At 43.6% G+C, this 107,072-nt stretch overlaps 2 long non-coding RNA genes and 1 pseudogene across 2 annotated transcripts; 2 read left to right on the top strand and 1 right to left on the bottom strand.

Annotated features, from left to right (window-relative positions):
- Window positions 1-12,843: 12,843 nt before the first annotated feature.
- LOC138375615 (uncharacterized) lies at window positions 12,844-22,227 on the top strand. Its single transcript, XR_011231550.1, has 3 exons — window positions 12,844-13,114; window positions 13,938-14,201; window positions 22,064-22,227. It is a non-coding gene; the product is annotated as an uncharacterized lncRNA (long non-coding RNA).
- A 5,808-nt stretch (window positions 22,228-28,035) lies between these two features.
- On the top strand, window positions 28,036-86,198 carry LOC138375614 (uncharacterized). The gene is made up of 4 exons (XR_011231549.1): window positions 28,036-28,279; window positions 47,600-47,676; window positions 74,701-74,788; window positions 85,992-86,198. It is a non-coding gene; the product is annotated as an uncharacterized lncRNA (long non-coding RNA).
- LOC138375857 (RNA-binding protein 44-like) lies at window positions 70,322-84,926 on the bottom strand (annotated as a pseudogene).
- Window positions 86,199-107,072: the final 20,874 nt, after the last annotated feature.

The raw sequence follows: 107,072 nt of genomic DNA, 5'->3' as shown, positions 1-107,072 counted from the left end.
GGTTACCCAAGCCTGCCAGCGTACAGTAAGCACACACTGAGACACTCAGTGTACCGTGCGTGCAGCCCCAGACATCTAAGGGCATCACAGACCTGTTATTGCTCAATCTCGGGTGGCTGAACGCCACTTGTCCCTCTAAGAAGTTGGGGGGCTCCGACCGCTCAGGGGTCACGTACACTAGTTAGCAGGCCACAGTCTCAATCGCTATCGGAATAAAATAGACAAAGCGCTCCACCAACTAAGAGTGGCCAGGCACCACCACCCACGAAATCGACAAAGAGCTATCAATCTGTCAATCCTGTCCGTGTCCGGGCCGGGTGAGGTTTCCCATGCTGAGTCAAATGAAGCTGCAGGAGCTCCACTCCTGGTGGTGCCCTTCTGTCAATTCCTTTAAGCTGCTTGGCGGTTCATGGGAATAACACCACCGAATCACCAGTAGGCATCCTTTATGGTCAATTTGAACTGGACCCATTCCAACGACAGGGCCTTGAAAGACTCACGTATTATTTTTCGTCACTACCTCCCTGAGTCGGGAGTGGGTTATTTACACGCCTGCTGCCTTCCTTCAATGTGGTAGGCGATTCTCAGGCTCCCTCTCCGGAATTGAACACGGATTCCCCATCACCCATGGTCACCATGGTAGGCACCGCGACTGGCATCTTAAGTTCATATGGCAGACGTTTAAACGGGTCATCGCCGCCATGGGAGACATCCGATTGGCCCGAGGTTATCTACAGTCACCGAAGCTGCCGCCCCCCACCCTGGGCGGTGCAGGGGAGGAGCTCACCGGGTAGCTTTTGATCTGATAAATGCACGCATTCCCCCCACGAAGGGGGTCAGCACCTGTCGGCATGGATGAGCTCTAGAATTACCACAATTATCCAAGTAGGAGAGGGGCAAGCGACCAAAGGAACCATAGCTGATTTAATGAGCCATTCGCAGTTTCACTGTACCAGCCGTGTGTACTTAGACATGCATGGCTTAATCTTTCAGACAAGCATATGTTACTGGCAGGATCAACCAGGTAAGGACACAACGGCACAGAACCAGCGGGATAAAGTGGGAGGGTTCCCACAAACGTACCCAGGTGCCGTCTCTCAAGGGGCCGCAGACCAACGCGACAGGCAGGCACCACCGTCAGGACACTCCAACACCCTAGAACCAGCGCACAGGCCCAGGGGGTCAGCTCAAAGGGAACAGGCCGGGCGCTGATCATCAGGAACCCGGAGCCCTGTCAGCGTGTGGAGGCCCAACCCCTCCAGCGACAGTCGCCGAAGGACAGCCTGTCAGCACTAGCCTCACTTCACGGACGGTCCCCTGCTTTGCCTGCTGCACGGAAGATTCAGAGGACAAGAGACATGTATAAAAGCGGCCACCAGGTGGAGCCCGAACACAACCGGCGCCAGCCAGCAAAGGTCTGCTGCAAACACAGGGCAGTCCTTGGCCAGAAAACAGCCACAAAGAGCGAGTGAGGGCTGCCCGCTGCGTCAAGAGGACCCACAACCCCCACAAATGCCACAAGGCTGAGGGCGGGGCAAGCGAGGTCGAGGTCGGGCTGGATAGTCTCGCACCGGCGCCTCCCACCCACCACCCACGGGCGGGGAAGGACAGGAGAAGTGCCCGCGAGCCAAACGAGGAGAGCAGCCCCCGTTCACCACAAATGGACTGTCCCTCGCCTGGCACACGGCTTAAGACACGGGAGAGCACCACATCACCACATCGATCAGGCCCCGAGGACGGGGAGGGTTGGGGTGGTCAGTCAGGCCAGCGAGGACAGCAATAAGAGGAGCCCACTTCAGCCTCGATAAGAGGAGCCCACTTCAGCCTCGCCAGCCCCGCCTCTGGAGGAGGGCAGAGGACAACCGGTGGGGAAGGACAGGAGAAGTGCCCACGGGCAGAACAAGAAGAGCAGCCCCAGTTCACCACGAATGGACTGTCCCTCGCCTGGCACACGGCTTAAGACACAGGAGAGCACCACATCACCACATCGATCAGGCCCCGAGGACGGGGAGGGTTGGGGTGGTCAGTCAGGCCAGCGAGGACAGCGATAAGAGGAGCCCACTTCAGCCTCGCCAGCCCCGCCTCTGGAGAGGGTGGCAGACAACCAGCAGGGAAGGACAGGAGAAGTGCCCGCGGGCACAACGAGAAGAGCAGCCCCCGTTCACCACGAATGGACTGTCCCTCGCCTGGCACACGGCTTAAGACACGAGAGAGCACCACATCACCACATCGATCAGGCCCCGAAGACGGGGAGGGTTGGGGTGGTCAGTCAGGCCAGCGAGGACAGCGATAAGAGGAGCCCACTTCAGCCTCGCCAACCCCGCCTCTGGAGGAGGGCGGCGGACAACCCAAAAACGAGGACCGCCTGACACGCAATGGCACACAGCCAGTCAGCAGGACAGCACCAGACTCCAAAAGGTCAGAAGTTTCCAAATGGGGCACCTGGCGCACGGGCACGGATGCCCCACAGGCGCCCAGGGGGGTTCCCACCCCCGTGGCATAGGGCAACCGGTGCAGAAACACGGCAATGGGCACAACGAGGACCACCAGGGTCAAGCCCCCTTTTTCACGACGGCCACCGATGACCCGCAGCACGCACGCATACACGCACGGCAACCCCAGCCCGGGGGCGGAGTCTGGATGACATGGGAAGAGGAGAGAGGTGGAGGAGGAGGACACGGCGGCGGGGGGCTTGCCTGTGGTCTTGCTGGAACAAGGCCAGGCCCCTTCGGACCTCCAACGCACACCCCCACCCGACCTTCACCCAAAACAACACCGGGCCCACCGTCCCCGACCCACAGGGCGGACGGGCAACCCCCACGGGTCTTTAAACCTCCGCGCCGGAACGCGCTAGGTACCTGGACAGGGTAGGGTGGACGGGGAGGGAAGACGGCGGGGCCCATCCTCCACCGCCAATGGCCGCCCAAAAACACCACCACCACCACTACACCGGTTCTGGGAGCACCACTCTCGGGGCACTGGTCCCACAGCCCGTGAGGGGCCCACCGACTCCCCCGACAGCCACCATACGAATGGGCGGCAAACGACCGGAAGGGGTGGGAGGGGCGGAACACATCACGGGCGGGCGGCGGCAGCGGCGGCAGCACTGGGAGAGGGCGGGACACAGCGGGACCCCTTCCTTGTGGCCTGCAGCCCACGGCTCCCCCACCCGCCGGGAACTCCGGCAAAACTCCACACGGATGGGACTGTCGCGCACTCACCGCACATCCCGAGAGACGTGCCGAGGGCAGCCCGCAGCATGGGGCGGACGCCAACGGCGCGGGAAGTGGTGTGCATGGCTGGCAGAGTCGAGCAAGGTGGTGAGCAGGGCACACACGCGCACACTCCCCCAACCTCGAACCACCCTAGCGGGAGGGCAGGGGGCCGGCACAGCACTGGCCCCCGCTCCTGCACTGCGCACGAGGAAACACACAGGCGACCGGTGGACGGTCGATCGCTTGCTCAGAGACAGGCCCCATGGGGCTCTCGTTAGTGATCCTTCCGCAGGTTGACCTTGGAAAACCTTGTTACGACTTTTACTTCTAGATAGTCAAGTTCGACCATCTTCTCATGGCTCCGCCAGGGCCGTGGGCCGACCCCACCAGGGCCGATTCGAGGGCCTCACTACACCATCCAATCGGTAGTAGCAACGGGCGGTGTGTACAAAGGACAAGCACTTAATGCAAGCTGATGACCCGCACGCACTTACTGGGAATACCTCATTCATGGGGAATAATTGCAATCCCCAATCCCCATCACGAATGGGGTTTAACGGGTTACCCACACATGCCAGCGTAGGGGTAGGCATACACTGAGCCAGTCAGTGTAGCGCACGTGAAGCCCCGGACATCTAAGGGCATCACAGACCTGTTATTGCTCAATCTCGAGTGGCTGAACGCCACTTGTCCCTCTAAGAAGATGGAGGACGCCGACGGCTCGGGGGTCACGTATACTAGTTAGCAGGCCACAGTCTCCATCGCTATCGGAATTAACCAGACAAAACGCTCCACCAACTAAGAACGGCCATGCACCACCACCCACGGAATCGAGAAAGAGCTATCAATCTGTCAATCCTGTCCGTGTCCGGGCCGGGTGAGGTTTCCCGTGTTGAGTCAAATTGAGCCGCAGGCTCCACTCCTGGTGGTGCCCTTCCGTCAATTCCTTTAAGTTTCAGCTTTGTAGCCATACTCCCCCCGGAACCCAAAGACTTTGGTTTCCCGGAAGCTGCCTGGCGGATCATATGTATAACACCGCCGCATCACCAGAAGGCATCCTTTATGATCGATTTAAAGTGGACTCATTCCAATGACAGGGCCTCAAAGACTCCTGTGTTATTTTTCGTCACTACCTCCCCGGGTCGGGAGTGGGTGATTTGCCCGCCTGCTGCCTTCCTTCAATGTGGTAGGCGATTCTCAGGCTCCCTCTCCGGAATCGAACATGGATTCTCCATCACCCGTGGTCACCATGGTACGCACCGTGACTACCATCGGAAGTTGATACGGCAGACGTTCGAACGGGTCATCGCCGCCACGGGAGGCGTGCGATCGGCCCGAGGTTATCTAGAGTCACCAAAGCTGCCGGCCCCCACCCCGGGCCGGGGCCGGGGAGGAGCTCACCGGGTTGCTTTTGATCCCATAAATGCACGCATCCCCCTCCGCAAAGGGGGTCAGCGCCCGTCGCCATGAATGAACTCTAGAATTACCACAATTATCCAAGTAGGACAGGAGCAAGCGACCAAAGGAACCATAGCTGATTTAATGAGCCATTCGCAGTTTCACTGTACCAGCCATGTCTACTTAGACATGCATGGCTTAATCTTTCAGACAAGCATATGTTACTGGCAGGATCAACCAGGTAAGGAGAGCTCGGTGAACCGAGAAGCGCTCCCGCCCCAGGGAGGGGAGACGTTCTCGCCAGCATCTTTAGGGGGCCGGGCATTACCTGAGCCGTGAGGGCTGGGCCGCCGAGAGGTGAGCGGAGCCGCGAGAGCGGGCCGCCGGGAGCGGAGCGGAGCACGGGGCAGGACGGGGAGGGGCGGCCGTGCAGAGACGGATCCCCGCCACGACACCCCAGCCTGCCCCGGCCGTGGCGGACCACCCAAGCACCCATGAGCCCGGCCGCAAACGGAGGACACCCCACACGCACACGCGCAGCGGACGTGGAGCCGCGGGGGCAGGGGGACGGCCCCCCTGCAGTGACACAGATCCCCCCACGGGAGATCGGGCACGCGAGCACAGACAGACGAGCCAAGGAGGCCCACACCACGCGGCCAGTCAAGCATTGTCACCATAGACACCCGCACCAGTCCAAGCCAGAACCAGGCTCGGGCCGGGCAAAGCCCATCTGGGCCCCGCAGGTAACAGCACAACGACTGGCCGGGGGAGACAGACCGCCAGACCCGCGAGCTCATGCACGCGAACCCACCCACCGGGGGGAGACGGCCACCGCCAGGGGAGACGGCACCCCAAACGCCAGCGACACACAACGCCACCGCGGGCAAGCGGGCGGGCGCCAGTGGACCATGGGAGGGGCTACTACGGACACACGGGGGGAGCACTGCAACACGGGAGCATGGACGCCCCCCCGATACGAAAGCCAGATGGGCGAGGACAAGAGGGCTCGAGGCGGCAGCGAGCAGAGAGGGCCATCGGGCACGGCATAAGGCAACGATGGGGGAAGGGGCCACCGGGCACCAGGAAGCCGGGGGGAGGGGGGGTTGAACAAGCCTCAGAGGACAGCCCACCGGCCAGTACACGCATGGGATCTCACCGACAGTGGCCTCCACGCACAAGAGCGGTCCCATGGCACCTGGGACGACCAGCTGTGCCTCTGGTGAGCCCCCCAACCCCGCACACACCTCGCAGAGCCGGGACCCCGACCGCCGTCACAGTCGCGTGTAGCTCCGGAGAAACGCTCTTCTTGCATGCACGCGCAACCGGCCGCCCCCCAACACCATACGACCCGCCACGTGGAGGCCCACCAACCGTTCAACCCAGTCCCGGTGCCAGGGTGGGCGGGGAGGACGCCATCCACAGCCTTAAGGCCAGGGAGACGCCCCACCCCCGTGGCGAAGTCAGGTTCCGGCAGCGCAGTCACGCGACCACGCGTGGGGGGGGGTCGGCAGCGGTGAAGAAGAGAGAGGGAGCACCCTTTGTACAACTTGAGACCCCCACAAGGGCGAGGCACGAGAGCCCGAGGGAGACGAGACCTCCACCACAACAGGGCCACTGGGGAAACAACGCCACGGGATCCCACCGCCCCAGACTCGAGAGCGGTCCCGCAACGTGCCCGTGACGCCAGCCGGCCAAAGCCTTTGGCACCCCTCGACCCTCCCAACGGGGCCACTGCCTCACCACTGGGGGCGTCCCAGAGCGACCTCGGCCTTTGGCCCTCAGCCCCCACATGTCACAACGCCTCATCCCATTCTCGTCCATTTCCAATCCGGTCTCGCTCCGGGGAGCACCATACCCCTGTGGAATGGCCCCCCCGTTGCCCGGGCGGTCCCCCCAAGCCACAGTCCACAGGCGCCAGCACGGGAGCGCCCGTCCATCCGCGGCCTGCCACGGGACCAGGTGGAGGGCCGCACGCTCACAGAGGAGGGGGGCATAAGATAGCCTCCACACCCTCCTCCCCCAGCGCACACCGGGGCGACCCGCAGCCGGGGCACGCATCGCACACACGCGGGCACCCTTCACGGCTGGAACACCGGCCCGGCCCGGCCTTACCCTCCCCCAGAGTTCAGAGGGGGGAGGCGCAGACCACGTTAGGCAAAGAGTGGCACTCGGCCCCCACCGCGGGAACCGGTGGACCGCTCCCCCCCCAATGGCAGGGGAAGAGGGAATTCTGCCCACGCACAACTGGCAGCCACAGGGGTGGCAGATGACGACACGCAGTGAGGCGGCGTGCTGGGAGATGCGACAAACCCCGGAAGAGGACACGCCTCCACGATCGCTAGGGAAGATGCTTTCTCACCGAAGGTGGATCGCCTCCGACCCCAGTCGCCCCCGTCAGGAAGCCCAGGCGGAGGTGTTCAGGCACGCCCCGGGTGTGGGGGGGGTCTGCGGTATGGGGTAAAATATGCACGGTTGGCAACTCCTGAGCGATCGCAGTCGGGGCCCCTCATACAAAAGCTACCTCACTTTGAGGGGAACACTCTCCCGTCGGTACGGGAGGGGGTCAACGAGGCAGACCAGGCAGGATGGAGGCCCCTCACGGGGCTGGCTGGCACCACGCCACCAGACCAGCCCCCACCACAATCGCCCACACGACCGTGCAACAACAGCCTCTCGGGCAGGGAGGGAGAAGCACAAGCCATGCACTTGCCTTCCGAAGTCCACAACACACACATCGTGGGGACGCCGAGACAACACCCCCGCCCGCCCATGCGGCACAGGGGGATGCCTCTGGGCTTACCCGCCTCGACCCCCCACCCCAAGCAAACTGCTCGAGGGGGTAACCCAACACAGCAGACGCTACAGCGGTGACCAGAGGGGGAGACCCGGAACGAGGACGACAACCACCACTCAGTTTCAAGCACCTTGGGGAATAACCTGGTCCACTCCAGGGACACCAAAAAGGGCCACGCAGACCCAGCAGCCACGCACCAAACGTGGCACGCGACCGGAGAGGCGAGACGGCCCCGCCCCCGTCCATCACCGGGAGGGGTGGCCCGGGCCAGGCAACAGCCACAAAGGGTGAGCGAGGGCCGGGCGCTGATCATCATAAACCCGGAACCCTGTCAGCGTGAGGAGTCCCAACCCCTCCAGCGACAGTCGCCGAAGGACAGCGTGTCAGCACTAACCTCACTTCGCGGACTGTCCCCTGCTTTGCGTGCTGCACGGAAGATTCAGAGGACAAGAGACATGTATAAAAGCGGCCACCAGGTGGAGCCCAAACATAACCGGCGACAGCCAGCAAAAGTCTGCTTCAGACACGGGACAATCAATCCTTGGCCAGACAACACCCACAAAGAGCGAGCGAGGGCTGCCGGCTGCGTCAAGAGGACCCACGATCCCCGCCAACGCCACGAGGCCAAGGGCGGGGCGAGCAAGGTCGGGCCGCATAGTCTCGCACCTGCACCTCCCACCCACCGCCCATGGGCGGAAAAGGAGAGGTGAGGTGGCCGCGGGCAGAACGAGAAGAGCAGTCCCCGTTCACCACGAATGGACTGTCCCTCGCCTGGCACACGGCTGAAGACCCGGGAGAGCGCCACATCACCACATCGATCAGGCCCCGAGGATGGGGAGGGTTGGGGAGGTCAGTCAGGCCAGCGAGGACAGCAATAAGAGGAGCCTGCTTCAGCCTCGCCAGCCCCGCCTCCGGAGGAGGGCGGCGGACAACCCAAAGACAGACGAGGGTCGCCTGACACGCAACGGCACAGAGCCAGCGGAATAAAGGGGGAGGGTTGCCGCAAACGCCCCCGGGTGCCCTCTCTCGAGGGGCCAGAGACCAACGCGAGAGGCGGGCACCACCATCGGGACACTCCAACGCCCTAGAGCCGGCGCACAGGCCCGGGCGGTCAGCTCAAAGGGAACAGGGCCGGGCGCTGATCATCAGGAACCCGGAACCCTGTCAGCGTGTGGAGGCCCAACCCCTCCAGCGACAGTCGCCGAAGGACAGCGTATCAGCACTAACCTCATTTCGCGGACTGTCCCCTGCTTTGCGTGCTGCACGAAAGATTCAGAGGACAAGAGACATGTATAAAAGCGGCCACCAGGTGGAGCCCAAACACAACCGGCGACAGCCAGCAAAGGTCTGCTGCAGACACGGGACAATCAATCCTTGGCCAGACAACACCCACAAAGAGCGAGCGAGGGCTGCCCGCTGCGTCAAGAGGACCCACGATCCCCGCCAACGCCACGAGGCCAAGGGCGGGGCGAGCAAGGTCGGTCCGCATAGTCTCTCACCCGCACCTCCCACCCACCGCCCACGGGTGGGAAAGGAGAGGTGAGGTGGCCGCGGGCAAAACGAGAAGAGCAGCCCCCGTTCACCATGAATGGACTGTCCCTCGCTTGGCACACGGCTGAAGACCCGGGAGAGCGCCACATCACCACATCGATCAGGCCCCAAGGATGGGGAGGGTTGGGGAGCTCAGTCAGGGCACCGAGGACAGCGATAAGAAGAGCCTGCTTCAGCCTCGCTAGCCCCGCCTCCGGAGGAGGGCGGCGGACAGCCCAAAGACCCAAAGACGTGGGCCACCTGACACGCAACGACACAGAGCCAGCGGGATAAAAGGGGAGGTTCCCGCAAACGCCCCCAAGTGCCATCTTTTGAGGGGCCAGAGACCAACGAGAGAGGCAGGCACCACCGTCAGGACACTCCAACGCCCTAGAGCATGTGGAAGCCCAACTCCTCTAGCGACAGTTGCCAAAGGACAGAGTGTCATCACTAACCTGCAGGCGGAAGATGACGATATCAGGTGATCAAAACCACCTAGCAGGAAGATGGGGACCGAGCCACTTGAACAACCCTGCCCCGACGACACTTGACACAGCCACCTGTCCCAAGCAGGTACCCAACGCCAGCAGACAAGGGGCACTCAGGGACATCTGGTCGACCCCAAGGACCACCACACTTCACCTCGTGGCGTAGAGGGTCAGGGAAGCCCTCGCCAGCCCCGGGCCCCTGGCCCCTGGCCCCTGGCCCCAGACCCCAGACCCCAGACCCCAGACCCAGCATGGGGATTTGTGGATGAAAAAACATCGGGACAGGACCGCCGCGGCCGAAGAGCGGCCGCGGGCCGACAGGGGTTCCCATTGCGGGCCACTCGCGCCACCCAGGGCACGGTTCCCATCCCCAGTACGGGGACTTGTGGAGGAGAAAACATTGGGACGGGACCGCCGCAGCCCAGGAGCGGCCGCGGCCAGACAGGAGTCGCCCTCGCCGGCCACACGTGCCACCCATGGCCCGGTCCGTGCCCCCAGAGTAGGACTCGGAAGAAGCCAAGGACAACTGTGTGCCACTCACAGGTCTGTCCCTGCCTCCTGAACGGTACTCATGGAAAATGGGTAGTAAAGGCGAGGCCGAGGGAGAGAGACACGCATGCACGGGATGGCAGCCGGTCGCCGGACACCCTCCTCTCCCGTCCACGTTTGCCGTCTCCTTCCTGTCCCCGCGGGGTGGGTCGGGTCGCCAAAGAGGCCACAGCGTGCTGGTCGACTTGCCCAGGCAGCCCCACAAGCCGCCTGGCTGGCTGAGCCTGGAAGCGTGGCGACAACCTCCTCTCGTCACAGACCTGCAGGCCCAAGGTCCACTCCCAGATGTCCCAACCGGCATCCCAGCACGAACGAGATGGCCCTAAGAAGGCTGCTTGCTTCCCAGAACTCAGTCTCGCTCACTTCGGGGAGTGTCCCCTGCTTTGCCTGCTGCACAGAAGATTCAGAGGACAAGAGACATGAATAAAAGCGGCCGCCAAGTGGAGCCCGAACACAACCGGCACCAGCCACCGGAGGTCTGCTGCAACACGGGGCAAGCCTCGGCCAGGCAACAGCCACAAAGAGCGAGCGAGGGCTGCCCGCTGCATCAAGAGGACCCACGACCCCCACCAACGCCACGAGGCCGAGGACGGGGCGAGCGAGGTCGGGCCGGATAGTCTCTCACCCGCGCCTCCCACCCACCGACCACGGGCGGGGAAGGAGAGGTGAGGTGGCTGCGGGCAGAAGAGCGACCCCCGTTCGCCACGAATGGACTGTCCCTCGCCTGGCACGCAACTTCAGGACCGGGAGAGCGCGACGTCACCACATCGATCAGGTCCCGAGGACGGGGAGGGTTGGGGAGGTCAGTCAGACCAGCGAGGACAGCGATCACAGGAGCCCGCTACAGCCTCGCCAGCCCCGCCTCCGGAGGACGGCGGCAGACAACCCAAACACGAGGGCCGCCTGACACGCAACGGCACAGAGCCAGCGGGGTAAGGGCGAGGGTTGCCGCAAACGCCCCCCACCCCGGGTGCCATCTTTTGAGGGGCCGGAGACCAACGCGAGAGGCAGGCACCACCGTCAGAACACTCCGACGCCCTAGAGCCGGCGCGCGGGCCCGGGCGGTCAGCTCAAAGGGAACAGGGCAGGCCGCTGATCATCAGGAACCCGGAACCCTCTCAGCTTGTGGAGGTCCAACCCCTCCGCCGACAGTCGCCGAAAGACAGCGTGTCAACACTAACCTGGAGGCGGAAGATGACGATATCAGGAGATCAGGAACACCGTGCAGGAAGACCAGGACCGAGCCACTTGAACACGCCTGCCTCCACGACACTCGACACAGCCACCTGTCCCAAGCAGGTCCCCAGCGCCAGCAGACAAGGGGCACTCAGGGACATCTGAGCGACCTCAAGGACCACCCACCCCCCTCATGGCGCAGCGGGTCAGGGAGGCCCTCGCCAGCCCCGGACCGCGGACCCCGGGCCCCGGGCCCCGGGCCCCGGGCCCAGCACGGGGACGTGTGGAGGAGAAAACATCGGAACGGGACCGCCATTGCCGACGAGCGGCCGCGGGGCGACAGGTATCGCCCTCGCCGGCCACTCACGCCACCCAGGGCCCGGTCCCCGGCTCCAGCACGGGGACTTGTGGAGAAGAAAACATCGGGACGGGACCGCCACGGCCCACGAGAGCCGCGGGCCGACAGGGGTTCCCATCGCGAGCCACTTGCGCCACCCAGGGCACGGTTCCCGTCCCCAGCACGGGGACTTGTGGAGGAGAAAACATTGGGACGGGACCGCCGCGGCCCAGGAGCGGCCGCGGCCAGACAGGACTCACCCTCGCCGGCCACACGCGCCACCCATAACCCGGTCTGTGCCCCCACAGTAGGACTCGGAAGAAGCCAAGGACGACTGGGTGCCACTCACAGGGCTGTCCCTGCCTCCTGAACGGGACCCAGGGAAAATGGGTAGGAGAGGCGAGGCCGAGGGAGAGGGACAAGCATGCACGGGATGGCGGCCAGTCGCCGAACACCCTCCTCTCCCGTCCAGGTTTGCCGTCTCCTTCCTGTCCCCGCGGGGTGGTTCGGGTCTCCAAAGCGGCAAAAGCGTGCTGGTCGACCTGCCCGGGCAGCCCCACAAGCTGCCTGGCTGGCTGAGCCTGGAAGCGCAGCGGAAACGTCCTCCCGTAACAGACCTGCAGGCCCAAGATCCCCCTCCCAGATATCCCAACCACTGTCCCGGCACGACCGATATAGCCTTGCGAAGGCTGCTTGCTTCCCGGAACTCAGTCTCGGTCACATAGGGGATTGTCCCTTGCTTGGCCTGCTGCACCGAAGATTCACAGGACAAGAGGCTTGTATAAAAGCGGCGGCCAGGTGGAGCCCGAACACAACCGGCGCCAGACACAGAGATCTGCTGCAACACACGGGACAACCTACTAGAGCCTATCATTTCGGAATCCAGAAAGTCCCCCCAGCCTCGATGGCTCTGCCATGAGAACGAACTCCCGTGGCACGGGGGTACGGAGGGTGGGGGGGATCGGGTTCTGAAGAATTCAACTGAGTGAAGGAATGTCACGGGATTCAGAGTGCCAACGATGGGCTGAGAGGCGAGCAGGGCAGGGGAGCAGGGCTGGCCTTTCCCCCCCAGTGATTTAGGGAACCTGGGACAGCCCACAGAGTATGCCTGGTTGTAGTCCAGGCCCCCAGGGATTTTGGGAACCTGGGACTGCCCAGAGATGAGCTCTGGTGGGCAGATCGATCCCTTCCAGGGACTTAGTGAACCTCGGACAGCGCTCAGATGACACCAGCTTTGTTGCCCAGTCCCCACCCCCCACAACAGGAAGACTCTTCCAGAAGGTGCCATTGTCGCAAAGACTGCCAAAAAACCGCAGGGCCTGCACAAATGTCAGGGTCGGCACTGTGCCCCCCGCGGATTATGGAAAGAGCCGAAAGTTGGCGACAAAGGCCGGGGGACCACGGGAAGGGCCGAAGAGGTTTGGCGAAAACAGTCAAAAGGCCTCAGGGAGAACCGAGTTAGGACAGAGAGGGCCGAGGATGGACGGAAACAACCGAGGGATGAGGGAGAGAGCCGAACGGAGGATGTGCGGTGGGGTCCTGCAGCCCAGGCTCAGAGGATGCACGGAAAGAACGGAGGGAGGAAAGAAGAGTGGCCAGGCGGCCGGCAGCGATGAGGGCGGGGACGGTAAGGAGGACTGCGGAGGTGGCGGGGAGGGAGCGACTGCGCGGGGCCAAGGTGACCCGGATTTCGGCAGAGCGGTAGGAAGGGAGGGGACGGAGGGGGTCCCGGAGGGGGCAGGAGTGACTAGCTGTGCGGGGTGGTGAGGGATGGCCCCCAGGGACAAACTGGGTAGGGGTCCGGGGCACAAGGTGGGCAGGATGGGGGGGAGCTGTAGGGAGAGCTGGAGGTGGGGGTTCCGGGAGGTGGGCAAGCGATGGGGGGGATGGGTGGGAGGGAGTGACTGGGCAGTGGGTAGGAAGGGACCGGGTGTGTGGGGCAGGGAGGAGCTCTAGGGAGGGCCGGAGGTGGGGGTTACGGGAGGTGCGGAAACCATGGGGGTGGGGGTGGCACTGAGAGAGTGACCAAGAGGCAGAAAGGCCCACTCTCAACCACTCGTGTGCACACCCCTTGCACATCCCAGGCGGCTCCCTTGCCAAGGGCCCCTGCAGTGACACAAGAATGTATGAGGTGGGGAGGGGCCTGGGTCTGCCTGCAGGTTGCTCTTCTGAATTCAAGTGAAGTTTGGGGAAGACGCTTGGATACAAAACAGAAGAGGGGCCCTTTTACCTACAGTTTTTGAAGTTTTTAGCGCAACTCACCCCTCTCAGTACAGCACATAGGGTAGATGTACCCACATTACACACGTGTGAGCTCAGGGGAGCTCTTAGGAGTGAGACTTCAGGGTGGGAGACAGGAGCCTGGATGTGTCCAGAAATGACTGACGCACACTGTGTGGGCAGAGAGAGCCATCTCTGGTGTCCTACCGCCTTCCTCCTGTCACCTACAGCTCCCGCAGAAGCCACCTCCTGGCCCACAGCAGCAGAGGCTCCGGCCATCACACACAAGCTCCACACCTGACTACGAGGAAGAGATGGGGAATGGCTGCTCCTCCCTTTCAGATCTGCCCAGGAATTCCAGTGGCCCCCTGCTCACCACTTACTCCTGTACCCACCCTGGGATGTGCAGGAGCCCGGGAGAAAAAGCCTTTTTAGATGCCCTGCCCAGCGAATTCCTCACCTCTTACAGAAAAGGAAGAAAGACATGAATTAAGGTAAGCTAAGCGGCTGTCACAGCCGCCAAGCTATTGGGACTCCTGGCAGAGCCACCAGATGATTTCTTGTGTGTAGGCCACTCCCCCCTGGGATTTAGGGAACCTGGGACATCACACAAATGAGCCCTGGTCTGCAGGCCTGTCACCCCCAGGGATTCAGGGAATCAACTCAACAGATGAGCCCTCAGAATGGGGTGGCCCAGGTAAGGCTCAGCAGAGTGATGTTCTTGCTTCACTTTCTCCAGCTGACTTTTCTGTACCAATTTTTTTTTTATAACAATTTCTTTGTAGAATTGCTGTTTCCTAAATGGAATGGCAGTGGTAACAACTTACTGTTGTGGTTTTTAAAAAATATTTATTTATTTTTTACTTTGAGTTTTTGTTTTATAACCATTGTGTTTTTCCAGAGTTAGTATCATCCTCTGGAACTCAGAGAACTAGGTAAAATTACATGGATAAATTGAGGTGAACTTTTGTCCTAAGTGGAGCTTGAATTCAGTTAATATTTCTGATTTAGTTAAAATAACATTTTTCTTTTAGGCCAATGTAAGTGAGTACATTTCCTACAATCGTTTTTTGTAATAGAAGGAAAAGCGCCTCTATTTTCTTTTTTCCTATTCACTTCTTAACCCATTCCAGCCTTGCTTCTATACTCATCACTGCTCTGAAGCAGCTTTTCTGTGGATATGGTAGTTCTCACTTATCCTCAGGGTATATGTTCCAAGACCCCCAGTGGAGGCCTGAAACTTTAGATAGCACCAAACCCTATATTATGTGTTTCCTATACGTACATACCAATGACAAAGTTTAATTTATAAATTAAGCACAGTAAACAGATTAATAACAATAACTAACAATAAAATAGAACAATCATAACAATATACTGTGCACAATTTCATGGATAAAAGATTTCTTCTTACCGTAGATCTTAGCAACCTCAGCCTACTTTTTTTCTTTCCTTATTAAGTTGAGAACTTTCACTTTTTGACTTAAAGGAAGCACTTTGTGGCTTTGGCATAGCTGAGTTGCCAGCATCACCACTCTTGAGCTTGGGGACCATTATTAACTAAAATAAGATATACTTGAACATAAGCACTGTGACACTGTGACAGTCGATCTGATAACTGACGTGGCTACGAAGTCACTAATGGGCAGGTAGCATATGCAGTGCAGAGGTGCTGGACAGGATGATTTCAATCTGCTACTCAGAATGGGAAAAGATGCATAGTAGATAACCTCCAGAGCATAGATGAGAGTAAAATGTAAAAATAATTAAGAAGTGAAGAGTTTTGAGTATTTATGATCTGTGTTTTTAATATAATTTAATTATAAGTTTACATAATTTAATGTTTAATAATGGCTATTTAAAACCTGTCTCAAAATTTCTGAAAATTAAACTATTGGCTCTCATGAGGCAGTGTCATCTGGCTCCAGCTTACATCACAGCATCCCATACTTCCTATCCAGCTCAGTAGTCACTTTCACAGGGAGCCTTTCTAAAACCCTCAGTGTACATCGATATCCTTATTATATGTTCTCAAGATACTGTGTACCTCTTTTTTATCATAGGATAATTTTTTATTTATTTGACTGATTGATTAATTGATTAAGCGCCATGAGGACAGAGATGGTTTTACTTTTTCCTCTATCTCCTCCATCATGTAGCCCAGTGCGGAAATAGCAGATGCAATATTTGTTGATGACTGAGTAAATGATGAAAACAGGGGGTATGTATGTATTTATGTATTCCAGAATATCTGTTCCTTTGAAAAAGGTGTTTTTTCCCTATTATAAGCAAATTATGTACAATGGAGTCTCCTCATATACAAATTTACTTATGCAAATTCAACTGTATGAGCTTAGCCCCATAAAAATAAGAGGAGGAGAAAGCAACAGTCTAAATGGTGCATTATTCTGCCTAACATTCCACTCAATGAACCGTGAGCATGAGATGAAATATGTAAACCTGCTTTTTCTTCAATGATCCCAGTTTCTGGGTATCTCTGATATTATCATCTCACCAGATTAAATGTGATTCTAAGAAGAGATACAATGTAGATTTTTCTTATGTTACCCAGTTGCTTTTCTGTTGCTCCATCTGGTACTCAACTGAAGAAACAGCAATAATTCCAATGGTAGACACAAAACAGGTTGTATTGCAAAATTACCCCGAACATTTCTTCAATCGCTATTGGAGTTTCTGAGAGACAGCCCAATTTAACGGATGCTCAGGGTAATATTACATACATGACTTTTATTTTGTGTGTTACCTTGACACTGAATCTCCATGGAATATGAAACTACATTATTTGAATTAAAAAATTTGAGGCCGGGCGCGGTGGCTCACGCCTGTAATCCTAGCACTCTGGGAGGCCGAGGCGGGTGGATTGCTCGAGGTCAGGAGTTCGAGACCAGCCTGAGCAAGAGCGAGACCCCGTCTCTACTAAAAATAGAAAGAAATTATATGGACAACTAAAAATCTATATAGAAAATATTAGCCAGGCATAGTGGCGCATGCCTGTAGTCCCAGCTACTCGGGAGGCTGAGGCAGGAGGATCGCTTAAGCCGAGGAGTCTGAGGTTGCTGTGAGCTAAGCTGACGCCACGGCACTCACTCTAGCCTGGGCAACAAAGTGAGACTCTGTCTCAACAAAAAAAAAAAAAAAAAAAAAAAAAAAAAAAAAAAAAAAAAAAAAAAAATTTGAAAATATAGAAAATTGAAAGAAAGTGTACATACTTAAAGCCACAAAAAAAAAAAAAAAAAAAAAAAACCTATCTGTAAACTTGAACATACAGTGATAGAATATTTCCTTTTAGTTTCTTTTCTAAGTATGGTGTTTTGGGGTGTTAGTTTGTATATTGTGGTACATATGTAATTTTGTATTCTTATTTCTCCTATCATAACTGAGAAAGAAAAAAAAAAACCTTTTTATCTGAGGAATTCCAGCACTATTAAACTATGAGGCCAGGAGAGGCATTTAAAATGTAACAGCAGTCACTCTCACTCCCCCTTGAGCAGAATAATTACCTCATGAAGCCACTTGCTATGAGGCTCTAGACTAAACTGATGCCAGGTAGCCATGAAATGCCATGCACCCTATAGTTCGGCAGTGTATAACCAATCACTAAGCACTGTTGTATCTGTAAACCAATGAGAATTCCTGCTGAGCAACTTTTGTAATTGTCCCCTCTCCTGATTTGTCCTTTTTTCTTTAAAATCTTGAGCTTTTCCTTGCTCTCTGGAACACTCCTCAAGGCAACTTGAAAGTGTTTCCCAGGCTACTGTCCTCAACCTTGGCCCAAATAAACTCTCTATATTAATTTTGCATCAGCTTCTTCCTTTTAGGTTGATATAACACAGAAATTTCTATATTATAATAAATTGAGTGTAAATATATATGTTGAAGTTCCCAAAAATGTATTATAGGTGCATTGTCCTCACATCATGTTCTAAAGACGACAGTTTAGTAACTATTACTCTATATAAGAGTTAAACAAGGTTTATGGGAGGCCACTGTTTTGGACTAGCCACCTGCACTAGGCCCCAGTAGACCAGGCCAAACCAGAATGGGTTTGCTTGTGCTAAGTGCCACAGTTAAACAGAACTTTGAAACAGACCAGTTTCCCAAAAAGCAGGTGAGACCAGTCAACCAACCTCAGTCACATGGTAAGGAAGTCCCCTTTTTTTTAACCTTATAAGGAAATTAACTTTTAAATGGCCAATCCATTTTTTGTGTTGTTTCTGCTCTCTGCAGCATTTTTTCTGCCTATAAAGCCAAACTTCTCTGCTCAGTTCATGGAAACACTCATTCTATTTTACAGAGTGAGGTGTTGCCCAATTCTACAAGCACAAATAAAAGCTAATTGGATCTTTAAATTTGTTGTAATTTTGTCTTTTGACATAAGTTAAACACCCTAATAACAAACAGACAAAGGAATGAACAGATAATGCAGACAAGAGAAAACCGAGCCTGAATGACTACAGACATATAAAAAGATGCCCAACCTCATTAGTAATTGGGAAAATTCAAATGAAAACCACAATTCCATATTTTTGTTTTTTTTTTTTAGACAGAGTCTCACTCTGTTGCCCAGGCTAGGGTCCACTGATGTCAGCCTAGCTCACAGCAACCTCAAACTCCTGGGCTCAGGCAATCCTCCTGCCTCAGCCTCCTAAGTAGCTGGGACTATAGGCATGTACCACCATGCCTCGCTAATTTCTTCTATATATATTTTTGGTTGTCCATATAATTTCTTTGCATTTTTAGTGGAAATGGGGTCTTGCTCTTGCTCAGGCTGGTCTCGAACTCCTGAGCTCAAATGATACACCTGCCTCAGCCTCCCAGAGTGCTAGGATTACAGGCGTGAGCCACCTTCCCCGGCCAGAATTCCATATTCTTTGGGTTGGTAAAACCTTAAAAGTGTTGTGACATCAAGTGTGGTGTGGATTTGAGAAAGACAACTTGCCTGTTGTGGGAGAGCATATCATTAAAATTCCTTTGCAGAGCAATTTGGCACAATTTGGAAAAGCTGAAGATGCACAATTATTTGACCCAGCAATTTTACTCCAGGATGTACATCCTAGGGCAGTGGATCTGAAAGTGTGGTCTTCAGGCCAGCAGCATCAACATCACTTAAAAACCTCCTTTAGAAAATGAATCAGAACCTCTGGGGGTGGGATTCAACAATCTATGTTTCAACAAAACCCTCAGGGGATTCTGATGCATTCCAAAGTTTGAGAACCACCGGCCAAGATAAATGCTTGCAAATCAGTGTAAGGCGTAGATTTGGTGTTCATTTTAGCATTGTTTGTAATAGGGTAGATGGGATAACAATTTAAATGCTCATCAATATGATACAGAATAAAAAATTATATATTTAAACCATGGAACACTACACAGCAGTTAAAACGAATGAATTAAAATTATGTGTATCAAGCTAACTAAATCTAAAATACTTGAGTGAGAAAAAGAAGCTTGGAAGGATGTATATGGTATTATACAATTTCTGTAAATTCAAATATCATGCCAAACAAGATTATATTTTGTTAAGAGGTATATATTTGTGCAGCAAAAGTATAAATACTTAAAAGGGAATGACAGATCCTATTAAGATAAATTAAGACAGATAAATTAAGAATATTGTCCTGGGAACACGTAGGGAGAAGAAGAGAGTCTGTTGTGTTTAGAAATGTTTTATTTTAGGCTGGGTAGGTGTTCATTATATTACATAATGTATTTCCTAGGCTTTACTGTTTTTTTGTAAGGCAAGCATGGAAATGAGGTTTATTGAGGAGAGAAAGATAGGATGATAGGGCAAGAGCAAGATACGGGTTTACAAAGTGTGATGCCTACGCCACATATGATGGCCAGACCCATTGTAACAGCAGGAAAAGAGAGCTAGGCTTTTTTTTGCCTGACTTGTTTTATGATGAAATAAAATAAAAACCTTATATGAGTTAACTCCAGAAGAACTCTCTGATACATAATCCTCTTGGGATCATTGTACTTTATTCTTGATCCAAATGAAAAAATATATAAAGAGAAGACCTCTTAGGACTTTTATGGCCTCCCATGGCTCTTTAACAGTACAATTTAGTATGTAATTAAAAAAATAGAATCCAAGATTCCCAGGTCTTAATATATTTAGTAACTCTTATTTATTTATCTTTATAGATTCTTACTTTGTGCATGACTTATTTCTTAATAGCTTCATGCTCTTATTTTATATTGATCTTGAATTAAACTGCTGAAGGGGATGTTACAATAGGGTTATTAAAAATATTTCAAAACTATTAAAGTGGAGATAATTAAACTCTTCAAAACAGTTTCAAGAATAGTACAAAGATATACTGTGTTCCCTCAGCCTGATTTCCCAGTTGTTAGAAATTTACCACATCTGCCTTATCATTCTCTCTTTCTCTCTGTGTAGCTACAAGTCATTTTTTTCTGAATCATTTGGCAGTAAGTCTCAGACATGATGTCACAGGACCCCTCAATACTTCAATGTCTATTTCCTAAAAAATAGACACTTTTCTACATGAATCATGTTATGTCCGTTAAAATCAGGAAATTAATACCATAGCACATTCTAATCCACAAACCTCATACAAATTTTACTGATTTTCTCCAATAAAGTCTTTTATAGATCCAGCATCCAATGTAGGATCACATGTTGCATTTCACTGTCATGTCTCATTAGTTTCTTTCTATCTGGAGCAGTTCCGAGTCTCTCCTTCCTTTCATGACCTTGATATTTTGGAGAGGACAGGCCAATTACTTTGCAGAATGTCCATCAGTTTGTGTTTGTCTGATGTTTCCTCATGACTGGATTTAGGACATGCGTTTTGAAAGGCAGCTGTGCTCACCACTATACCACCAATGTACTCAGGACAGGCGTTTTTGGCAGGAATACCACAGAGGTGATGCTGTGTTCTTCTCGATGAATTCTATCAGAAGGCACATCATGTTGATTTGTCCCATTGCTGATGAAATTTACTTTTATCATATGGTAAGATGATGTCTGCCAGACTTTGCAATGGAAAGTTAATGAATAAATATTGTCTGGAGATATTTTGAGACTATGTAAAAATCCTGTTCCTGATCACACTTTCACCCATTTATATTAGTATCCAGTTTTGCTCCTTGACCAAAACAATTATTATAAGGGTTGCCAAATGGTAATCGTCCCTTCCATTATCCTTCTACATTTATTAGTTGACCTTCTATTGTAAGGGAAAGCTTTCCTGCCTCTGTATCCACCCCCCATTTGTTTATCTATTAATTGATATCACTATGGGCTCCTAGGTTCCTATTTTATTCAATGGTTTATAAACGATTGCTCTCATTATATCATTTCTTTGATGTTCAAATTATCCCAGATTTAGCCAGTGGGAGCCCCTTGGTTAGCTCCAGTGTCATTTTGATATAACTGCATGATCTTTTGGGAATTTCCATATTTTATGGTACCTGATGTTCTAAGCTTCTTAAATACTTTCCCTGCCTGAGCCCTGAAATTAGCCATTTCTCTGGTTCCTTTTGAGGAGAATAGTATTTAGAAACCAAAGTCTGGATGTCTGGCATGCTCATTGCTGCTGGTATACTCATCTTTGTGTTTATGTGTGTATGTATATACAAAATATTTGTACAAAACTTTGTACAAAATATTTGTACAAACAAATATTTTAATATTTTATTGAATGTTAAAGGTTAGTAATGTGTCAGAATGGGAGGCATTGTAGGTTCCCTGTGTACTCTTGAGAGGAACTGAGTAAAACATGTGCTTATCCTTAATGTTTGCTTGACACGGGAGGGGAGTGGGGTCCGGCACAGGGCATGGTATGGTGGCTCATGCCTGTAATCTTAGCACTCTAGGAGGCTGAGGCAGGAGGATCGCTTGAGGTCAGGAGTTCGAGACCAACCTGAGCAAGAGTGAGACCCAGTCTCGACAAAAACTGGAAAGAAAAATTAGCCAGGTGTGGTGGCGAGTGCCTGTAGTCCCAGTTACTCAGGAGGCTGAGGCAGGAGGATCCCTGGAGCCCAGGAGTTGGAGGCTGCAGAGAGCTATTATGACGCCACTGCACTCTAGCCCAGGAGACAGAGCAAGACCCTGTCTCAAAGACAGAGAGAAACAAACAAAAAAAATCCAAACTGTACTGTATAATCTGTGGCTTTAAATTGCTTTGTTTTAAATCTTAAAGGCTAAATTAAATATGTAAGGAGGGTGTTATGAATATAATATTGACCAAATTAACTAATAGAAATTGAAACCAAGAGGAAATTTAAAATACAAAACGGGTCATTTTTTTGTTGCTTTACACTTTTTATTATCTCAGGGATTTTAAAAATTTTTCATTTATTCTAGGCACTTGGGTACATCAGTTAAACAAAACAGACAAAAATCCTAGCTTCTGCCGGCGAAGACCAGAGAGACACTAAAAGACAAACATGTAAAATAAATACAGTCATACCTCAGTATCTTTAGGGGATTGGTTCCAGGATCCCCACCAATACTAAAATCTGTGGATGCTCAAGTCCCTAATATAAAATGGCATAATATTTGCGTATAACTTATATATATCCTCCTGTATACTTCAAATGATGTCTACATTACTTACAATGCCAAATACAATGTAAATGCTATATAAATAGTTGTTGTACTGTATTTCTTGTGTTATTTAATTTTTTATCCTGAATATTTTTGATCTGCGGTTAGTTGAATCTGTGAATGCCTAACCATAGATCCGGAAAGCTGACCATAGAGATCGCTACCAGGTGTGAAGTGTCATGGGAAGAAAAGAAAAAGAATGAAGTAGGAAGGATTGAGAATTGGTGTCTGGCGGTTGCAATTTTAAATACCTGGCTCAGGCTAAGTATCAACGCTAAGTGACATTTCCTCGTGAGAGGATATTCCGGCTGTTTTGACAGTAAATGGAGTAGATGATGGGCAGGGAGGCCCTGCGGTTTAGTAGGTCACTGAGGTATCATTGAGATGCTGGAAGTAACGCAGGTGAGAACTAGTCTGATGTATTTTGGAAGTGGAACCAACGAGCTTTCTTGGCAGATTGGAAGTGAAAATAAGAGTGTGAGAGGGACCAAGGATGACGCCAAAGTCTGTGGCCTGAGCAGCTGGAAGGATGCCCTGACACCAGCACCTGGCTCTCTCTGTTCCTTTGACCACAGGCAGAGTTTGGCGGGTCCTTTGGTGGAGTACTGGCCGCTAGACTGGGACACTGTCACATGTCCCGACTTCTGGGACGTATGCGATCCGGGGGAGGAGTCACAGGGGTCTGGGGCACGAACAGTTTTCGCATTGCAAATGCCAGCTGGAAGTGCTGGGCCTGAAGCCAGTGAATGACAAAACGATTCTGACTGTGACATTGAAAAAAACACTGGTCGGAGGGTTTCAGGACCTCGAGGTCTCAACTGCGACCAACAGACACCTCGGACCCCGCCAGCTCGGCACCCCGCTTCCTCCTCAGGGCGCGGCCGCGGCCCACACCGCGCGCAGACGCCGCCCCTCCGCGGCCGGGCGGGCGCGAGCCGCAGCCGCCTGCGGGCCGGGCTGGGAAGAGGCTCCCGCGCGCTCCCGCGCAGGCTCGGTCGCCATCTTCCGCGCGCGCTTTCCCGTGCAGGCTCCACCCCCTGCTGTGGGCGGTCGGTTCCCCACAGCAGCGGCCGCCCGACCTGCGCGGCTCCAAGGTGGGGGTGGCGCCGCCCGCCCATCCCGAGGCGGGGCCTGGCCGGGGCGGGGCCTGGCTGGGCCGGCCCGGGGGCGGGGCCGGCACGGCAGCCGCGGCGGTTGCCTGATGAGGCCCCGCTCCCCGCCCCTCTGGGAGCGCGCGACGCCTCTGGGTGCGCCCGCGCACGAGTCTGGGCGGGGCGAGCGCGCCCGGAGCGCAGCTGCGGGCGTGAGGGCGGCGGGAGCCGCGGAGCCGGCCAGAGAGCGGCGCTGCGGGAGCGGGCGGCCGAGACAGAGGTGACGGTGAGTGCGGCGCCGGCCCCGCGCCTCGCCCTCTCGGGCCCTGGGCGGCGGCCTGAAGCCCCCAACCGCGGTGCCCGAGGGCTCCGCCGTGAGCGCGGCCCGTGGGCTCCGGGCTGAGCCTGCGGCTCCGTTTTCAGGTTCGGGCGAGGTGTCTTCCCCGAGGACCCGCCCTTTGGGCTTCGTCCCTTCCCTCTGAGGAAGGGACCCGAGCTCAGCTCGGAATTCAGGCAGGTGACTGAAGCGCCCACCGCCCGCCGCGGTAAAGCGGAAACGCAGACCCCTCCCCCCACTTGGCGGGTCTGGGGGTCGCGAGGGTGGCGCGAGGGGCGGGCGGGGACGGCCCGGGGTCTCCAGGTGAGGGTTGGCGGGGCGGGGACCCGGGCTCCGGAGCCGGACTGTCGCCCGAGGCGCCCGGCGCGTCCCGCCCGCGGTCCCGCAGCGGAACTCGCTGGGCTCGGAGCGGAAGTCCCGGCCGCTTCCTCAGGGGAGGAGCGCGGACGACTCTCACAGGTGGTTTCACCGGCTGTGGCTCCTGGTTGGGATTTTGGGTCCCGGGCGTGGTCGGTAGCGGCTCGCTGATGCCTCTTTAACGGCTGAAAAAGCGCCCCAATCCACTGACTTCATGCGTGCAAGAAACGGTGTTGAGATTCCTTATTATCTTGCCATTCTTTTAAATGACAAGGCTTCGTAGAGGAATTCGGTGGTGGTGTGCAGTTTGCAAACGGAAACGTTAAAGGGCTTGGAATACAGTAGAGGCTCATTAAAATATTTGTTGAACGAATGAATCTGGAAGCTTCAGACAAAGCTGGTCTCACATCTAGTAAAATTTAGGCACATACCCTTTTGACTAAGATTAAGGAAAAAACGTTGGCAAAAAACCACGTGGTTTTGTTCATATGCTTGTTTTGGATTTTTACCCAATCTGTGCCTACTTTGAAACCATCAGTTGTTACTCTCAGTACTACTAACATAGAAAATAAGTTTGAAAAGTGAATTTTTTATTTTGAGAAAAGTTGGTATCCATTATCTATTTCTTAAAAACAGGCTTTATTTCTCATTTTCTTTAAAAATAATGGAGAACATAAAGATGGCGCTGGGATTGTATTTTGAGACCCAGCTTTATTTTTCATTGTGAATAAAGTTGTTTATGTGTTTTTGAGGGACTGCTATGGTCTTGAGTTTCATTTCCAACAAGGGAGAACTGTAAATGGAAGGAGGAAAATAAACTAATGTTGCACTAATACAATTCAGCATTACCATTTACTCAACAGATGTTCATTAAACATCAATTATGTGCTTAGATCTGTGTTGAGTGGTGTTCCTGGGGCCGAACAAAACTCACAATAATCTCTTTTTAAAACCAGCATAAAGTTCTTACCTATAATTGATGTTGCAAGTGGAGACTGTCTTCAACCCCTAGTGCCTGCTTTAAGTTGGGAAAAGTGGCAGCTGAACTGCAGGAACTGTAAATTCATAACAGTCTACTTAAAAGTTAATAAGTAACTTAAGAGGGCTAAGATTATTGGGTTCCACTTTCATATTGTCAGTTTAGTGAAATCTATCTACATTTTAAACAGAAAAGAGGAAGAGATTTAACAGACTGGTGTTTTTATTCTCTCTCTCTTACAAGAAGATTTTAGTACAGTGTATTTATTGAAAGGTCATGGACTTCTGGTTCTGTGTTCTCTAAATAATCTTTGCAACAGCAATATTTTCTATTTTTAAAAATCAGTGATGATAAACATTGGATTCCTTTTCCATAAGAAACGTTTTTAGGCAAAGCACCATTTCAGGAGTTTATTTTGTCCATTTCTTTACTATTTACAGACAAATACAGCATTAACTTGACAGTGCTGAAATCGGAACGTTTATTAGTAATAATTTGTGGTTCCATATATGGACTTTACCTGTAGTTTTACAACTGATAAAACTGGTTATTAAAAAGAAGATGAAATTTTTAGTATTGCATTTATTCTAAGGTTGCATTGCCTATTTTTATCTTATTTATATATGTTTAAAAACAATATTTGGCCTCTTCAGAAGTCTGAGTTAATGTACTCCAAAGCCAATCTTGATCTTTACAAAATAATGTAGATTACCAATGATTTTTGCAGTTAGCTTTTGAATTTTGGTGGACCCTTTTGACTTGTCGATGCTTATAGTAGTTTCTACATTGTTGAAAATAATGTATACCTTCAAGTAGAAGTTTTAGATTTTAGACTTTCTGGCTATTAGCTCTTTGTGATTGTTGTTCCTAGGAATAGGAAGGGAAGGAATCCCTCAAATTTTCGTGGTAGAGAGTTGTGATAGTTTTTCTTTAAATGTGTATTTCTTGGAGGAAGAAATGTGTATTTCTTGACAATTTACCACTCTCAGTCTGGTGTTGATAAGAAATCTAATAGCGATGATAAAAAACAATGTAAGCAGGCTGTCATATGTTAAATAAAAAGTGCCTGGCATTTTTTTTTTTTTTTTTTGGAAAAGCACATCATCAAAATTCTTGACAATGAACAGCATTGAGACATGTTCAAATAATTTTTCCAAGAAATCAGGATTCGTAATGAATATTTTTTGTACTTTAGAAAACACTGTAAATGTTTTTAAGGTATTATTCCTGTGTTGGAGTAGTTCATAATGTTTTGAGGCTGAGTAAATTCCAGGATTATCCTATTTTGTGATTGTCGGAATATTTGAAATGTTGGTGTTTTCTTCATCGAGGTAGATGTGTCTGCTGGGGGGGGGGATTGATTTTTTTGTAAGACCCTTCAGAGTGATCTAGAAGGAATTTCTTTTCTCTCAGATGCAATTAATCAAGTGATTAAGAATGATGCTAACAAGGCATTTGCAGCTGTGCCCATGTTTGCCTGTGTAGATTGTGAGAGTTTATTAATTAGCATTTGTAGAAAACATTTTTGAATTTTAAAATTTTTATTTAAATGCTTATATAACAAATTCTCACGTTTATTGTCTAGTATAGGTTGCTATTATGTTTTTAATTCCCAGTTGTCTTTTTAAAAATCATGAACATCTTTAGGTTTCTCATCTGTTTTAGGATGAATCTGGGATTGTTTTTAAGGTTTTATAAGATTTTTCACTCACAATGAAACATGCTTATTGGTTTTGATATATTGTAGTGTTGTTTTTTTTTTAAATTTTAGAGACAGGGTCTCACTCTGTCACCCATGCTGGAGTGCGGTGGCATGACTATCACTCACTGCAACCTCAGACACCTGGGCTCAAGTGATCCTCCTACCTCAGCCTCCCGAGTAGCTGGGATAATAAGCTTGCACTGCCATGCCCGGGTAATTTTCAAAGTTTTGGTAGAGACGAGGTGTTGCTATGTTGCCAAGGCTGGTCTGGAACTCCTAGCCTGTGCGTCCAAAACTGCTGGGATTACAGGTACTGACCACCCCACCTGGCCTGTTTTATTGTTTTTTTTATCTCCGTTTTTATGAAACAAATATTTTAACATTTTATTGAATGTTAAATGTTAGTAATGTGTCAGAATGGGGGGCATTGTAGGTTCCCTGTGTATTCTTGAGAGGAACTGAGTAAAACGTGCTTATCCTTAATGCTTGCTTGCTAGTTAGGTGATAGCATTTTTTCTGATTTTTTTTTCATACTTCCTGGAAAAACTTGGAATTTAGCATATTAAATATTGACTTGCTGCCTCAGTTCAAAGCTTAAGTATGCTTGACTCTTTCTGTAATACTACCAAATTATGAATGGACTAGAATTTCGTTGAGACTGCTCTGTGACTGCATCCAAATAGGGTTTCTGAATTGAAATGCCAAAAAGACTTGGTAATAAATTGTGTTTATTGCCTTTATCTTGACACTATAAAGTACCCTCAAATGCATTTCAGTCAAAATTATAGTAACACGTACTCACTCCTTTTCCTAGAATGCAGTAGATGAGTCCGGATTAAATAGAGGTGACTTTGAAAATGACTAAATGGTGAGCCCTGATATCCCTGTTTTGTTGCTTGCCCGCTTAGAAGCTCATGCTAAAATTTCTTATGACATCTTCCATGATCAAATTTTGTACTTGTTCTCAAACCTAAAATGACTTTTGTTTTATTTGACTTAATAATTTGCTTTCACTTTTTGCTTAGTAAAGCAAAAATGAATTTCTGCTACATCTAGCATTGTGTATATTTTATACCTGACACGTAGCGGGAATTTATGGGTATCTGTGGAACTAGTATCGTCAGCGGATGGGACTTGGTAAGGCTAAGCAGAAAACAGTTTTCACTGTGCCTTCAGACCCTCTATAGATTCAGTCTCTACCTCTGGATGAGCTCTTAGTAAGATCAGATAACTTTTCCAGTAACCTCCAGGTAATAAAAACTCCTGTGGTCACTTGTCATTCGTAATCTTATTTTAGTCATTAGGAGGTGCAGTTCAGTATAATCAGTGTTGAGACGCTCACACAATTCTGAACTCTTCTTTGGTTCCCACTGTTTCAGACCTAGAAGCCTGCTTTGGAGGAAGATTCCTACTTGATTTCTCTTTTTACTTTGCCAGATTCTCTTCAGTATGACGTCCTCGCCTGCTCAGGGTCCTGCTCAGTGGGCAAAAGGGATCCAGGGGAAAGGTATGGTTTATTTTAGCTGATGTGATTGTGATCTGGCATTTTTGCCTCCTGGGTTGGACAGGTTGTTCAAAGCGGACGCCCTAGGACTGCTGGAAATAGTTTTCTGGAGAATTCTATGTCTGGGACCCCCAGCTACAATTCCCGTGAAATAATTCTCTATCTTTAAATTCGCTTCCCAGCTTTCCTCATCTGCGGGCCCACTTTGCCCAGGGTGACGTTCTGCTTTAGTGTTTAAGGTGGTTCTATAACATTTTAACCAGAACTGCCCGTACTTTACTAAGGATGTTTCATTCGGCATAATTCCACTGGGGCCTCCGCATCCTCTATTTCCAACTTCTGTCAGATACAGTAGACCCTCTGTGTCTGTGGGTTCCACATGTGAGGATTCAAGCAACTGTGGATCAAAAACGCTGAACCCTGTCTCTAAAAAAAAGACAAATTTAAAAACTACAGGATAACAGCTACTTAATGGCATTTACATATAAGTAATCTGGAGATGCTTTAAAGTCTATGGATATGTATAGGTTATATGCAAACACCTACCCATTTTATATCTGGTACTTGAGCATCTGGGGATTTGGGTATGGTGTGGTTCCATGAACCAAACCCCCGTGGGACAACTGTAACCTCCCCTTGACAGTACTTCTGTCTGTTTGAGAACCTGCAGTCCATTGCTTCTGCCACCTCTGTACTGTCCCCCTTCTTGCACATCTTTACTTGAATATTTTCCCTGCCTTGAAGCCATGGTCCACTATTATAATCTCTCCCTTTCATATGCCCTCAGTTCCATGTAGGGCACTCCTCCATTGCACTCTCCTGGGCAGCCCTCCACCCCACACCGTTTACATGCAGTTCTCCATCCGGTTCAGCCTGCACCTGGGCAGTAGACCGTGCTCTGAGGAAAACACAGCCATGCTGACCCGGGTCTCCCGTTCAGTGCCTGAACGCTGACCTCAGGAAGGCCCTTTGTGTTGCTGACAGTGGTGTAATCCCAGGACATTTCCCTGGTTGAATCACTTTAGCATTCCCCTAAAGGACTATTTTACACCTCTCTCCTCAAACCTCTACCCTTTTCTCCATTTTCATCTGATAACGTGTTTCCCGTGTGTGAAAAATGAAAGCTATCAGAAAGCCTTTCCGTGTCCCTCAGGCCTCTGCCCATGATCGTTGCATTTCCTGCTCTTCTTCACCCCGGTCTGCACGGCTGCCCTGGTGTTCTCTCCCTTCCTCCTGTCAAGGACACTGCGTTGCTTCCGTGTCCATCCCCTCGTGCATGCCAACGAGATGCGTCACTGTCCTATTTTTACAGGATCATTCCTGTCAGCATATAGATATATATGCAGCATATAGATACTGATATCTCCCATCTTTAAAAAACCTTGTTCCGCACTGCCTCTTTCTTTAGTTACTACTCTCCAGAAAAGTTGATATTTGTGGTCTTCAGTACTCCCTCTCTTTCTTGGATCCATTACAGGGAGGTTTTTTCTTTTTTTTTTTTTTTTCCTCTTCCATTCTACTATAGTAGCTCTTTTTTGAGGTTACTAGGGCCTCTTTGGTGAATTCCAATATCAGTGAAGATAGCAGCAGTCACAGCATTTGATGTGGTTGATAATGTTCTATTCTTTGAAACCTTCTTCCCTTTGCTTCTGGGATAGCACTGTTTATTTTCAGTTTCTTTTGCTGGTTCCTTTTCATCACTCCAACTTCTAAAAAACGAGGCAGTGTTCCAGGGATATATGTTTAGACCTCTTCTGTATTTCTATTTAGTCCCTTGTGATCTCATCTCATCTAGCTAGAAGTATATATTTCTAACTAAAAATTTTATCTTTGGTCTGAATTTCTTTCCTAATCTCCAGACTTGTATGTTCATCTGTGTACTCAACATTTTCAGCTAGATGTCTAATTTAACTAGACATCTAGATCCCAAATTTAACATGTCACAACTGGACAACTCGTCGCCTCCTTCTTCTCTCCCACCCCCTCCAATAATTGTTTCCATTCCATTCTTCCTCATCTTTTAAATGTCCACTCCCTCTTTCAGTTTCTCTGGCCCCAAACCACATAGACGTCTTGACTCTTTTCCTTCTGATACTCCCCCATCTAATTCAAATAATTATCATGAAAGTACCTTCTTTATATACTTTAAATGCTGCCTTAACTATACATGGAACCACAACTTGCTGCCACCTCTGTAAGCAACCGTAACCTCTTGCTTGTGTTATTTTCATAGTCACTCGTCTCCCCGCTGCTTCTGCACCTTTCTATTCTCAACACAGCAACCACGGTGATCCTTTTAACATGAATGTCTGAATATTTCACTCCTGTGTTCAAACCGTTCCATGGCTTTCTGAAAGTAAAAGCCGGAATATTTACTGTGCCTATGAGAGCCTCCGTTGATCTGTACTTCCTGCCTCTCTGGTTTTGTGTCCTACACAATCAGGTTTCTCCTTGGCTTCCTCTACTCTGGCCCCCAGGCATCCTCCAGGTTTCCTGAACCTGCCAAGCACAGTCTTGCTTTCGTGCCCTCAGGGATAGAGCATTGTTTTAGTCACTGCAGAGTCCCCAAGACTGGGTCACGATCCGCACTCAGAGTTCCTGAACGAATGGCTGCTTGTCTTGTTACTCCTGATTCTGGTTACAGCCCTATGTGCATGTTTCTATAACGAAAGCATTTGAACTTCCCCTCAAACGGTATAGTCCTATAAGAATGAAGTAGAAACAACTGTAGATACAAGAATATAAAGTAAGTTTCCAGTCAACTTTCGTGTATGGGAAGTGAAAATACACAGTGAAATGGTAAGGGACAGAGGAGGTAGGAAAGGAATGAAGAGAGCTAAGGCAAATGAAATAAAGAAGAGGAAAACCTGGTTTGGAAATAGGGTGATAACATGTAAAAAATTTATTTTGGGCTTGCCCCATATTTCTTTCCAGTTACATTTCTTGAGTTCTGAGTGTTGGTGATTTTCATGAACTAGACACTTCAAGTTGTACTATATTATACCCTTCTTTTTATCAGGGATGTAGGCTCAGGTGAGATCAGGAGCCAAAACTTCATTGTTCTCCTGTGTTTTGCTCAACTCTTTTTGTTAGAGAAGAGGAGAAATTACTGAGAAAGCCTAATGGTATTCTTAGCAGTTTTTATTTTTGTTTGTAGATACCTCCAATAGAAGTCTCATAGTTTTGGGGAGGGATTTTCAGTGTACAAAAATGTATTGGTATGCCTGTCCTCTTGGTACCGTGCCGCCTATTTAGTCCCCCCTTAAGAAAGGAGAGGAATATAAGTACATTTATTGTTTTGCACGGAAAACTAGCAGCTAGCTAAGATAATCACAAGTTTATTGAGTAGTATTAAATGCATATGCTTATTTGTGCTCTTAACAGAAAAGAAAAAAAAGAAAAATGCTTGTACAGACTTCAATGCATAGTCTAAAAATGGAGTTTAACTGATATTTAGTTGGGAAATGAGAGTGCAAGGGGAATTAATGATATGCAGATTTTTAGTATTTCATTCTGCTGAGACAAGATTGTTTTTCTTATAACCTTTTTCCCCTGAGCTGTAGGTCTCATTTCCTGTTGGTTGATAAAAAAAAAAAAAAAAAAAAAAATCTTTTAGATAAATTGTGGAAATGAGTAGCTTGGTAGTTCCTGAATGAATAAATAATTTTATGCGCAAGTGTAAATTCTCCTCAAACCAGTCTACAGAGTTTCCTTTTTTTGTGCAATATACAAAAATTTGTCTTTATTGACTTGTGGGACTCGTATGTGGCCATAATGTACACTTGGTTTTCATGACTATAGGGAGTGTAGGTGTGTATGTGTGTGCATATTTCTTTACAGTTTTTGTAATATCAACATGTAATTTAGACTGATATGCTGCTATTTTACTTTAACTCCTAATTACAAATTTGAACAAAAGTCAGATTTGGTATTATATTTTTCTTTCACGTTAACATAAACATGACCTTTATGATTCTTAAAAAGTCTATTTACATACCAAACAAAATGATTTTGGATGACACACAAGAAGTGTTTGCCTATGGTTTTGAAATAATCCTAGCCTGAACAACATAGTGAATCTATTTTATAGACTAAATAGGTCATCTTCATTAGAATTCCACATTGACGTACTTGGATTCATATGTTAGCATTTCACGTACGAAGTAACCATCTTGGGTTAATAAGATCCTTATTTCTGAGCTGGTGTGTAGTCCTACCACTAAGTTTATTTCAGCTATAGTCACGGTTTTCTGTTTTTTTTTTTTTTTTTTTTAAAGAGACCTGGTTTTGCTCTGTTGCCCAGCCTGGAGTGTAGTGGTGTGATCATAACTCCTGGGATTGCTGTGGCTAGCTGCTAGTTTACCGTGCAAAACGATAAATGTACTTATACTCGTCTCCTTTTTTAAGGGGGGACTAAACAGGCGGCACGGTACCAAGAGGACAGGCATTCCAATACATTTTTGTACACTGAAAATCCCTCCCTAAATCTAGGAGACTTCTGTTGGAGGTTTTTACATTGGCGATCTCCTGCCATTGCTTCTTGAGTAGCTGGGACCACAGGCGTGTACCACCGTGCCCAGCTGAGCAGAATTTTTTTTAGAGATGGGGTCTTGCTGTGTTGCCCAGGCTGGTCTCGAATTCCTGGGCTAAGGAGATCTTGTTGCCTCTGACGACCTCTCAGACATTCTCACCTTTGCTCATTAGACTCTATCCAAGATAGTCTGTTCAATTTTTGAAACATGCCATGCTTGGTCTTGCCTTAGGACTTTTACACTAGTCGTTTCCTTTGTCTGAATGGTCTTTCCCAGATCTTGAGCCAGGCCCCTTAACTTTAAGGTCTCAGCTTAAATATCACCTAACTCACCTCTCAGTTTAAAATCGCTTCCCCTTTACTGGAGAGCCCCGGAGCTAGCCCCAGAGCGGTGTTGCGGGAGCTGGCGGGAGCGAGCGGCCAAGACAGAGGTGACGGTGAGTGCGGCGCCGGCCCCGCGCCTCGCCCTCTCGGGCCCTTGGGCGGCGGCCTGAAGCCCCGAACCGCGGTGCCCGGGGGCTCCGCCGTGAGCGCCGCCCGTGGGCTCCGGGCCGAGCCTGCGGCTCCGTTTCCAGGTTCGGGCGAGGTCCCTTCCCCGAGGACCTTTGGGTTTCGTCCCTTCCCTCTGAGGAAGGGACCCGAGCTCAGCTCGGAATTCAGGCAGGCGGGCGACCGAGGCGCCCACCGCCCGCCGCGGTAAAGCGGAAACGCAGACCCCTCCCCCCAACTTGGCGGGTCTGGGGGTCGCGAGGGTGGCGCGAGGGGTGGGCCGGGACGGCCGGGGTCTCCAGGTGAGGGTTCGCGGGGCGGGGACCCGGGCTCCGGAGCCGGACTGTCGCCCGAGGCGCCCGGCGCGTCCCGCCCGTGGTCCCGCAGCGGAGCTCGCTGGGCTCGCAGTGGAAGTCCCGGCCGCCTCCTCGGAGGAGGAGCGCGGGCGACTCTCACAGGTGGTTTCACCGGCTGTGGCTGCTGGTTGGGATTTGGGTCCCGGGTGTGGTCGGTAGCGGCTCGCTGATGCCGCTTTGACGGCTGAAAAAGCGCCCCAATCCACTGACTTCATGCGTGCAAGAAACGGTGTTGAGATTCCTTATTATCTTGCCATTCTTTTAAATGATAAGGCTTCGTAGAGGAATTCGGTGGTGGTGTGCAGTTTGCAAACGGAAACGTTAAAGGGCTTGGAATACAGTAGAGGCTCATTAAAATATTTGTTGAACGAATGAATCTGGAAGCATCAGACAAAGCTGGTCTCACATCTAGTAAAATTTAGGCACATACCCTTTTGACTAAGATTAAGGAAAAAACGTTGGCAAAAAACACGTAGTTTTGTTTATATGCTTGTTTTGGATTTTTACCCAATCTGTGCCTACTTTGAAACCATCAGTTGTTACTCTCAGTACTACTAACATAGAAAATAAGTTTGAAATGTGGATTTTTTATTTTGAGGAAAGTTGGTATCCATTATCTATTTCTTAAAAACAGGCTTTATTTCTCATTTTCTTTAAAAATAATGGAGAACATAAAGATGGCGCTGGGATTGTATTTTGAGACCCAGCTTTATTTTTCATTGTGAATAAAGTTGTTTATGTGTTTTTGAGGGACTGCTACGGTCTTGAGTTTCATTTCCAACAAGGGAGAACTGTAAATGGAAGGAGGAAAAAAAACTAATGTTGCACTAATACAATTCAGCATTACCATTTACTCAACAGATGTTCATTAAACATCAATTATGTGCTTAGATCTGTGTTGAGTGGTGTTCCTGGGGCCGAACAAAACTCACAATAATCTCTTTTTAAAACCAGCATAAAGTTCTTACCTATAATTGATGTTGCAAGTGGAGACTGTCTTCAACCCCTAGTGCCTGCTTTAAGTTGGGAAAAGTAGCAGCTGAACTGCAGGAACTGTAAATTCATAACAGTCTACTTAAAAGTTAATAAGTAACTTAAGAGGGCTAATATTATTGGATTCCATTTTCATATTGTCAGTTTAGTGAAATCTGTCTACATTTTAAACAGAAGGGAGGAAGAGATTTAACAGACTGGTGTTTTTATTCTCTCTCTCTTACAAGAAGATTTTAGTACAGTGTATTTATTGAAAGGTCATGGACTTCTGGTTCTGTGTTCTCTAAATAATCTTTGCAACAGCAATATTTTCTATTTTTAAAAATCACTGATGGTAAACATTGGATTCCTTTTCCATAAGAAACGTTTTTAGGCAAAGCACCATTTCAGGAGTTTATTTTGTCCTTTTCTTTACTATTTACAGACAAATACAGTATTAATTTGACAGTGCTGAAACTGGAAGGATTATTAGTAATAATTTGTGGTTCCATATATGGACTTTACCTGTAGTTTTACAACTGATAAAACTGGTTATTAAAAAGAAGATGAAATTTTTAGTATTGCATTTATTCTAAGGTTGCATTGCCTATTTTTATCTTATTTATATATGTTTCTTCAGAAGTCTGAGTTAATGTACTCCAAAGCCAATCTTGATCTTTACAAAATAATGTAGATTACCAATGATTTTTGCAGTTAGCTTTTGAATTTTGGTGGACCCTTTTGACTTGTCGATGCTCATACTAGTTCCTACATTGTTGAAAATAATGTATACGTTCAAGTAGAAGTTTTAGATTTTAGACTTTCTGGCTATTAGCTCTTTGTGATTGTTGTTCCTAGGAATAGGAAGGGAAGGAATCCCTCAAATTTTCGTGGTAGAGAGTTGTGATAGTTTTTCTTTAAATGTGTATTTCTTGGAGGAAGAAATGTGTATTTCTTGACAATTTACCACTCTCAGTCTGGTGTTGATAAGAAATCTAATAGCGATGATAAAGAGCAATGTAAGCAGGCTGTCATATGTTAAATAAAAAGTGCCTGGCATTTTTTTTTTTTTTTTTTTTTTTTGGATAAGCACATCATCAAAATTCTTGACAATGAACAGCATTGAGACATGTTCAAATAATTTTTCCAAGAAATCAGGATTCGTAATGAATATTTTTTGTACTTTAGAAAACACTGTAAATGTTTTTAAGGTATTATTCCTGTGTTGGAGTAGTTCATAATGTTTTGAGGCTGAGTAAATTCCAGGATTATCCTATTTTGTGATTGTCGGAATATTTGAAATGTTGGTGTTTTCTTCATCGAGGTAGATGTGTCTGCTGGAGGGGGGGATTGATTTTTTTGTAAGACCCTTCAGAGTGATCTAGAAGGAATTTCTTTTCTCTCAGATGCAATTAATCAAGTGATTAAGAATGATGCTAACAAGGCATTTGCAGCTGTGCCCATGTTTGCCTGTGTAGATTGTGAGAGTTTATTAATTAGCATTTGTAGAAAACATTTTTGAATTTTAAAATTTTTATTTAAATGCTTATATAACAAATTCTCACGTTTATTGTCTAGTATAGGTTGCTATTATGTTTTTAATTCCCAGTTGTCTTTTTAAAAATCATGAACATCTTTAGGTTTCTCATCTGTTTTAGGATGAATCTGGGATTGTTTTTAAGGTTTTATAAGATTTTTCACTCACAATGAAACATGCTTATTGGTTTTGATATATTGTAGTGTTGTTTTTTTTTTAAATTTTAGAGACAGGGTCTCACTCTGTCACCCATGCTGGAGTGCGGTGGCATGACTATCACTCACTGCAACCTCAGACACCTGGGCTCAAGTGATCCTCCTACCTCAGCCTCCCGAGTAGCTGGGATAATAAGCTTGCACTGCCATGCCCGGGTAATTTTCAAAGTTTTGGTAGAGACGAGGTGTTGCTATGTTGCCAAGGCTGGTCTGGAACTCCTAGCCTGTGCGTCCAAAACTGCTGGGATTACAGGTACTGGCCACCCCACCTGGCCTGTTTTAGTGTTTTTTTTATCTCCGTTTTTATGAAACAAATATTTTAACATTTTATTGAATGTTAAATGTTAGTAATGTGTCAGAATGGGGGGCATTGTAGGTTCCCTGTGTATTCTTGAGAGGAACTGAGTAAAACGTGCTTATCCTTAATGCTTGCTTGCTAGTTAGGTGATAGCATTTTTTCTGATTTTTTTTTCATACTTCCTGGAAAAACTTGGAATTTAGCATATTAAATATTGACTTGCTGCCTCAGTTCAAAGCTTAAGTATGCTTTTTTGTTGTTGTTGTTGTTGTTGTTGTTGTTGAGACAGCGTCTCACTTTGTTGCCCAGGCTAGAGTGAGTGCCGTGGCGTCAGCTTAGCTCACAGCAACCTCAGACTCCTCGGCTTAAGCGATCCTACTGCCTCAGCCTCCCGAGTAGCTGGGACTACAGGCATGTGCCACTATGCCCGGCTAATTTTTTCTATATAGATTTTTAGTTGTCCATATAATGTCTTTCTATTTTTAGTAGAGACGGGGTCTCGCTCTGGCTGGTCTCGAACTCCTGACCTTGAGCAATCCACCCGCCTCGGCCTCCCAGAGTGCTAGGATTACAGGCCTGAGCCACCGCGCCCGGCCAAAAGCTTAAGTATGCTTGGCTCTTTCTGTAATACTATCAAATTATTAATGGACTAGAATTTCGTTGAGACTGCTCTGTGACTGCATCCAAATGGGGTTTCTGAATTGAAATGCCAAAAAGACTTGTAATAAATTGTGTTTATTTTCTTTATCTTGACACTATAAAGTACCCGCAAATGCATTTCAGTCAAAATTATAGTAACACGTACTCACTCCTTTTCCTAGAATGCAGTAGATGAGTCCGGATTAAATAGAGGTGACTTTGAAAATGACTAAATGGTGAGCCCTGATATCTCTGTTTTGTTGGCTGCCCGCTTAGAAGCTCATGCTAAGATTTCTTATGACATCTTCCATGATCAAATTTTGTACTTGTACTCAAACCTAAAATGACTTTTGTTTTATTTGACGTAATAATTTGCTTTCACTTTTTGCTTAGTAAAGCAAAAATGAATTTCTGCTACATCTAGCATTGTGTATATTTTATACCTGACACGTAGCGGGAATTTATGGGTATCTGTGGAACTAGTATGGTCAGTGGATGGGACTTCGTAAGGCTAAGCAGAAAACAGTTTTCACTGTGCCTTCAGACCCTCTATAGATTCAGTCTCTACCTCTGGATGAGCTCTTAGTAAGATCAGATAACTTTTCCAGTAACTTCCAGGTAATAAAAACTCCTGTGGTCACTTGTCATTCGTAATCTTATTTTAGTCATTAGGAGGTGCAGTTCAGTATAATCAGTGTTGAGACGCTCACACAATTCTGAACTCTTCTTTGGTTCCCACTGTTTCAGACCTAGAAGCCTGCTTTGGAGGAAGATTCCTACTTGATTTCTCTTTTTACTTTGCCAGATTCCCTTCAGTATGACGTCCTCGCGTGCTCAGGGTCCAACTCAGTGGGGAAAAGGGATCGAGGGGAAAGGTATGGTTAATTTTAGCTGATCTGACTGTGATCTGGCATTTTTGCCCCCTGGGTTGGACAGATTGTTGAAAGCGGACGCCCTAGGACTGCTGGAAATAGTTTTCTGGAGAATTCTATGTCTGGGACCCCCAGCTACAATTCCTGTGAAATAATTCTCTATCTTTAATTTCGCTTCCCAGCTTTCTTCATCTGCGGGCCCACTTTGCCCAGGGTGACGTTCTGCTTTAGTGTTTAAGGTGGTTCTATAACATTTTAACCAGAACTGCCCGTACTTTACAAAGGATGTTTCAATCGGCATAATTCCACTGGGGCCTCCGCATCCTCTATTTCCAACTTCTGTCAGATACAGTAGACCCTCCGTGTCTGTGGGTTCCACATGTGAGGATTCAAGCAACTGTGGATCAAAAACGCTGAACCCTGTCTCTAAAAAAAAGACAAATTTAAAAACTACAGGATAACAGCTACTTAATGGCATTTACATATAAGTAATCTAGAGATGCTTTAAAGTCTATGGATATGTATAGGTTATATGCAAACACCTACCCATTTTATTTCTGGCACTTGAGCATCTGGGGATTTGGGTATGGTGTGGTTCCATGAAGCAAACCCCCGTGGGACAACTGTAACCCCCCTTGACAGTACTTCTGTCTGTTTGGGACCTGCAGTCCATTGCTTCTGCCACCTCTGTACTGTCCCCCTTCTTGCACATCTTTACTTGAATACTTTCCCTGCCTTGAAGCCATGGTCCACTATTATAATCTCTCCCTTTCATGCACCCTCAGTTCCATGTAGGGCTCTCCTCCATTGCACTCCCCTGGCCAGCCCTCCACCCCACACCGTTTACATGCAGTTCTCCATCCGGTTCAGCCTGCACCTGGGCAGTAGACCGTGCTCTGAGGAAAACACAGCCATGCTGACCCAGGTCTCCCGTTCAGTGCCTGACCGCTGACCTCAGGAAAGCCCTTTGTGTTGCTGACAGTGGTATAATCCCAGGACATTTCCCTGGTTGAATCACTTTAGCATTCCCCTAAAGGACTATTTTACACCTCTCTCCTCAAACCTCTAACCTTTTCTCCATTTTCATCTGATAACGTGTTTCCCGTGTGTGAAAAATGAAAGCTATCAGAAAGCCTTTCCATGTCCCTCAGGACTCTGCCCATGATCGTTGCATTTCCTGCTCTTCTTCACCCCGGTCTGCACGGCTGCCCTGGCGTTCTCTGCCTTCCTCCCGTCAAGGACACTGCGTTGCTTCCGTGTCCATCCCCTCGTGCATGCCAACGAGATGCGTCACTGTCCTATTTTTACAGGATCATTCCTGTCAGCATATAGATATATATGCAGCATATAGATACTGATATCTCCCATCTTTAAAAAACCTTGTTCCGCACTGCCTCTTTCTTTAGTTACTACTCTCCAGAAAAGTTGATATTTGTGGTCTTCAGTACTCCCTCTCTCTTGGATCCACTACAGTGAGGTATTTTTTTTTTTTTCCTCTTCCATTCTAGGTTGATAATGTTCTATTCTTTGAAACCTTCTTCCCTTTGCTTCTGGGATAGTACTGTTTATTTTCAGTTTCTTTTGCTGGTTCCTTTTCGTCACTCCAACTTCTAAAAAACGAGGCAGTGTTCCAGGGATATATGTTTAGACCTCTTCTGTATTTCTATTTAGTCCCTTGTGATCTCATCTCATCTAGCTAGAAGTATATATTTCTAACTAAAAATTTTATCTTTGGTCTGAATTTCTTTCCTAATCTCCAGACTTGTATGTTCATCTGCGTACTCAACATTTTCAGCTAGATGTCTAATTTAACTAGACATCTAGATCCCAAATTTAGCATGTCACAACTGGACAACTCGTCTCCTCCTTCTTCTCTCCCACCCCCTCCAATAATTGTTTCCATTGCATTCTTTCTCATCTTTTAAATGTCCACTCCCTCTTTCAGTTTCTCTGGCCCCAAACCACATAGACGTCTTGACTCTTTTCCTTCTGATACTCCCCCATCTAATTCAAATTATCACGAAAGTACCTTCTTGATATACTTTAAATGCTGCCTTAACTATACATGGAACCACAACTTGCTGCCACCTCTGTAAGCAACCGTAACCTCTTGCTTGTGTTATTTTCATAGTCACTCGTCTCCCCGCTGCTTCTGCACCTTTCTATTCTCAACGCAGCAACCAGGGTGATCCTTTTAACATGAAAGTCTGATTATTTCACTCCTGTGTTCAAACCGTTCCGTGGCTTTCTGAAAGTAAAAGCCGGAATATTTACTGTGCCTATGAGAGCCTCCGTTGATCTGTACCTCCTGCCTCTCTGGTTTTGTGTCCTACACAATCAGGTTTCTCCTTGGCTTCCTCTACTCTGGCCCCCAGGCATCCTCCAGGTTTCTTGAACCTGCCAAGCACAGTCTTGCTTTCGTGCCCTCAGGGATAGAGCATTGTTTTAGTCACTGCAGAGTCCCCAAGACTGGGTCACGATCCGCACTCAGAGTTCCTGAACGAATGGCTGCTTGTCTTGTTACTCCTGATTCTGGTTACAGCCCTATGTGCATGTTTCTATAACGAAAGTATTTGAACTTCCCCTCAAACGGTATATTCCTATAAGAATGAAGTAGAAACAACTGTAGATACAAGAATATAAAGTAAGTTTCCAGTCAACTTTCGTGTATGGGAAGTGAAAATACACAGTGAAATGGTAAGGGACAGAGGAGGTAGGAAAGGAATGAAGAGAGCTAAGGCAAATGAAATAAAGAAGAGGAAAACCTGGTTTGGAAATAGGGTGACAACATGTAAAAAATTTATTTTGGGCTTGCCCCATATTTCTTTCCAGTTACATTTCTTGAGTTCTGAGTGTTGGTGATTTTCATGGACTAGACACTTCCAGTTGGACTATACTGTACCCTTCTTTTTATCAGGGATGTAGGCTCAGGTGAGATCAGGAGCCAAAACTTCATTGTTCTCCTGTGTTTTGCTCAACTCTTTTTGTTAGAAAAGAGGAGAAATTACTGAGAAAGCCTAATGGTATTCTTAGCAGTTTTTATTTTTTGTTTGTAGAAACCTCCAATAGAAGTCTCATAGTTTTGGGGAGGGATTTTCAGTGTACAAAAATGTATTGGTATGCCTGTCCTCTTGGTACCGTGCCGCCTATTTAGTCCCCCCTTAAAAAAGGAGAGGAATATAAGTACATTTATTGTTTTGCACGGTAAACTAGCAGCTAGCTAAGATAATCACAAGTTTATTGAGTAGTATTAAATAAATATGCTTATTTGTGCTCTTAAAGGAAAAAAAAAAGAAAAATGCTTATAGAGACTTAAATGCATAGTCTAAAAATGGAGTTTAAGTGATATTTAGTTGGGAAATGAGAGCGCAAGGGGAATTAATAACATGCAGATTCTTAGTATTTCATTCTGCTGAGACAAGATTTTTTTTCTTTTAGCCTTTTTCCCCTGAGCTGTAGGTCTCATTTCCTGTTGGTTGATAAAAAAAAAAAAAAAAAAAAAAAAAATCTTTTAGATAAATTGTGGAAATGAGTAGCTTGGTAGTTCCTGAATGAATAAATAATTTTATGTGCAAGTGTAAATTCTCCTCAAACCAGTCTACAGAGTTTCCTTTTTTTGTGCAATATACAAAAATTTGTTTTTATTGACTTGTGGGACTTTTATGTGGCCATAATGTAGACTTGGTTTTCATGGCTACAGGGAGTGTGGGTGTGTATGTGTGTGCATATTTCTTTACAGTTTTTGTAATATGAACATGTAATTTAGACTGATATGCTATATTTTACTTTAACTCCTAATTACTAATTTGAACAAAAATCAGATTTGGTATTATAATTTTCTTTCACGTTAACATAAACATGACCTTTATAATTCTTAAAAAGTCTATTTACATACCAAATAAAATGATTTTGGATGACACACAAGCAGTGTTTTCCTATGGTTTTGAAATAATCCTAGCCTGAACAACATAGTGAATCTATTTTATAGACTAATTGGGTCATCTTCATTAGAATTCCACATTGACGTACTTGGATTCATATGTTAGCATTTCACGTATGGAGTAACCATCTTGGGTTAATAAGATCCTTATTTCTGAGCTGGTGTGTAGTCCTACCACTAAGTTTATTTCAGCTATAGTCACGGTTTTCTGTTTTTTCTTTTTTTTTTAAAGAGACACGGTTTTGCTCTGTTGCTCAGGCTGGAGTGTAGTGGTGTGATCATAACTCCTGGGATTGCTGTGGCTAGCTGCTAGTTTACCGTGCAAAATCATAAATGAACTTATACTCCTCTCCTTTTTTAAGGGGCGACTAAATAGGCGGCACGGCACCAAGAGGACAGGCATTCCAATACATTTTTGTACACTGAAAATCCCTCCCTAAATCTAGGAGACTTCTGTTGGAGGTTTTTACATTGGCGATCTCCTGCCATTGCTTCTTGAGTAGCTGGGACCACAGGCGTGTACCACCATGCCCAGCTGAGCAGAATTTTTTTTAGAGATGGGGTCTTGCTGTGTTGCCCAGGCTGGTCTTGAATTCCTGGGCTCAGGAGATCTTCTTGCCTCTCACGACCTCTCAGACAATCTCACCTTTGCTCATTAGACTCTATCCAAGATAGTCTGTTCAATTTTTGAAACATGCCATGCTTGGTCTTGCCTTAGGACTTTTACACTAGTCGTTTCCTTTGTCTGAATGGTCTTTCCCAGATCTTGAGCCTGGCCCCTTAACTTTAAGGTCTCAGCTTAAATAGCACCTAACTCACCACGCAGTTTAAAATAGCTTCCCCATTCCTGTTTTAATTTCTTCATGGCATTTCTCAGTCCTTGAAATTATGTATTTTTATGTATATTTCTTATGAGAGCAGGGACCTCCTTTGTCTTGTTCCCTGCTGTCCACAATGCCCAGAACGCTACCTGGCACCAAACAGGTGTGCAGTAAAGTGTTGAATGGATGAAACCAGGTACCGGTCTCATTTGTTCTTTTTTTTTTTTTTTTTTTTTTTTTTTTTTTTTTGAGACAGAGTCTCACTCTGTTGCCCCGGCTAGAGTTAGTGCCGTGGCGTCAGCCTAGCTCACAGCAATTCAAACTCCTGGGCTCAAGCGATCCTACTGCCTCAGCCTCCCGAGTAGCTGGGACTACAGGCATGCACCACCATGCCCGGCTAATTTTTTCTATATATATTTTTAGCTGTCCATATAATTTCTTTCTATTTTTAGTAGAGATGGGGTCTCGCTCTTGCTCAGGCTGGTCTCGAACTCCTGAGCTCAAACGATCCGCCCACCTCGGCCTCCCAGAGTGCTAGGATTACAGGCGTGAGCCACCGCGCCCGGCCTCATTTGTTCTTTGTTATGAATGACTTTACTGTACTAGTATTTTAAACTGTCAATAGCATATTTCTTCTAACCTAGGGAAGACAGCAACTGGATCAATCAGACAAAAGCCTGGTTTTAGAAAAGGGTGGGACAGTTTGGGAACTGCTCTGATCCTCAGCGTGTTCCGTGGAGCCAGTGGTGTGCTGGAGTTGGTGAGGTGCCTGCGTCGCCAGGGCCACGGCCCCGCCCACGCCCAGCAGCGGCCCCACAGCCCAGTGTGAGTGCGCCAGGGGCCTCGTCACCATCTCGCTCTCTGTGTGGCAGTTCCAGAGCCCCCTCTCTGAGACCCACGACTTCCTAAGCGAGGGCGACGGCATCGTCGCTGTCCCCTTCTCCCTGGTGAACACGGACATGGACCGGGGGGCTGGTCGCCCACGGCTAGCTCCCTCCCGGCAGCTGGGAGCCGGAGGGGGGGTGGTTGGGGGTGAGGGGGCGGGGGGTGGGGGGGCCGCGCGTCCTTGGCAAGGGTTCCACAGCCGCGCCCAAGGGCAAAGGCATGGCGGTGGATGTCAGAGACCCCATCTTCCGGGGCAGAGGCCGCCTCAGTGAAGTCAAGACGACCTTCGAGCTCCGGGGCTTCCTCTTCAAAGCCGGGGGCACCTCCTCCCGCCCTGTCGGTCTGGCCAGAGGCCATGGCCCCGTCTCCTGCAGCCACGGCCTCGGAGTCCTGCCCACAGCCCTGCCGACAGGGTCCTACGTTGTCAGCCTCGGGCCCGATGGGGAGAGCTCCCTCACCTTCCCCCTGTCCTTTGCCAGGGCCACTGGGGACAAGGATGCCTTCACCTGCTGCACAGAGGGCCAAGGGCAGGAGGGTGGCCGCCAGGGCCCTGCCAGCGGAGGAAACACCCCCCCCTCCCGGAGACTGCTGTGGACAGCCCCACGGCCAGCGGGGAGCACTCGGTCACACTCCCCTCCACCTTTACTGAGGACGCAGATGCCTTTGCTGGTGTTGCCCAAAGCAACGGGAAGGAGGGTGGCCACCAGGGCCTCGTCACTACTGGTCATGACCCCTGTATGGAGACCAACGCCAGTGGCCTCACTTCCAAGGATATTGGTTCCCTGGCCACCTGGTCCTTTCCTGATGACATCAGAGGCAGACTCTTTCATTGACGTCACCGAAGGCAGAGAGAAGGAAGATGGCAGCCAGGGCCCTGTGGGCCACGAGTCCCGCCCTCCAGCCAGTGCCCACGGCCCCGTCCGCGTCAGTGAGGGCTCCATCACCATCCCCTTCTCAGTCCTGGATGTAATTCGCGAGGGCCCCGGCCACATCGCCCACGGCCCCCAAAACCATGGCTTGCTCACCTACAGCTATTACGGGAAGGGACGGCTGAGGTCCAGGCTCGGCAAGTCCAGCCGTGGCAGCCGCAGAGAGGCAGACCTCCGCTCTGGCCGCGCCTGCCGAAGGCCACGTGCTGAGCCCTACGAAGACGTGTGGATCTGGGTTTCCACGACCCTCTGTGTCCTCTGGCTGCTGTGCATGTGCAGACTGAATCCCGGCATCTTCCCCCGGCAGGTGTGACACCTCCAGCTGTGCCTGCCCTCTGCCCCCCAGCAGGTGCTGCTGAGCCAAGCCACCTCTGAGCGCCCCCACCCCGCCAGCAAGCCCGGGTCCCAGCCCCCTCCTCCCACCTCTTGCCTTATGGTGGCTTTGTGGGTGTCTGTTGTGATTGTCCTTTGAGCTGCACCTGTGTGTTCCGAGAGCTTTTCTGTGTGTGTAACCCCAATAAAACAAAACAGAACCAAGTGTGTAGCTCTCCATCCAAGGGGACTGCGGCCACCGCCTGAGCTGGGAGGACCGTCATGGGCTCATCCTCCCCGTCTCTGGTGCATCTTCCCTCAGTCCTTGCAGGGAGCCCCCCCGCACCCCCCCCCCCCGCCCCGCCCGGTGCCCAGCACTTCTTCCTCCCAAGAGCGCTTCCCCTTGGAGAGTTCTGAATTCCTGGTCACGTGTACGTCCTGGGACGGGACAGGACGCTCTGGCTGGCAGGTGCAAGTTAACATCCTTTCTGTGTTGACCCATGCGGTTATCCGGGACAGGCCACCTGCCCCGCTCTGGGAATGATTAACGTCCCGAGCCGAGATGTGGTTGGTAAGCCTTTCCCTGCTCCCTCCAGCTTTCGGGGAAGGAGCTACAGGAGGGCCCAGAGACCTCTGGGTTTCAGAAATGCCACACAGTGCAGAGGACACATTTATAAGAGCCCAGTTTCCATCTCCAAGGAGCAGGGAGCTGTGGGGAAACATACTGTCTCAGCCAGGCAGGGACCTGACCGGAGCCACAGCCGTGGCCTGCCACCCTGTCCCTTCTCTCCCGGGGCAGGGCCGGCCCCAAGGCTCAGACCCTGGGTCCGAGATGTGGGTGACCTTGAGGTCTGCTGAGGGACTTGGGAAGCCTCGCTCTGCAGAGGGAAACCTTCATCCTTTGTCGAGAGCAGAGAAGATTCTCCCTGTTGCGCTGGCGTGAACCACACAGGTGTGTGTGCTGAGTCGTAGCGGGGAGGGGGCTGGCTCAGACGGAGATGCCGTGCCAGCTCAACGGGGCCGGTCCTGCTTACGGGGGCACTGAGGGAGACACCGGTTTGCATCCCTCACCGGGCGTGCACTGGGCAGACGGGCTGGAGAGGGTCCCCAGGAAGGAGCCTACGTCCCCGCCCTCTGACCAGCAAGTGCAGTGTGGCAGCAGCTGCCCTCATCCTGGGGTAGGTTCGGGAATCTGCCGTGAGCCACAGACCCAGCGGGATGCGGCTGGGCAGACAGCAGCGCGCCATCTGCACCTGATCAGGCGCTGGGGTGGGGACCTGGCGTGCGCTGGGCCTGGGAGGAGCTCCTGGTGCCCGGCAGGGGCCACAGCACCCACCTCCTCCGCCTTCTGCGGCCCGCCAGGCCACAGGGCCACCTGAAGCCTTAAACACGGAGGAGGGAAAGGCCCCGCCTCCCGCTTCCCAGCGCTGCCTGGGCTTTCCCAGGTGGGCCCGGCGCCCACAGCTGCACGCCCGGCTCTGGGACCCTCTGCCCGCGGCCCGGGGCGGAGCAGCCTTGGCAGGAGCTCCCGAGACCCGCACCCCTTCCAGGCGGCCGTGGGGCCCAGCTCACCCCCAGCCCTGGGAGGGTAAGGCCGCAGGCTGAAGGCTCCGCTCTCGGGGACCCCTCAGGGCTTCCCCCCAAGTTCCGCGCGAGGCCCGACCTCCTGGGCCCGCCTCCCGCCCCATCCTCCACCTGACCGCCCATCCCCCATCTGCCCCTTCACACGCCAGACCCCCGCCTCCCCTGCAGCCCCTTCCTCTCCCCTCCTCGTCCTCTCCCCATCCTGGTCCTCCCTCCCCGCCCCGCTCTCGGCTGCTGTCCGGCTGCGCCCCCGTGTGGCCGCGGGGGGAAGAGCGGAGCTTCGGCGCGGGGCTGGGGAGGGGTGGACGGGGAGGGGGCGGGGCCGGGGCGGACACGGAGGGGAGTGGGGACGGGGATGGGGGCGGGGCCGGGGCGGACACGGGAGGGAAGTGGGAGGCGGGGACGGGACATGGTATGGTGGCTCATGCCTGTAATCTTAGCACTCTAGGAGGCCGAGGCAGGAGGATCGCTTGAGGTCAGGAGTTCGAGACCAACCTGAGCAAGAGTGAGACCCAGTCTCGACAAAAACTAGAAAGAAAAATTAGCCAGGTGTGGTGGCGTGTGCCTGTAGTCCCAGCTACTCAGGAGGCTGAGGCAGGAGGATCCCTGGAGCCCAGGAGTTGGAGGTTGCAGAGAGCTATTATGACGCCACTGCACTCTAGCCCAGGTGACAGAGCAAGACCCTGTCTCAAAGACAGAGAGAAACAAACAAACAAACAAAAATGCAAACTGTACTGTATAATCTGTGGCTTTAAATTGCTTTGTTTTAAATCTTAAAGGCTAAATTAAATATGTAAGGAGAGTGTTATGAATATAATATTGACCAAATTAACTAATAGAAATTGAAACCAAGAGGAAATTTAAAATACAAAACGGGTCATTTTTTTGTTGCTTTACACTTTTTATTATCTCAGGGAATTTAAAAATTTTTCATTTATTCTAGGCACTTGGGTACATCAGTTGAACAAAACAGACAAAAATCCCAGCTTCTACCGGCGAAGACCAGAGAGACACTAAAAGGTAAACATGTAAAATAAATACAGTCATACCTCAGAATCTTTAGGGGATTGGTTCCAGGATCCCCACCAATACCAAAATCTGTGGATGCTCAAGTCCCTAATATAAAATGGCATAATATTTGCGCATAACTTATATATATCCTCCTGTATACTTCAAATGATCTCTACATTACTTACAATACCAAATACAATGTAAATGCTATATAAATAGTTGTTATACTGTATTTCTTGTGTTATTTAATTTTTTTTCCTGAATATTTTTGATCTGCGGTTAGTTGAATCTGTGAATGCCTAACCGTAGATCCGGAAAGCTGACCATAGAGATCGCTACCAGGTGTGAAGTGTCATGGGAAGAAAAGAAAAAGAATGAAGTAGGAAGGATTGAGAATTGGTGTCTGGCGGTTGCAATTTTAAATACCTGGCTCAGGCTAAGTATCAACGCTAAGTGACATTTCCTCGTGAGAGGATATTCCGGCTGTTTTGACAGTAAACGGAGTAGATGATGGGCAGGGAGGCCCTGCAGTTTAGTAGGCCACTGAGGTATCATTGAGATGCTGGAAGTAACGCAGGTGAGAACTAGTCTGATGTATTTTGGAAGTGGAACCAACGAGCTTTCTTGGCAGATTGGAAGTGAAAATGAGAGTGTGAGAGGGACCAAGGATGACGCCAAAGTCTGTGGCCTGAGCAGCTGGAAGGATGCCCTGACACCAGCACCTGGCTCTCTCTGTCCCTTTGACCACAGGCAGAGTTTGGCGGGTCCTTTGGTGGAGTACTGGCCGCTAGACTGGGACACAGTCACATGTCCCGACTTCTGGGACGTATGCGATCCGGGGGAGGAGTCACAGGGGTCTGGGGCACGAACAGTTTTCGCATTGCAAATGCCAGCTGGAAGTGCTGGGCCTGAAGCCAGTGAATGACAAAACGATTCTGACTGTGACATTGAAAAAAACAGTGGTCGGAGGGTTTCAGGACCTCGAGGTCTCAACTGCGACCGACAGACACCTCGCCCCCCCCCCCCCCCCGCCAGCTCGGCACCCCGCTTTCTCCTCAGGGAGCGGCCGCGGCCCACACCGCGCGCAGACGCCGCCCCTCTGCGGCCGGGCGGGCGCGAGCCGCAGCCGCCTGCGGGCCGGGCTGGGAAGAGGCTCCCGCGCGCTCCCGCGCAGGCTCCGTGGCCATCTTCCGCGCGCGCTTTCCCGCAGGCTCGACTCCCTGCTGTGGGCGGTCGGTTCCCCACAGCAGCGGCCGCCGACCTGCCTGGCTGCAAGGTGGGGGTGGCGCCGCCCGCCCATCCCGAGGCGGGGCCTGGCCTGGGCGGGGCCTGTCCTGGGCGGGGCCTGGCCGGGGCGGGGCCTGGCTGGGCCGGCCCAGGGCCGGGGCGGTTGCCTGATGAGGGCCCGCCCACCGCCCCTCTGGGAGCGCGCGACGCCTCCGGGTGCGCCCGCGCACGAGTCTGGGCGGCGCGGAGGGAACCGGGAGCGCAGCTGCGGGCGTGAGGGCGGCGGGAGCCGCGGAGCCGGCCAGAGAGCGGCGCTGCGGGAGCAGGCGGCCGAGACAGAGGCGACGGTGAGTGCGGCGCCGGCCCCGCGCCTCGCCCTCTCGGGCCCTTGGGCGGCGGCCTGAAGCCCCGAACCGCGGTGCCCGGGGTCTCCGCCGTGAGCGCGGCCCGTGGGCTCCGGGCCGAGCCTGCGGCTCCGTTTCCAGCTTCGGGCGAGGTGTCTTCCCCGAGGACCCGCCCTTTGGGCTTCGTCCCTTCCCTCTGAGGAAGGGACCTGAGCTCAGCCCGGAATTCAGGCAGGCGGGCGACCGAGGCCCCCACCGCCCGCCGCGGTAAAGCGGAAACGCAGACCCCTCCCCCCACTTGGCGTGTCTGGGGGTCGCGAGGGTGGCGCGAGGGGTGGGCGGGGACGGCCCGGGGTCTCCAGGTGAGGGTTGGCGGGGCGGGGACCCTGGCTCCGGAGCCGGACTGTCGCCCGAGGCGCCCGGGGCGTCCCGCCCGCGGTCCCGCAGCGGAGCTCGCTGGGCTCGGAGCGGAAGTCCCGGCCGCCTCCTCGGGGGAGGAGCGCGGATGACTCTCACAGGTGGTTTCACCAGCTGTGGCTCCTGGTTGGGATTTTGGGTCCCGGGTGTGGTCGGCAGCGGCTCGCTGATGCCGGTTTGACGGCTGAAAAAGCGCCCCAATCCACTGACTTCATGCGTGCAAGAAACGGTGTTGAGATTCCTTATTACCTTGCCATTCTTTTAAATGATAAGGCTTCGTAGAGGCATTCGGTGGTGGTGTGCAGTTTGCAAACGGAAACGTTAAAGGGCTTGGAATACAGTAGATGCTCATTAAAATATTTGTTGGACGAATGAATCTGGAAGCATCAGACAAAGCTGGTCTCACATCTAGTAAAATTTAGGCACATACCCTTTTGACTAAGATTAAGGAAAAAACGTTGGCAAAAAACATGTAGTTTTGTTTATATGCTTGTTTTGGATTTTTACCCAATCTGTGCCTACTTTGGAACCATCAGTTGTTACTCTCAGTACTACTAACATAGAAAGTAAGTTTGAAAAGTGAATTTTTTATTTTGAGAAAAGTTGGTATCCATTATCTATTTCTTAAAAACAGGCTTTATTTCTCATTTTCTTTAAAAATAATGGAGAACATAAAGATGGCGCTGGGATTGTATTTTGAGACCCAGCTTTATTTTTCATTGTGAATAAAGTTGTTTATGTGTTTTTGAGGGACTGCTACGGTCTTGAGTTTCATTTCCAACAAGGGAGAACTGTAAATTGAAGGAGGAAAAAAAAACTAGTGTTGCAATAATACAATTCAACATTACCATTTACTCAAGAAATATTCATTAAACATCTCTTATGTGCTGAGATCTGTGCTGAGCGGTGTTTCCGGGGCCGAACAAAACTCACAATAATCCTTTTTTAAAACGAGCATAAAGTTCTTTCTTATAATTGATGTTCCAAGTCGAGACTGTCTTCAACCCCAGTGTCTGCATTAAATTGGGAAAGGTGGCAGGTGAACTGCAGGAACTGTAAATTCATAACAGTCTATTGAAAAGATAATAAGTAACTTAAGAGGGCTAAGATTACTGGGTTACACTTTCATATTGTCAGTTTAATAAAATCTATCTACATTTTAAAAAGAAGGGAGGAAGAGATTTAACAGACTGGTGTTTTTATTATCTCTCTCTTAGTACTCTTGTACTCTCTTGTACTCTTTAGTACAGTGTATTTATTGAAAGGTCATGGACTTCTGGTTCTGTGTTCTGTAAATAATCTTTGCAACAGCAATATTTTCTATTTTTAAAAATCACTGATGATAAACATTGGATTCCTTTTCCATAAGAAACGTTTTTAAGTAAAGCACCATTTCAGGAATTTATTTTGTCCTTTTCTTTACTATTGACAGACAAATACAGTATTAACTTGGTAGTGCTGAAATTGGAAGGATTGTTAGTAATAATTTGTGGTTCCATATATGGACTTTACCTGTAGTTTTACAACTGATGGAACTGCTTATTAAAAAGAAGATGAAGGCCGGGCGCGGTGGCTCACGCCTGTAATCCTAGCTCTCTGGGAGGCCGAGGTGGGCGGATCGTTTGAGCTCAGGAGTTCGAGACCAGCCTGAGCAAGAGCGAGACCCCATCTCTACTAAAAATAGAAAGAATTATATGGACAGCTAAAAATATATGTAGAAAAAATTAGCCAGGCATGGTGGTGCATGCCTGTAGTCCCAGCTACTTGGGAGGCTGAGACAGGAGGATCACTTGAGCCCAGGAGTTTGAGGTTGCTGTGAGCTAGGCTGATGCCACGGCACTCACTCTAGCCCGGGCAACAGAGTGAGACTCTGTCTCAAAAAAAAAAAAAAAAAAAAAAAAAAGAAGATGAAATTTTTAGTATTGCATTTATTCCAAGGTTGCATTGCCTATTTTTATCTTATTTATATATGTTTAAAAACAATATTTGGCCTCTTCAGAAGTCTGAGTTAATGTACTCCAAAGCCAATCTTGATCTTTACAAAATAATGTAGATTACCAATGATTTTTGCAGTTAGCTTTTGAATTTTGGTGGACCCTTTTGACTTGTCGATGCTTATAGTAGTTTCTACATTGTTGAAAATAATGTATACCTTCAAGTAGAAGTTTTAGATTTTAGACTTGCTGGCTATTAGCTCTTTGTGATTGTTGTTCCTAGGAATAGTAAGGGAATGAATCCCTCAAATTTTCGTGGTAGAGAGTTGTGATAGTTTTTCTTTAAATGTGTATTTCTTGGAGGAAGAAATGTGTATTTCTTGACAATTTACCACTATCAGTCTGGTGTTGATAAGAAATCTAATAGCGATGATAAAGAGCAATGTAAGCAGGCTGTCATATGTTAAATAAAAAGTGCCTGGCATTTTTTTTTTTTTTTTGGATAAGCACATCATCAGAATTCTTGACAATGAACAGCATTGAGACATGTTCAAATAATTTTTCCAAGAAATCAGGATTCATAATGAATATTTTTTGTACTTTAGAAATCACTGTAAATGTTTTTAAGGTATTATTCCTGTGTTGGAGTAGTTCATAATGTTTTGAGGCTGAGTAAATTCCAGGATTATCCTATTTTATGATTGTTGGAATATTTGAAATGTTGGTGTTTTCTTCATCGAGGTAGATGTGTCTGCTGGAGGGGGTGGTTGATTTTTTTGTAAGACCCTTCAGAGTGATCTAGAAGGAATTTCTTTTCTCTCAGATGCAATTAATCAAGTGATTAAGAATGATGCTAACACGGCATTTGCTGCTGTGCCCATGTTTGCCTGTGTAGATTGTGAGAGTTTATTAATTAGCATTTGTAGAAAACATTTTTGAATTTTAAAATTTTTATTTAAATGCTTATATAACAGATTTCTCACGTTTATTGTCTAGTATAGGTTGCCATTATGTTTTTAATTCCCAGTTGTCTTTTTTTTTTTTTTTTTTGAGACAGAGTCTCACTCTGTTGCCCAGGCTAGAGTGAGTGCCGTGGCGTCAGCCTAGCTCACAGCAACCTCAAACTCCTGGGCTCGAGCGATCCTCCTGCCTCAGCCTCCCGAGTAGCTGGGACTACAGGCATGCACCACCATGCCCGGCTAATTTTTTCTATATATATATTTTTTTTAGCTGTCCATATAATTTCTTTCTATTTTTAGTAGAGATGGGGTCTCGCTCTTGCTCAGGCTGGTCTCAAACTCCTGAGCTTAAACGATCCGCCCACCTCGGCCTCCCAGAGTGCAAGCATTACAGGCGTGAGCTACCGGGCCCGGCCTAAGCCCCATTTTGTACACATCCTAAACCGCTAGTTTCTTCCAGGGGCTCCGGTTTCTTTTAGTTTGAAATTGTATTTCAACAGTACTTTCTGGCCACTCCGTGTTGCTACTGTGTTCTCTGTAGGCCTTGGAATGGACAGAGTTAGGAAATCAATAGACTTTTAAAAGATAAAAACACCTCATTAATTCATACTGATATTTTCCATTCAAATTTATGGCTACTGGGTTTTATGTATCTCTTCTATCTAAAATCTTACCTCTCCTCTCACATGGTCAGAATCGTGGATATCATGAACAATAAAGTTTTAGTATATCATATAATTAGTCACTATTTTATGCAACATTATATACACAGCTATCTGAGAATAAGAAACTTAAAATTATAGATATGATTATATTACTATTATATATATTTAGTTTTTATTATTTGAGGCCTGTCTTAGTGTGTTTAGTCTTCTTTTCCTGTCTTCTGTGTTTGTACTTTTCAATTGAATTCTTTTCATCTTTTTTCTTTTTGATTTTTAATTTTTTTGTTCTTTTCAACTTCTGCTTGTCTGATATTATCTGCTGTATAATCACTCTTGTGTAGCTTCTAGTTTAGACTTCACTTCTGAAGTGATTTCTTTTCCATTTACTTCAAATGTTTAACTCTTTCCTGAGTTTTCCTAATTCTGATTTACAGCTTTCCTATTATATCATTTTCTTAATGTCTTTTCTCATTTCTTGAAACAGTGGATCCTGGTTTTCTTCTGTTTTGCAGGCATATCTTTCTGACACGCTTTCATCATAAGGGTGTCATTCTGTCCTGTGAGCCACAGTCCTTCCTGTTGTCATTCTGGTGTGAAAATCTGTTTTCCGAAACTTGTAGCAGGGAGAAGTGGGTCTGAATCCTTTTACTAGATTCATGGCTCTAATGCTCTTCTTATGCCGGTTTTATGAAGTGCTAAAAATATGGCCTCATATTTCTTGAGATTTCCTAGGTTTTTCTCTATCTTTCCCCCATTTTTCCTTGAACCACCCTTTCTTATACTAAAGGTCTTTTTAACTGACTCCAGTAGTATTTGATACTTTAATTCCTCACACTTCTCTATGATATGTGGCTTTGTCGTGGAAGGGAGCTTTGCCTAATTTTGAATGTTCAGAGGGCTGTCGTGCTCCAGCTCCTCAGGACTTTACCGTGGATCCGTGTGTTACTGTGGATCGTCTCACGTCAGGGTGTCTCACCCTGTCCATTGCAGCTGCGAGTTTGGTCCTCCTGTGCTCAGCTCCCCTAGATTCCCCGCCGTGTCCTTCCTTGTCATCTGTAGCTGTCAGTACCGATTGCAACTGTAGCTCTTGCAGATTTGTCCTGACTGCTCAAATTTTGGGATTCACAGGACTCCTTATCGCTTTTTTTTTTTTTTTTGTTACTGTATATGTTGTCCCAGGGCCTTTTGCTTTGTTTTGTTTGCTACTCTTCCAGTAACTCTGTGTAGGAGGTTTGGGGGCGAGTTTAAAACTGTTACCTCCACCATCTTCCCAGCTGACAAAAATCTTGCGATTTTTCTTTAAAAAAAAAAAAAAGTTGTTTAGCACTCTGGGAGGCCGAGGCGGGTGGATCACTTGAGGTCAGGAGTTCGAGACCAGCCTGAGCAAGAATGAGACCCTGTCTCTACTAAAAATAGAAAGAAACGATCTGGCCAACTAAAAATATGTATAGAAAAAAAATTAGCCGGGCATGGTGGCGCATGCCTGTCGTCCCAGCTACTGGGGAGGCTGAGGCAGTAGGATTGCTTAAGCCCAGGAGTTTGAGGTTGCTGTGAGCTAGGCTGATGCCATGGCACTCACTCTAGCCCAGGCAACAGAGCAAGACTCTGTCTCCAAAAAAAAAAAAAAAAAAAAAAGTTATTGCTAAAGGCACTGGATATTTTCTGAAGTTCAAAAGCAGAGCTAAAAGCAATAAAATAAAAAAAAAAAAATCCCTTTTAGCGGAAACAAACCCAAGGCATGTTCTTCATGTTTGTATATAACACTGGACATCACAGAATCCACAGCAATATCACCATCAAATACAGGATCCTTAATGTAGTAAGACTGACGTTGCAATTTTAAAAGGAAATTCCACGAGTAGAATTTGTGGCCTTTTAAAGCAGTTAAACCTCAGATCCTCATAATTGATTGAACTCTTAGCAACTAGTAATAATCTTCTTATCTCAATAACAAAATAGGAGAATGTATCTGTGTTCATTCTAGATGTTTACTCCACCTAAGTGTGATGATATCCAACATTCAGAGTTCATAGCAGTACCTGTCCATGACACCTCCCCAGGAAAGAGTGTTCTGAATCCTTTTCACCATTTTCTTTTAATTTTCCTTTTTTAAAAGAACTGCTAGTGTATCCAAGAAAATAGGAAAGGTGCTGTAAGTTACAGAATCACTGCTGAGATTTATTCAATAATTCAAATCTTTAAAAAAAATACCTAAGGGAAACTTCTTTCACAAGTTTTATTATTTTGCTATGGAAAGTATTTTTACTGAAAAGATCAATCTGAGCTCAAAATACATATCTGGGATAAAGTCTGATGTTTTGATTAATGGTGAAGCTGTCCCTCTGATTTAAAGCTCATGTTTATAAATTAATGATAATATAAATTCTATAGATGACTTCATTTGGGAACTAAATAAGCACGAATTTTGGCCTCAGTAAAAACATTTTACATTTCTAGAAATGGAAGGATGTCTTCTAATGTTTAATCATCATAAAATTGAAACAGTTGAGTCATTTTATCATTAAAAAAGGAAATACGGTAGTCAGTTAAGGGTTGTATGAAGATACGCATAGGTAATAGTACTCCTCTTTTCAGTTTAAATGTCTGTAACACTATATTTGTCACATGAATTCATCACTTTTATGTAATTTGGATAGGTGTCATTAAAGCTTTGAAATACTCAGTTACTTAACATTTCTATTAAATATTTATAAAATATTTTTATGCTTAAGATGATGTTAGCCCTTGTTTTACAGATTTCCAGTCAAGATATAAAGGGTGAAGAATCCTATAACAAAATATCAGTAACAGGTGATATTTAATCCTTCAATCATGCAGATTCCTAATAGGGTTCATAACTCATTGTCATGTTATTTCCCTAAATACCATGTATAGTTTAATGTCCAATAAAATCAAGTTACATATATCACTTCGTTTCCTTCTTTAATCCAAACAAATTATGCACATTTAATTTGGGTAATTATAACATGACATTAGAAGTTTATAAATATTTTAAGTAATAGTTAAAGACATGCTTTTGAAACAGATATGGATCTTTTACTAGTCTCTACTGGCACTATTACCTAGGCAGTGTGATTGGGGAGGTTAACTTATTTTTTATTGACTACTGGGAAAAAGCAATCAAAATAGTCAACCTGTATGTTTCCTTTCTGTCTTGAGTAACTTTGACATTCTGTTTCTAGAGGTGATCACATTGTGACTAGCATGATTAGACTAACAGTGGATTGGTAGACTAGTCCCATTCAAGTTAATGTTTCAGAATAAGGCATCAATTAATTACGTGTACTGCTTACTTTAGGGTCAAACCCCAGTTAGAAAAATGTGACCTCTGACCTCTTGTGACATGTTTGGCATTGAAATTTCTGAGTTCTCCTGGAGAACTCCTGTAAGTCCTCTTCGTGTGTATGTTGACTTTGAAGTTGCAACTAGGTACATATTATTTCTTTTTTTATGTATTATAATTTAACTCGTTGAAGCCCAATTTCCAGGAACTTTATTTAAGTTAAAGTTTGCTATGTCTCTCTGTCTTAGAATTATTAGAGAGGAGGAGAATGGCCATTCCTAAGTTACTTCTTTGTAAATAAGTTAGTTTGAAAAACTACCAGTTATTATGCTGCTTATGTAATTCCAAGGATTCTTCATGAAATTACTCATTATATTCTCCTTTCAATCTGCAGGGAGTTAGCTACACTCTCCCGCAAAGAGGTTTTTTTTCCTCTTTGTTCCGATCAGGTCTCTCAGGCAGGGGTCATCGCAAAGGATGAAAAATATAGTAGGAAACAGAAATAAAAGATAAAGTAATGGCAATAATAATACACAGAGCCAAAGATATAGTTTATAAAGTAAAGGTTTATGAAAATAAATAAAGGAGTGTATCCGGATGGATATATTTTTACCCACATCAAATATATCCCCGACTGAAACTCCACGCAGGTATTTTATAGGGTACATACAGGCAGAGAGGGTCAGACTAGGAAGGCCTTGAGAATGCTAGCATTGACATTTTAATCTATAGGTAGAGGGGAATAGTGAGTGCTTTTTGAATAGGGAAATGGTAAAAAGTAGAACATACTGATTTTTTCCCCTCCCAGGCTAGACTGAATGGTCCCCTCAAATGTCTCTTGAGTCTATCTGCTCTTCCCTCTTCTGGGCTGGGTTTTCACTCTTGTGATTTCCTGCCTGTTCCTCCAGCCCCTGTTTTTCCACAATGTCATCTTCTCAGATAGCTCTACCATCGCAGGCCTTTCTCTCTTGCCCTCGAAGCCCCCATTCCTGTTGAAAGGTGTCGCTGTCTTGGCCCGTGTCTTCCATATCACCTCTGCCACCCCCCACTCTGCTACGCTCCAGAAATCGGAGATATGCTTGGCAGGTCCTCAGGTCTGTGTCTCCCACATGCCACCTGGGATGACCTTCCCAGACTCCTCTTTCAAGTGTCATCTCCTGAGAAGTCTTTCCTGACACCGTTAAGTCAACTTAATTTTACCAGTTATTTTTCTAAATTTTAGGTCTGATTGTGTTCTTAAATCCTCTTTTGATTTCCCTGTTGTGCATATAGTCCAAATAATGGAGCAGGGGATTTGTATAAAGCTCTTCACAATTAGATCATGATATTTCTTTCTTCTTTTTACAGCTAGCCTTTCCCCTCTCAGTGTTCCATCTGATGAGACAAGTGTCAATGGCCTGAGCACTCTATGGCTTTTTTTTTTTTTTTTTTTTAAGAGATGGCATATCACTAGGTTGCCCAGCCTGGACTCAAACTCTTGGATTCAAATGATCCTCCCACCTCACCCTCCTGAGTAGCTGGGATTATAAGCGTGTGCCATCATGCCCAGCTTAGATTTTTAATTTTGTATTTTTCCTTCATTAATGGACAAAATCATACCCAAGCTTTCAAGATTTAACTCAAATATAATCTCCTTTGAGATTTTGATACATTCCTCATTGTAGCCAATCCTGTTCCTCTTTCTCTTTGTTCCCCTAGTAATAGATATAAAATTTGATTTTATTAGTTATTGAAGTCTCCTATGATCTTTGAAATATATTTCCATTTCTTTTATTGACTGTGAGAACCTTAAGAGTAGGGAATATGTCTTTTCTATTTTTGTATAGTAATGTGAAACAGTGATTGGGACATTAATAATAATATTCAGTTTCATTAACTGCAGAAGTGGTTTCAAGGAGGATTATAATTGGTAACATTAAATGAGCCATTATTTTCTGACAAGCACTGTGCTTTATATAAGTAAGTTATTTAATTTTCACAGGAACACTGGCATGTTGTCATTACCCCCACACTGCTCAGAAGATGCTGTAGTGAGAAAGGGAAGTAGATTGCCCAGAGTCATCCAGGTTCTTGGTGGCAAGGCTAAAATTTGAATATAGGTCTATCTGATGTTGGAGTTCAAGCTACTAAACATTTAAAATTTTTTCTTCTGGTATTTAATGGGTTTATATTTATATCTTTGCAAACTTTGAAGTTTTCAAAACATGATCATCTCCATGGTACTTACATATTATCTCATTTCATCCTCACAACTGTGAGTTAGAGTTAGCCCCACTTTATAGGCGAAGAATGCGGCTCTCAGAGTAAATTATTTGTCCCAGGTTAACTGTTAGCATTAAGAAGAACCCAGTGCTTCAGAATATATTCTAGAATTTTAAAATTAACTCCACTGATGGAGGATCTATAAAGATGCTGGTTAGGATTTGAAGTTTAACATTTTTTGGTCAATGCAATTTTAAAGTAAAATATTTGTTTGCCATGAAATATTCCATTTCTAAAAGTAACGTAACCATATTATAGGATACTCGGAAAATGGAAAAACAGAAAAATAACCACCTATAATTTCTCTACCCAAATTCATGTAAGGTACTCACTTTGATTTTCTTCTTTCTAGTCATTTTCTGTATAGGTGTGTGTTGTCTCAGCATGGCCGAGTCTTCTTCCATGTTGTTGCGTGGCCACCGCAACATGTGATGGTGGCACGGGGCTCCCCCTGGTGAGACGGCACCTTCACATGCCTGGGAGGGAGGAGAAGCGAGGTGAATGAACACTTGGTACGAGCTTTATATTATCTCATTTACCCTCAAATCAGCCACATGGCATTGGCTTTAACAATTCCACTCTATAGATGCGCAGATGGAGATGCGGGTGGGGTGAGGCTTGTCCCGCCTGCAGCAGCGCGGGGAGCAGCCGCTGTGCACACAGGACCCGCGAGACTCCGGAGGCCTCGCCTCCCCTGGGCTCTCACGTTGCCGCCGCGTCTTCTATTAAGTTCTCGTAACAAATCTCGGTGCTCCAGCTGCACAAATAAATAAACAGTGGGGTGAAAGCTTAGGGGGTGACCTATACCACGTAGCAGGAATTACTTTCATAGTACTAAGGGCAAGGGACTGGGCACTTTCCGTGCATGACCTCATCTGGCTCTGTCTACAACCCTAAGGGGAGTGTCCTCTGCCTTTTTCTTCGCCATGCCGTCACCGTCGCATGCTAGGATAACCTGGGTGTTTTCGCCATGCTCCGTGTCTCCTCGCATCATACCCTTTCCCCGTGCTTTGGATTATTTCCCTACCGCGGACACTCAGGTGAATGTCTCCAGCTTCCCTCCGGCACGGATGACTATGCATTGCCCCAGGTCTTCACGGCCACTCACTGGGATGTAAGTCCAGAAAGAATTCCTCCTTGGTGATGCCGTATGCATGTGGGTAATTAATTTGACTAAGCTCTTATGAAAGATGCCTCAGTCTACAAGTTCGGTAGCGCTGTGCACATTGGGTTTTGTTTTCCTGTACGTCTGCATATACTTGATGTTCACTTGCCCAAATTTTGTCATTCAGAGGGATGTTTTAATTTACATTTCTGTATTTGGTTTAGGCAGCTCGTGGTGTTCTTATATGGTTCTGGGGTTCCTTTGCTGCCGGTGCCTGTTACTGCCTTCTGCCCATTTCCCACTGGGATTGTTGTCTTTTCCTGTTGACTTGCAGAAGCTCTTGTTACACTGGACATTAGTTCCTTTACAGGTTTTATGCTTTGTAAATATCTTTTCTCTTTCTGTCATCTGTTTATTAATTTTTTCCACAGTTTTCTTTATGAACAGAAAATTCTAATTTGGATGTGATCAAATTCAGTCTAGTTTGCCTACTGTTTTATGCTTTTGAAATTTTATTTAAGAAGTCCTTAAGGCAACAATATTCCCTAGATTTTCCTTTATTAACTTTATGGTTTTACCTTTTATAGTTAGGTCTTTAAACCATCTGTAGTTATCTTTTTATGTGTTAGGTAAGGATCTACCTTACCTTATTGTTTGTTGTGACTCTATCTTCTTCTTTAGACTTTAAACTTAAAGGTCTTAAAAAGTCTTGTGGGAGGTACTTTAGAGGCCCCTGTAGCAGACCATGTGGTTGAATTGCTTGTTGGCAGTGCCATAGCGTTCTTTGCCCTCTGCCGTGAAACCTGTTCCCACCACTGTGATCTCTGTGAGGTCTGGGTCTCTATTGCATGTGGTTGGCATGTGGCACTCACCCAGCAGTATTTGTTAAATGCTGGGTGAACGTGAGCTCTTTTCCTGCATCCAGTTTGTCCTTCTGAGAGAAAGCTTGAAAATGTTAATAGACCGAGACTAATGCTAATATTGCTCTGCTATTAACTGGCTGTGTTTTCTCGAGGAAGTCGTTTTTCTTACTTCCTCTGTAAATCGATGCCTCTGTGTCACCACCGTCTCAGTCAAGATACAGGAAGTTCCCTGTGCTCCTGTGTGCTCAGCCCACCCTGCCCTCCCGCCCCACTCCGTAACCAGTTTGCTTTCTGTCATAGTGATGAGCTTTGCCTGCTTTGGAATTTTATATAAGTGGAATCATGCAGTGTATTATTTTCCACAATTGGCTTTTTTGGTCAGCATGTTTTGAGATTCATCTGCTTACAGATGTTGGTGGTTCATTCTTTTTCATTGCTGAGTAGTAGGCCACTGTGTGCATATATACCATGATTTTTTAAATCCATTTATCTGCTGGAGGGACTTTTGGGTGTTATCATGACATAAGATAGAGTGTGGTTATCATGACATAAGATAGAGTGTGCTTTTATGTACAGGTGTAGGTGTGTATTTGGATAAATACCTAAGAGTGGAATTGCTAGGCCATATGATAAATGTATGTTTAACTTTATTAGAAACAACACAACTGTTATCCAAAGTGAAGAGTTTACATTTCCACCAGCAGTATATGAGAATTCCAAGTTCTCTGAACCTAGTATTGTCGGTCTTGTAAAATTTGTGTCATTCCAGTGGGTTTGTTAGTGGCATCTCATGAAATTTAAGTTTGCATTTTCCTGAAGTTAGCATCTTTTAATGTGCCTATCGATCAATGATATCTTCTTTCACAAAGTGTCCGTTCAGTTTCTTTGCCCATTTCTTACTGAATTGGTTTATTTCAGTATTACTGAAGTGTCGCAGAGTTCTTTATATATGCTGGATACGAGTTCACTGACAGATCTATATAGCTATGGTTCTAGAAGGAGATAATAGAGGAAATGAGGAAGAATCACTATTTATAGAGATACTGGGTAAAAGATACTAGTACTCAATCCAGCAAGCCCAGTGAAGAACAAATCAAAAAAGGTATCCACATTTAGCCATATTATAGTGAGAACTGCAGAATTTACTAGAGGGAAAGAGAAAACCTTAAATACAGTCAATAGATTTTTGAAAAGACATCATTTATAAAGGTGTGGTAGACTCACGACTGACTTCTTAACTGCAGCACCGGAATTCAAATGACTGGGACAATAGCTTCAATATGTCTTGAGAGATAATAACTGTCAGCCTGGAATTACTTACTTTCAAGGAAGAAATTGAAATAAAGGCTTTTTTAGACAAAGTCTGAGACAAAAGAAATTCTTAATGGTTTACATTAGGAAGAAAAAAAAGATCCCAAATGAAAGTTCTGAAATGTAAGAATGAATAAGGAGCAAAGTTTATAAGTGTGGTTAAAATTAAAGCATGAACTATAAAATATAAAAATAACGTTCAATTTGTGAAAAATAATCAGGCCAGAGCAACTGTAACACCAGCAGCAGAATATAGAAACATTACAAAGGATCATTAGCAGCAGAACGGATAATCATATGTTTATATAACAGGCTATTGCACTACAATAAAAATAAACTGTCACCTCACACATCAGTCTGGATTAATTGCAAAAATGTAATATCAAAGAAAGGAATCAAATTACAAACGAATACTTGCAGACTGATTCCATTTCTGTAAAGTTCAAAACCCGGCAGCACAGAGCAACGTGCTTTAAGGGATGCACATACACAGGACTGAACGATATGAAGACAAAAACGGGGGAAACGGTTAACACAGAGTTAGGGACACTGGTGGTGGTGGCAGGAGCTGGCAGGAGGGGCCTATCCAAGGAGCTTCTGCTCTCTCTGAGCCGAGGTGGTGGTTTCTCTGGTGTTTCTTTAATTCTTCAAACTGCACATATTTTAAAATACTTCCTTGTATGAGTAATTTCTAAATGAAAAATTTTAAAGAAGGAGTAAGTGAATGGCACTGAAACCTGTTGGGGAACGTGGATGATAAACCGGGGTCAGGAGGTGGGATAGATATGTAATGAAAAAATGGATTTTCCTCCCTGGTCGGATCACTGTTGTGTTGCCAACAGAGCTTTCCTTCTGTTCCCAGACGTGCACGTCTCTGTCACTTTCAGGCATTGACAGCCCATTCCACTACGTTTTAGGGAACCGGTTCATTCAGTAGTAATCATCATCCTTTAAGTCAACTGTTTCTTTTTAGCTATTTCTCTTTTCTTCCACTGGAAGACTTTTCTATGCCAGATTATCAAACTGAAAATGATATCCTAATTACATGGAAACTACATTATTTAAATGCTGTGTGTTTCTGAACACTTAGTACTATAGAAAGAAGTGTATTTGGCTGAGTGTTGTTGTGAATAGAATTCTATCAAGTGTTATCAAGAGGAATTTCGTACAGAATTGAAAAAGAAGGCCTAGTATTTACCGTTAATTATTTTTCTCTGACAAATGGACAAAGCATATAATTTTATTGTGACCTTTTTTTTTAGGTTTTTTTTTATATCAACAGATTTAGGGGGTGCAAGTATTTTGGGTTACATGGATGAATTATAGCATGCTGAGGTTAGGGCTTTTTGGGTACAATGTACATTATTGTGATAATTTTTTATAATTGAGTTTAAAATGAAAATAGAAGTTTTAAAAATGTGTATGATTTAGAACGATGTAATTTTCTAATTTTTAATTACATAATTTATTTTGAAAGAAAACCCATTCAATAAAATTAGTAGGTTATACATCATAAAGTTTGCTAATCGTTGAAAGTTTGTCTTAGAGTTCTGTTAAAATAGATTGTGTACTAAATGTACAAAATACAGTTAGATTTGGTTTAGGGCTAGTAAATGTATATAATAAGAAAAACATAACAAATATTTTCAGTGGTGGAATTGAGCTTTAATGTAACATTTTGAAACATCCCATTTCATTATAAGACGTTGATTAATTCCTACTCTCAACTGCTGAGGAATGGAGAAACAGAAGACATGGGAATATTTGCTGCTGGCCAAGAGTGAGACGGGCACTGTCACCAGTGCTGTCGGTGCAACACGCGAGCCACACAGCGCAGGAAGCAGGGTCCCCCATCATCCTGGAGAAAGAATAAAACTCGGTTGGCTTTTAATCTATGTGTGTGCATGTGTGCACATTGTCCTCATGTGTATAAATAAGTATACACGGTGTATTTTATTAGAACTTCTTTTGTTCCAAAAATTTTTGAGGACAATTAGAAAAGAAGAAACAGAGTAAGGCTATATATATTAGAAGGGGATGAGAAGGATGATGAAAAGAGAAATGAAGTTTAGGATCTAAAATAGAGCCAGGAGGAAACCTAATACAAGAAAGTCTTCCGTGAATTCCTACAGCTTGTTAAGGATGTGTCACAAATTTGGCTTTTGGTATAAAAGGGCAGGCTCAACATTTTAGTGATGGCCTCACTGTAGCCTCTAGCTCCTGGGCTTGAGTGATCCTCCTGCCTCCACCTCCTGAGTAGCTGGGACTGCAGGTGCCACCACCACACCTGGCTAATTTTTTTTCTTTCTATTTTTAGTAGAGACGGGGGTCTCGCTCTTGCTCAGGCTGGTCTTGAACTCTTGACCTCGAGTGATCCTCCCTCCTCGGCCTCCCAGAGTGCTGGGATTGCAGGAGTGAGCCACTGCACCCGGCCATGAATCCATTTCTGAACTCTTTATTTCATTCTATTGATCTATTTGTCTGTCTTTTACCACTGTCTTGATTACCATAGCTTTATAAAAAATCTTGAAATTGAGTGGTATTAGTCCTCCAACTTTGTTCTTTTTTTTTCCCGGAAGACTTATTCTACATCATTTGCATGTCCACATGAATATTAGCATCAGCTTGACAATTTCTACAACAGAGAACACTTAGATTTTGACTGGGCTTGTGCTGAATCTGCAGATCAATTTGGTCAGAATTGATGTCTGAGTGTTTTTCTGAGCTGCAAAGATGTATCTTTCCCTTTCCTGAGGTCTCCTTTATATTTACTCTGCAATGTTTACAGTTTTTATAGTACAGGTCTTCTGTAGTTTTGTCGGATTTACCTGTAAATATTTTTTTTAAATGGTACGATTCTTAATTTCAATTTCCAATCATTCATTGCTAGTATATTCAAATAGAATTTATTTTTGTATGTTTGGCTTATATCCCAGCAGTCCCCACCCTTTTTGGCACCAGGGATCGGTTTCATGGAAGATAATTTTTCCACAGACCAGGGGAGGGGGGGAAAGGTTTTGGGATGATTCCAGTGCATCAGGCTGGGCGCCGTGGCTCATGCCTGTAATCCTAGCACTCTGGGAGGCCGAGGCGGGTGGATCGCTCGAGGACAGGAGTTCGAGACCAGCCTGAGCAAGAGCGAGACCCTATCTCTACTAAAAATAGAAAGAAATTATCTGGCCAACTAAAAATATATATAGAAAAATATTAGCCAGGCATGGTGGCGCATGCCTGTAGTCCCAGCTACTCGGGAGGCTGAGGCAGTAGGATCACTTAAGCCCAGCAGTTTGAGGTTGCTGTGAGCTAGGCTGACACCACCGCACTCACTCTAGCCAGGGCAACAAAGCGACACTCTGTCTCAAAAAAACAAACAAACAAACAAAAAAAAACAACAACAAAGTGCATCACATTCATTGTTCAGTCAAACCTATCTGCTAACGGTAATCTGCATTTGCAGCCGCTCCCCAGCGCTAGCATCACAGCCTCCGCTCCACCTCAGACCATCCGGCATTAGATTCTCATAAGGAGCCACAACCTAGGTCCCTCCCACGCGCAGTTTACACTCAGGTTTGAGATTCTATGAGAATCTAATGCTGCCACTGGTCTGACAAGAGGTGGAGCCCAGGTGCGATGTGAGCGATAGCTTCCTCCAGAGCAAATGTTCTGAGAGACAGACAGTGGAAGCTGCTGGTTTCATGAGTCCTGGGCCTGGAAGCTGGCACCATGTCATTTCCACCATTTTCCATTCACCAAACCCTCCTGTATGTTTTCCCTTCATCTTTTCAGCTCTTTGCTCTGTTTTTTTGTTTTTTTTTTTAATGACTTCTTTTGCATTAAGTATTTTTTCATTCTTATTTCCTTTGTGGCCCATTAGCTATAACTTTTTGTTTTACTGTTTTAGTTATTTAGCTTTAGGGCATGGTTTCTCAACCTGACATTTTGGGTTGGATAGTTCTTTGTGTGGGAAGCTGTCCTGTGCAGCGTAGGATACGTCACAATACTGTTGGTTTCTACCTTCTAGTGATACGACACCACTTTCTGTGCAGCATAGGAGCCTTACAGCATGCTCCGTCCTTCCGTAGCTTCCCCTTGGGTCTCTGTGCTATTGTCATACATGTTACTTACACATGTGTTATATGCCCCAATGTCATTATTGTTATTTTTGTTTAAACAGTCAATTATGTTTTAAAGACGTTTCAAAAAGAAAAAAAAGTCACATACTACCCATTTGGTTACCATGGCCAGATCTGTAAACATAATCTCTTCTGGTATCATTTTTCTCCTGCCTAAAGTACGTCTAACATTTCTTGCAGTTTAAGAGTCTGTTGCTGATCGATTCTTTCAGCTTTTGTGTATCTTAAAAAGTATTTTACTTTAAACCTATTTTTCCTGTAATACACACAATTTGCCCCCAAAACCATTTGTAAGTGTAGTTCAGTGGCGTTAAGTACATTCACAATGTTGTGCAACCATCATCATTATATATTTCCAATTTTCTCATTATACCAACCGGAAGCTCTGTAACCGTTAGGCGGTAACTCCTATTTCCCCTGCCCTCAGCCCCGGCTAACCTCTAACATACTTTGTCTCTATGAATCTGCCTATTCTAGATATTTCACAGAAGTGGAGTCATATGGTATTTGTCCTTTTGTGCCTGGCTTATTTTGTTTATCATAATGTTCCCAAGATTCACCCATGCTGTAGCAGGTGTCATAACTCCGTTCCTTTTCATGGCTGAGTAATATTCCTGTGTGTGTACTCGCCACATGTTCTTTATCCATTTATCTGTTGATGGACATTTGGGTCGTTTCTGCCTTTTGGTCAGCGTGAATACAGTTGCTATGAATATTAGTGTGCAAGTGTAGGTTTGAGTCTCTGTTCTGAATTCTTTTGGTTACACACCTGTAAGTGGACTTGCTGGGTCATACGGTAATTCTATGCTTAACCTTTTGAGGAACCACCAAAGTGTTTCAACAATAGCTGCACCATTTTTCACTCTCATCAGCCATGTATGAGGGTTCCAGTTTCTCAGAGGCGAGGGGGATGGAGGATGGGATGCCTGGGCTAGGAGTCGGGACCCAGTGTTCCCTCCTGGTCTTAGATCAGGCTCCTCAGCTTCTTGGCCATCGGAGCAGGGCTGCTCCCCATGCCCACTGTGGCAGTCCCCTGGAGTCCCCCAGGCTTCACCAAGCAGCGCCCAGGTGACAGGTCCCCACAACCCCCTTGGACACACTCAGACACTGCGGGGCTCTGAACAATTAGAAGCCTGCCCTCTGCTGGCTGCTCAGTGCCATAGACACCCCGCCCCAGGACCCGGCAAGGGAAACAGGAACGCGCAGGCGCGGCTCTCACGCTGGGGCGGGGCCTCGCAGGGCGGAGCTTCCGCTCCAGGGCGGGCTGTGGCTGCGGCACTTCCGGCTTCTGAATTAAAGAGGCCGAGGCTGGGGCCGAGCCCGGAACCTGGAGCCCCAGCGCCGGCTCTGCCTGGGGGCGGGCTCCGGTCCGGCCACCGCCGCACCCTGGGCAGAGGCTGCGCCCGAGGATCGCGCCGGCTCAGCCACGGTGAGGGAGCGAGGCCGGCCAAGCCGCTGCCCCCGCGTCCCCGCGTCCCCGCCGCTCCCTCGCTCCGGCGTCCCCCTCAGGCTCCTGCCTTCGCCCACAGCCCCTTATTGCCACCCGCTCGGTTTCCAGTTCCCCCTTCCCCGTGCAGCCCATTCACCTGCTGGGGTGAAGCCCTTTAGGTAGCACCCCCTTAATCTCCCTTCCTCCCAGTGACAGCCTTTTCCGCGTTCTCTGTGCCACCGTCTCTGCGTCCTTTAACCCTGACCCTTCCTTCTTTTTCTCTTCCATTTTATCTTTTTCTGTCTTCTGTGATCCTCACTCCTTTCTCCCTGTTTTTTTGCTCTTTCTTCTCACCCCCCTCACCATTTCATCTCCACTGACCCCTCCTCCTCTCCATGTCCCTTCTCCCGTCTGTCTCCTCAGCCAAATTTCCTCCCCCTTATTGGACGTCGTCCTCGCCCTCTGGCACAGCTGTCCCCATCTCCTTCTCCAGGCTTCAGGGGTCTAAGCAGGAACAATTTGAGGACCGTCTCTTCCCAGGAACTGTAGGGCGGGCAGATGGGGGTTTGTAGTTTTCTTCTTCCTTTTGTGTTTGGAGAAAGGGGAGCTTGGAGGTGTTGAAGAGAGCCGGGAAGCCTTGTTAGGTACTGTCACGGCAAAACCTGAGAGATGGTGTGTTACAGCGTGATAAACTGAGGGCCAACATGCATGGTGACACCTTATGAAATATTTACCTTTCTGACAAAAGTAGCTAAAAAACATTTTGATTTTTTTTTTTTTTTTAATTTTGAGCATCTTTTAGTGGGGAGGAACAGCTTCAGAAATTTAAAAATATTTATTTACAGGCTTGACTATTATAACTTAGATAAAATGATTTGGTTTTTTTGGAGGCAGAGACCAGCGGCATTTGAGGACTGACAATCACCTTGCTTGGCACTCGGATTGTGACAGCTTCTTTAATACCTTCCAAAGGGTTCATTTGTTTTGCCCTCTCTTTTTCAGTTGGGAAAAACTATTTGCAAATTTTCCCCTTCCTGTTTCAAAATAGCTTGAGATTTCAGTTGGATTTTTTCATTGAGTTGAATTACACCTGGTTGGCAGTACATTTATTAAAAAACATTGCTCCCAAATATGCAACAGGCTAAATTTTGGTCTCTGAGAGGGACAGAAATTCTAGTCAAAACAAAATCCCAATAATCATATTCTCCTAGGATGTTAGTCATTTTCTATTTATGGAGATGGCTTCTTTACTTAAGCCTCATGCACCAACTGCTAGCTTCATCCTTTTCTTCTTCAGCTTCCTCACCTCTCTCAGTCTTCATGGAATTGAAGAGAGGAGCCTGCTTTAAATTAGATTTTGGCTTAAGGGAATGTTGTAGCTGGGGTGATCTATCCAGAGCACACAAACTTTCTCTGTATCAGCAATAAAGCTGTTTTGCTTTTTTGTCATTCATGTGTTCACTGGAGTGGCACTTTGCATTTCCTTGAAGAACTTGTCCTTTGCAGCCACAGCTGGGCTAACTGGTGTGGGGGCCTAGCTTTCCCCGAGCTTTTGAAATGTCTTCCTCATTTGTTGTAGAGATGGAGTCTGTCTACATTGCCCATGCTGGTCTCAAAACTCCTGACCTCTAGTGATCCTTCTGCCTCAACTTTCTGAAGTGCTGGGATTACAGGTGTGAGCCACGGTGCCCACTGGCCATGATTTTGACTGTATGTTCTTATTTATAAAATAAGCTAACAAATACTAAATTGTTGGCATAAATAATTTGAGGCCTAAAATGATATTTTCTTCCAGAGAAGTCTTACTTTCATTTCTTCCAGGTGCCTGGCAGAACTTAGAACCCAAGATCATCTCAATCTGATTTAGGGACTAAATTCTGAAGCTGAGTTACAGCCCTTCTGGGGAACATGTATTTCTAGGGTTCAAACTTGTTCTCCTCAAGTACAGCCCACTGGGGTCCGAACTCCCATGCTGATAATTTACCAAGACCCCATCTGCGGGGAGTTAGCTACGCTCCGCACAAAGAGGTATTTTTTTTCTCTTTATTTCAATCATGGTCTCTAAGTTGACTACTCCAGTTTGCAGGGAGTTAGCTAGGCTCCCTGCAAAGAGGTTTTTTTCTTCAATCAGGTCTCTCAGGCAGGGGTCATCGCAAAGGATGAAAAATATAGTAGTAAACAGAAATAAAAGATAAAGTAATGGCAATAATAATACACAGAGCCAAAGATATAGTTTATAAAGTAAAAGTTTATGAAAATAGATAAAGGAGGGTACCCAGATGGAAATATTTTACCCGCATAAAATATCTCCCCGACTGAAACTCCACACAGGTATTTTATAGGGTACATACAGGCTCCCGTTGCCAAGGGCAACAGGATTTGCATACTAACAGGCAGTTTTGGGGTCAAAGTCTCCTAAAAGGCTACTACAGATCTCTTAACTAACTCTAACTGGGGGCACAATGAGTTATAAAATCATCTTGGGGCAAACTTGTAAGTTTTATGATAAGGCTATTACTTTAGCAAAAAACCGGGACATCTTGGCTCCGGTGATTGTGTTCTTGGAGACAGAGATGATCCCAGAAGTCAACATGGGCTGTGCTTTGTGTTAATTACTTGGACCGCATGGTTCCATCAGGGCCGGGCTTGGACATTAGCATATCTATATGATCAGCTCTCATCTCCGGGGGGTGGGGGGGGGTCCACCGGTCAGCTCTGGCAACCTTTGGTTCTAAGGGAGGCCTGCCTTATCTTTCAAAACAGGTGAGAACCAAAGGCCCAGTTTACAGCTGTCTCTTTGAAGTGCAGCTTCTACTGACCAGCGAGATGCCCTCCTGAGAAGAGGCAGCTTTTCAACTAACACATTTATCTTTTCTTTAAGGCAAAGCCTTATTTGACTTCTGAAATCAAATCTTGTCTCCAGAAATACAGAGGGCATTTCTATAACTCAGTATTCTTAGGCTCAACAGCTCCCCCTTTTTTTATTTTTTGAAGAAAGTTGATGGAGTTGGACAGCCATCACAGTGAGGCGTTGGTCTCCGGATTCTTGTCTTCTTTGGAGTTTTCTCCAGACTATAAATAAACACAAGCAAAGGATTAAAATAATGCCAAGAGTTACAACAGTGGAACTCCCATAGATCTTAAGATGATAAAGTGGATCAGCTGACTCTAAACCAGAAGAGATGTCATTAATAATGCCAGCTTCAGAGAGCAATTTAAGTTTGTGACTGAAGGTACTTAATATTTCTTGTTGTAAGTTTCGAATCTCTTCAGTCAAATTTGCTTGGTTATGTAGACGTTTTCTGATGTTTTCCCAAGGAAACCGAGTTTGATGAGGTGTAACACAAAATTGAGTGATAGTCCAATTGCAATGAAGTCTAAGTTGCTTTTGTAGACTTCTAACCTGGTCTCCCAACAAGGTGACTGCTTGTGGTAAGTCAGCCACTTGAATAGCTAATTTAGAATCAATTTGATTTTGGGTAGACCATAATTGATTTAAATCGTGGTGCCAATTTTGAACAAATTCAGTGGTCTGAACGGTCTGATGCAGAACCACACCTGCGGTGGCCACAGAAGCAGTGACAGCAATGATTCCCAAAATAGCTGCTATTAAGAGACCAATAAATCCTTTTGTACGTTTAAGAATGTGGTTAGAACATTGCTGGTGTTTCTTGCCAGACTCTATTCATTTTAACAGGTAACCACAGTCCTGTTCTGGCTTTGAGAATATAAAGTGTTTATAAGGATTGAACTTCATAGAATTGTTAATACAGGTATAATGAGAACAGTTGTCACAGGTCACTAGGAAAGAAGGTTCGTTATAAACAGCATGTCCAATCATAAATAAGTAAGGCAGTCTAACACAAACTTGAATATAATGAGTAGAATTTAAATTCAAAGTCCATTCTCGGCTATTGTTTGTATCCAGAGTGTGTGTGCTAATCCAGGCCTGCAAAGGGTGCAAAGCAGCTGATATTTTCCACAATTGATCATGAATAGGGCCATCTAAAATATGAGGAGCTGGAGAGCTCCTACCATCATTGAGCCGTGTAATATGACTTTTAAGGTCAGTGTCTTTTACAGACATCGAGGTGGCAGTTTTATTCCAATGAAGCTTTTTAAAATTGTGAGAGGAGGCAGGATGGCCATAGGGACTCCAGTCTAGGACAACACCATAAGATGTGGACCCAGCAAGAATGCGCCCCGTGTGAGCTCTACAATTGTCCCATTGTACCCAAGTTTTAGGGTCAGAAATTATTACTTTCTTACAAAGGGGTATATCTGTGGGTGCAATTTTAGAATGCTCAATAGTCATGTGGCTGGTTGCCAGACACTCTTACCACCATGCTCACCACGCAGATCACGGCAAGAAAAAGATTTACAGATGTTTGAGGTACAGATGTCCAGTTCAATATCCCGTCTGCTTCTTCGTATGTTCTCTTCAGCTGTCCCCACGTCATGGTCTGTGCCTGACGTGTCTTCCGCTTTTTCCCCTCGAGTTTCCACTCTGGGTTTGATTCTTCTGTTTGGAATCCAGACTGTTGGTCTGTCGTCTGTCAAAACACAAGAAAAACTCTCCCCCACACCTTTGCACATCCTTTTTCCCATTTATTTTCTACATCATCTTTCCACCAGATAGGCTGGTGAGGGAAAGAGTCTGATTGTGGACTCCTATTCCAATGCTTTTCTATTGCTGTTAATTTATCTTCCTTACGAATATTCAAAAAATTTTAGGTAAATGAGGCTTGATTTATTCTATCTTTGGGAGACTGTGTACCTCCCCCTTTTTGTTTTAATAACATGTTTTTTTAAAGTTTGATTGTACGTTCTATAATGCCTTGTCCGTGAGGATTATAAGGAATGCCAGTAATGTGTTTGATGTCCCATTTAATACAAAAAGCTGTAAAGGAATGACTAGTGTAAGCAGGGCCATTGTCAGTTTTAATGGTGGATGGGACTCCCATGTATATAAAACAGGAATGTAAGTGTGAGAATATATGTCTAAGAGTTTCTCCAGAGGATGGAGTAGCCATAATAAGACCGGAATAAGTATCTACAGTAACATGTACAACACCTAACTTGCCAAATTCAGGAATATGTGTAACATCCATTTGTCATGATTTATTTGGTGAGAGACCTCGAGGATTAACTCCTGCAGAAAATTTAGGCTGATTAATTAATTGACAAGTGGGACAATGAGAAACAATATGTTTGGCTTGATTATTATTATTATTTTTTTTTTGAGACAGAGTCTCACTCTGTTGCCCGGGCTAGAGTGAGTGCCGTGGCGTCAGCCTAGCTCACAGCAACCTCAAACTCCTGGGCTTAAGCAATCCTCCTGCCTCAGCCTCCCGAGTAGCTGGGACTACAGGCATGCGCCACCATGCCCGGCTAATTTTTTGTATATATATATATATTTTAGTTGTCCATATAATTTCTTTCTATTTTTAGTAGAGACGGGGTCTCACTCTTGCTCAGGCTGGTCTCGAACTCCTGAACTCGAGCGATCCACCCGCCTCGGCCTCCCAGAGTGCTAGGATTACAGGCGTGAGCCACCGCGCCCGGCCTGGCTTGATTATTGATTGTATAATTGCATTGAGTTTTCTTAAATCAGTTAACATTTGTCATTTGCCAGATTTCTTTTTTAATAATATAGGAGAATTTCACGGACTGGTGGACTCCTCTATATGTCCTGCTTGTAATTGTTCTTTTACTAATATTTGAAGAGCACCCAATTTTTTTTTTGTTTTGTTTTTTTGTTTTAGCGGCCACTGCTGTCCACATAGGCTTTTGTGATATCCAATTTAAAGCCAGAGCAGAATGGTGCTTTTCAGTAGCAGTGGCCGTGAAAGTATGTGCCTTTGGTGCCTCGAAAGTCTTAGCCCCTTGGCTCCTTTTACCCAAACCAAAACAAGGGTTATAATTCATATTTAGCATAATCTGTTTAGCAGATGTATTAGGTATATTGATGTATGCTCCCCACTGCTGTAACAAATCTCCTCCTCACAAATTAATAGTGATGTTAGCCACGTAAGGTTTTAAAGTGGCTGTCTGTCCATCAGGGCCTGAACAATTTAAAATTTGTCCACTTTGAAATATGTCAGTCATCGTTCCTATTCCGGTAAGAACAGTAGGAACTTGTTGTAAAGGCCAAGCTTTTGGCCAAAAACTTTTAGAAATAATTGTAACATCAGCTCCAGTATCTGTAAATCTAACAAAAGATTTGCCATTTAACTTAATTTCTAATTGAGGTCTTTGGTCATTAATAAAAGTTTGCCAATATTGAGCGGCGGATGTAAAAGCCGCTAACACTTTGAATTAGCATTATTAAAAGCCAATATATGTAACATTAAATTTTTCAAGTCAGGCGGACTAACCGTTTTTTGCACAACATCTTGTAGTTCATAAGTTTCATAATAAAACTTATGAAATCTGCATGAGTTTTATTAACATTTTACACAAGAAAACACAGACTGTTTAGGAGAAGCTATTTTCTCTTATGCTCTAATATAGCACTGTTGAATTTGAGCAATAACTTGATCATCTTTTTTAAGATCTTAGTTTGTTTTTTTTTAAGTTTTTGTTTTTCTTCTTCTTATCAACCTCTCTCAAGGGTGGATCATGCTTCTGGGAATCGTTTACATTAGAAAGCAGCGGTTCCCAAGCTTAAAGCTGCTGGCTTGAGCCAGGCAGAGAGCTCTTGCTTAAAGTGAAAGTTTACCGCCCCCTTTTTTTTCTTTTTTCTCTTTTTTAATTTTTGAACTAACACATTTATTTTTTCTTTAAGGCAAAGCCTTATTTGACTTCGGAAATCAAATCTTGTCTCCAGAAATACAGGGGGCATTTCTATAACTCAGTATTCTTAGGCTCAACACCCATCCCCCTGGCTGCAATGCTATGAAAATGGCCCATGCCCTCCTAGCTTCCCCTCTGCAAATAATACTGGGGGAAAGTACCCCCAAACACTGGGCATACTTTGAGACTCCTCTTTGTACCCTGATCCAGTAATTCATCATTACCTAGATAGCTCATCAGTGCCTTCAAGCAGTTTTTTTTTTTTTTTTTTTAATATTTATTCAGGTTTTCTAGTTGTTCTCAGTGGACGGTTGGCTTGAGTCATCTACACACCTATAACTGGAAACAGAAGTCTCGCCTGTGTTGTAAAAAGGTATTGTATATGTTCACTGGTGGTCATTTTAAAATATATAAACAAATTCTTTGATATGCCTTTCTTTAAGAGGTGGGGTTAAATTTCCCTCCCCTTGAGTATGAGTTGCATGTAGTGACCTTCATCTAATAGAATATGGCAAAATGATCGATTGTGACTCCTGAGGGTGGGTCAGAGCAGCTTCCACCTTGCTCTCTTGCTCAGGGGAAGCCAGCTGCCACAATGTAAAGGGATTCAAAGAGTCCTGTGGAAAGGCCCATGCAGTAAGGCATGAGGCCTCTTGCCAACAGCCATGTGAATGAGCCATCTTAGGAGACCCTCCAGGCTCAGTGTGGCCTCTGGATACTACGGTCCAGGCCAACTTCTTTACTGCAACATGAAAGACTCTGAACGCAAACTACCCAGCTAAGCCATCCTTGAATCTTAATCTGCAAACTGTGAGATGATGAATGTTAAACTAAGCAATTTTGGGGTAAATGGTTTTATATTAATAGTAATATGTTTGTTTTTAAATTTTATATTTTATTATTTTTAATTTAATATTCATTTTATGTGAAAAATGAAACCAATAGCTTTTTTTTTTTTTTTTTTTTTTTTTTTTTTTTTTTTTTTGAGACAGAGTCTCACTCTGTTGCCCAGGCTAGAGTGAGTGCCGTGGCGTCAGCCTAGCTCACAGCAACCTCAAACTCCTGAGCTCAAGGGATCCTCCTGTCTCAGCCTCCCGAGTAGCTGGGACTACAGGCATGCGCCACCATGCCCGGCTAATTTTTTCTATATATATTTTTAGCTGTCCATATAATTTCTTTCTATTTTTAGTAGAGGTGGGGTCTCGCTCTTGCTCAGGCTGGTCTCGAACTCCTGAGCTCAAACAATCCGCCCACCTCGGCCTCCCAGAGTGCTAGGATTACAGGCGTGAGCCACCGCGCCCGGCCAAAACCAATAGCTTAAAATTTTAAAGTAATATTTAAATAAAAAAGAATATGTTGTATGATCTCTGCTTCCAGTTAGGAATAAAAACAAGAGTTTTTCAGAACAGATGAAGTCATTTCCACAATACTGTTAACAGATAAGCCATTCACAAACCCTTTAGGATTTATTCTTACTTCCTGAAGAGCTTCTATAATATGGTCTCTAGGCAAAGTGAAAACATACGCGAGCATTTGTCTTTTCCAAAGTAACACAATCTGACTATAGCTAAGTTATTGAATGGAACTATGCTTTTACATAAAAAGCTTAAAACCAATTAAAATACAATTTTAGTTCTTACCTGCTGACTTCTGGATGTAGTTCAGCCAGTCACTTCATGATCTTGGTGAATGCAAGTTCAGAGTATTTGGAGGTATGAATCTAACAGGTGCATCAGGTAATAATTTAGCAGATTCAATTTGTTTACAATTCTTGACACCCTAAATAAGCATTTTAAAAGTTTTCTTAACACCAATACATAGTGATAATCCAGCTTATTCAATTAAAATAAATTTTAAAATTATAAATAAAAAAACTGCTCTGAAAATTTTACTTTAAGATTATTTATACCAAGTAAATTTACTTCAGCGGTGTTCAGGGCTATGTATTAAGAAAACATGCCCAACATAATTTTTTATAGTAATGATAAAGTCTATGAGACTATGTCTAAATCAGCCTTTCTCAACTGGGATTCTTCCTCTGAACCACAGAACACAGCAAATGGTGTAACTATTTTCTCAACCCTCCCAAAGACAGGACATAATCAGACCCATTCTAGATGCCAAGGAGAGGGGTTAACCCATTAAATAAAATGAATGTTTTAGGGTTAGGGTATTAAAGCTTAATTCTTTTAATCAACCCACCTGATAAAGGCTGGTCTGACGAGTAATTATAAATATTCTATATTTTATTTACTAAATACCGTATGTAATGAACACAAACCACATGCCCAGAATTGTATCACAGGTTATGGGGGGGGGAACTAGTAATATAAAGTGCAGCCTCCTTCACTTGTGAAAGATAAAATTAAAATGATCAATTAGTTACTATTAACCATGCAAGTAGACTATAAATGGTGCGAAACCACTGTAAATCCTGTAAAAATTCAACAAAGGAAGGGCTCAGACTTTAAATCCTAGATGAAAAGTCAGGGCAAAATACATAAAATATTAGCTCTGTCACACCAGAATATTACATTTTACTTATTGCCATTATCTCTCCCACTAGATTTAAGCTTCATATAAAAGCACAGGTGTTTGTCTATTTTGTTCACTGTTGCTTTCCCAGTTCCTAGAATAATGTACACAGTTGGTATGTAATAAATAACTCTTTGTTCAATAAATAAGTGAAAAGATTGGAATGTGATAGTTTAAAGTGATAGTTGAAACCACAGAAAAAATGAGCTCTCCAAGAAAAAGCCAAATTACTGGTATGTAACAGCAACGATAATAGCTGTACTTACCGAGTACATCCTCAGTACATTGTACTAAGAATTTTTCCATATTAAGCTCATTTAAACTTCTAAATGTTTGAGGTAAGAACTATTATCCTCATTTTAAGACAAAAAGCTCAGAGAGTGAGGTAGCTTTGCAGAGTTACAGGATGAGCAGGAGGCAGAGCAAACCTCCATCATTTTCCACATCGTGTTTAAAACCTCAGTGAGGTACAGATGAGGGCATAAAACAATAAAATGACTACATTTTATGGTTTTAATAATTATGAGATAACATTAGCTACAAAAAGTGATGAAAGTATAGTAATTAGTTACTTGTAGAGTAGCACTATTCAAGAATAAAGAAGAAAAAAAAGACTGGAAAGCAGCAGTCCCCCTACCTTTTTGGCACCATTCATTTCCTTCACAGCCATCTTTATATCACTGTTTCTTGTTTCGTTTTTTTGGAAAGCAAGAGATGCATATCTAAAATAGAAAAGCAGAAAACCAAAAGGTTTTTCATTCACTTTAAATTACCTCAAACTTAATTTTGTAATCACTGGCTCAAATATAGTTTTCACAATAATAAATGCTCTTATAAAGGTTGATATACTAAGCCGGGCGAGGTAGCTCACGTCTGTAATCCTAGCACCTGGAAGGCCAAGGCGGGTGGATCGCTCAAGGTCAGGAGTTCGAGACCAGCCTGAACGAGACCCCGTCTCTACTAAAAATAGAAAGAAATTATATGGACAGCTAAAATATATATATATATAGAAAAAATTAGCCGGGCATGGTGGCACATGCCTGTAGTCCCAGCTACTTGGGAGGCTGAGGCAGGAGGATCGCTTAAGCCCAGGAGTTTGAGGTTGCTGTGAGCTAGGCTGACGCCACGGCACTCTAGCCCGGGCAACAGAGCGAGACTCTGTCAAAAAAAAAAAAAAAAAGGTTGATATACTTAGCTTGAAATCAGGAAGAATGTTTATTTAGGATAACTAAATAAAAACCAAATTAAAGATGAGAAATAAAAGATACTAAGCATTTCTCATGAATTATCTCCTATTAATTTTATATTAAAATTTAATGTAAAACATTTGCAAAGCTGATATATGATAAAGTTGCAGAGATTAGCAATCTGGGGACTTTTATACTAAAAAAAATTAAAATTAATTCCTATGTTCAAACATAACCTCCAGATGACTCAAAGGCTTGCAATGTGAAAGTCAAAATTTAAAACATTTACCAGAATATTTAAGAGAATATCTTTATGGCCTTGTTGTGGGGAAATATTTAGACCAAAAAAACAAAAAAAGTTGAAACATAGAATCAGAACTTTAACCATATAATTGAGAAAGTCAGGCAAGAACTATTCCTATAAAAGCACCAGACCTAGAGAGTGTCAGTGGAAGGATACACACCAAATCTGAAAAGTGGTTCTTTTCAAATGATGGGACTATGGATAATTTTTTATAACCTCCTTGTATTTTTGCATTTAATTGTATTTTCTAAATTTCCACACAGTACGTAGAATACTTAAGAAAAGAAAACCCCACAGTTTGTTTTAAGGATTCAACAAGATGCTAAAAGAATCTTTCACATCAGGTAATACTACTAGGATTATAATACTACTTTAATGAACTGTAGTTCATTAATGAGTAAAATTTAGAAAGCATATACTCTTACGTGACTCCATTAAATAAAATCAAACACCTATTTTTTTAACAAATTTCAACCCCAACTACAAACAGGATTCTCTCTTAATTGATAAAGATTTTCATATCTGAAATGAACAGCCATCATTTTTTATCAGCAGAGAGTAAAGGTATTTCCGTCACCACTGTGATTTGAATGATCTGACAATGTCACAAAATAGAAAGTAGCAACAGACAGATTGGAAGAGATTATATACAGATGATGTAGCTATCTACCTAAAAAGTATAAAAGTGTCATCTGAAAAGTAATTAAACTCAGAAATAATAGAATACAATTTTCTGAGCATCTACTATGTGCCAGGCTTTACTCCTAGTGCTTTACAAACTTAACTCACAGTAGTTTCACAACATCGCTATGACAGTACTATCAACCTCACTTTATAGATGAAGAGGAGGCTGAGGTACAAAAAGGTTAAGTAAATTGCCCAAATTTATTCATCAAGTTGCTGACAGACCTGGGAATTGAGCCAAAGTTATCTCTTTCTGGAGCCCGTTCTCCTTAACTAAGGCACTCTACTTTCCCTGTGAAACAGTGCGTAACAAGATAAAGCACACAGAAGTCAGTAAGTCTGCTACATACCACTAGTAACAAGCTACAAAGTATAATCCAAGAAAGATCTGATTAAGAACAGCACGAACTAATGACTGCAGCTATTTGTCTATAATGACTGCAACTATTTGTCTGCATGGCCCCCTATACTAGCCTGGGACCCTCCTGTGGGAATGGCCTTTGACTTTATCCTCACTGTGGCTGATGTCTGGTACAGAACCTCTAGTGAGCAGCAGGCACACAGTAATGCACGTTGGACTGAATTTGGGAAACAAACCTGTAATTAGTAGAAGAATCATAAATTGAAATTTCAGAAACTTGGTATTTCTGGAAATGAGACCTTCAATCAGCCTAAAAAAAGAGAAATAATATGAAGTTCAAAAAGAAATCTTGGCATACCTCAGATACTGAAGGGCAGAGATCACCAACATGTACCAAATAACCTTTATCTCTTCGTAAGGGTTCAGCATACATTTCTGCTTGTAGAAAAACAGAATATACCACAGAAATGATCATCATTGTATTGAGATGTTTAAGAGAAAATGAAAACTTGCTAAATATTTCATGGTTTCTTTTTACTATCACAAAGCTTATCAAAAAGTTATCAACAAATATCAGCATGACCAGACTGAAGACCAAAAGCCTGGAGTACAGTGTTAAGATTTCTGGGCCTTAATCGTATCATCTTGAAAAATAAATGGGTATGGATTAGTTGATATTAAGTCTCTCATAGCTCAAATGAATAAATTACATCTAAACGGAGTAATCAGTTACAGCTGTCCTTTGGTATCCCTGGGGGACTGGTTCTAGGACTCCCTGTGGATACCAAGATCTGACGATACTCAAATCCCTTATATAAAATGGCATAGTATTTGCATATAATCCACACACATCCTCCTATATACCTTAAATCATCTCTAGATTACTCACAATACCTAATACAATGTAAATTCTATGTAAATAGTTGTTATGCTGCGTTGTTTAGGAAATAATGACAAGAAAGTTGGTTGAATCCATGAATACAGAACCCATGGGCTGACTGTACATCACGGCTAAAAAAGTCTGTCATTTGTCCCTGGTTCAGAGAAGTGCTATGAGAACACTGGATGTACACAGGATCTTAACTCCTTAGTGTTAGTGCTGGCTAGAGCTAGTGGTTTCAGAGACCTCTTTACACACATTCCTTTGTTGGGGAAATAACGTACCAAGGAAACCTTTCAATCAGACAAATATCAACAGCAGGTATTATATAGCTTGTGATAATGTTAAGAGCACATAAGAAAAAAACAGACAAATTACTTGAGTTAGACAGCATGATTTTGGAAACCACAAATACTAGGATTATAGATAGTTTTCTTGCTTGACAAAATTTCAAAATTCTTAGGCTGTCATCTCATAGTCAATATTGTGAAGGGAACCTGGTCTGAAATCAAAGATTCACTAAATTAAGATTTGAATTACTAGCAAATCCTATACCTGGCACAGAGGGAGTACACAAATATTGTTGAATGAATCCATGAGTACTTTTACTTATGTTTTAATAATTTTTAAATAATAATGGGAGATTTGTAAATTTTATTGTGTTCATTAAGTAGTAATAGTAACAAGAGTAGCCTAGCATTTATTGAATGCTCTGCTCCAGGCAACATGCTAAGCACTTTATATACACATCACCTCACATGATTCTCCCAACCACCCCGTGAGGGAGCTATTATTATTATTATTATTTCCATTTTACAGATGATGATACTGAGGTCATGGAGTTTAGGTCACAAATCTGTTAAGTATTGGTGCTAGAATTCAGGCAGAGTCTTTCATCTTTAGGTAATTAATACCTAACCTTCTTCATTAACTTCATTTAATTTGTTAATCTCTTTAGATTATAAATGTATTCTACAGAGAAATAGTGAAACTACCTAACTTTACATTTTTATATTGCAGTGAAAAAGAAGTAAAGAGCTATAGTACAGCAAAGGAGTCAGAAGGTATACATTACACCCATCACCTAACCCTTCACTAATTCAGTACAAAATATCTACTGGATACCGTATGGGCTGCACGCTGTACTTGGCAGTGAACAAAATCCCTGATCTTGCTGAGCTAGTATGTAAGGGTGGGAAGGCAGTGAACCCAGTAATCAATCAAGCATCAAGTAAGCAAAACACACAGTATTGTGACAAGTGATATGCTAGAAAATAATGCAAGGAAAGAAAAAAAGTTACAATTAAATCAGATGATATAATATTTTAAGTTGTGTATATGTATTAATATATGCATAAAGAAATGCATTGAAATGCTCACTAAGATATTCATAGTGGTTAGTGAAGGTTGGAGAAACTTCAGGTAATTTTAATTTTCTTATATTTTCATATTTTATTTAAAAATCTTACTAAGCCATTATTTATACAAACAGAAAAAAATAAAACCATCGCTAATATGGAAAATTAAAAAACCCACAGAAACATACAGATAAAAATAAAGAGAGGTAGCATAACTATCACAAGAAATGATAGAATAATCACAGGCACTAGAGAAAATTCTAACTATTATAAGCATTTAAGGACTATCTAAAGATGAAAATATTCCTGAAATAGATGAAATTATTAAAGTGAGGGAAAGCAAATAGTTTCCATCACTAATACCGATTTGATAGATTAGTACTGGTTACCTGAGGAAAGCTGAGAAGTTGGTTTTGTTCCCCAGGTAACCGCACCTGAAAAGTGTCCAGTGAGGGCTCAGTGGAAAAGAATGCAGCTTATCTACTTGCTAACTAAATCTTGCGTTTAAGCTTTTAGCAATTTTCTGTTCTTTAAAAAGTTGACCTCCAACTGACCAATTTCTCCTTTTGTATAAAGAAAAGCCACAAACAGGAATAAAATATTAAAACAGCTCAGGCACCCAACACAACCCAGAAGCAGGTAAGTATTATTTTACAAATAGGTTAGGATTCCTCAGTAAATTGTTAAACCAACCTAGTGTAAACTTCAGATTCCATCTGTCTTGTTCGATTTTATTTTCTTTACTTCCTGAGAAGTCACCTCCTGTCAGGTTTTCTTTAGCATCAAACCAGTCTTCACTCATTTCTTGGTAATTTCTACAGTCTCATAAATTGAAAACAATGAGCTATGAATTACCTACAATGTTTAACCCTCTGAAAAGTTATCTAAAAAGCATGATGAATCACTATGATAATTACTTGTTTTAGAAACAAACCTAAAGATGAATATTAAGCAAAATAAGAGAACCAAGCATAAAGCTTCTGTGAGAAGGGATTTCAGCAGTCCCGAAATGAAAAGTTCTTTTCAGTTTGAGTGATCTGCTTCCTAGTTTCCCTTTAATTAATATTGATTCCCAGTTTATTAAAACTGTCACTATTCTGATTTTTCAATTGTTATTTACTGGAAAAAAGACATCTTTATATAAAGAATAAGAGAAAACTTCTTTAAAAGGACTAAGTAGTGCTGCAGCTCTTTATATCATTAAAATTAATGATCTTTTTGGAATGACCATAATCTCTTTTCTTAGAGGAGAAAACTAAAAAAATGTACACAATTTACAGAGATACAATTAGACACAAGAAAGAAAGTTTTCAAATTGGAAACATGAAGCAGAATAAAGGCCATATTATTATTCAGCATTATTGGATATATTAGGTGACTTTAAAAACAAGTCAAGCAAAAATAAGAACATACTTAACATTCACAATCAGAATGATGCCATTGTAGTCAATTAAAAATATTTATTTTGACTTAATGAATAAACACTGGAGATATTTTAAACCTTGACTGTTTTCTGGCAACTATGAAAGATAATATATTTTTATACTAACTTTTAGCATCAACTTTCAGTTGATCAAAGTCTACATTTATATCACCATTTTTTAAATACATCACTTTCTTGGGTGATGTATTTTGTTTAGGATGACTACTGTCAGATAACAAAGATATCTGAGGATTAAGATAATAAAAACAGTAATAAGGACTAGCAATTATTGCGCTCTTACTATGTGACAGGCACTCTTCACTGGCATTATTTAGCCCGTACAATAACGAAGGCTATGAGAGTAAAACCATTAACTTGACTTCACAGATGAGAAAACTGAATCTAAGAAACTCATTGTGCCAAGTCACAGTTAACAAGAATTAGGATTTGAATCCAGTCTGTGTATAGTCACTCTGTGCTAACACTAGTATTTTGGAAAGTGTGGCAGATACACACTAGAAGTACTTGAGATAACTTTGGGAGGTATGTATAAATATTAATAACATTAACCTTTAACAGTTACGTATTTAATTTAGTGTATCCTTATGTATACCTTTTATTTATGGGAAGTAATATTTCTTTCTTATATGTAAGAGTGAATTATTCTTCACACTAAAATTTTTGTGAAAAGGACAATCATTTAAAGAAAACTACAGAATAACATTACAGGTAACATAGGGCTATGGTAAATTGTGAAGATGGTACATGAATAGCTGAAATTTAGAAATACTATGCTACACTATACTGGCTTTCATGCATAACTAGTTAATTTAATGAGACAGGGACTAAAATGTAATCCCAACTTAAAATAGATATTGTTTTATAGCCAAAAGTATGATTATAAAAATTGTTCTATCTACATCTTGTACTTTTAAAAATAATTTATTCTTCCTAAATAAGCAGGTTATACCATTGGTACAATTGCAATGAAAATAAAGCCCTTAAGAATTATCATATAGTACTAAATGTATAAATTGTTTAAGCAAAGTATTAATACATAAGAAATTTAAGTACATGAAAATCTAGTTATGAATCTGTTAATTCTTTGTGGATAACTGAGGTTTTTTAAAAAACAATTTAACAATAGAAGAATTTGTTAAAACAATTTACTTTTTATCATTCATGTTAGTAGAAAGGAGCATATATTAATCAAGTATTTCACTTTGGACTTGGGAATCCATCTTGGGGGATTACCTAAGACCACTCAAAGAATGAAACCTTAAAGTTAAGACCAAAGTCAGAAAAGCAGAAATAAACTTCAGCTTTCCTATTCCATTGCCTCCTGGCTTGATAATGGAATGTAACTTATGTTACTAAAACACTTTATAATTTGCAGGGTGTTCTTATATAGATTAAACCATCTTTTCTGATTGTCATCTGACAAGATTCCCTTGGTGGAACAAGACAGAATGAGAAAACTTATGAGAGGCATTTAAAAACTATTTTCCTCATTTCAACAAAGGAGAAATTAAAACTTTGCTCTACCTAAAATAAATGGAACATTACTTTATTCTACCTCATGACATGAAGGTGCAAGATATTAGTTTTAACTACATTCATGCAACATGATGGTGGCTATATATCATGGATTTGCCCTGGACAGTCCAGATTTATATCTATTGCTGTGGTGAATGATTAACATTACTATTCTCTTACTCTCTTTCATCCTCAAAAGTCTAGTGATTTGGTGATAAACTATAGGCTTACCGTACTCAACATATATTGCTGATATCTGTTTCATTAGGCTTAAATACAGCATTATGTTCCTCCTAATTAAAGTAGGCTATAAAGTAAGCTAGTTGAGTGAAAAGAAGGATGTCGGAGTCTCTAACAATTATTTTACTTAAGCTATAAAATTAAAGATTTGGGGCTGGGTGCTCTAAACTTCTGACTTCTGTCATTGATGGTTTGCAATGTGGGATATGCTCTCCTGAGGGAGGATCAAAATGATCTACTGGGAAGTTACAGGAAAATACTAGAACTTCCTTTTTCTTTCTTTCTTTCTTTCTTTCTTTTTTTTTTTTTTTTGAGACAGAGTCTCACTCTGTTGCCTGGGCTAGAGTGCCCTGGCATCAGCCTAGCTCACAGCAACCTCAAACTCCTGGGCTCCAGCGATCCTCCTGCCTGAGCCTCCCGAGTAGCTGGGACTACAGGCATGTGCCACCATGCCTGGCATATATATATAGTAATATATATATATATATATATATATTAGCTGTCCATATAATTTCTTTCTATTTTTAGTAGAGATCGGGTCTCGCTCTTGCTCAGGCTGGTCTCCACCTCCTAAGCTCAAACAATCTGCCTGCCTCTGCCTCCCAGATTGCTAGGATTACAGGCGTGAGCCAACGAGAACTTCCATTTTTATTTTTCATCTTTTAAAAAATTAAGCTGTAATAATGATTAGTACATAGAGTGACAAAGATGCCTGGTGGCTACTATGTGATTTCTACAAGAGTTACTAGGAACAGAATAAGGAGAATGTGCCAAATTAGATTCATGCCTAACCATAAAAACAAAAGATGTTATCTAATGTCTTAAATTAATCTGCTTCAATTTATCTAAATGTGCCTTTTTCTATACCTTGAAAGAACTGATTTTATGTTATAATATAAATGGAATATGAACAAAAGTGTGGAAGACTTCAACTGGAGAATTTTAGTTTAAGAAATCTCTAATTTGTGTGTATAATCTTGAGGTTCACAACGTGTTAGTCAAACAAGTCAGGCTTACTGTTCACTCTCTCTTTTGGTTTTTCTTTTTCTTTTTTTTTTTTTTTTTAAGACAAGTGCAGTAGTGAGAAGAGGGGAAAGAGCAGAACAAGGTGTTCAGTCTATAACTGACGGTGAACTATCAATCGAGATAACTGACTACCTTCAGACCAGCCTGTTCACTCTCATATTAAAATGTAAGACAATACAAGGCTAAACTTAAAGAACCACTACTACATTCTTCCCCAATTGCTAAAGATTTTAAAGTCTGAAGATACGAAATAATGGAAGACTCAAACTGCTGGTGAGAATGTCAAAGAATAACATCAACTTTGAAACAATTTGCTCTTGCATGGTCAAGGTGAACTCTTTAGACTTTAGAGCAAATAATTTCACTCCTAGGTATATACCCTAGAGCAGGGGTCCCCAACCCTTTTTGGCACCAGAGACCGGGTTCATGGAAGATAATTTTTCAGAGGGGGGGTGTGGGGAGCCATGAGGAATGGCTGTAAACATAGATGATGAAGTCGCTCATCTCCTGCCATGCAGCCCCCCAGTTCCTAAGTTTAATGGAAGACATTTTTTCCCACAGACTGGGTGGTGGGGGGCGCTATTCTGCCACCTAGTCGTAGGGGGCACGGCCCTAGGGAAACTCATGCACATGTTCACCAGGCTACACACACACAAATGCATAAAAGAGCAATGTTCTTAATGGTCGCATTGGGTATCAACACAGATTATAAAAAACTATAATGGATAAATCTATTATGGTCCAGCCATACAACAAGACAATAAAGAAAAATGAACATGAAATTTAGTTGCCTACATGAATATGGATCAATCTTATAAATAAATATAATATTGAATTAAAGAAGAAAACACGAAGGATCACCTCCAGTTATGACTCCATTTAAAGTCAAAATAGGCAAGCTAAACTGTATTCTTTAGGGATACATATATAGATGGTAAAAATCATGGAAGGAAGTAATTACCATAAAAATCAGGGTAGCAATTCCACCAGATGTTGGAACAGGAATGTATGTAATTGGAAAGGACACAGGAGGCTTCTGGGGTGCTGACAATGTCCTATTTCTTACCTTGAGTAATATTTGCTTCACAATACATTTGTTTACACTATGTACATTTATGTGTAAATAAACCCTTTTAAATTATCAATTTATATCATAATGGTGTTGTGGTTTAGTCTTTTTTAGGGATACATATTGAAATAATTATGGATAAACTGATATGCCTCAGATTTGCCTTCAAAATAATAGAGGAAAGGAAGAGAGTGGATAGACTAAGGTAAAGATAAGAATTGAAATTGTTGAAGCTGAGAGATGGATACATGGGGCTCATTATACTACTGTCTACTTTTGAATATGTTTAAAAGTTTTCATTAATACAAAGTTTTTTAAAAGCCTTTATGGAAATAACTAAACAATGAAGACATACACTAGCTTCATAAATAGGAAGACTCATATCTATAGATTTAGTGCAAGTCTAATCCAAAGTCCAACAGGGCTTTTGGAAAACTTAACAAACTAATTTGAAAATTTATATGGCCATTCCATGTAAATATATAAATATAAATAATATTTATATTCTGTATAAATATTTATACAAAGTGGCCATGTAAATTTTAAGAATGGCCAAAACATTACAAAAGAAGAACAAAAAGAATGGAACCTGCCTTCCCAGGTATCAGGACACTAAAGCAAACTGCAGAAGACACTGTGGAGTTGGCACGATGATGAACCAGTGGGCTAATACAATCTATAATCGAACGCATCATGTATGGGAGCCTGATACACTATTCTATACTGCATACCAGTGGTGAAAGGAAAGACTACTTAGTAAGTAGTTGTGGAACAGAGGGTTCTCCATATAGAAAATAAATGCAATTAAATCCCTTCTTCAAAAATCAATTCTAGGCTTCTATGTAAAGGGCAAGATTTTTCAACTTTTACAAGTAAATCTCGATGAAATCTTTACTACTGAGTGTAAGAAAACATTCTTAAACACAAAAACATACACCAAGAAGATGTTAGTTAAGTATATTTTAACACATATAATCAACAAAGAATTTGTTTTCAGAACATAAAGGGAGGCTTATGAAAAAACAGAAAAATGTGCAAAAGACATGAACAAGCACGTCTTTCACAGAAGAAACCATACCAAGCAATTAAGCACATAAAGAAATGCCTAACCTCTTAGCAATCAGAAAAGAACAAGTCCATGAAATCCCATTTTACCCATCAGATTAGCAAAAATTTAAATGTCGGAAAAAATCAAGCATTGATGAAGATGTGAAAGTGGAACTTACACCACAGTGATGTGGGAGCAATTATCACTTTGGAAAATAATGTGGCACTATCTTGCACAATTGATCATGCCCACACCTCACAACTGAGAATTCTACTTCTAGATGTATGTTAGAGAAACAAGGATACTAAAAGTCAGGGGGGTACTAAGATATAGGTAAAAGAATTTACAGCATAGTTTGTAACAGAAAAAAACTAGAAACTACTCAACTGTCCACCACTAGGACATCTGTGTTGAGTGGTGGCTTATACCTGTTTACTGGTGTGCATCATTACATAAGTTTTATTTTTTTTGTATAAAAGTTTCAAAAGGAATTAAATCTTTTCTTTTAAATATTATTGATTACTTTATCTGATGTCACATTCTAAGTAACTAAAAATTGCAACAACCTCATGTTTGCTAAGAAATGACTCGCTTTGGCTGGGTGCGGTGGCTCAATCCTGTAATCCTAGCACCGTGAGAGACCAAGGCGGGAGGACTGCTTCAGCTCAGGAGTTCAAGACGAGCCTGAGCAAGAGCGAGACCCCATCTCTACTAAAAATAGAAAGAAATTAGCCAAACAACTCAAAATAGAAAAAATTAGCCAGGCATGGTGGCGCATGCCTGTAGTCCCGTATACTCGGGAGGTGAGGCAGTAGTATCCCTTGAGCCTAGGAGTCTGAGGTTGCTGTGAGCTAGGCTGACGCCACGGCACTCTAGCCCAGGCAACACAGTGAGACTCTGTTTCAAAAAAAAAAAAACATGAATAAATAAAACAAGATGCGGCCGGGCGCGGTGGCTCACGCCTGTAATCCTAGCACTCTGGGAGGCCGAGGTGGGCGGATCGTTTGAGCTCAGGAGTTCGAGACCAGCCTGAGCAAGAGCGAGACCCCACCTCTACTAAAAATAGAAAGAAATTATATGGACAGCTAAAAATATATATAGAAAAAATTAGCCGGGCATGGTGGCACATGCCTGTAGTCCCAGCTACTCGGGAGGCTGAGACAGGAGGATCGCTTGAGCTCAGGAGTTTGAGGTTGCTGTGAGCTAGGCTGATGCCACGGCACTCACTCTAGCCTGGGCAACAGAGCGAGACTCTGTCTCAAAAAAAAAAAAAAAAAAAAACAAGATGTGCCAATACCTGCCCAAATTCCTGACTTTCAAAAATGAGAGGTAAATTATTAATAAAAGAATTGCTCGTTATAACCACTAAGCTCTAAGATAGTTGGTTATATGGCAATAGATAACAGGAACCCGTACATGATTATTTTCATTTAGTTTGTATATATTTTGTTTGCATACACTTTTTAACTAAAGATTTTCATGTTTTTGAGGAAATCTTTGTGTAACTAACCTTATTGGCCCAAATGAGGTCATCCAATTCCTATCAAGATTGCAAATTGTCACAGGCTTCTGGTCCCAACAGAATCAACCCTGGGAAGGAAAAAACATAGAAGTAAATCCAGATTCCAGGAACAGTAACAGCAGCAGCAACAAAAACAAACAGAAACTGCTGGAGATACCAGAAGCTGTACTGAACTTATCTGAGAGGAAACTGGTGACCCCAGAAACAAAGGGCAGCAGAGGTCAGAGTTAAAAGACAGATTAGCTAAAAGCTCTTTTGAATTCTGCCCTTGCCCCTCCTCGATTGTCCCTTCACCACAGAAATTAGCAGCAACAGCCTAGATGTCTTTGGCAGCAAGATAAACTCCAGACAACACAAAAGCCCTGTGGGGGAAAGCTGTGGAAACAGGTACAGTGCCCTCGGCGCTCACCCTTCCTGCCCCCACTCGGGCTCCCACAGCAAGGGCCAGGGGTATGGAGCTGAGAGGGAGTTATGATCTAAGGACACTGCCTCTTCCCGATATTACTCATTCTGAGAGTGTAAGAAGCAAACCCTAATCAGAAGTTGCCTGATGCAGCATCAGCCAAGAGGAGACTCAACAGCACTTCAGCGGTGCCAGGTGGCTGGCTGACCTGAGACTCAAGCCCTTCCTCTCCTTAAACTCACCTGAACTGACACAAATTCCAATAGGCATTAGAGTAAGTAACTAATACCCACCCCAAGGGACATAGACAAATAGATACATCTGGAGCATAAAACTACTGTAAAAGAAAGACAACACACTAAACAATTTATGCCATCTGAAGTAGAATTATTGGAATGGAGGATCCAAGACTACAGCCCTAAGAAGTCAATGAGAGATGTAAGCACTACGAAATGAAGACAAGAAACAACGAAAAAGAATCAAGTAGAAATATTGAGCATGAAAAAGAGACAATATCCAGATAATTGGAGTTTCAGGAAGGAAGAAATAAAGCATTTCAAGAAATAATGAGGGTAACTTTCCCAGAATTAAAGATAAAAGAAGTCAATATTATAAGGGCTCAAAGAGCCAAATAACAGAGGAAATTATTCCTAGAAAATTTAAGTTCACCAAAGAAAAAATTCGAAAAAACTGAAAGAAAAGAATAGACCAACATCAAAGCAAAAGAATGAGATTAATATATATTGCAGTAAGTAACACTGGATACAAGATGGAGTAACCCAAATTCACAATCCATACTTCTTGAGGCAAGGGTTTTTTCAGAATTTAAAATTGCTATAGCTTGAATGTATCCTCTAAAAAGCATGTGTTGGAAACTCAATATCCAATGCAACAGTATTGGGACTAAGGATCAGCCCTCACGGACGGATTCATGCTGGCCCTGCACTGAGAGTGCGTCCATCAGGAAGGGTTCATTATAAAGGGGCGAGTTCCCCCACTGCCTCACTTTCTCTGCCCAGCGAGATACCAGCCTCTCACTCTTGGACTTCCTATCCTCCAGAACTGTGAGCCAATAAACTTCTGATTCATTATAAACTGCCCAGTCTGTGGTGTTCTGTTACAGACAGATAAAACAGACTAAAACAAGAATTTTTCAGATTTTACAAAAGGAATATGGTATATATCACATAGTGTGTAACATCCAGAGCAGTGTCTAAGGCACTAACCCATAATTGAACTCATTAATATTTTGAAGCAAAATCTGTAAATACTCACACTAAATGAGATGAATAAAAGCCATAAATACCCTCATGTCAGTTCAGGTTGGGTTCTTCTGCCAAATGAGCCATAAATAGCCTCCTGTCAGCTTGTTGGGTTTTGTTGCCAAATGAGTTACAAAAAGTCCTTTGGTTTTCAGATCTTTTTTTGATTTTGGAATTCCAGGTAAGGGATTGTTACCTCTATTTTAAAAGTCTTGAATTAAAAGAACTTTACATTTAGAATTTTACATCCAGACAAAATATCATTCCAATAGGTTCGGCAAAAATATTCCCAAGAACACAAAGCCTCAGAATGTCATAAAAAGCCCACTAAGCACAATCTTGGAGGAATATTGAAAAGAAAAAGAAAAAGGGAGAGACAAAGTAAAAGAAGACAAATGCCTTGATATCGAAAAAAACTCTGACCTAAAATACTAGCAATACATTCATTGGGGACGGGAAGTCAGGACACACACCCAGAGAACATAAGAGTGCGCTAGAGTATTTGTCATATGTGGGGGAAGAAAAAGCTACTTTAAGTGTAATAAATATGCAGAAATAAACAGGAATAGATCTAAAGGACAACCAGCGTAAGAACAATAATAGAAAAAAAAAAAAAACCTCAACCTATCCAATGAAAGGCAGGAAAGGGGAAAAGGACCAAAAGTAAGCCCAATTAGAGTAATTACAACAGGGGCCAAGGCAGGAGGATCATTTCAGGCCAGGAGTTCATGACCAGCTTGATTTAGAACGAGACCCCATCTCTACAAAAAATAGAAAAATTAGCTGGGCATGGTGGCATGAATCTATAGTGCCAGCTACTCCAGAGGCTGAGGCAGGAGGATCACTTGAGCCCAGGAGTTTGAGGTTGCTGTGAGCTATGATGATGCCATGGCACTCTAGCCTGGGAGACAGAGCAAGACCCTGTCTCAAAAAAAAAAAAAAAAAAAAAAAAAAAAATTACAATCATGTAAGTGAGTTGAACTTGCCAATTTGAAAACAAATTAGGCCAAAGATTTTATGGTGGGTTAAAAAATGATAAAGCAATATAGTCCCTACAAGAGACATATTTAAGAAAGGATACATCAGATGACTATGAATAAAAATAAAGCTACAGTAGCAATCATAATAAAATTTAAGGCAAAAAATATCATAAAGGACAAATTCAGATATTATATACTGATATAACAAAAATGTATCATCATGATGAACACATCCACAGCAAACAAGAAGGCTTCAATATACGTCAGGAATAAATACCACAAATACATGTGTAAAAATTCAAGTGTAGTTGAGAATTTTAACATCAATTCATCAAGAAGAGAACAATATAAGTAGACATATTGAAGATCCCAGGAAAAAAACTAAGAATACCTATTATTTTCACGAGCATACAGCACATACACACACTGGTCATGTAATAGAAAAAGCGTGCCTCAAAACACTTGAGAGGATCAATACCAGACAGACTGTATTCTCTTACAAAAATGGGATAAAATTAGAAATTAATGACAAAAAGATGGTTTTTAAAATCTCATGTTTGGAAATTATATAACTAGATAATTCAAATTAAAAGGTAAAAACATGTAAACATTTTTAAAAATACTTATTAGCACTTAATGGTAATGAAAATTCAAGGCTACCATCTAACTGGATCAACTTGGCTGACTTGTCATTCCCAAACCAATCACTGCGGCCAAAGGAATGGTAAAAACCAATGGGTTCTTTAAACCAAAAGACTAGGATTAGGCTGATTTGCTTAGGCCACAGGAATCCACAAGTATAGCAGAAGCAGCAGGGGCAGTGGGAAGAAATCTGGTATCGTATCTGGAAGAGCAAAGAGGAGATACACGGAAGAGTATGGAGGCAACGATGCCTACAGAGCTTTAATTCCAGTTCGGCCACAATTCCCTAAGGTTAATTACTGATCATGTAATTTGGGATGGGATCTCAGTTTTCTTAGGTGAAAAATGAAAACACTATGTAAGAGTCCTTTTAGCTCGAGGAGTTTGCAATTACATCATGATGTTTTGTTCAACCTATAACAGGGTCTGGCACATATTAGTATGTACGTACAGAATGAATGAGAAGTTTACCACATTCAATTTGAGAGATTCTCAGGACTATTACCTAAAACAACTAATGGATTTCCAATAGATAAACGGGAAAAGGATGTAAAATTTACAATCCACAGAGGAGAAGCTAGTAGGCTTCTTTTAAAATGTTCAAAATTCGTAATTAAAGAAATTAAAATTAAAAACAAAAACTGCATCTACCATTTCACATCTATTCAATGAATTTTAAAACGTGGTAATCAATAAAGGGAAAGAAGTAGAGAAACTACTAATTGCATACACACTGTCAGAAATTATTGAAAATGTTTACATTTAATGAATTAGTAACGCTTCTGGAAATACAAAAATAATCCTGAGTAATCCAAAAGAAAGCAAAATACTTATATGGACAAAAATGTTTTATTGTAGTATTTCCTATTGTAATAGGAGGGAAAACCCAGATGCAACATAATTGTATAAAAACCAGGTAATAATGAAATTATGGTTTAATGATAGATTAGTCACTGTCATAGCATTAGGAGAATATATTTAATAAATTGTATTATTTAAGGGAATCTATGGAGTCCAATAACCATGCGACATTCACATTAAAACTGCTATGACCATTTAATTTTTAAAGTTATTAAAACCTCAAAGCTTGTGTTTAAAAATCTGACAAATTTGATACCCTGTGTTTTGAAAACATAGACTTCACCAAGAATGGGCCAGTAATCACATTTTAGATATAATTCACAGAAATACTAACTTCCAAGAGTATTTTATTTTTATACTAAAAGAGAATATAATATAGCTACTCTTATTGAGTGTGCAACGTATGACAGCTTTGGACTTTTTAAATAAAACGTGTGGAAAATTTTCAACTCCACTATGCCAAAGAAAGTATTGGTCTTATTTCTACTAAATGCTTTATATTTTATCTGTTTCATTAGCTCAGCTCCACATGAGACCAGGGCCTGCCTTGATGTCTGGAATGCTGCCCCCATGCTTTTCTCCTAGGCTTTGTTGCCAGGGTTGCAGCTGCACAACCAATTCTCATTAAAATCTGAGTCATTGAAATGCAGGTCTATGGAAACGGATATAAAGGATTTCATCATCTTCTCCAAATTCACAGTGAGGACTGAACTCCCACTCTTCCCAAGCCATACAACTACCTGAACTCTCCTCTACCAACTCACACACCAGATAGAATAAATGCAGCAGTTCAGTCCTAAATATCCAAATAAAAACCGTCAAAAAGGAGAAAATGGCACAGTAAGGAACCTTAAAGTCTGGTAAAAGTTATTTCAAAATGACTTCTAATACTCATGATGTAGTCATAGGTTATAGCTGGATACTCATACAGTGATGTGATTTTAGAAATAATACTTCTCAAGAAAAAATACCTGCCAGAAAGAATGGGCACTCTGCAATAACAGTTCCAGAATAACAATTTCAGGAACTTCAAGTCAGAAAAACAAAAACCGCAAGGAATTTACTCCAAATGCAAAATACTCCAAAGCTATTAATTTTGTTGTAGAACACTCACACCCTAAAATTTTCTTGGAAATGGAGGAAAAAAATTTAAGGACAATTTATACTTCTTTTCCCTTTTTTACTAGGATCTTAGTATTCTCAATTAAAACTAAACAGCTCAAATCCTCTCATGCCAAGTAAAAAGGACAGTCAGTTTTTTATTAAAACATAATATTTTGAATGTTGGTATACCATTGGAATTCTTATAACATGTAAAATCTTAGAATTTTAACTATATTGGAGAAAAGAATTAGGTGAGCAAAACATCTTGGGGTTAAGTACACACAGCTGAGTCTGTTCCCCGGGCAATTCTTTTACAGCTAACTAAATAAAAGAAAAAAATGGGGGTGGCAGGAGAATGAAGGGTATTATCCCTAGACAATCTGATTATACAACATGTACTTTAAGTTACAGAAACAAAGCACACAGATAACAGTTCTAAAAACTGAGTACTAGTTGCATTTTTTAGGTAATCAAACTATAAAATCTTTAAGTGTACTTCATAACTTCATAAAGCTTTTTTAAAGTATATGAGAAATACATGATTTTTCTTTTAAGAGACGTGGTCTTCCTCTGGCACCCAGGCTGGAGTGCAACGGCGCCATCATAGCTCACTGAGAAATACATCAAAATGCTTGTTAAAAATATAGATTAGGATCCCCTCATACCCTTTAGGATGGCTATTATCAAAAAAACAAAAAATAAGTGTTGGTGAGGATGTGAAGAAATCAGAAACCCTGTGCACTGATGGTGAGACTGTAAAATGGTGCAGGTGCTATGGAAAACATGATTACAGGTCCTCAAAAAATTAAAAATAGAAATACCACATGATCCAGCAATCCCATTTCTGGAATATAGTCAAAAGAATTGAAGGCAGGGTCTTGAAGAGATGTCCATACGCCCATGATAATACCAGCACTATTCACAATAGCCAACCCAAACGTCCATCAAGGGATAAAGAGATAAACCAAATATGGTACATACACAATGGAGTATAATTAAGCCTTAAAAAGGAATGGAATTCTGCCATATGCTATAACATGAATGAGCCTTCTGGACATCATGTCAAGTGAAATAAGCCAGTCACAAATACTGCATGATTCCACTTAAATGAGGTCACTAAAGTAGTCAAGTTCATAGAAACATAAAGTAGGTGGGTAGCAGGGGAAGGTGGTAGGGGGAAAAGGAAAGTTACTGTTTAATGGGTAAAGAGTTTTAGTTTTACAAGATAAAAAGTTTTGGAGATCTGTTTCACAGCAATGTAAATATGCTTAACGCTACTACACCATACACTTAGAAACGATTACCATGATAAAGCTCATGTTATGTGGAGTTTTTAAAAATTTATTCTTCAACGACACCAATGTTATATGGTTTTTACCAGTACTATGGAAAACATTTTTCAAATGGAGATTCGGGGTGATTTCACCCTTGGAGATTCTGGTAAGTTGATAAAGATGAAAATTTGGTGGAATTTTTTTTTTTTTTTGCTTTTACCAACTATCACTTTTTTTTCCCCAGATATGTCTTGTATCACCATGGCACAAAACTCAAGATTCAAGATATTAATTATGAAAACTAAATCTCCTCCCCACCTTACCCCTAGCCACCCAGTTCTCCTCTAACATAGCCACTAATATTAGCTTCTTCTGTAGCATTTCAGAGGCATTCAGTATATGTAAAAATATTTTTATATAGTATCATATATCATTGGCACCCTACCTTTTCACTTCATACTACATCTTGAAAATCAGGCAATAGCAATAACTTTTTAAAAACTACCTCCCTCGATTATTTATTTATTTATTTATTTTTTGAGACAAAGTCTCACTCTGCTGCGTGTGACAGAGATAAGGGAAGGGAGTGCCATGTCGTCAGCCTCGCTCACAGCAACTTCAAACTCCTGGGCTCAAGCGATCCTCCTGCCTCAGCCTCCCAAGTAGCTGGGACTACATGCATGCGCCAACACGCCCAGCTAATTTTTTCTATATATACTTTAAATTGTCTGGCTAATTTCTTTCTATTTTTTAATAGAGACAGGGTCTCGTTTTTGCTCAGGCTGGTCTCGAACTCCTGAGCTCAAACAATCTGCCCACCTTGGCCTCCCAGAGTGCTAGGATTACAGGCGTGAGCCACCACACCTGGCCCTCCCTCAGTTTTTAAAAGCTGCATTTTTATATCAGTATAAATAGTCTCTGACAGATGGAAAAGTAAGTTGTTTCTAATATTTTACTATTGTAAGAAATGCTGTGAAGAATAACCTGTATATTCACACATGTGGAAATATGATGAAGTAAACCCAAACCTAAAGCATTTATCTGCAGGACAAATACCAAGAAGTGAAAATGATTAATCAAAGGACACATACATTTAAACTTTGGTAGGCATTTTTAAACTTTGGGAGATATTTCCCAAATCTCCTAAGAGAATGTACCAACCTATACTTCCTCTAACAATGCATCAGAGCACCTGTATTTTCTATCTTTCAAAAAATGTTTTCTTAAAAGACTTCCCTAATTTCAAATATAAAAAGGAAAAAAAAAATCTGTATTCCTTCTCTCAAGGATCTGATTTTTTTCCTGATGACTACCCAGCTATATATACTGCCAAAAAAAAAAAAAAAAAAACCTTATCTCCTTTTCACACTGAAATGTGTCTTCATTATATTCTAAATTTCCATATGAATTTGGGACTACTTTTATTCTGTACCACTAATCTATCTAATCATATACCTGAATCATGATGTTTTGACTACAGTAACTTTAGAATATACGTTTAATGTCTGGGAGAACTAGTTCCTTTTTAAAAGTTCCTTTTTTTAAGAATTTTTCTGGATAATCTTATTTTTTCCTTACAAAATTTTAGATTCAGCTGGTCTAATCCTTAAAAATCCTGCTGGTATTTTTATTGGGATCATGCTATGTCATTGATTAAACAATAATATTTTTCACATATTGAATCATGATGGTGACTCTCTATATCATCTTTTAGGTTTTAGATGATTCTGCTATAGGGGGCCTGCATTTTGAGAAACAGCCCTGCCCGTCCAACTGCAGAACAGTGGTGCCTGACAAGGGGCGAGGGAAGCCCCTGCACACAGTGCAGGCCACGTCTAGCAGTGGGCTGCAGCCTGACAGTGCTATGTATCAGTGCAAAGTTATCCTTGTTAGGGAGATCAGTAGTTCTTCCCAGTAGCAGAAACTGCACTCCAAACCACTTTCTATGTCCCTAGGGTAGAGGACAACTGCAGCTGAAGTAAGTGGTTCAGAATTCCATTCTATACAGGAACTTAAAACTCAGTGGTTTATTATAGGTTTAAGAGAACCAGAATGACATGAGACCCTGGGTGTGGGGAGGAAAAATTAACACTGTGACTTGAAAAGATCATTCTCTCACCTTCCACTCCTAATTCACTTAAAAGATCAGCATTTCAGGTAAACATACTAAGTTGCATGAAATTAAAACCTGTGTGACTAAGTCAGTCCCAGCTGAAAGGAATGGGCTCAAAAAGGCTTTTCTAGGCTGGGCGCTGTGGCTCACAGCTATAATCCTAGCACTCTGGGAGGCCAAGGTGGGTGGATCACTCGAGGTCAGGAGTTCAAGACCAGCCTGACCAGGAGCGAGACCCTCCCCCTGTCTCTACTAAAAATAGAGAGACATTATCAGGCCAACTAAAAATATATAGAAAAAAATTAGCTGAGCATGGTGGTGCATGCCTGTAGTCCCAACATCTCAGGAGGCTGAGGCAGAAGGATTGCTTGAGCTCAGGAGTCTGAGGTTGCTGTGAGCGAGGCAATGCCACAGCACTCTAGCCCAGGCAACAGAGTGAGACTCTGTCTCACAAGGAAAAAAAAAGGCTTTTCTTTTTTTAAGAGACAGGGTCTTGCTCTGTTGCCCAGGCTGGACTGCAGTGGCACAATCATAGCTCACTGCAGTCTCAAACTCCTGGGTTTAAGCTATCCTCTTAGCTCAGCTGGGACTATAGGCATGCACCATGATCCCAGCTAATTTTTATTTTTTTAAAGAAACAGGGTCTTGCTGTTGTCCAGGCTGTTCTCAAACTCCTGGGCTCAAGCGATCTTCCCGCCTCCACCTCCCAAAGTGCTAAGGTTACAGGTGTGAGCTACCATGTGTTGCCCCAAAAGGGCTTGTTGAAGTGACAGGCAGAGCTTAGTGTATGAAAAGCACTCACCCTAACAATGGCCAGCTAATTAATTAAAATCACCAACTATTTACATAAGCATATCCCCTTAGATGGCAATTATTTCCAGATACTTCTAAATTGGACCATTAACTAAAAAACTGGAAATTTAATATCAGTTTCCATTCCCTACACTTTAAACTAGTATCAGACTTTAAAATATTTTCTATCTATAGGCCAGACATAGTAGCTCATGCCTATAATCCCAGCACTTCCAGAAACCAAGGCAGGAAGATTGCTTCGAGACCGGCCTGGGCTAAATAGTGAGACCTCATGTTCACAAAAAAATTTAAAAATTAGTTGGGAATGGTGGTGCATGCCCGTAGTCCTAGCTACTTGGAAGGCTGAGGTTGGAGGATAGCTTGAACCCAGGAGTTCAAAGTTACAGTGCGTTATGACTGTACCACTATACTCCAGCCTGGATGACAGAGCAAGACCTTGTCTCTTAAAAATATATATATTTATATACATTTTTTCTAGCTATAGATGAATATTTTCATATTGGATCAAATTCCCAAAATTGAAGAGCTAATACCAATTATTCTATTCCCTGAAAGTTTCCCAAACTCCTTCTTTATAGATATTAACATTTAGAAAGGGAAAAACTCAGAGCCATTAAAGCTGATGTGTGAAAAAATATCCCATTGTATTTCTGGGTTTTAAAAAATTTCAATTTCTACAATGTGTACATTCTCTCACATTTGGTGAACAGATTATTCCTTTTGTCTCTGTGGGGGGTGGGAGGCTCAATACCTAAACCCAACAGATTGCTTCTAGTAGACTGGTACGCATAGCAAGATGCTATCAAGTCAGAATGAGAAATCAGGATCAGAAGTCAGCCATATGACCACGAAACCAGGAAACTAAAGCTGTTAATACTGCATAAATAGTTTCTGAGTTTTTTCCATCTCTAAAATTGCTATATTCTTTTCCTATCACCAGTGAAAAAATAAGCTATCAAGATAACTCACTCTTCAGATAATTACAAAAATTAACTTATTCAACAAATATTCACTGAGCTCCTACACATTAGGACCACATAGATATTTTAATAAAACATATATAAATTAAAGTCAACATAGTATAAAACTATATTTTTAAAAGCACAAAAATAAAATAAGCACTATATTCTTTTTTTTTTTTTTTTTTTTTTGTTGAGACAGAGTCTCACTTTGTTGCCCAGGCTAGAGTGAGTGCCGTGGCATCAGCTTAGCTCACAGCAACCTCAAACTCCTGGGCTTAAGCGATCCTACTGCCTCAGCCTCCCGAGTAGCTGGGACTACAGGCATGCGCCACTATGCCCGGCTAATTTTTTCTATATAGAGTTTTAGGTGTCCATATAATGTCTTTCTATTTTTAGTAGAGACGGGGTCTCGCTCAGGCTGGTCTCGAACTCCTGACCTTGAGCAATCCACCCGCCTCGGCCTCCCAGAGTGCTAGGATTACAGGCGTGAGCCACCGCGCCCGGCCAAGCACTATATTCTTGAAACTACCATAGAAGGAAAACATTTGTAGACTACCAGAGATTAACTATAGTGCAGTTTAACTAGATAAAAGTAACTTTATTTTTAGTTTGTAGCAACTGCAACACAGTGACAATTAAACACTTTTTAAGATCATTTTATACACACTTTAAAATCTGGCCTATACAGATGTCAAAATTGAATTGACAATATTCAACATATACTTCTGATTTTAAAAAGTCTTAACCAGCAAACCTATCTCTTTCACATTTATAAAGCACACTCAAAGGCAGACATAATGCTTAATCGTTCCTAGGACATAGGAGCATCTTAAAAAAGAAAAACATACTCTATGTCAAAATATTATAAACATTCCAAAAATGTAAGCATTTAATGGAACATTAGAAGCATTAAATATTGAACAAGACAAGATGCTCCTTATAATCACAATGTTCTAGAAGTTCTAGCCAATGCAATAAACAATCTGGCTCCAGAGTCCATTCCTTTTACTTTTCTACATCTCTCTTCCAAAAGAATAATAGATTTCTGAAGACCACTTAAAATCTTTTAAAATCCTGAAGGAAAAATGAAAACAGGTAAAAAAAAAAATAAAAAATGTTAAATCTCAATACCAATTAAAGAAATAAAAATGAAGAAAATAACAAATATTTTCTGCTCAAATGGGCAGACTTAAAAAATATTATAATTCTAAAGATTTCATGAGTTCAGTGAATACTCCTAGGATTACAGACCAGAACTTCATAATTAAAGTTTAAAAGACTAACGTGCCGTTATCCTTACCCCTAGAATCCCAATCCCAGGAATCAAGTTTCAGAAAATACTCACGGATGTGCCCACACTGAACCTGGGAGTGGACACTGGGCTGCGATTACCCTTCCCGTGTTTCTGATAGACAACACTGATAGAATTTTATTTTAGAAAATGTGGCATCAGAGATATGTTTCAATTGTTTTAGCCCATCATGTAGCTGTGATATGTGATGGGTTAAAAGTGCATTTTAAAATTTTTCTTTCTTTTTCCCTGTACAGTAAGATTTCAGGACAGTCCCTTCTTCCCCCTTCCCTTCCTCTCTCACCATGTACTCAAGAAAGTCCCTGCTGAAAAGAACAGTAACCCAGTGGGCAAGACATGACGCCTTCTGCACTGGCCCTGAGCAGTACAGCACAATCCACAGTCTGAACAGCGGTTAAGGGCACAGACCTCAGAGCCAAAAGCTCTAGGTTACAATCTCAATTCTCCTATCTCCTAGCTGAATGAACTTTTTTTTTTTTGTTGTTGTTGAGACAGAGTCTCACTTTGTTGCCCAGGCTAGAGTGAGTGCCGTGGCATCAGCTTAGCTCACAGCAACCTCAGACTCCTCGGCTTAAGTGATCCTGCTGCCTCAGCCTCCCGAGTAGCTGGGACTACAGGCATGTGCCACTATGCCTGGCTAATTTTTTCTATATAGAATTTTAGTTGTCCATATAATTTCTTTCTATTTTTAGTAGAGACGGGGTCTTGCTCTTGCTGAGGCTGGTCTCAAACTCCTGACCTCGAGCGATCCACCCGCCTCGGCCTCCCAAAGTGCTAGGATTACAGGCATGAGCCACTGCGCCCGGCCATGAATGAACCTTGATAAAGTCACTTAACCTCTCTAAATTTTCTCAAGTATATAAATGAATACAATTTACTAAACAGGTAAGTTAAGATAATACAGAAAAGTACTTTACACAGAGCCTGGCATTTATTTAGTAGTTCAACTAATGTTAAGATATTATTATCTGTAGTATTAGGAAAAAAAAAAAAAGCCACCTGTCCATTCCTTAAAAAAAAAAGATTGTCTTACCTATTCGTGTTGTTATCACAGAATACTTGAGGCTGGGTAATTTATAAATAAAAGAAGTTTATTTGGCCCATAATGCCGGTGGCTATAAAGACCAAAAGCATGGCACCAGCATCAGCTCGGCTGCCGGTAAAGGCCTCAGCTGCACTAGCACATGGTGGAGAAACAGAAAGGCAAGCAGGCCTGTGTGAAGGGGGACCAAACAGGAGAGGACCCTCACTTTACAGCACCCACTCTCAGAGAACTGATCCATTCCTTCCCACAAGGGAGAGAACATGCTCCCTGGAGAGGGCATTAGTCCCCTCAGGAGGGATCCACCTCCCTGACCAAACACCTGCCACCAGGCCCCACCTCCCAACACTGCCTCACTGATTTTTTTGGCAGGGACGAATCACATCCAAACCACAGCAGAGAAGTCACATTAAATACACAGTATGTACAGTCCACCCTCAGGATCCAGGGGTTCTGCATCCAGGGATTCAACCAAGCATGGATGGAAAACATCTCGGAGAAGAAAATTCCACAAAGTTCCAAAAAGCAAAACTTGAATTTGTCTCATGAATAAAGTGATATACAGGCATCATAATGGGTATTAGAAGTAATGATTTAAAGTATATGGGAGGATGTGTGTAAGTTATATGTAATTACAATGCCATTTTATATAAGGAACTTGAGCATCTGTGGTCCTGGAACCAATTTCTCACAGATAATGAGGGATGTCTACCAAATTAAACTTCCTAAAATATACAAAGTTCTGAAATTTAAAAACACATGTGGGCCCCAAGATTTTGAATAAGTGATTGTGGTCCTGTACCTTTATAAACTCTTCTTATGAAAAAATAATTAATAATGACTTATTGTATTTATTTTTTTAAGTCAGCCAGATTCCAAGTTGCCCATAATTGTTTATTTTACAGTTCTAGAGGTGCCAAGGGTTCAGTAGAAGTCCCTGCCAAAGGGCCAATCACTGTAGATGAACACATGCTCCTTTTTTCTAGAACCCTAACTTCCGCTGGTAAGAATACATTCATAGGAAGACTGTTCACATAATGTCAGTCTCGTCGAGTTAACAACAAACTCCATTTGCAATGGCGTGGACTACATATTTGTTTACCACCTTAGTCCTTGTATTTGGTACTGAAAAAAAATCAGTGAGTAGATTGCATTGTCTGCTACCCGGCATAACTGTATTACAGGTTTACTTGCCTAATTCACAATTCAAGATTTAGTGAGTTGCTTGAACTCTTATTATAAAGGTATGGAATGAGTGATGAGAAGGATGTATCAGGACATTTTCACATACATGTAAGAGAAAAAAAAAATCCAAAGCAAATTGGATTAAACAAGGTGTTTACTGACTCGTATAACTGACAGTGTAAAGGCATAGCACCTTCAAGCAAGGCTTGAGCTAGCAGCTCAACTGAGGTGACGAGGGCATGGTTTTTCTCCACTGTTCTTTCAGTGTTGATGTCTTATTCAACTAGCTTTCCTTTGATGGTCAGAAGTAACTGCCAGGAGTTCAATGACTACGTTTTCAGGTTGAAATTCAGAAAGAAAAAAAAAAAGTGCCATCATCCCAGCATTCCTAGCAAATGTCTTAAGATTCATTCTGACTAATCAGGCTTAAGTCACATGCCTGCCATGATTGGCTTAGGTAAGACACATGATCCATTCCTACAAACCCATCAAAACTTATATGAAACAAAGCACATTAAAGTTGACCTTAGTGATTTAAATTTCTTATATTACTAAACAATGATATTACTGCATTTAAACTGATGGATAAAGCACATCATATAACTTTCCCTATCCTCTTAAAAATTACTCTCCCAGATTTTCATCACAACCTATCAAGAAAAAAAAATTAAAATTTTCCCTTAACGTAAATCACTTTTTGGAGGATTCAAAATGTACTACTAGATTACCTGGTAAAATCAAAACCACAAGTTCATGATTGTTCTTGTTAACCTAACTGAAAGCAACACCATAGATTTTCAAGAAGAAAAAGAGGTCCTTACCCCATACTTTTTTGAGATTATCATAATAACTTAAAAGATAGAAGAGTACAGGAATATCTTGACTTTGGCAAAAAAAGAAAGGAAGGAAAAAAAAAAGAAGTGGTTTGTTTCATACAGCCTTAAAATATAAGCAACTAGATAATCCATCCTATGGCTCAAGACCCCTCTTACCATACTCACCACCACACCTCTTCTCTTGCCCCGCCCAAAACACAGGGTCCTAGGACACAGTGGGGGATGCGCACTTTAGGGAATCTTATTGTGAATGTGCACCTCAAAGCCAAATACAAATCATTCCTGAACTATGTTTCCTACTGCTCACGTCCCTCATTCTTACAATTAGCACAGAAAACACAAAGTTTATTCTCAGATTTATAATGGAGAAGAAAGCAAAATTGCATTTATTAGACTGAAAGCCAATACTCAAACATGTAGGAGTATTCTGGTTCTGATGGTAAAGTTGCACAAAAACAAAAGGCAAAATCCAAGAAATATGTTTTAGAGTAGAACTAACCACCTGAACATATATTACACACTAGTCGTCTTAAATAAAAAGTCAAACTTCACTAATAATCCTAGAAGGAATTAGTGTGGTTAAAGAAAAGGACGTGAATTAGAAGAAAATCTCTATTCAATTCCGTGGATTGGTTTTTCAAATACTCCACCATTCAAATAATTCAGTTCAACAAATATGTACTTAGGAATTCACTAAGAAGAGCGCATTAATGTCAGACACGATAGGGATATAAACATAGCCTTTGACTTCAAACATTCCTGAACAGCATAAAACATAATCAAGTAGAAATGCCTGAGACACTAAAAGATAGGGCTTTGGGTAATCAGAAAAGGAAGAAATCAAACGAATGTGGATGATTTCTATAGCAAATAACAGAAAATCTCAAGGCAAAACTACTTAAACAATAAAGCAATTCAGGTAGGGTGGCTCTAGGCACAGTAGACGGGGCTCCAGTTCTACTTTTCTGCAATCCTGTTGGTGCTGCCCTCTGTCATGGAGGCATCGCCTTCGAGCTACTAGAAAAATGGCTACAGCAGTCCCAGAAGTCACATCCAGATAAAACCAGCCCTGGAGAGAAGAGGGACCATCTTTTTTCTTCCTTTTCTCAAATGCAAGAAAACTTTCCCCAGAAGCCCCTTGCAGATTTCTATTTTATCTCCCATCAGCCAAAACTGTCTCTCATATCCATTACTAGAAGAATCACTTCCAGAGGGAATGAGATCCACTACAACTAAGATTACCATGGATACCTGTAACCATCATGACCATCACTTCAGTGTTGGCTGAATATTTCAAGAATATTTCCGGCCTTGGAATGAAGAAGAAATAAAAAAGAAAAATACTCAGCAAAGGAAGAGATGTGCCTAATTGGAAGAAGAAAGCCAAGTTCTGAAACCATACATTAAATACACTGTCAGGGATAAAGAATTCTCTTAAACTGCACTGTTGTCTTTTCCAGTGATACAAAAATTAACTTACTGTTCATCAGTAAATGCTAAGAAAGCAGAAGTCGTCCTATTTTTATGGAAAGGATTGAGGTTATTTAATTATCAGTGGGGACAATCAGACTTACCACTCCTCATCAGTGGAGCCACCCATTCAGCTACATCTGGGCTTAGAACATTCCATATTATGCATCCAGATGACGCTGCAGACTCACTGCCAGTAGTTCTTCCTTGAAGGTTTCTTCTCATCTGGGGAAGAGGTTTCACTCAAAAATCCACACACTCCAAACTGGCCCTATCTGCAAATGAAAGCATGCAATTAGGAGGCAAAAAGCTGCAGGGAGCAATTCCCCCTCCCCCATCTATAATTAACTGATCCATATGAAAACTGAACTCAAACATCAGACTAAACACCATGTTTAAACTAAGCAACCTACACTTCAACACTTGTAACGTGCTTATTACATGTGGTTACCACCCTTTTCCCATCATATAAATCTGTTGTTGCTTCCACAGTATACTGGTACAACCCTACCAAACATTGCCAGTAAGCAGAATTCAGCAGACAGATATTTTTGTTGAACCCATGCAAGGTTGGTCTCCACAGTGTGTTAAAGGATAGCTACCTACATTTATAAATCAGAAGACTTCACGTGAAAAATCAACACTTCTGGCTCTCTTGAAAAATCAGAAAATCTGGCAATACTGCACCCACGTTCCCACATGGTAATAATCTGCTGGAGCTGATTAACAGTGAACCCTTAGGTGGGGCATGGACTTCGCCGTTCTCCAAAGACAATGCCACTCTTTCATGTTACAACCTGGCTCACAGTTCCCTGCCTGGACTCCACAGGCAGCTGAGCTTCCAAACTCTGCTACGTATTTCTAGTAGCTCCCAGGGAACATTTTATTATTGCCAAAGCCAGGCATGTTTTTCTGCCTTGAGGATATAATATAGCATAAGGGAATAACAACATGGGCTTAGTCAGAGCACCCAAGACCTGAGTTCTAATTCTGTAAATGACTAGCTATGGGACCTCAGGCCTGTTTTTAACCTAAAATATATTTCTTCATTTACAAGCACCCAAATAAACCTATAAGCATTTAACACAGTAGGCAAACAGGCCTAAAATCTAACCTGTCCAAGCTGAACTGATAATCTTAAATCCACTGCTTCCTCATCTCAGTAAATCATACCATGATCCACACAGTTCTGCTCAAGCCACAAACATGAAAGTCCTTACCATAT

This window comes from Eulemur rufifrons, chromosome 27 (assembly GCF_041146395.1).
Source record: "Eulemur rufifrons isolate Redbay chromosome 27, OSU_ERuf_1, whole genome shotgun sequence".
In the NCBI taxonomy this organism is placed as follows: Eukaryota; Metazoa; Chordata; class Mammalia; order Primates; family Lemuridae; genus Eulemur; species Eulemur rufifrons.
This window is presented reverse-complemented; position numbering and strand designations above follow the sequence as displayed.